Here is a 124242-nt window from a genome sequence, read left to right on the forward strand (position 1 = left end):
ACTGAAGCTATCTTCACTACGTGGCACAGATTTTAGCTTTATTTATGATTTCCAGTTTTGTTTTGCAGACACATCTCTACAAGCAATCATTTGCTGTCTGAACATTTGCTTAAGCTCAATGATGAACAGAGTATTTTATTTGTTTAGCTCCAGGAAACAAACAAATGAATGTGGAGTCGCTGTTTTGTAGAGTGGTTTAAAAAAAAAAAAAACCAGCAAAATTCAAAGATTTAAAGGAGTCACTCATTTTTCTCTGGTTTGTGATGATTTCTTCTGATATGCCTAATCATGTCAAATCAAGGCAGAGGCAAGTTGGAAAAGTATAAATCAGTGATCAGGGGAAACGTACCGATGAGTCTGAAATGAAATGAAACAAGCAAGTTTCTAAACTTTGCAGGTTTTTAATTAGAGATATGCTTAGAAACAATTTTTCCTCAGGGTAACAAACAAAGTTTCTCATAAAAACTTGATAGTTTTACTAAGTTTTCAGTTTTTTCTCCACTTCATACACACGCTCATTAATTCAGTACTTCATACTGCAGAACCAACCCTTCTTCTTCTGTAGGAAAAGGGGCGACTTTCTCTCCTCATCGTATCCACCTGCGTCGTTGTGGCAGACTTCATTTGTTGCTCTCTGTAACTATGGAAACTACCTACTGCCATGTTGGTTTGGTATGAGACCCTCAAGCAGGCAACGATTACCGACACCACAGGGAAGTTTGAAAAGTTGATCGATTCAGATTATTGAATGGTTCTTTCGGGTTGAGAGGAGGACAGGTGAACTGGTGTTACTGGAAGTTGGGATACGTTTGAAATTGTGGATGGTTGAACAGGCAGGTGAGCAGCTGCAGATGGTCGTGGTGAGATTCTCACAACATGAACCAGAGGAGCAGTGAGGAGATTCATGCAGAGAGACTTGAGGCAACGCAATGAGCTCTTCAGGTGAACAACAAGAGAGGTAAGAACAGGAAAGAGAAACTCAGGAGAGAGCAGCGTGAGGAGGAGGATGAGGAGGATGCCACGCTGTTGTGGCTGTGTAAAGTTCTCCCAGTTGGCAACTGGTAGGAAAGAAATGACGATTTGTTTTCAATCTCAGCTTTGCTGCTCAACCCAGAGATCAATTTTCCTTACAAATGTGGCGCCATTTAAAGGGTAATAAACAAAAATTTGCAACAATATAAAACAAAAACAACCTGAGTGAAGTTGGCCCCACCTTCTTCAAATCAGACAAAAATGGTGTCAATCAACTCAACTACGTTTGTGCAGCAAACGTTTTTTGTTTGTGCTGCTTTGAAGATATTAATGAAAGTTTAAAGGTCAACCAGCCTCCTCACTTTCACAAAATCAAAATGACCTTTAAAGTTTAATTTATAACTTCAAAGCCAAAGCAGCACAAACAAAACATTTTTGCTGCACAAACCAGCACAAACGTAGTTGAGTTGATTGACAACTCAACTATGTTTGATTTGAAGAAGGGGCTGGTTGACCTTTCATGACCTCTGTAAACATTTCTTAATGTCTTTAAAATGATAGCGGCACAAATTAAAATTTTTGCTGCACAAACATTTGACACCATTTTTGTCTGATTTGCAGACGGTGGATGGGACCAACTTCACAAAAAGAAATGATAAAACAACCAAACACCAATTTCCTTATTACTTTCCTTTCTTATTAGTGGTGAGTTGATATTCAGTCTTATTTTTTTATAACATGCTACAGTAGATTTTATTCAATCAAACCTGCTAAGAAGCAGCAGGTTTTTCACACCACTAGGAGCATAAAAAGGCGATTTGCTGAAGTCTGAGCGTCACCAACCCTGACAATAAGAGTGACTATTATTACTCATCCATCTTGCTGCAAAAATACCATTACCTTATGCTAAATGTCAAAAATGATTGTAAATTATGCATCTGTGCACCTATTTATCTGCGTATTTGCAGGTCAAGGTTTCTCCTCTATAAAATCTCGGCCTTATCACAGTTCTCATTCAAACAAAGAGGAAAGGTCAGGATCGTCTTCCTCATTTAATCAAACAGCCATTAGCGAGCGTTATGTAAATTGGGAATCCAGCTCTGTGTGAACACTGATATGTATAGACTACAGGCCCTCTGTTAGAGTGCTTTAAAATTCAGCCACATGTGCAGCGATCGTTCGTCTCTGTGGGGCTCAGTTACAGTGAACTTTCTCCAGAAGTAATTACACCCTTATATTCATCTATCTCTGTAATTATACCCTTAGCAGCCATCCTGCTCTGTATCACTGAGCAGAGAAGCAATAAATTAGTGAATCAAATGTTTTCAGTTCCCCGGTGAAGCAGGGATCATTAATTTCACGAAAAAAATTTTCAGGAACCACAGATGAAAACAATACGGGTTTCATAGGCAGCAGTCAGCTTACAACAGATTTCACTGATGGCACATGCAGCACAGTCTTTGTTTTCAAGGATTATATGCACTTCTGGAGGTTCTAAATTTTTTTTGCACTTTGTTTATCATGCCAGACATTAAAAACAATCATAATTTTCTATTCATCAATGAGAAAATCTTTTTATGTCTTCCACAAGACATTCAGAACCACTTCCAGTTCAGGATTGATGATCCAGAAAATATACTTTTACAAAGTGGGAGTTCATATGTTACATTTATTACTTCTGTGGACTTTACATCTTTGCTGTACATTCAACACCTACAGTGCCTGATATTCATATTCTTAGATTTTTTTAATGATCACTGTAGAACCACAAGTCTCAGTGTATTTTGCTGGAATTTTGTATCATAGATCAACACTAGGTACTACATAATTGGGAAGTTAAGTCTCCTTAAAGCACAGAGTATGACATAACTCAAAACGTACCAAGACGCAATTATCCAGAGTGACAGGCCGACCAAGAACAGCATCAATCAGAGAAGCACCCAAGAAGCCATGATAACTCCAGAGGAGCTGCAGAGAGCTGGAGGAGAGTCTGCTGACAGGACGATTATGAATCTAACATCCCCGCTGTCAAAGATACAAATAGAAATGAAAGTTATTTTATGATATATAATTTCTTTTTATTAAGATAAACAGCAGTCATTGTCACTGAGCCAACAAAAGCCTGGAAACAGTTTAATCGCTCTGGGTGGAACAGAATGGAGCAAAGCCACCATGTTGACTGAAATTACACCTGTGTGCTGTTTACAATATGCTTCTGCAAAGTTTAAGCATCATTTTTATTTTCTTCTCACTGCAATTATAAAACTTATACTGTCTCAAATTTACTTTCCCTCCAGCTTTTGTGACATAAAAAGAGAAATAAGCAACATATAATTATATAAGTAAACTAAACTACGATTCCTACATATTGACAGAATGCAAAATATGGTTAAAAGATTGCAAATATATATATATATATATACACATAATTTTGTATGTGTCTGAACACATTTCATAATATGCTTCAAAACTGCTGGACAATGTTTACATTCAAGAAAACAAAAAAAAAAGTGCAGATAACAGAAATGCATGTGTTGAATCACGAAGCCATGAAATTGGACTTAAATTAAAAACCGCGGTGATAAATTGCCAATTAATTCAATTAACTTATAACTCAGAATTTGATTAAAAACGGCCATGAAGACATACTTCATCATTTGTTTCCATTTGTTTAATTTATCATTTGCAACACAAATTTTAAAGGTTGTTAAACGTGTCTATAGCCAACAAATAAATGTAATATCATTACCGTAAATTGCATTATACTTTAGTTTTGATCCAATTCTTGTGCTAAATAATAGTTTTTGTGGAAGTAAATCCATATAAATTTGTTTGCGAGGCTTTCGGCAAAAGACATGGAAAATGCACTAAATATACAACATTTGACAACAGAAAGGACAAACAATGAAAGATGAAACAAAATCCCATCTAGTGTATTTTTACTGCATATTTCACAATAAATGTTATAGAAATGCACTTAGGCAGATACAACATCTCAAGAGCTACATAATTACACAGGTATACAGGTGTTAGATTCAGACATACAGTTTGCAGGGTAATTCCATTTTTTCTACATCTTATGATCTGAAAAAAATGTAACATTAGTTGAAAAATCTATTAGTTATCAGTTTAAAAACTTTTTTTATTGATATATTAAGTGTTTTTAACATTATACGACGTCTTTCAGTTTAGGCATGTCAGGTTTTTGCATAATGTCTTTTCAAAAATCAAAATCCACTTTTCTATAACTTTATTTTTTAGCCTTTAACATTTTTTTTCTGAGTCAGAACACATCATGATAGGTAACTTGACAACATGAATGCACTGTTAATTATCATGTATCCATTTTCTAAGCGGACAGCCCACACAGATTCTGTGATAATTTGAGTCTTCTGCGCATAGAAACAGGTTCATTGCTCTTTTTTCTCAATCAAATCTCGACGCAGAGGATGGTTATGAAGACAGATGGGGGGAGGGAAACACAGCGGGAGGAAACAGGAGACATAAACAGGTATGAAAACGGGGGGGGGGGGGGGGGAGCAAAAAGAACTAAAGGGAGGGCGGGAAGGACAGAGAGTGCCAGAAAAAGAAATGATTGGCATAAAATTCAGCCGCCGCGCCGCCTGGGCCCAATTAGGACGCCATTATGGAATCACTATAATAACGCATCATTTAGCACGCTGTATTTCTGCTCCATCTAGTGAAGTCTCACCATCGCAGAGCGCCATTATTTTTACTTCCTCCTTCGGCAGTGGACCTAGACAAAGAGTGGGAGAACAAAGGCTGTGTGTGGGTGATACTTATTATTCTACAGGCTGACCTGAAGCCAAGACGGGCTGCCTCCCCTCCTGCATGGAGAGAAAGTTCAGCTCTTTTCCCTTTGCTTATCTGCACCCCTGTTTGTCCTTATAGAATATGTCAATAATAATAAAAATATTAGAGATCTTTATTTTACTGTATTTCAGAGATAATCACACTACACTTCAATATTCAACAAGTGGAGTTTTTCTTTTCTTTTCTTTTTTTTAGTTTGGGGATACATGAATTTGTTGATACTTATCTACTGGTGCTGCTAAATCACATTCTTACCCTAAAAGTAACTTCAACAAGAGAGAATTCATCAGCTGCTAGAACATTTGCTTGCCTTTAGATTTGTGTTTCTTTCAGTCTTGTAATGTTGTGTTTTGATCACTTTTGGTTTACTTGTGATCAGCCTTAGTTTACATCTTTACTTTAATCAGGATTTTCTTAGTTGTTGTTTGTCTCTGTTGTTCATGATTTCTGCTTAGAAATAAGGATAACTCTTTATCCCAGAGTTTATTTAGGCATTAAATAATAATAAAACAAACATCACAATTTCTGCATCTTTCAAAAAAGAGAGAGAAAAACAAGAGTAGTAGACCAGCTTTGTTCTCGGGAGCTAATAGTAGTGAAAACAATTTAGCATTCTGAGGGGAAAAAAAGGAAGCAAAAGAGGATTTAAAATCTGTAATTCAGCCCACTGTCGGAACAGCTGGTTCTCATTAAAAATTAAAGCCCTCAGCTCTGCCTGCACAATGATCACGCCATGCATTCAGGAGGCTCGAATCATCTCCTTTAATTTCTGCTGCGTGTGGACGGGCTTAGAGCCTCGTCTCAGCACAATAATGTGATGCTCAGGAAGATTGTTACCCTGGGATGTAAAGTTTGTGCTGCTGCGGCTATCTTCGCCTCCCAGGCGGCACAATATGCTGGCGGAAACATCAGCCGCCGCACAGAGACGCCATCTGTCTCTGCACTCATTGCTCCCCTCAGAAAGGAAGCGCAGGCCTCCTGCAAACTCCCAGCAGTTCAGCTGATAAATAAGCGGTCACAAAAACTTGGAAGGGTTGCACAAGTAACACAAAGAGGACAAGAAACTGACTCACAGGCTGATTCACGGAGCTTTTGCCGCTTCGATTCTTTCTAATTTTGGTAGCCTGGATGCTGCTCACAGTGGCCAACCTCTGAGTCCAATCATTTGTTATTTCTGGAAGTCTTGTGATCAAGCTAGGACTCTTAGCATATGCTGGGTAAAATATGCCAAAACGATTATACTTTGTTAGCATGTGGCTTAGAAGTAGTTTCCTGACTAATGAGAGTAATATAAAGATTATGAATGTTAACTTTGTTTGTGCAACGTTGGTTTTCTCTGTATTCCTTTACTGTATGAGAAAATAAAAATAACATACGGTCAAGGGAAAAACAGTGACCTCCATGAGTCTCACGAAAGTTTAAACCCTTTTCTCAAGTCAAATAATTTATTGAATAATATGAGCTCCAACTGACAGACACATTTTGTCATGTGGGAGAAACGGAGGTGAAGCAAAGTTGTAAAACTTTGGAAGGTGAAAGAAGGGCTTTTGAGGACAGAAGCAGTACAGAACGAAGGAGCAACATTAGAGATAAAAAAAGGGTCCTTTGAACTGATGGTACATGTTCACTAATCTGCTATGAACATGAGCGAAACACAAGATGCACAAACTCCTACATGCAGCAGCAACATGTCGAAGAAAAAACACAAACACGCATTGTCGACGGCAGAGGAAAACTCTCGCTGCTGCGTGACCACTGAATCAAACTCCCTCTGCGGCAGCGATGCAAAACGACTGAACTGAGTGCTTTAGAGGCTGGTAATAAAAGAATTTAAGCTCAATCAGCTACTAGAAAAGAACATCAGCTAAAAGCCCCAAGGCAGACGCCTAATTGCGCTAATCACTACAAATGAGCGTAAAGCAACGTATCCAGAAAGAGGATGCAAACCGTCTGTGTGAATGCAAAGCTATGAGTAATTACAGACTCACGCAGGATTCTGAGGCAATTAGGTTATACCTATACTGAAAAGCGTTGAGGTGAATATAAAATGTGTATCAACTGTTTTTTTTTTTTTTTTTTTTTTTTTTCCTTTTTATGCAAATAAAGATTGCACAAAGAGGTGCGTCGTTCGTGTGCGGAGAGTCAATCCTTAGCCTTTCCTGCATTAAAAGTGTTCTCTCAAAAGGTGTTACACTCTCCTCAGGCTGTAATTGTGCAGGACAGACGGGCGAAATCACAGCTGAAGGAGTTCTCTCTGAGAGAGCAGGTGTTATCTGCATTTTCTCCATGCACCGCTGAATGCCGTAATTACTTCTATTGCATTTCAGGAGCCTGCTCAGCACTCACACAGAGGAGAGCTGTCACTTCCCCCTCAACAGCTTCCCCTCTTAATCTCACACATGCGCATCAAGCAGGCGAATTGCATGATTTTTTATTTCACATGTGCTTACAAAAAAATAATAAAAATAAATAAAAAATATCTAAGCATGTGTTTTGTGAATCTTTCTGTCACCTGTGCGTAGCCGATGAACTCAGAGCTCTAAGCAGGCTGGTATCCACAGCTTCCCTCTCACGATCACATGGTATAATAATTAATCAGTGGAGACTGCTTGAGAGGGCCAATTTGTATCCACGAGAAGCTGAAAACTCAAGCTTTGGATTTCAAGTGGATTAAGCCCCCCCCCTTTTTTTCTTTTTAAACTGGAATAATAAGATGCAATAATTTAATAGCTCCTGGAAGATGAAACACATTTCACAAAAGGAATGCCTGAGCAATAACCCAGAGGATGCACAAGATATTTTCATTTTAGGGACACAAAGTAGTGAAAATAGTCAAAAACCAGACCAAACCTAGAGTATCCAAAATCTAAACGAGGATTAATAAAAGCAAAGAATAGGCATGTAGTAATAAAGAAGATAAAAAACGAAAGTGCTGTTTAAAATACTCGGGCAGCGGATATCTTAATAAAACTGGTTATTTAATCGTCTGATGCCTATTGAAAAGATCTCCAATAAGGAAATAAGTTTTGAAATGATGTTTAACAGCTTGGCTTACATGTTTGTTCTGTTCTGTCACACTGACATGTTTTAGACCATCTGCATTTAGATAACATGAGTAAGTACAAAAAGAAGTGGAAAACACTAACTAAACAGCCAGTTTAATATCCAAACACCTTCATTAAGCCGATAATCTTCCTCATTCTAAAAATCCCTAATTAAGGATGATTAACTTTATGTTTTGGAAAGTCAGGCTGAGTTCAGCTGGATTTAATTTCCCTTGCGATATGCTGGCCTGATTACGGCCCGTACCGCAAAAATAAAGACATTTTGCTTAATTAGAACTTGACACACAGCATGAAGTAGGTTAGAAGATCCCAAGAAGAAAAATAGCATCACAACACAATCCAACACAAAGTGAAGATATGAAAATCCAGTTATTGGCGTCTGTCATCTTAGAACGGATTACAAAAATTCCAGCTGTAGGAATATAGATGTACATCCTTGGAGAGAAACGACTCAATGTCTCAAGAACTGCAAGCCTCATGTTAGAGTGGCCTTCATGGTTCAGGATCCAGGGAAGAGTTACAAGGTGGAAAATCACAAAAAGTATCTTGATGTCTTGAAAACCTTTGAGGAAAATAGTCTGGACCGAAGAGACAACAAGGTGAATCTAATGAGGTATTGTTACGGTGCTTCAGGATCTGGGAGACTTGTTAATAAAACAGTTAATTCTGCCTGAAAACCACGACAAGTAATGTTTCAGGTCCTCTTTGTGTGATATACAATATTTGTCTGATATGTTAGAAATATATTTTTTACGCCGTTGGTTTGAATGTTGTGATTTTTCTGCAGAGGGATCCCCTTCTCTCCCCAACCCCCCCCCCCTGTTCAAATGCTGCGACTACATGGCTAAAATCCAGTTCATCCATTTCCAGATAACAAGCGACTTGGTTTTCCTTCTTCATCAAAGTGAAAGCATGCCTGTTTCTATCTGCATCTGTTTTTGCAGTGATATAAAAAATAAATAAATGAAATTTTAACAGCGGAAACAGCATGGCACGAACGCCCCTCTGTTGCTGCTTTTAAAGCTCTTATATGCACCTAGAGTTGTGCTGTAAGCCAGACCAGACAATGTCTCTCCCTCAGGGACAGGAGAGGGCCAGAGAGACAAAACCGCTCCATTCATAAGCACCAAACTGCTGACCTGATGTGGATCTCTAATGTTTCCAGCATCTCCCCCTCGGCCACAGTGAAATGTGCTTGCACTTTTCCATTTGATTTGGTGTCAGCGGTCAGGCACGGTAATGGGTAAACACTGTAGCTCACCGAGGGTCCCGCTGATTCTGAAAAATATAAACTTGTTTTTAGGAACGTTGCGGTGGAGATGTTTTAGTTTAGAATACGGGTGAGGACTTTAGATACTTTCTGTTGGCTGGTGGTAATGGACCATGTTAAACACCGGGGAGATGAGACGGCTCACCGCCTCGCTGCTTCTGACTTGGTTTCCATTAGTTGAAGTGATCAGAGGGCGACTCGCAGAGAGACAAAGAAGAAGACACTGAAGACGCTGAAGGCCTTTATGACCATCACAGCAGTGAGACGTTAGTTTTTAAGTTATGTTATGCAAATACAGTGGGAATGCAGGAAGTCTTATACAGCTGTGGGTCTACAGTATAATCACCCAGATGTCTGTTGCTTCATATCTTATTGATGACTCAATTGTGCATCCATGGACCACTGATATAAATTTTTCATAAGAAGGTAAAACAGTTTTTTTTTTTTTTTTAATGAAATCAGCTACTTCCTGTTTGGTTCCCTCCTGAGGCATCAGCTGTTCTGTGTTTTCTGCATTTTCATTCATGAAATTGACATTTGTTTGTTCAGAAATATGCAGGAAGTCTTTGTAAGTACTAAAGGGAGCAAGTTTCTTTAATGTTTTGTTTGTAATTGTTTGCCATTTCAGGTTTAATGTTTAGAAATTACTTTGTAATAATTGTCAAACCACTGAGTGGTGCTAAGCTAAGTGTTAAAATGTCCGTCTTCATTTTTGTTTCTGAAGATTTCAAATGCAGCTTTTTCTTCACGTATGGTGTTGCAGTCACCGGTAACATTATTTCTGCTCTTTTCTGCATCAGATTTCTGTGCTGGAATCCAGGCAGTTGTTGCTAAAGTTGTTTTCTTCTTGGTTTCTGTCTTTTATGCACATTTCCCCTCCCAATACTGAATATTTTACCTTTCATCAAATTAAGTGTTCAATAATGCACTTCAGACATTCTTGTTCAAACCAAGTGTTTTATTGATTATTGTCTGTCTTTTTATCATGAAGAACTTTGTGTTCTTTTATAAATACACAAACTCAACTTTTATTTAAACATTTCTTCATCTACTTTTCAACATCACATCTCATTGATACCTTTATTTATGCAACTGAAATGCAGCTTCTCTTTAATTATAAGCTCAAGTTGAAAGATTTTCACCCAACATTTGGTTCCCTTTGAGGATTTGGATGTTTAATTAGTTTTGTGCTGTAGACATCCTTTTTCAGTTTTTCACCTTCATTTTTTCTATAAAAACAAGCATTTAAAATAAAAATAAAAAATCTGTTTTTGCTTCCAGACTTTGTTTCAATTCAAGTTAATTGATTTTTCCCCACAAAGCAATTACATTATTTTCTATACAATAATACTAATAATGGGTTACAACATTAAAGTCTTAAAACAGCCAGAAATGACCTTATCTGGACCAGAGCAGGACCGTCTCAAGAAACATTTAAAGCTCAATTTTAGGAGGAAAATACGAGAGAGGTTTTCCTTTGACTTTGTAAGAAGCGTTACATATTTGCTTTTAATGCTGTTTCATTTCGAAACAACTCGTCAGCACTGTAAGGTTGTCTGTGGCCAAACACAGAGAAATCAGGCAAAAAGCTTTTTTAGTGTTTCTGTTTTCAGATGTCAGACAGCTATCTATGGTTTATTAAAAATAAATGAATCAGCTTCTTTGTTACAGCTTCTTATATGTGGGGATCTATAAGTTACAGTGTCTTTGTCTCACTTGGTTAAATAGTGGCTGCTTTAGGTTTCTTGTATATTATAGGAAACTTAGACAGTTTTCCAGTTGTTTCATGTTCAAGCTTCACTTCAACTCAGCTGATTTCTCTTCATGACTTTTCTTTGTTGCTCGTTCACCTAAATTTCTCCCTGCAGGAACATCCATCCATCCATCCATCCATCCATCCATCCATCCATCCATCCATCCATCCATCCATCCATCCATCCATCCATCCATCCATCCATCCATCCATCCATTTTCTTGCACCCTTGTCCCTTAGTGGGGTCGGGAGGGTTGCTGGTGCCTATCTCCAGCTAACGTACCAGGGGAGAGGCGGGGTCACCCTGGACAGGTCACAGGAACAAAAAGGATAAATCAGTGCTATCTGATTCTATCCTATTCTTATCGCAAACTTTTGGGTTTTTATGTTTTGAACCTTTCTTATATTTTTATTTAGGTTATCTTAGAGTTACTAGTGTCTCATATGTGCAGAGTTTTGTAGTTTATTCTTGTGTAAATGTGTGTATATTTCTGTTAATCAAACAGTTAATTTCCAGTATTAGCTCTTAGTTTCTCTGCATTCTTATAGATTTGCTCTGCGTGTTTCTCTGTGTTTATTGTTGTTAGATTTTTGCTCTGTTGTTCATTTGTGTGATATTTCTGATTTCTTCTGCGTTTCCTCCATTAATTACTCTTCCTTCCCTGCTTGGTTCTCTCCCAGCTGCTCTGATTTCTGTTGATTGAACTCACCTGGTCTCCATGCCACAACCGCATCTCTCCCTACAGCACTTATACTCCTTGTTTTCTTGCACTCACTGCTGGATTCTTCCATTATTCTGTCACTGTTTTGTGCCCTGACTCTTTTGTGTTTTCCAAAGTTCTCTGCACGTTGTTTTCAGTCATTAAATCCCTCGTTCTTCACTCCACAGTTCGTCTGCCGTTGTCCTGCAGCCGTTTTGGTCCTCATCAAAACCTTTAAAACATGAGGGTTCTATATGAAAAAAATAACTCCCTCGCTTTGGCTATTTAAATGCTCAAAACAAAAGAAAATTGTTCCAAAGATATGACAAGATGTTCCTACTTTCTGGACACGGGATGTGCCACAAAATCAGTGGTGCCTCTTAGTCTGACATATAAAACCCCAATAAAAATATCTTGAAGTTTGTAGTTATGACAAAATGTGCAGAGATTCAAGTGTTATTCAAGGGACTGTGGATTTTAAAGAATAGAAACGACATACAATGTTGTAAATGTTTTACTTTTGACTAAATTGACACAAATCTGAAATTTCTTAGCAGCAGATGAAACACTTCTGTTCTGTTCAACGTCTTTTAATATTGGGATTGATGCACAGCAGTCAGGTATCCTAATTACAACCTGTTAAGAAGTGTGTGTGTGTGTGTGTGTGCGCGTGTGTGCGTGCGTGTGTGTGTGCGTGTGTGTGTGTGCGTGTGTGTGTGTTTGTGTGAGGCCGGAGCACGGTGAGCGAGATGTTGGCTACAAAAGGGCCAGCTGCTGCTTTAAACGCTGGAGCTGTTTTAGGAAGCCAAGAGGTGATTCATGCTGGAAAATTGATTCATTTCTTGTGCTGATAAGCAGCTTCTCTCTTTGTCCTCTCATGCTGCAGGGGCTTTGAAAGGGGCCCCTGAACGACGTGTCTGTTGTCACAGAGAAAAGAAGCAGGTTGGAAAAACACAACGACAGCAATAATCTTACAAATGAAGCACCGTAAACACAGGTCAGCGTCACAGAACCTTTAATCAGTCAGTGTACTGCAAGTCTGCACGCCAGTGAACATTATCAACATAATTGGGTCTGGAGGTGTTTCAGAGTTACCGGTGAATCCAGACGGGTTGGTTGGAGAATCCTCACCTGCGTGTGCGTTTGATGAAAGCAAAAGCAGACGTTCACTTTGCTTTGAGGAGCTGCAGAGGAAATGGAGGAACTTCTTATCGGTATGCAGCAGTCCACAACAAGGAGACCGGCTGCATAAAATAAAAATTATAAACCACCCACTTTGTGCGTGGGTGTCCGTTCCAGTTCAAACCTCTGCACTGATGGAAAGGTGAGAGACTAACATGAATATATTAGTTGAGATTTGGTCCTGAGCAACGTTGTCTTTTCCTCCCGATCATTAAGACGTTGTGAGTCAGAGAAGTTCATCGTTGGGTCACACAGAAGACAAATAAATATAACTAAAGCTGAATGCCAGTGGTAGAATATTGTTTTCAAGACTGGAACCTCAATCTTTGCTTTTCTACAAAAACTGAACTTAAGATTGTCCGACAAATCAGAAAGACACAAGTAAAAGACCGTGCACTCTTTGTTCTTCGTCAGAGTGAACATGAAAATGTTTTATTTTTGCTAATAATGAATAGGGAAAGCAGATGAATAATTCATGTCAGCGTCTGATATGCAATTCCTGAAAATTCCCATCAGAATTTTTTCAGCATCTATTTATCTAGATAGTAATAAGACTCTTTGATGGCGGTTCGCGTCAGCGCCTGTGTGAACACAAGGCAGCTGGAGGTTATTAATGTAATTAAGGATACAAACAGTTCATAGTCTGGATACAGCAGATGTTCATGTCTGCTTTCAGTGCTGTAAGAACTCGGCTTTATTCTCACAAAAAACTGCGATTTTCATGTGACTTGCATGAGCTTTGTTTTTGCTGTCATCAGTAATGAATGCTTGGTTCTATCCTTACAAAACTATGACATTGAGCTTGTGCCTTGCATTTCGTTGGGATAAGAAGCCTTAAAATACTTGATCATCTCTTTCCTGTTCCCTGTTTTCAGAGAAAACGTGAATTGAATTTCCAGAGCAAATCAAACGGTTCTGCACCCTTCTGAGATATCGACAGAGAAATCCTTGTTGATTCCACAGAAATCGATTCCCATGTGTTATTGCTCATTTGTGATCGCCTCCATAACGTTAATATCGCTTCCAGCCAGAAAGAAAATATTGGTAAAAACAGAAGATTGCCTTAAACCAAAAGGGTTTAAAATGGTCAGATATTTGTTGTGACCTTCATCCTGTCAACATGTCAGTCCAGATCAAATTCAACGTCCAACAGTAAAGATGCAGGAAGGCGATCTTAGAGGGTTTCTTCGTTTGCTCTACATCTTCTAACATCGTTGACATTTAAGGCAGAATGTAAACAGTTTGGTGCAAGTTTAATAATAATGTCTGGTCACACAGCTGTCAATTATTTTGCATGAACGCATGTCTGAAACAGACATCTACCCAGAGACAGACAGATTCGGTCCAACAGATGAGAATATCAAGTCATGTAGATGACAGTCACCGTGGCGACTTCCTCATGCTTTCTGTGGCATCCAGACAGTCTGTCTAAGGTTGCCTTTTGGGTATTATTTGTATGCATGTTTTGTAGTTGTATTGTTTTTTTGTTTTTTTTAGTCAGAAGGGGAAAAGTGACAGACTTTTGTTTCCAGAAGCAATCTGTCCCTCGCTAATGAGGAACCGCTTTTCTCCTGCCAGCGAAAGACGCGGCGCTGGGGTTTCACACGCTGACACCGCGGTGGAAGGTTTCTCATCTGCGTTGCTTTCCCAGTCTGCACCACAGACAAACATACACGACATATGGAAATGGCTGCTGCGTGCGTGTCAGTCCGATGCAAATCCAGCAGCGTTCCTGTTTGCAAACCCCCGGCATCAGCGAGTCTCTGACACCGAGCAGAGAGGCAAGGAGACAAACAAAAGCAAGCAGGTGAGAGTGTGTGTGAGTGTTTTAAGATTTTCTCTTTAATATCAACTATAAAAACATGTTTTTATTCTCCCTCCACCAGACTCTACACAAATGTATTACTGCCTCCAAAGGGGGGCAGGTCAGTCACTGGCACTCTCTGGTCACAGTCTATGTCCAGCAGGTAAACAATTATTACAAATTCAAGACTTACAAATGAATCAAGAACAGCAGTCATGTACAGAGGGCGTCTGTATTTGTGTCAAATGCATCGTAAAGAATCAGAAAAGTGGATTTTAATGCTCTGCTCCAATGAGCTTTACATTCAGGTCAGATAGTTTTATGATTTTAAATTATTGTTATTATTTTTTTTACGACTTTTGGACTCTTGAAATTGATACAAGACAGATGAAAAACACAATTTAAACCGATATGAGGCTGAGTTATTATTGCACTTTAATCAACCTTTGTTTTATTTACCCTTTAATGTTATTAAAGTGCAGGAGTACAATTATCTGACCGTTTCAAGTAGGTCACCACTTTATATTTCAGCCACTGACAGACTTCTACATTCCTCTTTCTCTCAGTTATATACATAGAAAATACCCAAAAAGAGATTTGAAAGCTTGGATTAACAGATTGGAGGCTTTTTTTTTTTTTTGCACCTCCAGGCAGCAATAATGAATTGGCAACACTGAGATAAAACATACCTGCCCATAAAATGAAGAAGCATAAGCATAGTAGATAACATTGAATGTTCCCAGCAAATGATGAAAAGTATCCAGATTTCAGGCAAAGTCCACCAGATTTTCAGACATCAAGCTCCATCGGAGCCCACAGCATCACAGATTATCCACCGTGCTCGACAGTGGGATTGAGATCCTTTTCCATAAATCGACTCCAGGACTCACCGGGAGTGTTTGTCACCAAAAAACAACAAAAAAACAATAAAAAAACTGAAGTTTTCAGTTGCAGGATGATACATTTTCTTTGATATTATCTTAAATTAAATATGTATATAATTTAAGGGTTTGTACACGTCCTTCGCAGGGGTACAGGCAAGTCTGTAGACTTCTGCATAAGTCAACTATAAATCCCTCCTGAAAAACTGTGTCCGCATAGTGTTTCTCCTCTGTCACTAAAAACCACAGATGCAATAATAAATCGCCCAAAGTTGAGTTCAGCTGATTTCCCCCTGACACAACAAATACTGAAAAATCAGTCTTTTCTTCCGGCTATTCACTAAATGCTTCTAAAACATAAAATCCCATCATGTTCAGTCTCCTAATGCATCAACCAAAACATGTACTTTGGCAAGCATTTTTGCCATTTCTTCATTTTTTCTTTTAAAAGATTGAAGAATGGGTTCAGATTTGAATTGGCAAGTCAAACCTCAAACAAAACTGGAAATCAGAAGCAGAAAAAAAACTCAATAAGTGCCTTTTTTAAAACTCAAAACAGGCTTGGAAAAAACATTCATCTGAGCAGCTTGACAGTGTAGCTTTTAACACATTAAGCAGTAAATTCATCAGCCAAATTCAGTGTAGTGCAGCAGCTTCCATTTCAAGAATTTGACCTGCTTTTGGGTCTTAGTTGTAGAGATGCATTATATTTACAAGATTCATAATGGATTATTAAAAGAAAAAAACAGCTTATTCCAATAAATATCTGTCCTAACAGTTCTCATTTTGGTGAAAAATGTGGACTTTTACAGGCTTCTATGTTATCTGTCTGCACCTGCAGCTGTTCATGTGTGCACTGCAGCAGTGGAGTGCATGACCCCATCTCCACCACTAATGGCCACGCTGTACTTCATAGCGTCTCTACTTCAGCGTCATTTACAGAGCAACATGCATAACGTATGACCCAAACGCTTCTTTTGTAAAGCAACCCTACCGATAAACACAGTTTGTGATTCAAACTACGTGATTCCAGGTTCTATTACAGATCTTCATGTTCTGAAATCCAGATGCGAGTGAAGAAATAATCCCCCCTGCTGCTCCGTTAAAAACCCATAAAACATGACAGTCGGAGAGGATTTCATACGGAAAGAGTTCTTCGTGTGAGAAAGAGTTCAGTCGCTGCTTTCAGTCCTGTCAGCGTGACGGATGTGGGGAACCGTCGCGTCTCCTTCTGCCTCACGACGCTGAGTGAAAGTTCACAGGACTCCGTAGTCCCTTAGCGACTTGAGCAGGACCGTGTCCCTTATGTCGGTGAAAACCTTGCGGATGTTGTTGGTGTCTGTAGCACAAGTGAAGTGTGGGTACATGGTCTTCCACACCCGGGTTTCTTGGTTCATGGAACGCTGCTCGTACATTTTGAGGATGTACTGCTTTGCTAGCTCAGCGTTCTGCTTTTCACCTGCAAGACGATGGTAGACGTTGGAGGGAAAGACAAAAATCTCTGCTGAGTACCAGTGGGAGTTTAAAAAGCCAAAATACATGACAGAAAACCATTTGTGTTTTGTTTTTGTTTTTTAGGGGCATTAGATTAAATTAGGGAAGCTAAAGAATTGAGCCACAGTCACCCCACATGTAGCACTGTTGAAGCTATTATTCCTTAAAACATCCTCATAATGTTCATATTCTGTAGCTACTTAGTTAAAAATGAAAGATAACAACCATTCATATCCTAGAATTATTTTCATTATTGTTTTACCCTAATTGCATATTTCAACTGATCGTTAAACCGATTATTTAAAAATATTACAGAAGGTAAACATTTTCATTCCTTATTGTTTAGACTTTATGTAGGATAAGGGGAAAATGTGTATAGTATCACTATAGCAGAAACAGTGCTGTCATTTGGTTTCAAAATCAATTCAAACTTTCCTCAAATACAAGTTGAGTTTTATGTAAACTTTATTGGATTGAACTGAGTTGTTTCCTTTGAAACAACATCAGCCAAATGAAACCAGTTCAGGATAGAGTCTGGATTCTCACCCCACATCAGTGTTTGACCTCACAGATGCACTTTAGGAAAAATTGTCCATGACTGAAGTTTGTGGGAAGTTTTCCCGGAAGAGCAGAAGCCATTCCAGTCAAATCCAGCTACGATTTGACTGGAAATATTTTTCGCCGTTGAAACAATGTGCCAAATATGCTGTGCACTCATGCAAATGGCCTGTGTAGCACTTTACCAAGTCCAGAAGAGTCCGAAAGTAACATTCAGTCAATCACCTATTCACACACATACTCTGGTGACTGGATGAACTTCCATCTTATGAATTTCAGATATTCTTCATTTAATCATTTAATGTTGATTGTTATTCAGTGTTTTTTTTTATTCTTATTTTTTTTTATTCTTATTTTGTCCTCAACTTGTTAACTTTAAATATTTCCTCAGCAGCTGCTGCACAATTTTCTGTCCTGCTCAAGGTCAAGGACTGGAGAGATAATGACTAAAATACCTTTTTGTTGATTTTAAATCTATTTGTGTGTAGATTTTGTCGTGACATGTTTCGGGTCAGAGTAGCGCGTCCTGCTCAAACAGACAAGTTAATGAGTCTAAACAATCAAGATGCGAAATGGCTAAAACGCCGTAACTAGAAGCTGAATTAAACACTATTATTATATTGTTGTTTTTAATTGCTTAAGAGCAAGTGAAATCTAGTTTCTCAGTGTCAGAGAACGGCGTCGGGAAGCGAAGCTACTTAACAGCAGTGCTTTCAAATGCAGTTACAGCCGCAGTAATAAGGGCCACGCAGTCTCCACACAGGAACACAACAGCATTAGCAGCAAACAGCAGCCAGCAGTAGGAGCTGCTCGGAGTTGTCATTAAGGTTAAATTGACATCAAGAAGCTTGACCCTGTATGAGTCATTATTTTACCGCGCTAATGCTGCTGGTAAAACACAGTGGGTGCACTGCAGATGCACACAAGTGTTCGCTCACAGTCACTAAGTCTAACCCTAAGCCACCTGACACACAAACACACGGCTAATACGTACGGTACACCTGAAAGGGGGGGGGGTTGTTCGGGTGGTGGTGCAGGGCTGGCAGGGAACAAAGTACCTGTCTGTAGTTGCCAAGGGAAACAGAGGGAGAGAGGGTGGAGGTGATGGAGTTGAGGGGGGGAGCGATGAGACGCCATAGAGCCTCTTTACACCAGCAGAACCGAAGGTAAGCTGATCAAGAGCACCTGAAGGCACCATTTATTACTGAGGACGGAGGGCAGAAAGAGACAGGAGAAGGAAGGAATGAAGAAAAGAGGAAAGAAAGGCAGAAGATAAAGAGGGAAGGCAAGGGTGGAAGAAGGAAGGAGAGAAAAATGCAGGAATAGAAAGCAGCAAGGATGCAGGGATAACAAAAGGAACAAAAAACAAAGGAGCAAAAATGAAGAGAAGCAAAAAAGTGAGGAGGAACATACAGAAAGAACTGAAGGTGAAAAGAAGAGACTGCAGAAACAAGAAAGGAAAGAACAAAAGAAAGTATGGAAAAGTAGAACGGGGAGGAGAAAAGCAAAACATGAATGATGGAAGAAGGAAATATAAAAGGAGGAATGTAAGAAAATAAGTAAAAAAGGAATAAAATATTTAAAAGGAAGAAGGTAGGAAAAGGAAGAAAACGAGTCAAGAAGGAAGCAGGGAGAAAGGGATGATAAAACAGAAAAAAGAGGGGAGGAAAGAAAATATAGAGGGAAGGACAGGAGCAATGAGCACAGGAAGGAAATGAAGAAAAGAAAAAGTAGAAAGTCGGGAAGAAAAACGAAGAATGTAAGGAAAAATGGAAGATCGAGCAAACAAGCATACAAAGAAGAGAAGAATGAAGGAGGGGAAATAGATGACAGAAAAGAAAGAGGAAGGACTATGGAATGAAAAAGTAAGGAGGGACAAGGGAAGGCAGACAGAAAAAGGAAGGAGAAATGAAAATGTTGAAGGAGAGAAAAAGATCAGAACAGAAGTAAAAGATAAAGACTGAAAAGTGTGACGAAAGTAGAAAAAGAAAAAAGAAGGGGCAAAAAGAAAAAACAGAAATGGAGGAAAGATGATTATGACAATAGCAAAGGAAGAAAGACAGAAAGGAGGAGGAGGAAGAGTCGCAGTGGGGCTGAAATCACTTTGTCAATATTTTTGGTGAATAATTCATTATTTCTGCAGAACATTATGAGACAGTTACAAGTCAGAGGCAAATTGACCAGAGGACAAACGGCATCACAGCCCTCATGTCCCTGCAGTGGTCCTGTCCGCTCTGTGATGAGAATAAACAGCTGCCACTGAGCGCACTGATGGCACTGAAATTGACTGATAACCTGACTCTGACTCAACACTGGTGCAATTTCTGCTCTGAATGTTTGAACATTTTCCAGCAAGCTTTAAAAAAAAATGCAGTCGTTTAGTAATGTCAGATTGCGCTCAAACTCCAACACACACACGCACAAAATAAGACGAGTTAAATTACCAGCTGTTAAAAAAAAAACATTTAAAAAACAGCTGCTAAACTTTTTAATCTCTTCTGGTGAACACACACATATAATTTCATCCGTTAACGTCTCCGCCTCCTTCTGTAAACTCAACGTTGTATTTGTGGCGGTAAATGAAAACCAAAAGCACATCTTAGAACAACGAACCTGTGAAACTTTCAAAGTATTTCCCCAGATCCGACGTCCGGATCTTGTCTTCCAGGATGTCAGTCTTGTTGAGGAAGAGGATGATGGAGGTGTTGTGGAACCAGGCAGAATGGATGGTGGTGTAGAACAGAGCCAGACTCTCCTGCATGCGGTTCTGAGGAACACACAGTCAGCTTAACATGTTTTGGTTCTGCAGAAGACGTGCAAGTTTTTCTTTTCTTCTTTATCCCTTAATAACACAATTTTCACAAGGAGCCAGAAAACATGAGCTGCAGCAGTTTGGCTTTTTGGGTAGATGGGGGCGAAACTGGAGGAAGGAATAATGTAAACAAAGAGCAAGGGGAAGAAAATGAGCAACAGACCAACATGGAGGTTAATGAATGCTGTGGGAGACCAAAAAGAGTCTGGGAGAGATAACAGGTTTAGTCATAGCATGGGAGGAAAGAAGAGAGCACCAGGAGGCTGAGAGGAGAGCAGGACGTGTGTTGTACGACAGTGCCACCTGCAGGAGGAAGGATGCAATTACAAAAACAAAGGACTACAACTACAGATTACAACTAAATATAAAAAGATAAATAAGTAACACAGTAAAACGTAAAGTGTTAGTAAATTGCTTATTATTGAAGCATCCAAGTTAGGCTGAGTTAATTATCTGCAGTGTTTTAGGGATTTATTTATTTTTTTTATACTGCTGGTCTTAGATTCTAGATTATGAACAGTTTCTGTTGTTTTACATAAGATAGATGCACTAATGATTCTGGAAGCAGAGGAGACAACAAAGCTACAAGCGGTGAAGCCTCATCCTGTCTGTCTTGTCCTTCAGTCTGTGAGTATAATCTAGGACTGGTTGGGTCAGATTTCAGGAGAGTCAAGTGCTGAGGCGTTTGTCTGCTTGTCAACACCAAGAAATAATGTCGGAGCATGATTACTGGCTCTCTTTATCTGGATGACCTCAAAACAATAGACTCTTCATAATGAGTTTGGTTTCTGAAACCTGTGTTCAGGTTTTCTACAAAACTTTTTTATAGGCTTTAACTGATGAAACGTTATAAAATTGGAACTAAAACTAGAAAAAAAGGTATTAAGCTACAGCATAAAGAAACAAAACATGTATTGATCTTTTCCCACATTTTTTAAATTTAATACATTTTCCAGATATACTGGAAAATGTGTCACGGCTGGCTGTGTGTTTGGTTTTGTTGACTTGCTGGAAGACGAACCTCGGTTTGAAATCGGCTGTGACCTTTTATGAGTTTTCTCTAAAGACTGCTACATATTTAGCTTCATTCATTGCCCCTTTAACTCTGTCCAGTTTCCCTGTTCCTGTTCATGTCCCACATCATGACACTGCCACCACTGTGCTAGTTTTCTGCTTCTCCTGTCTTGGAAAGAACACACTAACAATTACTTCAACTGTATTTATTTCAGGGTTTTGGAATAAAGAGGACTGAATGCAAATGGGCAACAACTTTCAGGTTTTTTATCTGTAAAATATTTTTTGAGTTATGCACCCTTGTCCTTCCAGGTCTACGATAGATAAACACAGAAAGGTTTGTGAAATAAGAAGTATAAAATGTGTAAATAAAGCAGAATTTTAATAAAGGACTTTAGCAAAATCCTGAAAATCTGATGGAATATTTCATTCCGACTTTTCAAATGCTTCCCAAAGCTCAAGATCACAAACAGCTCAAATAATCAAAATGTTTAACACTGCTCTAATCATCTGAAGCATCTGATTTTAAAGCCGAAACCATCTCAGAGTCTCCATAATTAAGGAAATGCAGCAGGTATGCATTGGAAATATGATATAAATATGATTCAAGAGAAGAAATGGATTCATAAAATAGCTCTTATTTTATCCGCTTCCTGCTTGAGCTAACAGAGTGAAGGGAGAAGAGAGCAAACTCCTCTTACGATGGTCTCTCTCTCCTCCAGGACCTGGTCGTACTCGCTGAGGGATGCCAGGAAGATGAGCGAGGTCACATTTTCAAAGCAGTGGATCCACTTCCGACGCTCCGATTTCTGGCCGCCAACATCCACAATCCTGAGGGAGGGAAGAAGAAAGAGAAGTAAGTAGTAAGAACAAACGTTGTTTCTTGACACTTTTTTTTTTTTTTATGTCGCTGTTTAAACCAGTCAAGTTCTATTTAAGAATCGTGTCATTAATTATTGGGGCAGAAAAACAATGAATTGTGTGGAACTGTCCCAGTTCTCACAGATCATTCTCACGCCTACAAACTCTGACGAAGCTGCAAAAAACCAGGCGGCGAATTTAGGACGTTCTTCACACTGACGATATGTGACGCCTCCGACCGATCGCTGTGTCAGAAAGGAAGCAGACACCTCCTCCAGTTTTCAAAAAACAAAATCAAATATAAAAACAGGAAAAAAGCTAGCAAAAAGAAAAAGAAGAATTATGTTAAAAATATGTCCAGGACGGGCTACTCATTCCCTTTCAAAGCTGCTCGGTGTTTGTGTCGCCCGTGAAGGTTTAAACCTTTAATGGTAGAAACCCTCATATGTGGGATTTGGATCAAAATCAAACACAAAATGGACACTTCACCTCTCAGCACAAACTCTGCAGAGAGGCAATTAGAAACGTGATCCTACTGTGTCCAAGCAGACGCGAGCAAACAAAGCCTCAACAGTATTTCATTCACAGCAGCGTGAATAGCGCTGGTATTGGATTTGTCCCTGTGAGAGGGCGGTAATGTGAGGCCCGGCCACCTTAGCGTGATGTTCTTGATGGTGAAGGAGTAGTCGTGGATGCCCGTAGTGGGAAACCGAACACGCAGCACGTCCTGCTCCGTGGGGATGTAATCGTGGGCCGAGATCCGCTCCAAGTTGTTCAGGTAGCTGAAAGACAGAGAGACTTGGTGAAAACACTGCTGCTGTTTGCTTTACATGAAGCTTTTGTAAGACAAACTGAAAGTGACAGGAGACAAGTGATAAATTGGTGAGGGAAAAAAAAAGTGTGATTAAAAAACACAAGAAGCGGGTGGGGAGAGCCCACATTGACCTGTGTGCAAACAGCATGTTTATGGCCGGTGTTGAAACAAGCTGTCATTAGCCGGTGTTGACCGACTGTCCCTTATCGAGCACACATCGCGATGACAGAGCTGCTTGGCAAACAGGACGATGCAGCAATAGAAAAGAGGGACTAAAGAGAACCGGCCGGACCCGGGCTTTGTTCTGATCCTGAGTCATTCTCTGAACGTCGGGTTCACACCCACTGCTATACGTTACACCGTGACGAGAAACAGTCGGTAAACTCTGCACTCTGACATTTAGAGCTGCGTGAGCCCACAAAAACACAGAGTTGGTCAGGAAGACGCCCTCTAGTGTTGAAATACACAACAAATCTGTGATGGTTTTGCTTCTCGAGGTGAAACTGTGGAAAAAAAAGAAGACGACTCAAATTTCATTTCAGAAATCAAAAACCAAAAAAATAAAAAATTTGGAATCAAATTTATTCAAACATTGAAATTAAATGTGTTTCTATTTGTTAATATCTAATTTGAGAATCAATTTACAAAATAAGCATGATTATTATTTTTTGTTTTTTTCCCTAACAACTAATATGTTTAATAGATCTATCAATCAAAACTACAAATTCTCATCATTTTCAATTCACAAACTTTCAGTATGATGTATTTTAAATCACTGTTTTTGAGATGAATACAAATCAAATCCAGATTAGGCACATGAGCTCTGATACAGAAGGAGGAACTCGTAATTCTTTCCATTCCTGTTTAATTAAAAACCGTCAACTTTGAACTTCTCCTTCCACTCAACCTTTCATTGATATGTAACTTCTTGTTGTTAATATTTTATGTAACCCTCTTTTACCAATAGGACTTTGTCTTCTCCTACAAATTTAGATAAGTGGTAGCTTACAGAGAGAATTAATGCATTATTTCTACATTTCTAAAGGTTTAAGTCTGGAGACATGGAGGATATGGAAGAAGGTTAATTTTGTGTTTTGTGTTTTGATTTGGTCATACACATTGAATGATGACCAGTTTTCTAGTACTCAGATTTGTGTCAATGTCCTGCTTTTAATAATAATAATAATAATAATAATAATAATAATAATAATAATAATAATAATAATAATAATAATAATAATAATAATAATAATCCTTTCACTTTTTATCACTCCAGGGGGAAATAGTTGTGGCACCAGTAAATTTACTAAAACAACCATTTCTTAACGTGGTGTTCATACTTTGAGACGCAGTCATCTGGTAAGACTTTTCACATTTCTGACATTGCAGAGACACTTCATCACGCCACTGCCTCTCATTCCCAGTCCAGTCACGCTGACTGCAGCTCATTTTTCTCCTCTAGAATAAGTGTGTTTTAGTTTTACTCACTACTCGGTGGAGTCCAGGAGCTGATACTCGCAGCGGCGGCTGTAGCAGATCCGTATTCCTTGGTCTGACCAGAGGCGGCGGATGGCATCCACGTATCTCCTCTCCAGGAGGACAATGTGCACCGTGTTCACATCCTGCAGCCACCTGGCGAACCTCTAGAGAGCAAACATGGGACGGTGAGAGAAGCGTTTCAGACGCTTGCAAAGACATGGACTACGACAACAATAATCGATCTCTCAATATAATCGATACTAGAAAAATAAATGATTCAGAGATACTCATTTGCCAAAGAACTGCTGCAAGTTTTAAACGCTGCTAACATTGCAAGTACGTCCAGGAAAACCTGAGCGACGCTCTTTATCCGACTGTTTGGAGATTATTTCCCCATGAGGCAGAGGATCCCACATGCTGACGTTGCAACACTGACGTTTGAGAGCAACTTGAAAAGTTCAGTAAAACTCCTGTACAACAAAACCTAACAATATTATCTTAGTAAAAATTAAGTTCGTGGACACAAGCAACCCAGTCGGTGCCGCTCGTCTGCGCAGCTTTTCGAGTGTGTAGCCTCTCTGTCTTCACGTAGATGCTGCAGGTTCTTTTCCGACCACATCAGGATGCGCGTGTTTTTGTTTGATTCATAAATGCCTTTTTCTCATTGCATGCACAATCCAATCAGTCATTAAGGGTTTTTTACCTGATGTCTTCACACCTGTGTTTATATGTGAGCATTCAAGTGTAACCAAGTGCAACCGTACGTATTTATACTGGCCAAGATTTATGTGTGGGCGCAGCTCGTCTGCGGCTGCTGTTCTGACCAATTATCAGAAAGACAGAAATTGTGCAAGGGTGCTGCTAAATACGTTTGCATGTAGTAGATCCTTGTTTATGCTTTAAAAATAATGTGTTGTGTAGTAGAACAAATTGACAGTCAAATGGAAGCATACAGTAGAAAACTAAAGATAAGTATTTATAATAACATTTTTAAAATTGCAGAACTGAATCAAAACTACACACTTCCATAAAGGATAATAACACTGATGTTAAATGTTATCTTGTCTACTTTCTCCAAACAGTGACGTCCTACGTAAAGTATATATATATATATTTTTTTTTTTAATTCAGCTTAATTGTTCTTTTTTTTTGGTAGTGCCCTAACTATGTAAATCAAAAATGTTTAGTCATATTGTCATTAATCATAGTTTTACTCTCAACCAGGAAGAAGCCTTTTAATCAAAAAATGCTGCCACGATATTGAAAACGGTATCAAATATTTGTTGTTGTATCGGTATCGAGTTTGAAATTGTCTTGTGACAACTCCTTTGAATTGAAAGACAGATCAACACTTTCTGCCTATTTAGTCCTCTAATGGTTTCCTATTAGAAGGCTAATAAGAAACCATTAGCGCTCTGTCTTCACGTAGATGCTGCAGGCTCTTTTCCGACCACAACAGGATGCACATGTTTTTGTTTGAGTCATAAATGCCTTTTTCTTATTGCATGCACAATCCAATCAGTCATTAAAGTGTTTTTTTTACCTGATGCCTTCACACCTGTGTTTATATGTGAGCATTCAAGTGTAACCAAGTGCAACCGGCCGTATTTATGCTGGCCGAGATTTATGTGTGGGGCTCTACCTCGTTCTCAGGGCTGGTGTAAGGGATTCTGAGCGTGGTCATGGCTCCGGTCATGGCTTTGATGGCAGTGAAGATGTTCTGGTAGATACACTTAGCGAAGGCCTTCCGCTCCTCTTCGGAGAAGCCTCGGCCGTGGATGATCTTCATCTGTCGGAGGAAGGTGGTTTTCCCACTTTCTCCAGTTCCTGAAGAAGCAATAGCAATGGGATTATTAAGTGAGATATATTTAAATCCTTCACCATTAGTAATGCCAGCCATGTCTGTAGTAATGACTTCTCTTTTACACTATACATTGCTCTGGTTTTCTGCCACGTTCTAGACAAACAGATTATGCGATGAACCAAAAAAAAAAAAAAAAGGGCCAGATTTTGAAATTTTAAATTTTCTCTCAATCAGTTCTTATTGGTCAGAATTTATTCTACCAATAACCAAATTTAAAGGAGCGTTTTTGTTGCCATTGGAGACAAATGAACTAAAAGGTTCTCATTTCTGCTCAGTAATTGCATCAATCAACAGCATTTGCCATGATGCACTTCTTTTCATTTTGTAAGTCAAACAAAAGCCAAAAACAGCATTACAAATGCATTAATGTTTAAATGAGTTAGCCTGTACGATCTTTTAATTCCTTCATTTTTTCAGCACTTTTTTTTTGTTTCATGTGTCCAGAACGGGGAGACCAGAGCTCAAAGAAAGGCGTCAGTGGGATGTTCGCTCAGTGAGTCAGACCAGAACCGACCAGGGGGAGAATCAGTGTTTCAGTGCGTACTTCCTCACAGCCTCTGACAACTGCTGCTCAGAAGTATCCATCCTGCTCTCTGTCTGAAAAACCGGCCTCCTTAAGTTGAGCAGCTGTTGCTAATTTCCACATAAAAAATGCAGCCATGAAACTTTCATCAGTTGCACAATAGTTTCACATATGAAACGTTCACCAGGAGGGGCTGTGGCAAGAAGGGATGCAAGACCGGCTGAGGCCAAGGAGGCTTCCCGCTCCTCTGAGACAATGAGATCCGATTCTGACAGTTCAGATTCTGCAGAGCCCTGTGTGCCCTCTATAAACCTACACAGAGTATAAAATGATGTGCTTTCATATACAGTGGGCACAAATAGCCTGGTTCTACTAATCCCCCCCCCCCCCCTTTCGTACATATTTTATAGTTTTCTTTACTCAGGAAGGTAATTTGTGGTCCGTTATATAAACAAGCATGTGTGTGTAATTCTTGACAGAATCTTCATTTCTGAAGATCATTTCTACAAGCTTTGTGGTTGTAGAAATGTTTTTTCTCAGCAGGAACCAGGGTACATATGGCTCTTTGATTTGTAAAGGTTGGTTCAGAACAAAGGAAATCCTCCCTCACTAGTTTCGGTCTGATTTTCTCATCAAGTTTTGAGAAATGTAAAATTTGTTACATTTCTCTTGTCACATATTTTATGTAACTAGTGACACCCTGAAACGGTGCATAAATGCCATGGCTTTTTGCACCCTTCTCCTGACTGATATCTTTATACAATGAAACCCTTTTGATTCTTTGTAAGCTGGCCTATGGCTTGAATATCTTATTATATCAGCAGAACTTTATATCAAATTAACCAAAAAAAAAATATTTCTGGTCCAAGAGGCTGCAAACATGAGCAACCAGCTTATTGCAGCTTTTTATTTTTAAATGCTTTCCTCTAATACATTTTTGTTTGTTTGTTTTGCACTTGAATTGCGCAAGGTATGATGGCATGTGAAAAAATATTTTGAATTTATTTTTCAAATACAAATGTTTAAATCCCACAGACCTGGGGGGGAAAAAGCATCTCCAGTTTCAGTAAGGAAGGTAGGAACTCTTACTTATAAGATTAGACCTGAAAGCTTCCGCGTTTGATAAAGCTGACTCTAATGAACCATGTCTCCATTGGAGAGCTGAGCAGCGTTTTCTTCACGCAACCCTTTTATTATGGATTTTAAGAGGAGTTTTATGAGGGAGCAAAGTCAGAAAGGTAGGGAAAATATAAAAATATCATTACCCCCACTACCATGATGATTAGCACTGCTGCGGGTTAATGAGGTCTGAGCAGCCTCCACCTAGGTGACATCATGCAAATGTTTCAAATGTATTTTGTTTGATTTGCAGTCATTAAGAGAGATGCCGCGCCTTCAGGTTCTGTTGCTTCAGGTTTCCTTTCCCTTCCTTTTAATACCGGGTTGTTCACTTCATCAATGAACTGAATCGGTCCCACAACTCAGATCCTCTACGCGAGAAGGGTCTTTGGAGTGATAATGACTTTTTATAAGCCTGTTGTTGCCTTTCCAGTTGGTTTTGTTGTTGTTTGCCAGGGAGCAGGCAGCTCCGACCAGGAGAGGAGACTAAAGAAGAGCCCTGCACTTTTTTTTTCTGTCTTTGCAAATTGCTTTAACAATTGAATTTCCATGCTGTGGGGTTAATACAGTCAAGTCCTATCTTCTCTTATCGTATCTTCCATGACTGTCTGGCCGGAGATGTTTACACTGTGAAGAAAAGACTTTGATTTCCAAAGCTGACTGTTGCGCCTGGTGTGAGTCTGACTGAACCACTCAAAAGTAGAGGAGGTTTAGAAACTGAATTTGAAGTGTTTTTTCTGTTATTTAACTTTGAGTTTGATTGAAAACTATTCACGTACATAGATTTTGATTGAAAATACTTTTAAGATACTTTCTTTCAACAGGGAATTTTGTTTCTGAGACAAGCATCCTTTACAGACAATAAAGCAGTGCAAAAAGAATTTGGAAAAAAAATAAATATTTTGCTGAAAAGTCTTTACTGGTTCTACAGCAGTCAGGTATTTGCAGATCAGCTTTTTGAATGTTTTCAGTGGAACTTGAACAATATATTTTTGCTGATGAGCTCTTGACGCGTCAGGTTGGAAAGTCTTTCCATCACCCTAATCTATGCAGATAAAAACAACCCAAGAGGCGGCGAAGCAGAACAATAACAAAACAACTTCAGCCTTTTACATCACAAACTGATTAATGTCATCTTTGCTTTTTTTTTTTTTTTTTACAATGGCTAAACCTAATTCCTGTTTAACTGAAAACATCACAGCACCAATGACCTGACTTTAGCATCAGGCACAAATACTCTGCAGTTTCTCTTAATACTTGTCAAACAAATCTTATCTCACCTTGTGCACATCTGGACTTTTTTTTGTGCAAGACTGAAGCTTCTGACTAGACTGTCTCTGATGTAAAATTTCACACAGCTTTACTCAAAACAGGGAGAGAAAATGAGGTTAAAATGCTATGAAGACCTGAACAAAAGTGGGACACTTGGTCTCTTTCCTGTCCTCTCGTCCCCCAGTCAGTCACTGCAGATGGACGCTCATAATAAGGCTTGATGTTCTGTGAGTTTCTTTCTGTTAAAATGGACTGATCCCTCCAGCCAGCACCTCGTACTTGCTCTCTCTGTGAAGTAAAGATCTGATATATCAAGGTTTCCCTACGTTTTTGCTGACCAATCTGAAGGTTTTCTGAACGTTTACTTGAATTGAGCCAGTTTATGTTTGAAGCAAATTGTCTTGAGATTATTTTTACTGTGGATCTTAACTCTAGAAATGCAGTGAACTGACTTGTTATTGCTGTCATGAACGTTATGTGACCCAGAACACAGAGCCACTCTCTTTCCTTAGTTCTGCCAACATTGAAAACAAATACAATGCAGACAAATACAAAACAGATACATTGATTGAGACGTTAAGTGGGCATACAAAGCTGATTCTAAACGTTGCATTTCCGGTGTAAAATGTGGTCCAAGAGGAAATCAGTGTTGTCCTCCACCACATGCATTTCCCCAGGGAAACAGGTTTCGTCCGATTCCTTCTCATTTTATAATCCCAGTCATCTTCTGTCCATTTTTCTGCAGCTTCTCCGTGTTCAGCCTCCTGTTCACCACTGGTTCGTATTCCAGCAGTAAATTACTTTGAATATTTCTGTGGAGACTTTGAAGTGTAACAGGAGGTCAAAGTGTCCAGACTGAAGACAAACTGCTACGTTCTTTATCCTCCAGACATTTTCTTACTCCGTTGCCAGCTAGTATATTTTGTGGTTTTGATTGTTTCAGGTTGGACTTTTTCAGGAAATGTGGCTTTATCGCTCTAAAAAATGTCTACCAGCAGTGAATCACAAGTTAATTTGGCTTGAATTTTAATTGTAATTTGACACGAGGATCAGAAACTAAATAATTGGAATGCATTACCATTTTCAGATAATAATTTACCAATAAATCATTTTGTCCACAAGATTTAAGCATTTTTATTATGAGCAAGTTGCTTTAGTACAATTGAGCCCAAAATGATTCACTCCTCTGACAGATTTTGGGTATAAATAGTGAATTGTTTGTACTTGTATCGTGCTTTATCAAGTCCAGAGGTCCCCACAGTACTTTACACCACATTCACCCATTTACGAACATTCACACACTGATGAATACAATAAACTGGTGTGCAGTAGTTTACATTGGAGGGTAAAAAAATGGAGGTACAAATATGGTGGAAACATGAGACTAATGCAGTGTGCATGAAAGTCCACATATTTCTGTTAAAATTACATCTTTTGAATGTAAAAAAAATAAAACCGTGATTAAAAGGTGTGTTTCATTTTATGTAAAGTGCATGCTTTAACATGTAAAATAACATAAAAAATAGAAGTGAAATAACGTAAATGCACAAGTGACCACACCCTTTGCTAAACCACCTTCTGGTTCACTTCCAGCATTCAGTCTTCAGTTTTTAGAACTAAACGTCACAATTATTCAGGTGTTTTAAAGATTTTATGAACAATAGATCTTAAAGGCAATATTATATTTCACATTTCAAGCCTTATTATTGTTTTTTGTTTGTTTTTTTGCTGCATGTCACTACACACTAAGTGCTACTTATATCAGCTGATAACCAGTCCATTTAAAAGCCTCATTAAAGCTCTGAAGAAAACCAATTATTCAACGAGATCCTCAAAGCAAGCTGAGAAACAACACATGAAACATCAATAAAATGCTTTGGGTGATGGCTTTAATTCAGAGGAATGAAGGGACTGGCAATCCGTAACATGACACCAGCACCGTTTATCAACAGGATCTACAGCGTCTCATCAAACCGACCACTTTAAGCCGGAGACGATCTCCGAACTTGTTGATTTTTGCTGCGCTTTCCAAACAACACTTTCCAAGAATGATTCACCGAGCAGCAGGAAGCTGTGTGAAACGCTATCAAGATTTTACAGACAGCCCTGTTCCCATATACGCACAGTCACACAGTCACTCGGGCAATAAGACAGGGAAATAATTTGATGTTATTGTTTACAGGATCTCTACACTGTGTCAGGATTTCCCCTAATCCTGGTTCATTCCTGTTATCTGTTTAGCTTGCTAATATTGGACTGAAATACAACCCTAGTGGGTCAACATGTGAGTTATGCTACTTTCAAAATGATATGTTATTAGATGGAAAACTGCACAAAGAGCCAAATGTATAAATATAAAGATTGATGAATGGAGTGATGGAGAGAGGGAAGACTAAATGGGACAAATAGTAGGACAGGTTAATGGGCAGAACATTGAGACAAAAAGAGACAGTGCATCAAGTGTGGAAATGTTTGCTTTTTCATATTTTTAATTTTATGTTTTAAGTTATCCAGACACGGAAAGCACTTGAAGTAAGTAACTAAAATTTTATCTGCATTGCACCTTTCGCAGATAAAATCACAAAGAGTTTTTTAAAAAAAAAACACTTAGGAAAAACACATCAAAATAACATCAAATTGATTAAACATCTGTCTGTGTAAATATGTTAATTTATTTTAGTCGTATTTAAATTCTAAATAAATTCTAGTCTAACAGAGCACCTAGCAGAAAAATGTCCTGCTTCAAAAAATTTGCCAAAATATTCAGGACCAACCTGAACTTTTCTAGTTTACTAGGATGAGCGATCGCATCAGGAAATGTCGGCTGGCAAAAGCTTCAAAACTGCCATAACTTTGAATCAATTTACAGCACAGAGCCACACACATGTGTAATCTCAGCTCTAATTATTTTCAACTGTTTGTACCAGTTCATATTTTTTTATTTGTTATAAATATCTAAATTAAATCATCAGGGTGAAACACTGCCCCTGTCAGCAGGACCCCAAGTTGTTTAACCAATCCTGGCTCACAGATTTCAGGGATGTGTGTGTCCAAGCACTGCTTTCAGCTCTAATCTACACCATTCTTCACATACTCTCAAAGTGGCACATGCCTTACATAGTTTCTGCCTCATTTCGCGCAGCTGCCAAACAGGCCGAACAGTTTGCGGCTGAACACAGGATAATCCAGGGCGTCATCCCCACATCCTTTAATTGCATTTCGCAATTGCCCGTAACTTTCTTCTTCGTGCCTTTCGCTTTGATTTTGTGCCGTCGTGTGTTTGATCGCAGGTGCAGCGTTGCTGTACTCACCCAGCAGCAGGATTTTAATCTCTCGTCTCTCCTTCTTCTTCTGCTGCCTGAGGATCCTCTTGATCTCTTTGTCCACAGCGATGGCGGTCTTCTCATCCTCCGACAGACAGCACACGCAGGTGCGGTAGATCCAGTCACAGCACCCCGCCATGGACAAAACTGATAAAATCCACCTGTTGCCAGAATAATCACATGGTATAAACCAGAACTTATAATAGCATGTTATAAACTAGGGCGTCGCTTTAATTTTGACTCAACTTGCCATGATTTATTCCATCACACATTAAGGATATTTACTTGAAACTCTCTATACAGACTCGGTTAACTTTAAACCTTTTAAAACCTTTACTGTGGTGTTGTGTTTTTAACTTTGACGCTTTTTACAGCGTTTATTTCAGATATAACAACCAGAGCTAACCTATTTACCTGTCTCTTTTAAAGGCCAAGGTGGACTTCAGCTACTTAAGCGTATCTCCTTACCTCCAATCAGAGCTTCAAACTTCCTGGAGATGGTGCAGGTACAGGCTCCGACTGCTTTACGCAATCCATTTCCCACCCAGTCTTCCCCTGGCCTCTCCTCTCTCCTCCTGCCGGCTACCCGCGAACACCTGCCGTCATTCCCTCCAGCTGATGCCGGGCTTCAGCGTCTTTCTCCCGGTCAATCCGCTCTGGAAGGTCTGCCGCGCCTACACAGGAATGCGCCGTCTCCCCTGATCGGTTGAGCGCTCTGTGAAACTGGAATGCGCGCAGCGTGAAGCGCAGCAAATTTAAGCGGAAAACACGCAAAACCCGCCTCCACAATAAGAGCGTACGGCTTCCATTCTATGTCTCCGGTAAGCCATGGGGTGTGTTCCTCATTTAACCAGGAAAAGTAACTGATGGAGATTAAAAATCTCTTTTCCAAGAGTGACAGCAGCATAAAACATATATAAAATATAAAATCTAAGACCAAATACACACACACACACACATAAACATAACCAAGAAAAAGCTCACAATTACACATTAGGGCAGTTTCAGAAGCCAAGAGATATGATCTCTCGGTCACTGGAATTGATTTAAAGTACCCCAAGGAACGAACAAGACATGATAACTTTAAGTTCCTCTCCAAATTATTCCAGGTGGCAAAGGTGGAAAAGTTTAAAAGCCTTTTTATCAAGATCATTTCTGACCTATGATGTCCTGAGAGTGTAGGCTGTAAATGGCTGAAACTTCTAGGCAAAAGTGATCATAAATATATAGATGTCCAGGGATTCATTTATAAAATAAAAACCAGCGAGTGGGAAAGTCTGCAGTCAGAAAAAAAAGGACAATTTACTGTAGCATAGAAAGTGGAGCAATAATGGCTGACTGTTTTTTTTTATGACAGTCAGTCATAAAAAAACAGGTCACAATGATATACAGCATCCGAGCTTTTCAAATGCTGAGCTGAAGAGTTCATAAATAGTCGATCCACATAATCTACCAGGAACAGAGTGGTTGAAATAATGACATGTCTGATATGTAACATTTATTTTCTTTTCCAGCTGTTTTGTTTAATTTAGAATATCTAATTTTTAAAATTGTTTTACACTGTCACTGAAAGTTCAACAAATTGAAGAGTATGCGGTGATTAAAGATGAGGCAGAATAGTTTTGTACGTGGTTCTTGTCTTGATAACGGTCACACCCTGGGTTTATTGTTCCAAAGTAAATAGGGGACTCTGAACTGTGACAGCTGTGAAAGCTTCCAGGTGGTTGAAACAAAACAAACTAATTAATAGTAAAACTTTATTTTGAAAGTACCAGCCCAGAAGTAGACTCTTTGTGAATTCCTTTGGCTTTGCGGTGTTATGACTGAGGGTGCAGAGACTGCGGATAAAGTTTCGGCCGCTGCAGGAGCTCACTGCTTCACGTTTCAGCCCGGTCCGAGAGAAACCACGGACCGCAAACATTTTGTTTTACTTTTATTTCTAACATAACTGGACAGCAGATTTGCACTGCTGTGTGTCGATATTTGATTGTTTTCCTGTGAATTTGAGGAGTTGATACGTTCGTTAGAAGTTTATTCTTAATTATGCAAACTAAAGGACATATCTGCTGTATTAAAAACCATATTAGGCACCTACGACATGCTAAATGTTGCAATACATCACACTGGGCAAAAAATATCACCATAGTAAAGACTTATGAGACACTATGCAGCAGAATTTCAAAGCTAAGATTTTCTATTTTTTATTTATACAGTTACATTTCTTTGTTTTTTAATTCTATTTTTTTAAGTGTACAACAGATATTTAGACACATTGTCTCCTTGGATGTTATTTAGATGTCAATCCTTTGTTGGAGTGTGCAGAACCGGTTATTCAGGCTTTCATGGTTTCAGATATTGAGATCATCTGAGCCCTCCGTTCTAAAAGGGTGAGGCAAGAAACCCAGAGAAAGGAGTATGAATGGGTGCTGTTAGCATTCACCAATGTAAAGATTTAAAACGAGGCTTCATTTTAACAAAGGTTCACAGGAGTGATGTGTTGTTTTGTGTCTCGGGTTGCTCACATTTGTGTTGAAACAGAGTAGAAAAATAACAATTAATGCATGCTATTTTTAAAAGAAATATTGGTTCATTGCTCAAACTCTTCAAACGTAGGTGTTCCAGTGACAACAGGTGTATACAGTTAAGCACCTGTAGGCCAGCAGACTGCTTTTCCCAAGAGTCTGTGTAAGAATGGGTCCCTCTGAGGAGCTCAGGGAAATGGAGTGACACAGTAAGGCAGTTTCTGAAATTTCTAAAAAAAAAAAAAAAAAAAAAAAAAAGCGGGTGATGTTGGTGGGAGAGGGAGCTGTTTGGAGAGCTAAAGTGGAGGCGTCAAGTCTAACAACAGCGTGTAGAGTCAGCAGTGACTCCAAAACTTTGAGCAGCCTTCAGACTAGTTGAAGATCAGCGAACGGGAAGCTTTGTGAAACAGGCTTCCACAACCGAGAGCAACTGTCTGGATCCGGTTCTTACACCAAAGTGTAGCATTTATGTTTGGATTCTGGGAAGAAAATTTTCACCTTGATTATTTATTGAGCATTTCTTCAAAGTCAGGTGAACAGGTATCCAACATTAAAGACCTTTATGATGTTTTTAATTATGTTTAAGCACTTTTTATGGCATCTGTAGCAAATACATTTAACTACTAAAAACAACATTATGAAACAATTTTTATAATTTTTTAAAAATTGGAAATAGCAATTACCTTGCTCCTTTCTTTCCTTTCCAGCCTCTTTAATGTTCCCATTCTTGAGCTTTAGCACCTTGGACTCTAAGATTTGGGCAGAAAATACAAGGAATGTCTATCCAAAAGGCCAAATATGTCACTGGTAAGGAGAGTTTGGCATCTGTAACATAAGACCCCAAACATTGCATCCAAGAAGTCATTTAAGAGACTCTGAAAGAATGGCAAGGATGACAGCAATTAATTATACCGTGCAGCTCTCTAACCTATAAACAAACTTGCACACAGACAAGGACAGTGATCCAGAGCTGAAACTAAGGGTAGGCCGACTTCATATTGTATTCAATTTGTGACAAATGGAGTGTCGTTAAAAATTTTTTTGGAATACATAAATGCGTTAAATATTAGTCTCAGACACAACAGAAGCAAATTACATAGTTTGTGTTTGCAGGCAACAGTGTTGACATTTATATTCAGTTTTATTTTATTTTTTTGTGAATGATTGTGAATTGTTTCAGGGGTGCTTTTTTATAAAGAAAAAAAAACACTGACGTTTATTTGAATGTAATTTGTCACAAAACATATATATTTTTAATCAGTTTCTATCCAGAATACATCCAAAATCTTTCTAAATATGTGTTAGCAAAAGAATTAAATACAAGGAAACAATTTATAAGGAAAAAAAACAAAAGGTCAGAAGAAAGGTGACACGAGTACAGGGAAATCCTGGACGATGTATGTGTACCTGAAAAGTACCCGTCTCTTTCTTCTTGCAGCAGTAAAACTAAGGTTTGGCATTGCTGTCGGCCTTCTGTGAAGTTTCCCAACCTGCTAGTGATGTGACACAAATTCCTCTCCTCATTCATGTCATGAATATGCAGCAGGAGACAAACTGTCTCTGTCACCGTACAAGGTGCAAATCGGAAGATGATCAGCGATTACTCCACCAGCGTCAGCTCTCAGACGGCGTGACAAACCCGGCAAACCCAAGATAGAGCGGTGCAGGCATTTTTTTGTGTCAACATAATTTCTAAAAGTACATTCAATCAATTTTTCAGCTGTCAAAGTACGAGTTTGGCTGTTTCATATGTTTTCACCTAAACATTACAAATCATCAGTAATTCAGTGCTGTTTCTGGTTTCTTATGAGGTTAGTTTAGAGAGTCTAAATTTGAGGAAATTCTCATTTTTGCAGAAGTGAAGAACACTTGTGATTTCACGCTTCCTTATGGGAGTACTGAATGTGCGGGAAAAATGTATATAAATGTATCATTTGCTCAGGCCCTCCTGTACAACATATACTAACATTTAAATAGAACATAAAAACAAAACAATAGCAAACGTGCAGAGTCATGGAAGTAGATGCATGATTTAATATATGATGTTATTTAAAACTTAAGTGAACTTCCTGTTCATTGTAGCTCCTCAATGAATGAATGAGTTTGTCTACTATTTCATTACGTAGAGCTTTTGGCACAAGCTGTAGTTCAAGCAACACATAGGCATTCAGGGCTACAGTGTTATGATTCATACCTGAAGATCTTCCCAATCATACCAAACATACCAGGTCCTTTTGAACATCTGTCATGTCTCAATTTGTCTGGCTCGGTGCCATTTGAGCCGTGGGAAATACAACCTGAAAACAATGAGAGACTAATCATCATTTATTTCTCTGGAAAAAAAAAGGGGGGGGGGGGGGGTGATGTATTTTTGCAAAATGAAATAAACCAGACCTTTATTTTAAATTTAAATTTTGATTAGTACATACCATTTAAAGACCTATGGGAAGGAGGGGGCAGGGCTTTGGGAGTCATTGTGATTTTAAGATAAAAACTTAAATTCCCAAAAATATATTGTTTTTTTTTTTTGTAAAGCAAAGTAACAAAAAAATGTGAAACAGTCATATGCTCTTAAAACGTGGTTACATCGAATGTCCACAAGATGTCGCTTTGCTCTCCAGCAATTTAGCATTTGGACTGAAGAAGAAAAGCTTCACTCATATTCTGTTTTTGATCTCATCTGTATGAAGGGTCAACAGTGGCTTAGATAATTGAATGAAAAAGGTGGTTAATAAATAATTATATGACAAATCAAATAAAATTGGAACTACATGAATTAAACAAATGTTTTTAGCTGCATTTTAATCAGTGCTATGTTCACTTTTTTGTTTTTCAGGTTTTGCTGCCAGATGTATATCAAATTACACTATGTGTGTAACAAAGATAACACAAACCTTTTCAAAAAACGGAGCAAAAGCATTGCCAGTAGCACCATAAAAAAATGTCACCTTCAAGATTGCAGTACATTGTGAGCAGTTAAATTAAACTTGTTCATTCCTATGTCAAACACATACCAGACTGTAACAAATGCAGGGATAGAGAACACAGCCTTCTGTGGTTCCGATTTGTTTTACCTTTCAAAACTCTATACTGCAATATATGATTAGTAAAATCTTGCAGATTAGAGGCTGAAGTGAAGCAAGAAATCTGAGGGATGAACAGTCACGATGATGAAATTGAGTATTTGATATTTTCCTTGTTAAATTTCTTGTAATATCCACAACTGAAAGTTTTTAGTGATCCTGTTGGATTATTGGCTTTAAAGTGCCTTGCTAAAGTCTTTCTTTAAGGTTTTTACATGTTGTTACAAAAGTGCTAACTTTAGTGTTTTTCTTAAAAGTATCCATGCTAAGCCAACTCAAAGTAGTTGGCTTAGAGACCGTGAAATGAAAATGTAGGGTTTAAATGAGTTACCAAATGACACCGCTTTACTGCAACTTGTACTTGTGCTGCTACACCAGATTCTTTGAATGTCAGATTCTGTGACTCCAGAGGGAGTGAAATCAAAATGGTTGCATATTTTGATAGCTAAATGTTCAGGCAGTAATTTGGGAAATTTGGGAGTATAAAAAAAAATTATTGACCTGGAACATCACAAGATGAATCCAGATACTGACAAGCAAAATGATAACCAGTAACAGTTTAAAAATGTGACCCAGTTTTTCCTTTTTTTTTTTTTAGAAAACAGTTATTTGAATATGCAACATTCTGCATTTACACCCACCTCTTAAGTCAGTGGTAGTTAAATTGTCAAGAACAAATACTTTATCTTCTATTTTGGTCACATTTTCTGATAACAGCTTTTAAAATGTGACCAGCTGTGTTTCAGTTCAGCGGCTTAACAACGCCCTCTGGAGACTCGATGCAGAAAACACAACCGATTCCACATCGGGACTGCCAGGAATGAGATGGATAGCTATTCAAAACTTTGTATTCATTTGGTTATGCTGTGCAGCTGGAAGATTCTTCTTTTTTTTTTGCGTTCATTGATTTATAAACCAACAACAGTATTTTAAAATCTATTCTCTGAGTTACAAGGAGAGAGAGAGAGTGCAAGGACTTTAGAACTGGGGTGATATATCTTCCTGATTTTAGTCAGAACACAGGTAGCAGCGTTCTGGATCATCTGCAGTCTGATTGACAGCTGCAGATAAAGATGTACAAAATAAAAATAACTGTAAAGATAAAGATAAACAAGTGGCTGAGTTTCTCTAGATCTTGCTGAGACATTAGTTCTTTAATCCTGTTAATGTTCTTCAGGTGATAGAAGGCTGACTTTGTAACCATCTTTATGTGGCTCTAACTGTTCAGGTCGGAGTCCATTTCTAAACCCAGATTTCAAGCCTGATCTCTAGTTTCTAGCCATAATAACCAAAGCTGTGTGCTGACTAAGTTCAAAGATAATAACTTCAGTTGTGTTTTTGTTCAGCTGGAGAAAGTTACGGCACATCCACAAATATATCTGTTCTAAGCATCTGTTCAGTGCTTTGGGTTAGAAGTCACCTGGTGACATTGTAATGTAGAGCTGCGTATCATCTGCGTAGTTATGTTGGCTAATATAATTTCCTGTAATCACCTGAGCAAGTGGGAGCACACATATATGGAATATGAGAGGCTCTAGGATTGAACCTTGGGTACTCCACACTGATCATCGGTGTTTTTAATAATTTAAGTGCTAAGTAAAGCCACCCTAAGTGGTCCTGTGGTTAAATAAAGACTGCTGTTCATATTGTTGACCTCTTGTCTTACTCCACTGAAGGAAACGTGTGAGAAGCAAACATCCCTGTGGATCGACCTGCTGCTGTTTGACAGAAGATGGGCGTTGCCTGTCAAATCTCTTTCCCTGTCACGCCTCCAGAATAAAAGCACTACTTCCTCTCAAGCAAACTTGGGAAATTCTCCATTAGGGAGGGTCCCAACTGTGGACTCTCACATCCTCTGTTTTTATTGGTTGAATCGTTTGTCAGCTAACTACATCCCAAGTGACGTCAGCAGCAGCAGTAGCGCCACACCGGGGCTGTGGAGTGGGTGACGAGGAGCGACCAGAATCACCAGGAAAAATTAAAAGGAGCGACAAAATGCACGGACAATAATTGTCAGTAATCTATTTTCACATCTTGAGACTATTCCGTCACCGAGATCCCCGAAGAGAGCTTAAGGTTAAGGCCATGACGGCTGTCTGCCATTCTAGGCTGTGTGGTTTTTAGGGATGGCTTCCTTGGCTAGCCTACCCAGCTAACAGTTAGCCTCACTGGGTTCCAGTGTGGAAGAGATAGCAGCAACAGCTCTGCGCTCATACTCTCATTTGGATTATTCCCGGGCTTGTTGTTCTCCGAGGACCATGAGACAGTGAGCCAAGCTGTCTGGATGGACAGTTTGACGGCGATTAATTGTCACAGTTTGGGCGTTTCTTCCAGGGTAGGTTTTTCTGGGCGGCTAGGCTCGCACTCGGCCAGGCGACCAGGAGAAGGGATTGTACAGATGTGGCCGTGGCAGCCTGTTGTGTTCCACCGTCTCCGGGCCTGAAGTTGGTAGTTTTTTTTTTAATATATATTCATGTTTTTCATCAAGGAAAATTGCTAAAAGTGTCTATAAAACAATTAACATTTGCGAATTTATTTAGTCGTTTAGCACGCCAGCATCTAGCTAGTTTTCCCAACCTAGCTTCTAAGTTAACGCATCCAAACTAAAACCAGCTCAATTTGAGGAGTGCATCAAATTAAAATGTATTAATTGCACGTCTGGAGCCATCTAATGTGGACATGTTGCACTGCAGATTTTCTGTAAACCTCTCATTGTCTTCGTAGTTTTTTTCTTCTTTTTTTTTTTTACGGAGCCAAAGCTGTCAAATATTGAACCTTTGACGGCATTTTTTTTTTTTATTTTTTTTTTTACATCAGCAAAGGAGGCCAGATTCTGCACAAAGCAGCAAGACTGTCACCAACTTGAAAGTGGACTCCTGCACTCTGATACTCTCGGCGGTGGTGTAGCCCGGCGCTCCTTGTCAGACGGACTTTTCCCCCCCAGCTCATGCGGTGATGACTTTGGAGCCCATGATGGCTTGCTGCCTGAGCGAGGAGGCGAAGGAGTCCAAGCGAATCAACGCAGAGATCGAGAAGCAACTCCGGCGAGATAAGAGAGACGCACGAAGGGAGCTGAAGCTGCTGCTCTTAGGTAGGCCTGCATGATCACAAGTGATTGTTTTTATGTTCGTTTTTTTTTATTTTTTATATTGTTGTAAAGATTGCTCAATTTGACCCCGGTGCACTCAAAGCCAAAACTGTTGGACGTAATTGTACGGTGCAGGTCGCACATGCAAAACACTGAAACCACAATTGCTCAAGCCACATTACTCAGGCCACCACAGGATTTGTTTGGGATGTGATATGCAAAAATCTAAAATCACACGCGGTTCAGAGAGTGGTTCCTGCAGGACAATGAGAGTGGAAACAAGAACTAAGCTCAGAGCTGTAGCCTCGGATACACCGGATCAGACTCAGTGATGACTCTCCTCACAAAGACCCGTAAAAAGTCTGAAAATAGACAAAACCTTACACTGAAAGATAGACAAATCCAAATTTTTTGGTTTCACTGCAGCTTTGTAGCGAAAAAAAAAGAACATTAACAGTAAGATTGAATCACCAGAGCAACATGTGTTGCTAACATATCGATTTCTATAAAATATATAAAAAATTAACGGCTTTTTAAGTGTTTTGTTGACTGAAGTTTCTAGGATATTTATAATTAAGTAGACTGATGATTCTTGGTATTCTTTAAAACAGAATTGGTTTAAAAAGAAAAAAACAAACAATTCCAAGGTTTTCCAGATTTTTCCAGGTCTACATTTATTATTCAGGACTTTCTGTTTCCTAAAGATATAACTGACAAAATTTTAGCCTCTCTTAAGAGATGGATGAAAGATGAATGAACATGCCGTCTAAGTCAGATATGGCTGCAAGGCAAGTATAACTTGCTTAATTTTTCTGTATTTAAAGTCAGAATAATATTTAATAATCTGGAACTGTGAAAAACAAGAATTGACCCGTGTTCATCTGGTTGTCCCATTGTGAGGATGGTAAGGGAGTTAAACGACTCTACAAATGCCTTTTGGAGATCTGAGTTGCTTCATGAAATCACAAAACTAATTTCAAGTGTCTTAAAATTATTACCAATTACCAATAATTGTTGAGAGCTCTGTGTATAAGTAATGACAAAAGAAACAAATCTTTTATTTATAGTTTGTTTTTCCCACTAACTACTTAGTCTTACCTGAGAGTGTCTTCATGAGCTGTAATAAAACGCATCAGGTTTTGGTTTCCTTTTCCTTTTAAACAAATTCTTACAATTGTGATGAACCTGTAAACAGCAGCACAATAATATAGTACGGTAACTCTAATTTGCCTCTTTTGTAAAGTGTACACAAAACATTTAGACCCTATAATTTTGACAAATGAAAAGTAAAATTAACAACGTACTCCATTCGATGAGTTTGTTTTATTAGCCTACTTTAGCATTACCATAGTTTTATTATTTGTGTAAAACAGAGAGCAAGAGTTGGCTTTTAATTAAGTCTGCTAGAAAGGAGGCAGCTCTCTCTGGGTGTCTGGCCTTGGCACAGCATTCATTCAGGTGGTCTACTTTGGGAAATGACTGCTGCCCTAGGAGTTGGCTGATTTGTAAATGAAACTGGAGTAATAAAACCTTTGTGCGCTGATGCAATTACGTTGATAAAAGTTGCTTGGCCCAGGTTTGGCCCAGGATTCAGGTCTGCTTCTCTGCAAAACTGGCAAAGACTCAGGATCGTGTTAAAGGATACCCAACTCTGGTTTGTTGTCATAGGTGACTGAATACACACTTCCTGCTTGTAAGGATGTTCACTTTCATATGAGTCAACAGTCAACATAAGCAAGCGTTGCAACTTGTAAAGATAAATGTTTCCTTGTTTGATGTCCTTGTATTTATTTGTGCTGTAGTGTCACTAAGTTGAACCGTTTACCCAGTTACTAAATGAATTAAGAACCATCAGTGTTTCCAAAATAATATGCTGAATCTTGATATTTGCTGACAAGTATGTGGACAAGCCTGTTTTAACGTCTTAGTCGTTTGTGTAGGCCTGTCGCAATATTTAAATTGTCTTCCAGTTCTAGGGTTAAATGTTCATCAGTATTTAAAGCTTATTTCTTTGAGAATGTGTTCTTGCATTATTATGTCATTACCATGACATTACTTGAAAGTGGTCTCAAAACAATATTTTCGTTTATCACAATACACTGTTTCCCCCAGTGTATTATAAGCCTGGCGGGCCACCAGACTTTAATTGTGCCCCACCAGGCTGAACATTACTTGTATAAGTCTTTTTAAAATGTTTGCATTTAAAAAAAAAAGATTTTGTAGTTGGTGTTCAGGTATTAAGCTTTCAATAACACCCAACCACTGGGCTTAGCAAGTTTTCTGGTGGAAACCTTGCAATAACGTCTGGGACAATTTATCATCCATCAGCATTTATTGTGACAGACCCAAAATTGTGCACCCATCCAGCCTTTCTTCTGACTACATTTGTGTAGCTCTTTTCTTGTCATACTGGATACTCAAGGCACTTTTACCTCACAGCCACATTCACACACACTCAGTGCTGAGAAATTTGTGGCTTGATACTAAACTGATGGTAAACTTGCTGCCCAGGGGTGGATCAACATGTGGGGGAGGCCTGAATTGAACCGACAGCCTTCCAATTGCAAGACTGTTATTTCAAAAATGTGAATGAGTCACCTTTATAAAGTTGGCAGACAGTCCATGTTTTCACTTGAATTGCCTCTAGATTTTCTTTTTTATTGTTGTTCTAGATGCTCCATAGGCTTCCATTTACTGTTTGGTGATGTACTTGTAGTCTTATTTCTCAAGAAATTGTAACGCCACATCCAGAATTTCATCTGCTTTTAGATAAGTGGACTACAAGTTCTTGCAGGGTTCTGTCTTAGACTCAGAAATAATCAGCCCCTATGGGTAATTATCAGTTGATTAAATGGGCGACATACAAAGTTGATTAGCCATAAGCTAACAGAGTACAGCGCTGGTTCAAAACAAAACTTGAGTGGTTTAAACTGAAATGAAACATAGTTTATTACAAACTAGTAAGAATAAAGGATATATATGTGTTGATTTTTCACTGTTCAGCGTCGGATTCTCTGTTTTTATGCCATAATTCACATTTAGTTCGTCGCTCCGTTTTATGTCCCGCTTCTCCTGTTTCAGTTTTGCGCAATGTGCACATCGTTTTTTTTAAACTTTAAACACTTTAGTGCAGCTCCATCTAGTGGATGCTTAACGTAACTCCAGCCTATCCTGCGTCGTCTATTCTATGCGCCTTATAATCTGGTGCGCCTTATAGTGCGAAAAATACGGTACTTAAATGTGTCACTTTGTCTAACTACAAGTAGCAGCAGCGTTTGCTAGAAGTCAGATGTTGGTTATGTTGGGAAAGCTGCGCTTGTTGCTTGCCTAATTTTTGTCAACTTAAATGTATTTCTGACTTTTAAAAACCCAATTTTTTTTTTTTTATTTTTTTTTAGAGATTGTGGGACTTGAAAATATAGAAATGAACAAAACATTTTCTTGAAAGCACTGGTCTACTGACAACAAACGCGTAAATGAACTTAATATGTTTCAATTTGCCGTAGGGAATGCGGGGAGTGCTAATGAGATCACTAGATTTTGGTAAAGAGTCAATATGCCATCAAGCTGCAGTAATTATCTGACCTGTATTGGATATTACAAAGCTGTATTTCTGTGTTAATGTAGATTACCAATGATACAGAATGTAATACACCATAAAGTACAAAGTTACATAAAATCGTTATAGCAATAATGCACTTTAAATGTGGGGGGGGAGGGGGGAATACCCATATTAATGAATTTGTTTAATTTTTACTTGAATACGTTTGGAAGAGTTTAACATTTTGAGATGATGTACATCTTTCACGAATAAATCACATTGTCACAATCATTTATTCTGAAGAAAAATAGATATTTATTTAATTCCAGCTTTGTTTTAGCCAGTATGCTTTTGATTAGCAACATAAAACATTTCCTAGTTTTGTTTAAACTACATCTTCAAACCTTCAATTGAAAAGTGTTTCCCAGTGGAGCTCGCATTTCAGTTGACTAGTTTTTCCTGTTTCTAATAATGTACTGGAATGGTGAGTTCTTGAGAAAATCATTTGAAAGTCGCAGTACTTTATACTTTCAGTCACCATAAAAATCTAAATTGTAGGAGGCTTTTTTTTAAATTTCCTGTTTCTCATAGTGTTGGTGAGCTGTGGTTGTCTCACTTCATTTGGAAGCTATTATGGTCGTCTTTTATCCTTTGAGTAGACCTACATGCTCTATGTAGCTTAATTATTACTGGCTTTGCGTATTGGACCGCCAATAACCACTGTCTTGCATTTAGTTTGACTCTGTTTTGGTTGTTTCACTGCTTCTGGTGGCAGCATTAAAATTAGCATCGACGCTTTAATCAAATACTTGTACATCTAGAAAAATTTTTATATTTAATATTTCTTGCCAGTCATGTCAGTAAGTACAACTGAGACCGAAAAAAGGCTATGGTTGTGTCAGAATGTATTGATAAAACCTGTTCACCAAACTTAAAATGTCAATACATTCTTAAAATGAAATATTATTGAAATATTTCCAGACCCTCCAGGATTTCGTGGTACTTTTTGTGATTTTTGCAATAAAAGTCAAAGTGTTTGTGGTAGTAATTTGGAAATATTCTCGCTTATTTATGACGGTTAATGCAACTTTTTAATACTTGCAAGTAAGAACGTTTTTGACAATTTTTGAGAAAAATCTGCAGTAAGCTTCCAATTATTAGCACAATAAAGTGTGGGGATTTGTTTTTCATATGAATTTCAACAATAATTCTCAAGAAACTAGAACGACTGATTTAATTTGGCAGTAAATTATAGTAAAAAGCTATTTTGGGCCGGATTTGGCCCAGGGGCCTTGAGTTTGACACGACAGGTGTTTCTTTGCTTCAGCTCAGGTGATTTCATTTAATAGGTGTTTGCTGAGCAGCAATCAGATGAATCAGGCACATTTAAGCAGGTAAACATCTAAAACATGCAGGACGATGTTCCTAGAGGACCAGGTTTGGGAAACACTGCCCTACATGACGACTTTCACTTTTTAAAATGACTGACAAGAAATCAATTATTGCACGTTTATGCAATACATTTTGAAATGTACTAGTATGTGGTGTTTCAGCAAGACGTTTGGAACTCTGACACTGCTCTATTGCGTTTGTTGCTTTGTTCCGAGTTAAACTGGAAGCTCTTTATGTGGCGTTGTGGTTAGAGCTCTCTAGTTCTGGTTTGATGCAGCAGAGTGAGACGCTCATCTCTTACCTGTAAGAAACACTGGTATTTTTGTTTGAAGTTTTAAGGGAAGGCAATTATTCCAGCTGTTATTCCAGCAACATGCCGTTGTTCCCCTTTGGTGTGGTGAAGAGTGGAGCAGTCAGAAAGGCAGCCTTCTGCTCTGTACTCTATGAAAGAAACCAGTGACTGAAATGTGCACAGATTTAATTAAGTTGTGACTTTGGTTTAGATTTTTGCTTCTTTACATTAAAATAAAATGTTGATCTTCTGTCGGACCAAGTTTAAAAATATCCCCTTGTCTGGTAAATGTGTGTCCCTACCCTGCTCATCAATGTGTGTTCAGACTAACTTGAACAAACTACTTTCTTTTTTTTTTATCAAGTGAATCCAAATCCTTTTTTATTAGGCCTATTGTCCCTGTCTCTTTTATATTCTCAGAAAGATCCAAGCTACTTCAGTACCTCTCTGAGCTACTATTGCTGTCTGAAGAAATTCACTCTGCCTGTTCAGAAACCAACCAATCAGAACCAGGAGGAAGGCCAACTGTGAAGTGAAGACAGGTTTGACACGGGACACATGAAAGGTGGGACAAACCCTGAGAGTCCTGGGGAGGCGGAGCCGAACAGCCACTGGGTTGATCACTTTGGAAATCGGGAAGGGTCCTATGAAACGAGGGGCTAGCTTGCGGTTTTCAATCCGCAAGGGGAGATCCTTGGTGGATAGCCAAACTCTTTGTCCTGTGAGGTAGGTGGGTGCCGGGGTTCTGCGACGATTGGCAAATCTGCAACATAAAGCGGAGGTTTTCAGGAGAGCCCTGCGGGCCTGACGCCATACCTGCTGGCACTTCAAGGCTGAGGCATGGGCAGATGGGACACTAGTGGGCTTTTCTTGAAGAGACAACACAGGAGGTTGGTAACCGTAAACCGTGTAAAAGGGGGACAGCCCTGTAGAAGTAGAAGGGAGAGAGTTGAGTGCATACTCCACCCATGGTAGGTTCTGTGACCAAGAGGAGGGATCATGTTCACATAGCATCCGAAGCTTGGTCTCCACTTCTTGGTTGATCCTCTCCGTCACAATAGAAACAAAGGCCTCTCTTAAGTCTCCGCTCTCTCTCTTGTGGGGATAAGCGTGATCGACCTATCTGCATAGGCTCCTCCGCCGGAGAGGTGGGAGATGAGCTCAAAGGTGGGGATGAGACCGATTGCTGTGGCCTGGGAACACGTTCAACTTGGTAAGTACGACTGAAAGAACCCCTCTCCAACCTTCTCTCATGAAGCCTCATGTCGATCCTTGCGGCCAGAGTCTCCAGTTCCTCCAAATCCTTGGGAGCATCCCGTGTAGACAGTTCATCCTTTACCTCCTCACTGAGACCCTGGTAGAAAGCGTCACATAGTGCCTCATCGTTCCAGTCACTTCCTGAAGAAAGAGCATGAAAGTCAATTATGTACTCTGTGACTCGCCTCCTGCCTTGTTTGAGTTTGAGCAAACCACGTGCAGCCTCCCTCTCAGGCAGAACAGGATCGAAGACTCTGATTAGCTCCTTAGAAAAGTCCTTGAACTGATAACAAATGAGGGAGTCCTTCTGCCACTCAGCAGTACCCCATAACTTGGCCTTCCCCGAGAGGAGAGAAATAGGAAGGCACGTTAGCGCTAAGACCCTCCTCCTGGTTCTAATTGGTTGTTAATAGTTGGTACTGGTGAAGAGGAGGATCAGCCCTCTTTTTACATGTACTGCTGCTTTAAAGAAGAAGGTCTAGGAAGATATTTTAAATACTGTTCATAATCTCCTGGCAAATTAGAAATCATAGGATCTAAGCATAACAAAAAACAAGTTGGCAACGGGCCACAAAATTCTGATCGCTGCGTCTCTGCTAGTGATTCATATCCATTTTCTTTTCATTTAGTTCTTTGTTTTAATAGAGGAACAGCTCATCTGCTGGCTCTTCTTGGCAGCACAACCCGCCTCTACCAGTTTCTCTTCCCAGATATTGCCAGCAAGGTTAGGTAGACACAGAACATGTAGGTAACGACAACGCATGCAGGTATATCATGTAACTTGTATTTGCACAAAATGCAATGTGACCTAAGAATCTATTTCAAATATGTACTTGGTATCACAAGCACAAACGTTGGTGCAGGATCAAATGTGAGAATATTCTTAGTCATGCTGGACTGAGTTATTCATTTTATTTGGTCATCACATTTTTCTTTAAAGATATAACCTGAAATTAATTTTGCAAGTTTAAAAACTTTGAAAGATACAATATTTTACCCATACTTTATTTAATTGTATGTTTAGATTTGCTTAAGGATTAAGAGACTTGAGAACAAAGATCAACATCCAATTTTAAAACGGCTTTAAGTCGAGGCTTTCATTTTTAGAAGATTGTTTGACAAAAGTTAGGATTTTAAAGATAATGGTTGAATTTAATTAAGCTAAGATGTTAAATCTCATCTCCACACCTCTTCAATTCACAACATCAGGGCTGCAATCAGTCCATGCAAATGACAGGCAGAGGCAGGACTGACGATTAAAATATTAAGATTTTGAATTAAGACATGCAAAACAAGCATGAGGTTGATCTCGCGTTGCCTAAACCGGTTAGCATTATCTGGGTTAATAAGTATTTGTTTTTGGCAACACCCAAAGTTGTCTCATGCATGGAGCTGCCTACGCCCATTATGGCTTCTCTTAGCAAATCTTACAGTGAAATAAGTAGATAAGCCTCAAGTTGGCCATATTTGTTTGCCTCCATGTTGGCTGCTTCCAAGGCAACGGCAAACACGGTATTCTTTTGTTGAAATAACAAAACTGCAGACGGTGGAGCTGAACGGTCCACACTGAAAAGATAAAAATGACCCAAAAGAAACTCTGGAGAGTTTGTTTGTACAGCAGTATTTTTGGACATCGCAGGGATTCTTCCTCGTGTCTCAGCTCTCCTCAAAGGTATTTGAGGAGAGGATACTTTAGTAAGGCTCACATGTATAATTATGCATTGGCTAAATTTAATCTGTCCTTTCCCAAGTAATTTTCATTTTGCGTCTATTCTGTCGGTTTTTTCAAGCCCAGTAAGATGAATGGTGCACTGGTTTCACTACATTTGACGGTCAAAACCAGTTATTCCAGTATCTGATGATCCTTTGTAAAATGAACATCTTTATTATAACCTTTCCAATTATTGGGTGTGTTACATAGCATGTATTGTACTGGTGAAGCTGTCAGTCAGCATGTCACTCAATTTAGTCGTTGGTCTGACGGAAAGGTAAATGTTTTCGCACCATATTTTGTGAAATTAAAGACGGAACGTTTGATTTGCTGGAGCTGCTTAAAATTCCAGTGGACCATAATAAACAAGTTTTTTTTTTTTTAATGGTCCAGTTTAATAGAGGCATGTCCTTATTCCCTTTTACAAAACTCTTCAAGCTGGGATTAAGGCTTCGTTTTGCCACCTTCATGTGTTCTGTGAAAGGCCCAACGTGACAGAGGGGTTGAGGTGAGCCTGACGGTTACCTTCTCTGTTAGCGACGTAGCTGTAAACCCGCATCGTCTGACTTGTGTAGGCACAAGCCAGCTTTGCGGCCTGAGTGAGTGATGTAGATGATGTGTGGTTTATGTGACCAGTGAGGTCCAGAATTGCAAGACTTGACTCATTTCTGATGAGATCAAACATAAAATAAAAATTTGAAGGACTTGTTCTGCCATTACCCTGAACTCATCCACCATTATTGTTTTAAAAGAATGGGATGGGAAGACTTCAGACCGATTTTTATGTTCAGTACTGATGTTGATGTTGGACACTGTGTTATTTATCTGTGATTTGTGAATGGCCAGAGGCGGCTTGGAATCGGCTCACCTTTGCAGGTTTATGACAGGTTTTGTAAGAGCGTAAGCCTCATTGCTATGATTTTCTTTGTAATGTCATTAGAGGCTTAAATGTCTAAGCAGGATCTGAAACGACTAAAGCCACAGAACCTGCGAACCACACTTATTGAATTATTCAGGAACTCCCCCGAATGCTAATGTGTTCTAGGGTCAAATTTGAGGCTACCTGACACTTGCGTTTCAATTACCCCCAAAAATAAACACTTCAGGTTGAATTGGGAAGATGATCTGTTAGACTTTTTTTTTTTTTTTTGTACCCATATTTTTTTAGCAGATTTGTTTTCAAATGTGACACTTTCTATTCCTTAATATCTTGCAGGCTTTCTCTAGATTTGAAGCCTCCCATTACCCTCTGATGTTTGTTCATTCGTAATGTGGCATAGAATTTAAAATAAAAGCTTGACATTTTTCAGTGTAATCTCACTGAGTCAAGGCTGCAGATTGTAATGATGTTGGTTAAAAAATGGGCTTTCGATAGATGGCACTATTTAATTGATTTATCCAATTTATTATAAAAAATGCACAAGTTTACAGAGAATACATAGCATAGATTATCTAAAGAGCAGGATTATACCAAAATTTCAAACTAAATACAGATGCTAACAAAAATAGAGCACTGTTTTCAGGACCACAGTATTTATTTTTTTATTTTTCATTTAGCAAAACAATACCCCAAGATACTTTTGTGTTGATATCCTTTATGCAAGCATACATATTTAAATCAGTTCTGCAATTATTCTTTTTTTATTACTGCTTGTCTTTAGCAACTGTGATTTTATTTGCCTGTCAATTTGCTTTTGATACAAATAAAATTTTACTACTAGGGAACAAATAAAGAATCATTCTATGCTAAAATAAATTGTATTTTAAAACAAACATGGATGTGGCAAATAAACAATATTTTTATAGCACAAACAAGGATTTGATTAATTCAAACATAAACCCTGTGCAATTCCCGTCTTTCTGGTAATATTTTTCTTCATGATCAGTTATAGCTTAGTATCTTGCACTGGTTTGTTTCATTACTTAACTATTTAGTAGTTCACTGGACCGTAAACTATTAGAGCAGACTGTTGTGTGGTGTGGAGCTCCGTCCGAAGCGCGTCCTGATTAGAGTGCCGTCATCGGACTGTTGGTGTTTGTGGAGATGATTTTCAAGCAGATAGATTTAGCCTATATCATCCAGAAGGTTTACGACGTCACTGCTGCAAATACAGGAACTTTACTGACCTTTTTAAGTTGCTTTGACATCGATGATTTGTTAGCATTAGCAAAACTAGCATTTCCTTTCTGCCTCAGAGGGAAAGAAGCTCTGAACAACACTTTGTGTTTGCCCTGTTGGATAAAGAGTGGTGCACATGATGCTTGTTTTCTGTCTGTGCTTTCCATGTTAGTTTAAAATTTCAAGCAGCTGCAGGGAGGTAGGGAGGTGCAGAGTGGATTCTGCTGTAAGGAAACTCGGCAGTGTGAGCAGAGTTTGATTTTGCCACAAAGGAGTATCTTTAAGTAATGATTTATATTGTGATATTGATTATTTCGACACCCTTTCTACAGAGTCGACAATCCTTTTGAAATCCAACATCAATGATTTATTGTAAGTCTTTATTGTTAAGGTATGCCTTGTTAAATGTAGCTACCAATCCCACCAATCAGTTGTTTTATTTAGAGTTGCATCCATGCATTTGTCTGGAAGATGAAAACTTGAGTTTCATAGGGAGCTTATAAAAGCAAGACAGACAGGCAGGTGTTTCATTCTTCTCCGTTTGTCACGTCACTGTATGTTGGTTGAGCAAACTGAGGTCGACACACCCAGAGTTTCGGCAGATCCATAGCAGTCAGGTCTGTTGAGGACTGCACGGTCCCTTTCTTGTCAGTGCCTGCCTGGTTCATTACTGACACACATGGCCTCTTCAGAGCATGAGTTATTGAAGAAGAATCCGGAGGTGAAGACCTGAGATTTTGGGTGTACATCTTGACATTAGTGGTTTAATCAGCAATGCATACTGGCTCCAAGACAGATGAGTTGCCTGTGATGGTAAATATGGAGAGTCACATGAGCACAAACATTTATTTAACACTTGAGATTCGTACTTAAGATATGGATCCAAGTAATAATTTTGAAACTTGAGATCAGAAATCCAATCCTTGATAACAAGTATAAGTGCCTGTGTTAATAATTTAATAGCTTACCAACTTTATAGAGTTAGAGGCCATTGAGACAACGTTTTTATTTTGAATTTGCGTTTTTTTTCCCCCCTGCAGCACATTGTTTAATACTATGATTCATTCTTTTACAATGCTTTGCGTGCAAGTTTAGAAAATTAAAAATCCATGTGAAAATTAAGTTATTTTTATTACTTTAAAAAAAATGCCTCTACTCAATTTTACTCATGTTTGTACTTATTTTGTTTGCTCTTTTTAGCGACAGGAACTTTTCGGTATAACCAGTCAATTTGATCACATATGGATACACATTAGCTCATCACAATGCCTTTTACCTGAAGTCATTTTGAAACTTTTATACAACTTCAGGACGTTGACGATTTGATATGTGCAGCCATCATGTGAATCTGTCGTCATGCAGTCTTGCAGCAGAGCGGCTATTAATGTGCATGCTTGGCAGACTGCAAACTCACTGTTGGAGCTACTAAATTATGAAAACTTTGAAGGTCAGAAAACAAGTTGTGGCCTTGCATGAGTAGTCATCTGTGTTGAACAGCAGCTGGGACTTAAACCACAGGATAGACTGGGCCTTAGTCTGAAAAGGACTGTCTGCTCAATAGAACAAGTTTATGTAAAAAAATAAATGTATATATATATATGTTTTTTATCACTCATTTCAAAACGTAAAACTTGTACATAGATTTATCAAACAAGGAGTTAAATATTTTCAAGTCTAATTCTTGTGGTTTTGATGATTATGGTTTACAAATAATACAAATCTGAAACTCTTTACCTTTGAAAATTAGAACATTACCAAACACCAACTGGCTATGTTATAGCCAACACATTCATGGGGGAGACTGCTGACTTGACCGACGTCCAGGTGACCACAGAAATATTTATATTGGGGGCGCCAATAAATCGACACAAATTTCCTTAATTTTGTGAGATCCTCAATCAACCGATACTTGCATGAGAAACTGATCTTATTGTGGCACCCTGAATTTATACTCCTCAGCCACCTCCACTTATTCTTCAAGGAAGGAAACGGGGTTTGACATTTAACCCCATTTTTCTTAAAATCTGCAATGACCTGCTTTATGTTCACTTTCAAGATGAGATTGCTCCCACTCCTGGACACAAAGCAGTGAACCAGCTCTCTGTACTCGGCTTCTTATCCCTCTCTGATACGACTGCAGTCATTTGAGTATTTATGCAGACGACAGGAGTGTGTTTTGTACAGGAAGTCAAATGTGTACAGAGTGAAAACAAATGGTGAGAGTACAGTCCCCTGTGGTGCTCCTGTGCTGCTGACACACAGTCCTTCTCTCTCCTAATCTGTGGTCTGTTGTTCCGATAGTCGCTAATCCAGACTGTTGCTGTCTTCTGTAGTTTTTGAATAATGAAATCCAAAGCTTCTTTCAGAATTAGGTTCAGAATTATCTTTTAATTTTTCCGAGATGTTTCTTATGTCAGGAAGGAATTTTACTGTGTTGGATTGGCCCATAGCTAAAAACTATTGCGATAAAGGATTTGTTTGCTGTAATGCCAATAAACATTTTGACATTCATTGTACTTTGACATGTATTTTTTTCCAAAACTGATAGTACTCATGTATCAGAAACAAAGTTGTTGGTTGAATGAAAAATAATTTTCAATCTAAACCTGTCAGTGGTGTAAATAATTGAGTTTATTAGATATTTGCAGTTAGTCCACTGAGTGAGCCAACAACGTATCTTCAAGTTCTATAATACACATGCTTACAGTTTTGTTCAGTATGTTAAAATAAGCCAAAATTGTTCTTTTAGCACTGAGTGGGAGGAAACTAGAGTGGAAATACGAGAGGAAAAAAAGACAAAACAGGTGAATAAAGAATAGTTGCCAAAAATGTTCATGTTATGAAAAGTAAGATTCTATTGAAACAAATAAGTAGTTTGATCTCACATTATCTCATAGATGCTTTAATAGACCGCCCACAGTAGACACCTAAAACTATTCTTTTAGGTGTCCCGAAAGAATAGTAATACAAATAAATGATTTTAAAGAGCTCTATGTGTTTGAGAGACTGACTGCTGTATCATGTGGTAATGATGTTATCAATGCCTAAGAAAGAAGTAATAAACGATTGTTTCTGCCACGTTTAGCATTATTATAATGGTACCACAAAAAAATGTGAAACGCATTGAATGCAAAACATATGTACCATATATCTTGTCTTCAATTTTTTTCACCACTGCTCTATTCTACAGACGAATGCCAAAACCATTTTTACTCTATTTGCTTAGAAAACTTTTTTTTTTTCTCTTTACCAACCGCTTTATATGCTTTCACACTTGAAAATATTTCTACCGGTTTTCAATTTATCCTTTCTCAACGTGGAGGAACATTTCTGACTGTCTTGCTACATGCAAATTTGTTTTGGTTTTGTCCTGTGGCGTGTTCACTTGAAGTGGACCAAAGACTTATGTCTTTAGAGGAATGGTGTTCACTCTAAAGATCGACTGCAAATTCACACGTCCCCAAACAAACTACACTGTCCGAGGAAATGTGCTTGACATTCATTCAATAGGGCTGGTGTGAATGCACCTTAGCATTTCTAGCAGTTTTTTTTCCAATGACCTTTCCATATTTCATATTATGTGTAGCTACTATTGAGCGGGGCTCCTGCACAGCAGAAACTGTAGGCTCCTACATGCCCCTTTATAGCTTCTCATCAAGGCTCCTTTGTGGCGAATAAAGTTTAAATTCCTAGAATAATCTTGGGGAAAAGTTCCCACAAATGGACACTCAGCAATAATTAAGTTTTTCTACATTGAGTCAGGCCTCCAGCTGTGCCATCTGACCCAACTCTGGGCTGTTTAATTATTGCAGTAATTAAAACTCTTTGGACATCACTTCCCGTTTGATGTGCTTGGATAGGCTTCTCAGGAATCATTTACTCAAAGTGCTGTTTGCTTCCTCTTTTTCACCCTTTGTGCCTCCTTTTTGTCCCTCTTGCCTATTTTGGAATTTTTTCGATGCGTTGATGCTGAACTTTGGGAGTTTATTTTGCTGCAAGAGTAATGCTGCTCAGGTTTTTGCTTTAAAGATGAGTTATTATGAATAAGCTGCATGACGTAGTAGTTTTTTTTATAGTTGGCTCATGTGAAAATAAAAAGATTGTGTTGTTTTAAGTCAAAATTATCCCATTTGCCGATAAGACCCTCATAATCTTTTATTTTTGCTTTGACTCAACTTGTTGTTTTTTAAAAAAATCTTGCTTCTGTTTGATCCAAGTTGATCAGTTCTTAGTAAATGTAACTGGCTAATATGCAACTGTTTTCTCTGGAGGATATATTTTTTTTAATCTTGGCAACAACAATTGTTTTTTGTGAAGATTTATCAACCTATTAAAACAAAGGCTGCCATACCATAGTCACGTTGGAGTGATTTTGCAGTTTATTTTACTGTTTGTGGATTAGTACTGAAGTTAAAGCTATTTGCATACATGATATGGGCATCTCGGCATGATGGGAGGGATACTTTTCTGTTGTTCCTCCTAAGCATATCTTGTCCATTTGTGGGTGTGACCATTTTATCAGTCTAGATCCAGCTGGTGATTAACAACTAGCTGATTTTTGTCTCACAGACAACAAATAAGTCAAAGGGAAAAACATGGGACAAATGACCACAAATGGTTTTCTTTAATTCAAGTAAATGCTGGTGAGAACTCTCCAAGCAGTTGCTGTCTGTAAGGTGCAGCTCAGAGTTGCCGTGGTTTTGCACTTGCAAACAAAATTCCTGAAAAGTAAACTTTGAATCATAATTAAACAACTCTAATAAAGCATCACATTTTTTTATTTTTAACAAATTTGGTGGCATGTTTATTTGTGAGAGTGAGGTGCATTTTGGTTATGGAAAAAGCAATGGAGCTACAAAGTCAAAAAAGATTAGTCTTGCATGTATACACTGACGCATGACACCGCTGTTTTGAAATGTTTTCACTCTGGGTTTTTAAAAAATTCTAGTTGGTGGTTTCCTAAAACACCGGATCCATGTGGATTTTTATCGGTTAATCGGCAAACAACTTTCTCTGTGTGGGTGGGAGCTTGGTTTTCCCAACTGCCATAAATGTCTTTTGACTGACTGAAGCACTGGTGAGATTGTTTTTTGTTTTAAAAAAATGAAAAAAGTCAAAGCTGAGCTTTCTAGATGCAAGCTGAGGCCGATCAGCTGGTGTTTTCTGCCACATTTTTAGAAGTACAGTGATGGAGTTGCTATGGGAACTAGCATTACCCCTCAGGAGTTGCTCCAATGAGTTTATAGTTGCTTGTCCATTACAAAAGCTTCTGCTTGCTATTTCAGGCTGGCAGCAGTTACGTCGAGTTAAACTGATCATACATGCAAAACTTGAATCCACTGGAAGGTAAACACTCTTTAGTTTGTCTATGCAGAGTGTAAAATGCTAGATGGTAGAGAAATGCTCAAGGTAAATTATCAGACTGCATACGTATGGGGATGTTTAGTTAGCTATTAAAGTGACAGTGTTCAATTAATTTCTAAATCTTAGTCAAAAAAGGGCCTTTTTCTCACTCTGTAAACTACACTTTTTGCTCTTGAGCTCTAGTGAATTTAGAAATTAATCTGGGATAATGCATATTTCCCTTTGCCATGTATTCTTGTCTAATATTGAGTAAGGATAATATAGATACAGTGTTTTCCTGACTCCTGCGTCCTTAAAAACCAGTGGCAATTCCCTCTTCTATTTCTTCGATTGAGCTCTTTAATAAAATAGGAAGTGGGATATCTAATAGTGTCTTGGCCCAGTTGACCCAGCGTTAACAACTTCAATCTGGAAGGGAAACTCCAATGTTGTCTGACCTGCTTTTCTCAGTTAAAGACCCTGTCTGGTTAGGACCGTCCCAGGGCACACAGCACTCCCTCACTGTACACTCCTGTCTTCATGTCCTTGGGAGACATTTTAACCTTTTCGTCTTAGGAAGCCTAGTGCAGCACAGCACACATTCTGTTATCTTATCAGCCGCTGCTGTTTTTCTGCAGAAAACTTGCTCCAACAAATTGTTATGAAAAGATGGACTCAATACAATTCACACAAATACTGACTTCCTAAATAGGAAACTGGTAAAAAAGCTTGACCGCATTCTTACTAAAACCTTTTTTTTTTCTTCTGTATGAGCAGTTAATAACTTAGCTGCAGCAAATAATTCTTTGATGAAACAGACCCTGTTTGGGGATGGGCATTTATTGTCTTTATTCTTTGTGTTGTGTGTATGAGAATACACAACAACACAGGGACTGATATACCACTTATTTACAAGGGCTGTGTAATTTGATCAATTCTACGATATTTATTGAAATTCTTTTCTTCAGAAAATATCGCTTTTTTGTCCGTGAGCATCAATGCATTAAATCCTATGTCAAATCCACATGAGTTAAGGAGGCCTCTTGCAATAAATCAATTAATTGCATGGTAAATTAAAACGAATCCAAAGATTTCCATGTGTATGATTTGTTTTTTGTTTTTTTGTTTTCCCTTTCTACCAAAAATTTGATTAAAAAGATCTTTAGTCTGGTGCTTTGGTCTCAACTAGCTCTGTTTTTTGTTTTTTTTTAAAGGACAATTATGTTTACAAAAACATAATTTATTTTGTCATTTCTGCTGCTTATTTTGGACCCTTGAAATATCTTCCAGCTCCAGTGTAAAATGTTTATTACTAGAAAGTAAAGTTTATTGATCTTTGAGCATTTTTTTTTTTTTTTTACATGACAGGCCTTTTTTTCTTCTTCTTTTTTTATATTAAGTGAAGTGGGTGAGCCCCTGTTTGTATTTCTTTTTTTTTGATCACCAGAAAGATTCACTGCAGTTTGGATCAATGCCCGGCACACACTAGTATAGCTTTCTTCAGTCTTGCCCATCGTCAGCACTGGGGTGTGGGTGGACAGACTAGACCAGTTTGTTGCAAACACACCTATTTATAATTGGAGTTTGATGTCTTTTATACATTTCAAACAAAGGACTTGTCAATAAGTTGTATTTTAAGTAACTATTAAATAGATGGAGTAATTATAAATGCTGTTTTTATTTGCATCTTTAATTCCTCCGTCTCACTAGAACCACATTCTTTTTAAACATTCCCAGTCGCAGCCTGGCACTTTCAGCCACTATTACCATATTTTGGTTTATGGTCACCAAATATATGTGAAGTCAAATTTGTGGTGTTTTTCACTAGTTGATTAGTGAATTTGTGTATCGTCTTGTCTTTTAGGGACAGGTGAAAGTGGCAAGAGCACTTTCATCAAACAGATGAGGATAATCCACGGGACAGGCTACTCAGATGAAGACAAAAAGAGCTATACCAAACTGGTCTATCAGAACATCTTCACCTCCATGCAGGCCATGATCCGTGCCACCGAGACCCTCAAGATCCCCTTGGAGAATGAAGAGAACAAGGTCAGCTGTACAAATGGGATGCATGTCAATTTTTTATTTTTGGAACCACAATCAGCAGATCTGTGCAAAACTGCACAGATGTGACTTGTGATCCCTGGTTGACTATCATAATTAGACTTTTTGTAAATTTGCTTCATTCTGTTTTCCAAATTAATTCCCTTTCAAGACAATTTCATAGAGCTGTAAGGAATATATCGTCTTTATAAATCAATCTGCACGGTCAGATCATGTGATAGTTTCCCAATCTCTTAAAAATGGTCAAATAGCCCTTTAGCTTTAAATCTGCTGCTCTATATTTGATGTTTAGTGTTGAGCAATATTTTCCTACAGTTGCTTACAAATTATTTACAAAACATCTGCCACATTGTTTGTAATAAAAATTTTTTTAAATTTTTGTCCTGAAATGGTCCCACACAGATCAAGCAGTTTGCACAACTGATTCTTACCTCAACAATGTTTTCAAATTTTAACACAATGAAATTGGCTGCAAAGAAATCAATTTGCATTGCACCCAAATTGATTTAACTTAAAAATCTACCTTATTCTATGTCAAAATGTTGTGATAGCTACAACTTGAAATTCTTGGCATCTATGAATCTAGGAGATTGTTATGAAGGCAGCAAAATGCAAAATCCTATATCCCATGATTGATTGTTGATTTTATTTATGTATTTTTAGAATAACGCCCTTCTGGTGCGGGAAGTGGACGTGGAAAAGGTGTCGACGTTTGAAGAGCCGTACATCAGTGCGATAACGATGCTTTGGAAGGATCCCGGGATCAAGGAGGCTTACGATCGTAGGAGAGAGTACCAGCTCTCCGATTCAACCAAATAGTATGTCTGTCTGCTATGTGCTGTAATTAATTTGACTTTTTCGGACACTTCTGGAAGGATGGAAAACATTTATGGCAGATGAGAGAACCTAAGAATGGCATTTGTTTGAATCAAATGTAAATTAGCCTCAGTTCGCTCTGTTAGAAAGATCTGAGTTTGGAAAGATCTGAGTTTGGAAAGAAGACTTGTCTAATTCATAGTTGGACTGCAATATTTATACAAGTGAAGTAATCATCTAAGTGATTCTTATGTGTCCGTTCTGAATGACAGCAGTTCTTGTTGCAGTAGGCTGGAATCGGCCTGTAATGTTGACATGGATTAGTTTGCCTCTGTGCGCCTCTGTCATATGTTCCCTGCATCCTCGCAGTTACCTTCAGGAATTAGGACGAATAGCGGCACTAGAGTATGTGCCCTGCCAGCAGGATGTGCTGTGGGTTTGAGTGCCCACCACTGGTATTCATGAAAACCCATTTGACCTGCAGAATATTTTATTCAGGTACTGGTTCCGAGTGCTTCCAGTAAAGGCTGACTGACTATAACACGGCTGGTCAGCCAGTGGGAAACTTTACCACCTCCTCCATCTACCCTCTGCTGCAGGGACACTAACATGTTCCCAATGGTGGCTCCGAAAGACTGTCTGTAAAAACATTAGCAGGCAAGATCAATTAATTGGTTGGTCTTTGGGCGTTGCCATCAAAGATAGAGCTGTATTTCTAAGGAAATGGAACTCTAACCCCTTATCCTCTTGAAAATGGTCCTCTGTCGGTATATCTGAACTCATTTTTTAAGGTGTTTAATCTGCTGCGATGCTTTACTCTTTTTTTCCTTTCTCTCTCTTGTTTTTATTTCCACTTTTTTTCTTCCTTTAGCTACCTAAGTGATCTGGGTCGTATCTCCGACGCGTCCTATCTACCAACCCAACAGGACGTACTTAGGGTTCGAGTCCCAACCACTGGGATTATAGAATACCCTTTCGACTTGCAAAGCATCATTTTCAGGTAAAAGACGACGTCCACTGCTTTAACCAGCCCTGCATCTGTACCTTATTTCTGCTTCAATCCTTAAGCCGCTCTGAAACATTTTTAAATGCTTTTAAATGTTTCAGAGCATTTAAACGAATATTGGGATTTTTGTATTAAATCCCAAAGTCTAATCAAACATCTCATCCAGTTGGTAATTATCTTTGCAGTTAGTGCATAACAGTTGAAAATTAATTACCTACTATTGACTTCATTATTGATTTATAATTGATTTCAGATTGTGTGAAATGGGGTTCTGTTATTAGCAGGCTCTGCTTACAGTAGATGTGTTGTAGATAGAAATCATAGCTGAGTCATATTTGAAGGCTTATGGCTAGTTACACTAAATAGAAACAATATTTTACATTGAAGATCCAACTTAAAAAACGAACAGAATAACAACTAAATAGATATACAAATCTACAATGATCTAAAAATAAAATTTAACGTTAAAATTACATCACATTTAATAATGGAAAACTACAGCGTCTCCACGGCTATGAATGATATTGTGTAGACTAGACAGTGAAGATTTAATAAGAAATTTTAGCCAATATAACTCTTGGTAAAATTGGTATAACATTTTAAAGTTTTTTAAGGCACAATGATACACTTCTTCTAAACCAATAAACTTTTAACTATTGTAGATAAGATACCTACGACTAATAACTACCTCACTTTGAAAGAAAGATCTGATTTAAAATAATCAATAAAATAAGGTAGTTACAGATGCAGCATTTCTACTGACTGGGTTGCTATGTTGCTGGGCTTTTTCAGAGCCGATGCAATACTGACTGCTACAGGAGATCCTTCCTGCCCACTGCCATCAGGGTCTACATCAACTTTTTGAAGAACCTTGAATTGATGAGTTACAGCATAATTTATTCTCCCTTTGAGATTAATAAAACAAATTTTAATTGAATGTACAGTTTGGTTCATCTGATCAAACACTTATTTTTGGATATTGTAATTTAATTGTCAAAGAGAGTCTTGTTGGTGGAATATAGAATTTTGATGCTGATCTTTGAAGTTTTGTGTCTAATTAATGCATTGAAGATGAGGAATGTCGGAGAAGGCAGAATAATAGTTGGCAAGCATGAGGCCTGATTGTAATAGAGCCAAAATGTGGACTGTTTGTTTTATGCATCCTAATCACTTGGCTGTCTTGTTTGTCTTCTTTGTGCTGGATATATATATATATATATATATATATATATATATATATATATAAGAAAAACTGGATAACCAAACTTTAATCGCTAAATTGATCAAATAAAATAATCAAGTCTACATAGAGAAAAAGGTGAATTTCTCAATGATAAGAAATGCTTTAAAGTTCAGGGTGCATCATAGGAGCTAATATGGCTCATATTTTTTGTTTTTCTTGGGAGTAGCTTCCCTTTTTTTTTTTTTTTTTTTAGAAGGAAGAAAGGAGAAAGAGCGATTGCAAATCGATATAAAGCAATCGTGTCAGACCCCTCCCACGTTGGGCACAGCTAGAAATAACTGCTCGCAATAAGGCTGCATTCAAGAGGTTTCCAGCAGCCTCGCTGCAGCTTAGCTGATAGGCTCTCCTCTGCTCGACTGTGCTGCTGCCGTTGGCGGTGAATCATTGAATACTCTCAATGACATCAGTTTTGTGCTGCAGGCTTTGAGGGTTTAGATTGAGGTGGGTTTTAAAGGGAGAAAAGGGTTGATTCAGATTTAATTTTAGTGATTTATTAGTGATGCGTTGTCACATTCTTGCTGTTAATTACATGGATGGTTTGATGCACAATGAGGTGTTTAGCTGATGTATAGCTAGAAGAATAAAACTCCTTGTGGGTCTAAACTGGCTTTGCTTGCAATTGACTGAGATGGTTACAATTGTTTTGACGAGAATCTCAATTAGGATGGATTCCTTCATTCTTAATTAGCGTTAAACGTAACAGAACGTGTGGTTTGGCTAACAGAGGAGCTTATTGAGCTAAGTAGGTCACTTGTCATTTCTAGAGGCGGCAACGGAGGTCTTCTATGACGGGGTTTTATTTTTGGGCTTACTTTTCGAGGAACTTGATTTTATCTGAACTGTCGCTTTTTTTGGTCAGTTCACCTTTTATAGCTTGATGATGGTGGAAACGGTGAGTTTTATCTTGGTACCCCATAATGAAAGTGGAGCTATTATATCAAATTTACGTATTTCATGTTTTATATAGATGGAATATGAAGGTAATATAGTTACTGAATTGTGCTCTTAAATGACACTATGTACATGGAAAATGCGTAATAATCCCCTTTAAAGGAAAAAAGATAGATTTTTGCTTCTTTGATTCTATTTAAAACCAGTAGTTCATGTTTGAAGTCCTTTCACTTGGTTTCATTTGAAAAGACCCATTAAAACAATATATAAAACAAATACGTACTACAAAGTAACCCGAGTCGAGGAGTGCTGCATTATAATCAAAATTTAAACTTGTTTTAAAATCTATAAGTATTGCTTTCTGCGTGAACTTTCCCCATTGCTTGTACATTTTTTACGTCTGTGTCGCTAGTTTTTCTTAATCCAAGGGAGGATTTGCTGTCCACACTATTTTTTTTTTTTTCAGAGATTCTGGTTATTATTTTTGTTTATCTTCATTGTTAAAACAGGCTGTTTGGTTTGCAGGATTCGTATAATGCTGGGGGTTTGAAGTCAGGGATTTGTAGTGATGCTCTATAATGTGGTCACCTGTCTACTGAGTAAAAAAAAATAAACTTAAGACAGTTTTCTTCAAAAAATCCCAACCACTATGTTCTGATTTAACCCTGATTCTGTACTAAATTGTGTCATTGTGTGCATTATAACTATTAACTCTGAGCATTATTATATTAAACTCTTCAATAAGAGACATGTGCATTCTGCATTTCAAATGTTACAATTTACTAAACCTAAATATTATCTACTGTTTTACTATCACAGCCTAATTAATGACAACTAGACATAGAATTGATTGTAATTATGTGTTTCCATTTGATCTCCCCCATCCTGTTCTATCAGGATGGTGGATGTTGGGGGTCAGAGGTCAGAGAGGAGGAAGTGGATCCATTGCTTTGAGAACGTCACCTCTATCATGTTTCTGGTGGCGCTCAGCGAGTACGACCAGGTTCTGGTGGAGTCCGACAATGAGGTAAAACATTAACGCTCCTTTTTTCACAGCTGTTCTGGATTTTTAGATTTTTTTTTTTTTTTCTTGCAGTAAAATTTTTAAATGAAATCATATATATTTCATAAGACAATCACAAAATGGTGCCATTAAAAAAAACAAAACAAACTTCAACTCCCTTATTTAATCTAATGTATAAATTGAGACTTTTTTTTTTTTTTTGAAAACCTGAGTTTGTTGGGGAACAATTATGAAAAAATGGCATCATGAGGACCAAGAAACAAATTGGTAAAGTCAAACCTAGAGTTGTTTATTCCAGGGTGTTTCAAAACGATACGCCGTTCTTGTAAGATCCATTAGCGATTCTAAGGTGAGACAGTTGCTTTAAAAAGACCGCATATACATTGCAAATACTCCCTTTTTTAATCGTATATATATATATTTTTTTTTTTTTATTTTTTTTTTATCAGAATAAATATCACAAAATCTTATAAGATTCTAAATCTATATTCCCCAGATTGAGCTGCATCTAGGGCAATCTTGGAAGAGTAACTTTGAAAATAAATGAATAATTTCCATCAGATTTTCTCAACTTTTTTTAGTAGCCTTGGCAAGGTTAAATATAATTGCTTATATTTAACCTTATCCAAGAAGATGCAGAGATGTTTAATTCATATAAAGCGGCAACAAATGACTGACCCAGTAGATGAATTTGTAACTCTGTTTCCTGTTAGAACCGTATGGAGGAGAGCAAAGCTCTGTTCAGGACCATCATCACATATCCCTGGTTCCAAAACTCCTCTGTAATTCTGTTCCTCAACAAGAAAGACCTGCTGGAGGAAAAGATCATGTTCTCTCACCTGGTCGACTATTTTCCAGAGTTCGATGGTAATCTGATTACTTTGCATTTCACTTTTTTCACATTAGCACAGATTTAGTGTCGCTAAATAAAATGTTCAAGTGACGTGCTTTTTCTCACCTTTTAGCTGCTGGTGTGTCTTATTTTATTTTTTTACTTTTGAGTGACACCTTGTGGTTGTTGGGTGCGCTACAATACATAATATATTCTTAAACGTATACGTACATTCTTTCACAGACTCATTGCTGTACCACTATATACACTAAGCTGAACTTTTTACTTTTGTTCTCTATTGCTTTTAAGGCTTTCAAAGTGATTCCCATGTTGAATTATTTGGGCAAAAATGGACAAAAAAAACAAAATTCTCTGGTGTCTATGAAAATAAAAAACATTCCTATTGAGCGTAATCATTAGATGGTTGTTGTTTTCCCAGGTGCTCAGCGGGACGCTCAGGCGGGTCGTGAGTTCATCCTGAAGATGTTTGTGGACTTGAACCCTGACAGTGACAAGATAATCTACTCTCACTTCACGTGTGCCACCGACACGGAGAACATCCGCTTCGTCTTTGCAGCTGTCAAAGACACCATCTTGCAGCTCAATCTGAAAGAGTACAACTTGGTGTGAAGGGAGGATCCGCGAGCGAGACCCCGGCCTCTCAAGACACGCTTTGTTGCCGGAGTTGCCCTCCGGAGACGAACACCTGCATGAAACACACTGCTGCACAAAGAGACGAGCAACGCTTCATTCTTTACCAGATGCTTATCCCTTTTTGCTCCTTCTCTTCATGCGGTTGTGTTTGGTTTGTTGACAATTTAAAGATATGATTTTCCTGTTTTGTGGTTTTTACTAACTGCTGGTCTTGCACAGTCACAAATGAAACGCATTTAAATAGAACACTTTTGTCCTCTTTTTGAATGCCTCCGGCACGCCTCTTGGCTCTCTGTTTGGCTCACCTTTTTTTTCTACATTACATTATCATTTGTTTTGGGGTTTTTTTTGTGTTGGAGGTGGGACGGGGGCATCTCTGGGTAGAACAAGCCTTTGTGGACAAAGGGCTCTCTCATGCATGCTATACACTACAGCATGGGTTAGTGACACCAGGCTGCAGATTACTGGACTCCGCTTATCTGCGAAGGATGACTAATTTTGAAATAGTGCAACTAGGCAATGCTGAGGTGCAGTGAGGTACTTGGTTTCCTGGAACTCCAATTGTTTTTTGTTTTGTTTTTTTTCTTTTTTAATCACCCTGATTTCCACCAGAGCAGATGAGCTCTATTGAATGTAAATAAGATTTTGATACTGCCCACGCAGAGTGAGGGCTGTTACAAAGATGACTAAATGCTCTCTCTTCACTTTAGATATATTCAGAAATGTTAACTTCTTGAGCCGATTATTTCTGCTATTATTTGTCTGTTAATTATATTGAAGATGACTACTCAAAGGAGTAGACAAGAAAAAGTCGCAATTTAACTCAATTCTGCAAATGGTCAGTGATAACACTAGTGGTATTTATTGCTGTTGTTGGAGTTTTCACGTTGCCAAATTCAAACTATGTGGGGTCGATCATTTTTAAAATATATATATATTATTTTGTCACCAGTATAATGTCCGTTCTTTAAATGTTACTTATTGAGAAAAGAGATTAAGGATCTGATGTTAAAATCAATTGGGTCAGATTCCCATGTTTCTCTGGCATTTTATTTTTAAATGTCGAAGTCTGAATTGGTCATGTAATTGAAATCATGTTTTCTTTTTTTTCCATTTTTAAATGCAATTGGTTATTCCGGATCACATAGTAAGATGTCGGGGAACTACAGCTTTTTTAGGTTGCTTGTTTAAGCTTCCGTTGGTCCTGAACACTCATGGGACTTTTTTTTTTTTCCAAAATAAACACACCGTGATCAAATAGGGTTTTTTTTTTTTTTTTTTTTTTTTTTTTACTATTATTTATCACAGCTCTGTTGATTCAGTATTCCAAACCTTATTTCAGATCTTTTTTTTTTTTCCAGCTTTGTAAATGGAAAATTTTTTTATACTGCTGTAAAATATCCGAACTATTTTATGGACAAGTGTTCTATCTTTCTGATGATGCGTCATGTTTAGTTTTTGCGGGTCGGTTTTTGACGTAATTGCTGATTGCGGGAAAATAATGTTTCCATGTCAGGTTTGTGCTTTATGCAAATCAAAACAGACAAAAAAAAAACAAAAAAAAACTTTATGGTTAAATATTTGCTGTTTTAAAGATTCTTTCAGATTTTTGGGAAAATTTTTAAGGATGTGCGTTGGCTATTGGTACAAATCCCATATCGTGTATTTTTCCGGGTAGCTGTTGAAATACTTCTCTAAGATTTGTGATTGCTATTTTTGTCTTCACAATGTAATTCAGGTGAGTTTTCATAACCTTTTCATCACAAGGGCTACTCCTAGCAGATCTGATTGAGCTCAAATGACTATAGAAGACAAAAAAAAAGAGCTAAAGATGCAATTGATGACCGGGGTGGGTCGGGGTTTTGGCCAGCTAAACTGAGTTGGATGCAAGTTCAGGGAGGAGGAATGGTGACGCTCCTGTAGGAAGTCTGGCCACAGTCCACTTGTTTAGTTTTTGATTTTAAATGAAAAGGAAAGAGGAGATTCCTCAAGGTCCATTTGGTGTCCTACCTGTTGGACTGTACCGTCCAGTAATTCTGATGGGATTCCACAAAAGTCTTCTTGACCTTCAATGTTTTCCATAACGTGCATTTGCCTTTACATCCGCAGTGTTTGACTTTAACTTTGACCCCTTGTTCGAAGGGCTAAGACAATTTGATCCTCACACAGTTTGGAAACACAAAGTGGGAGGGTCTTAAGAAAGAACAGTTAAGATTTCCTCATCTTTTATTATTGAGAAGTTGGAACCTTCATGAAGTGAAGTTGACTGTGCTTTGTTTTGATTTCTTTGTCTTAGTTTTTTTCCAAACCAATTTATGTTGTGAAATGCTCGAGGGATGAACATTCCGGCTAATTTCCTAGGTTTCTACACAGTTTTAAAGAGAGGGTGATTTGATTTAATAATTTTACAAGTTTGGAAAGCGGTTAAATAAAAAAACCCCCAAAAAACTGTAGATTAAAGATAATGTACATTTCATCGCTTTCTTATTCTGTGACATCAAAAGGAAAACTGAATATCTGACAAATTAAGGGCTGTTGAATGTCAGATTTAAGATCTGCATAGCACAGTTTTAAAGTAACTAAGATTAGCAACTGTGGCTCTAGAGTCAACTTAAAACACCCTGAAATAACTTACAGTAAACGCTGCGCACTTTAGATGTCTGGAATGTCATCAAAGCTGCTGAAAAAATATAGGAATTTCCGAATAGTTTGGAAATTTTTCATGGAAAAACCTGAGTGCCACATCCCTCCCCTTGCATTTTTTTTAAAGATTGTTTCAGAGCTAAAAGTATTTCTTTGTCTCTAGATATTTCCATGCATGATGCTTAAAAAAAAGCTAATTAATCAGGTTCATAGAGTTGCTTTCAAAGTCGCAAGTTAATCTGGTGAATGACTAGATTAACTTGCAGGGTTTAGCATTGTTTGGAAAAACCAGTATGTGTCACTCTGGATGATAATGATTTTGGAGTTTGTAAAGTCCATGACTTTCAGGAAACATGCTGTTCTCCCAAATTTCAGCTTGCCACCTTAAAACAGTGTGTGGCCTGTCCTCTATTTGATCAGCTGCCGTCACGCAAACTTGGTGGGACTCTGTGAAGATTAAATTGTAGGCTGTCAGATTTCCAACTAGACTTCAAAAGGGGCCAGCAGTGAAAGTAACATGGCTGTGACACAGCTATCCGAGCAGCTGGTTCACTCTTTTTGAATCCTTTCGTGCAGATCGCTACTTTGCTTTGTTCTACATGTGTGAAACATTTTCAGAAGTGGTTTAGTTGACAATCCAGTATAAAGACAGTGCCAAAAACAAACATCAAAAATGTTTTTGAATCTGACCCAACACTTTGGTACATTTTATTGACGTGTTTCTTAAAAGATTACCTTTTTTTTTTCCCCCAGAAGAAGCCTCAGTATTAGTCTATTTATTGACGTGCTTACCAAGTAAAGGTACTGAGCAGGTCCAATATTGGTCAGAGGAGGATGATTCTGCTGAGTGTTTACATTCAACATTTTCCCACCCTCTTTTTTTTTTTTTTTTGATTGGACTGTGGACTGTCCTGCCACATTGAAGCTACGACACTGCAGTGGGCTTGCATTTGTTAACGTAGATGTCCATTCAAGCATTGTTGGTACTTTGAGGTGTGTGTGTGTGTGTGTATACACAATTGTTTAAGCTTGAGCTCCATCCTGGTTGAAGGATTGGACGTACAGTGATTATTATTAAAAGCTATCTTTGCTTCTTGTTCAGTTTTCTTTTATAAGGTTTACACACCTTAACACGTGGACCACTTTAAATGACTTTTTCTTTGTTGTTAAATCAACAGTTAAGTTTGTGTAGTGGTGTACAAATTGAAAGTAATGCTTTTTTTTTTTTCCAAGTATACCAAATGTAAATTATGTACAATGTGTGCCAATCCCCTTTCTTTGTAAAGCCAGACTCTTAACAAGTGCCGATGTTGTGAAAAATCAGGGCCTGTATAGTTCCACGGTCCACTTTTTAAAGCAAACACTAAGTATATGATTAATTAACAAGAAAAAAAAATACACTATTATATATTTAAGATTAATGATGAACTGCTGTTTTTAAGATAAGTGTCAATTGATTTGCATGTGTTGTGTCAGGTTGGGGGAGGATTTGGGTGGGTGACAAACTGTTCTTGCGTCACCCTTAAGAGAAGGGTGGAAATGGTTATTAATTTACAGTATTTTAGCCATATTTCTCTTTTTGTATGTTTCATTTCAACCATTGTTGCCTGAACCTCATTCAGACATGAAAAATGATGATTTTTACATAGCCTTCTCCTTTTAAATGTTTTCAATTGGAATAAACTATGTTCCTATACTCTCCTCTTGCATCTTTGTACATTGACTGGTATGTATTTTACTTTCTGTAGACATGTCAGGTTTTTAAAGTGAATGTTTTGTTTAGCCTCCACTTTTCAGACAAATCTTTTAGTTTGGGTTTATTATCTTGAAGCACAATCAAGACTGGCCTTTGAACGCAGGAAAAAAAAATCATGAGTTTCCAAACTACAGCAGAAATTATGTTTACAAGTCATCTTAGCTCGGGTATTCCTTAAAGTATCCAAATGTCTTTTTTACTTTTAAGACATGGTGCAAAAATAACCCTGCAGTTTTTTTCTATTTTTCATATTTTCAGAATTTGCTGCTTTCTCCTTCGTAGCCTGATTCTGACTCGTCTCTAAGTACTACACACGCTAACTAAAATGTGAAGGAATAAGAATTAATTGTAGAGAAAACGGGGATGTGTTTTATGTTTCAATTCCACAATGAATGACAGGTCTACAGACTGACTGATCTAACATCCAGCACTGTGCTGCAATATTTTGTCTTGTCGAGATGAGATGTGATCCATTTCTACAAAACCTGTTGAGGGTTCAGTAAGAACAATCGACTCGTTTGAACTTATTGGAAATTTCCGAAACTTCCAACATCCACTTCCACACTCCACCTTGTTTAGAAGAATTTTGATGATTAAGGCAACAGAGCAAAGAGCAGCAGCACCACACAAGCCCATCTGATGTGTTCGTTTGCTTGTTTATTCCTAATGTACAAGATGAAGAAATTTCTTTCCTGTGTGTGTTGCTTTATAATATTTTGGAGATTTGAGTTGTCTTCTGCCTTTTGGGACTAAGAAAATCAGAGTTATCTGTATATCAGTTTCTTTATCAAAGAAGTGGATATTTTCATTATGCATTTTCTTTCGCTTTTATTTAATTACATCTCACCTCAGTCATTGCTGAACTTTGAGTTTTACTGAAAGGATAGGGATTTTTTTCCCATGAAGCATGCTGGAGTGTAAAACAAAATTACAGCACCTAAGAAAAGTATTGAAAGCCCATGAATGTCTTCTGTCACCTTACAAACACAGAATTCAATGTTTGTGATTGAAATTGCATGTGATCAACTCAAACTGGAGTATAATAGAAATATATTTTACTGTTCCTCAGTGAAGTGACACAAGGTAAAATATAACGAGACTACAGTAAGGGGAGATTTATAGGATTAAAATACTGAAGTTAAAAGTATCACTCATTTTCAAAGAAAATACAACCGAGAATGTCAAAATTTAAAGGTGCTGCATGTTTGTGATGTAGGAAAGTATGGCACTTTTTTTTTTTCTTTCCAAGCCCTCTTGAGTAAATATTTTTGTAGTTTCATTCTGCTGCAGGCACAGCTGCAAGTCTTTCAGTCTATGTCTCAACAGCTTTGCACATCTAGAGAGACATTTTGCACATTCTTCTGTGCAAAATAGCGGCAGCTCCATCAGATTGAATGAAGAAACGGTTCTTAAGTCACATTCTCTGTTGGATTTATGGCTTGGTTTTGACTGGGTCATTCTAATATATACAGCATTTTATTGTAGCTCTGACTGCACATTCAGGGTCCTTGTCCTGCTCGGGTTTGAATGTTTTCCCAAGTCTTGGATCTTTTACAGTCTCAACCAGGAATCATCCATCTTCCTATCAACTCTTCTAAGTTTCCTTGTTCCAGCAACTTTTAGATGTGTCTCTGCTTCAACACACATCAGTCAAATAATTAGGTAATTGTCAGGACTCTGGGTAACTTGACTGCATATTGAGGAAACAATTCAGTCATTTGATTCAGCTGAGAAGCTCTGGGAGGCATTGAAAAGCAGCAGGACTTTGGCCTTTGATGACTGGGGTGGAATACCCGCTGCAAGGTTTCAAATGTTCACCTACAGCTGATCTCTGAAGGCAACTGACTGCTTTATTTTGTTGTGGTATCAGAGTAAAGGGGTTCAAATATGAAAGATGTCTGCTCTTTAGTGTTTCTCTGTCACACAAAATACATTGGATTTTGTTACTGCAATATGATGGCAAGGCATATGAAGACTAAAATACATGTTGGAGATACATTTTAGACACTATACATATTAGAGGTGTGCCGATCGATCGGTCCCCGATGATAATCGGGCCGATTTTCGTGAAAAAGTGCATGACTCTCACACCGAACCTCTGTTTAAAGCTGCAGCATCTAACTTAAAAAATACATTTTACATACGTATTAAAACTTTCACAGCCGAGTGTGAAGCGGCCGGGATGAGGCTCAGTGCCTCCAAATCCGAGGCCATGGTCTTGAGCCGGAAAAGGGTAGAGTGCCTTCTCCGGGTCAGGGGGGTCGTCCTGCCTCAAGTGGAGGAGTTTAAGTATCTGGGGATCTTGTTCACGAATGAGGGAAGAAGGGAACGGGAGATCGACAGGCGGATTGGGGCAGCGTCTACTGTGAAGCGGGTGCTGTACCGGTCCGTCGTGGTGAAGAGAGAGCTGAGCCAAAAAGCGAAGCTCTCGATTTACCGGTCGATCTACGTTCCCACCCTCATCTATGGTCATGAGCTTTGGGTCATGACCGAAAGAACGAGATCACGGGTACAAGCGGCCGAAATGGGTTTCCTCCGCAAGGTGGCTGGGCTCTCCCTTAGAGATAGGGTGAGAAGCTCAGTCATCCGGGAGGGACTCAGAGTAGAGCCGCTGCTCCTTCACGTCGAGAGGAGCCAGTTGAGATGGCTCGGGGATCTAGTAAGGATGCCTCCTGGACGCCTCCCTGGTGAGGTGTTCCGGGCACGTCCCACCGGGAGGAGGCCTCGGGGAAGACCCAGGACACGCTGGAGGGATTACGTCTCTCGGCTGGCCTGGGAACGCCTTGGGATTCCCCCGGAGGAGCTGGAAGAAGTGGCTGGGGAGAGGGAAGTCTGGGCCTCCCTTCTGAAGCTGCTGCCCCCGTGACCCGACCCCGGATAAGCGGAAGAAAATGGATGAATGGATGGATGGATATTAAAACTTTCGCTGTCCTAACATGAGATAGATAATCTCTAAAAAAAAAAAAATCGATCTCCTCCCTGCTCTGCATAATTACTCTGCTCAGTCAGAAACAGCCACTCAGAACTACCGTAGCAGTAATCAGCTAGCCGCCATGCTAACAGGAAGTTTTCATTCAGTAACTCTGGATTGTTTATTGTAATGGAGCCTGTATTTGCCTTTGAATGTTAAGTTTTATACTTGAATTTTTTTGGCAATGTTGAGAGGTTTTATTTTGGCTCTTTGCATTATTTAGCCTCTTCAGAGCCTTCATATGTTATCAGTCTGTTAAAGATAGTATTACCGATAGCAGTACAATTTGCAGAATGCCTGTTTTGTTTAGTTTTCTTCTTGGAAAAAGTTATTAAAAACAAGTTTTTGTCTGAATTCATGGTTCCTTTTTCCACATAATGTAACCGGTAGTGTTTATGATTTAAAAATAATAATGACTATGTGATCGGTATCGGTGATCGGTCCTCATGGGTGATCGTTATCGGCAGGAAAAAACATCACTACACCCCACAGAGTTGGGGTGTAGTGATGGAGTGGGCGCCCAACATGGGCTGTGGTCCTCAACGCAGCCATCCGTTATTCAATTCCTGGACGACGAAGTGGGAAAGACCTTTGGTGTGTGTCTTTCCCATTTCGCGTTCCTGTCTGGTACCTGTCAATAAAGGCCATTCAAGGGCAAAAAAGGCATTTAAAAAAAGGACTGAATGAAAATATAAAAGGGAAAGTAATTAAAGGGTTTTAAAAATACATCAGTAAATTGTCGAGTTAAAATGTGAAGAAAAATGTTTACTTAAATGAATAATGGAGCAATTCTATTGCTTCTGATTGTTCTATTTCTGTCATTTATTTCGTGACATTGTACATTTCCTGCCATTTCACTCCTGACGGCGCTGGTATTCCATCATTCCCTGTCTTATCCACTAGGGGCGCTGCTTGCTCATACATAGGGCCGACCATGAGGCGGATAGATCCCCGTTGTGTAGATCTGCTCGGCGCTCATCTAGCGGCTCTTATTTCTGTGCGGGGCTGTTCTGTTCTCAGCAGCGTTTCTGGTCTGTCTACGTATCCAGCTGCTCCAGGAACCGGACTCACAATTTTTTTGGCTTCACCTCCGCTCGCCAAATCCACTCCGATTAATATCGAGCGCTGCTCGGTTCAAGGGGGATAAAGACTGAGTTTCAACTCCAGCCCGTGAACGTCACTGTTCTGAGTGGATACGCCGCTACAGCGAAATAAGAGATTTGTTTGTTTCTTTAACGGACAGCTTTTTTTTTTGGCTGCGTCGGTGCTTAACTTAAACTGGCATTTTTTTTTTTTTTTATAAAACGCCTAATTAACATTGGTCGGTCGAGTCGAGCTTTGAGGGGGCAACACAAGGCGAGAGAGGAGATTTATCCAGACGCCTCCCTCTCTTTCTGTGTATATAACGTTATTAATTTACAGACGCTGAATTGACGCTGCCGCCGCCGAAAGCTCGCAGCAGCGATTAATCATTTTAACTGACAGCTTTTGAAGAATTAGCCAGCTTAGCCAGAGACACGAACTGGAAACCGATGGTGGTTTTCTGCTCACATACGCAGTAAAATACCAGGTTTGGGGAGCTAAGCACAGCTACGGCTGATAACACTACCGACTCCTCTGTTTTTTCTCCTCCCTAAAGGCTGCAAAGTGCAACACTTGCCGTCTGGCTTGAAGGTTGTTTTGGTTAAAAGGGGGACCGCTAGCTTCCGTTAGCTAGTCGTTCTGCTAACCCTGGACAGCTCCCGAGAAAGGCTGAGCTAGCTTTGGACAAAGGAGCAACGCAGCGGGGAAATTTTATCAACACCGGGCACACAAGTCGTGTTCTGGAGCGACAAACAAGGACCTGACATGATGTTTCCACAATCAAGACACTCAGTAAGTTGTTCATATTTGAAGACGTGCTCAGCAGTTCTCTGGTTAAGGCAAATGACGCGTGAAACTTCCTGTAATTAATTAATTGCTATAGATTTGTTCGCTAGCAAGTTTTAAGTTCTGCAGAACATTTTCGGAGGTTCGACGTTAATGGTGAATGTGTCAAACGCTGCATTGTTAGATTGTGTTTTTTCTCCACTCCCCAATTTTGCCGGTGACATTTGTTATAATTTCAGCATGAAATATGAACCCGTTAAAACATTTTGTAAGTGTTAAAAATGGCAAACAAGTGCCAAACACAAATGATAGACTGTCTTATTTCGGTTCGTCTGTGGATGAGTGGAAAAAAAGCGCACGTTTCTGTTCCCCTAAATCTCAGGTTTCCGTGGTAACAGTATTTCAGTTTAGGGCTGGCATTCATCAGTGGTGTGGGCTATCAGCCCAATGGTCAAACACTTATGTTTGGAGCCTGGCAGAGCTGTGTCTTTGTCAAATGTCAAGATATTGGTGGAAAAAGAAAGCAAGTCCATGTTGGGCTTGTAATGGTAACCAGTATCGACGTGCACCAAGGTTTTAAAGAGTTACAGTAACAGCAAATCACTAAAGCAGTCCTGCCCTTTCCAAACTCTTTGCTGATGGTCAGCTGGCTGAAAGACAGCTCAGACACGTCACCTAAAACAAAGAGAAATTTGGCATTCCCACTCATGAAGAACGGAATCCAAAAACACATTTTTATTTTGCTCCACAACCAAATAACTTGAATAGGTAGCTAATATTTAGTTACGTTATTCTGAGAAGGGTAGAATGATGAAAAGAACATTCTGTGGAATAATTCATTGACATCATACAATAATCCTTTGAAATTTGTATCTTTTTGCTTCAATCTGTGAATCAAAACCTAAGGACCAATAAAGGTAGTCTCCCTCGTACTATTTGATTTTAGAGAAGAAGAATAATATAGCATAGGAAAAGCATCTCTGCCCTTACAAGAAATTAACATCATAATTTGGCCTCATATCAAGAAAATACAATTGTTATGGTATTGCTGAATATTGCAACGACAGTATTGATTATTACAATTGAAAGTCGTCGTCGTCAGTTATCCCATCATATTCTGAGAGCTTTTGCATCTTAGCCACTAAAATGATGTATAGTGTCCATCAAGGCTAGTTACAGACCGTCAAGGTATTTCATTGGCAAGCAGTCGGTTGCGTTATCACAAACGGCGTGATGATGATTGCAGTTCAACACATCATCATTCAACCCCAACTGCACTTACTTCACATGTTGTGATTTTAGCAGCATTAGAAATGGTTTTAGTTTTAATAGTAATCCATGTCATTCAGGTCATCTTTCTGTGACAGTCTGCCTTTTTCTGGCACAAACGCAACAGAGAACTGTTCTAGCTTTTTGCTTTCTTTCATTACAACTGATGAGGTAAATGTTGTTTAAGACATTCAAACCTAAAAGTCTTGCAGCATGAATAATTATTCACTGCACAGTGTGGATGGTCTTGCTGGGAAATATCAGAGTTGGCAGCAGGATTTTAGGGTTGTAGATCTGTTCATCAGATTTAATTAAATACTTGTACAGCTGTGGCCAGAAAGTAAGTGCACTCTCTTTCATGTGAAGACAAAGCGCATCGAGGAACAATAATAAAAACACAACATGGATGAACAAACTAGAAAACCACACTGCCAATGTTGACATAGAGCTTATCAAGATGCAGGAATTGCCTCTGCCTTTTGCATTGCAATAGCTCAAGCCTTTTTACATTGTCTCTTTTTCGCTCTGCTTCTTTTTACCTTCGGAGCGGTTTCTTTGCAGTGTGAAAATGTTGTAGAAATTGCCTGAGGGGGACAACTTGCACCGAAGCAAATGTCCACAGCATTTGTTCCAGACTTCTTGCAGACCTTTCCATCTGCCCCACAGGCAAACTACCCCACAAATCAGTGAGTGAGAAAATTTGCAAGCACAATTCTTGTGGCCTTTGCCACAGTTATGCATGCATACTCAGAGGAATTTGTGCTGTAGTGTTTTCTGCTGACCCACATGTTGTTTTACACTCCCTGCAATTTTGTGTTAATAAAGACACACTGTCAATGTTAAAACAAAAGGAGGAAACCTCACAGACTGATGTCAAAGTGTAGTAGAGAAAATACAGCTATCTTTTATGTTGTACTCTGTGCATGATGAACTGCCTCCTGTGAACTCCAGTCAGCTACTCACTCACACCCCCACACTCCCCTATCCTTCGGATTTCCAGCTGCGAAAGCTCATCGCCGACTGACGAATACCCTGCTGTGTGGTACATTGTGAAGAGCAAGTGTAGACTTAGTCTGGAGCAATCTCTCAACCCATGAAAACCTGAAAACCACTTTGTGCCACAGCATTTCAGTCGGATTGATACCGCGACTTTTACTTTCGCCATTACAGCATTTTGTTTTCTCGTTTTCTGTTATTCTGTTGTGGATTTGCTACTGTTGTTCTGTTGGCAAAATCCATAGCATTTTACTCCAGAATACTCTGGTAGACGATTTATAGCTGACTCGGTGACTTCATTGTGCCGAGACCTGCTGCAAACTGACAAACCTAAAAGCTGACTCCTTGTATTTTTCATGGACGAGAGGCTTTTTGCTGTCAAGTTTCAAAACGATTGATTGGGACTGTCATTACTTGATGCACACACTTGATACAGATTTTAGCAACTGAGATGCGGAAGGCCACAGAGAGTAATAAGGACATCCTGATGGGTTTAGAGAAAGTGAGGAAAATTAGGATTAATCACAACTGAAATCAATGTTGCAATTGACAGGAATAATGTTAGAGTTAACAGTTTTCCATCCTATTGGAAAGGCTTTTAATTTCCCCTAGATGAGGCCACATTAGCAGCTTTTGGTTGCATGTAGTGTGATGGTGTGAGGCCATCATGTGCCTCTCTGGAATCGGGTTTGGTCATAATTGGAGGCAATCTCAATGTAGAGAGTGATCAAGATGGATTTCTGTAACCAGTAGCAATTACATCTGGTCTGCAGTCTGGGACTAAACTCTGTCCTCCATGATGACGTGGAGGATGGAGTTTGCGAAGGAAGAAATTGCCTCGCTTCAGTCTTTACCTAAACACCAGTGAATGCTAATGGGATCAATATGGGCATATTTGTTTTGTGTCATGGTCACCAACACAATCTTTCCACTAGTGCAAACTGTGTTGTTGCAGGAATCTATTAGTCTGTTGATTTGTCAAAGTAAAGTCATTATAATTTCAACTCTGACTGTAAAGACCTTTTTAATTTACAAAAGTTACTGCTCTGACCTAAACTTATACTTAAGTGTCATGTTGCAGTCAGTTAAAGTTGAACATGTAACATGTCAATGTCTGACTCGGGTGTTCAGTATTTTTTTATATTTTCATTTCTCTATTGTCAACATCAAATTGTGGTCATGGTGAAGACCAATTGGTTGACATGTCATTCAAGTGAATTCTGTCCACTTTCATGACAATTTGAATTGTGTAAAAAAAAAAAATAAAATAAATAAATAAATAAATGAATAGCAGGAAAAAGAGAGTGACCAGCAATGTATAAGATATTTTTGCTTTAGTGAGATATATTTTCAACTGTTTTCCAACCATGCCAACTTTTTATAGCTTTTATTTATTTTTTTAAAAACTGGTTGAGGCTAAAACCCGATTAAACCTGATAAACCCTGATTGGGCTAAAACCTCAGCCAACTTTTCTGAGGTGAAACAGCTGGCTTACTACACTCCTGCTTGAATTAAATTTTTATAATCCAATTGAGTGCTGTTGTGCTGCTTGATTTGAGCATTAGGACCCCAGGACTCAGGATTAAATGTGAGATTTGGGAATTCAGCGGGCCTTTTCTCCAGAGTTACAGCTGCCTCAGTTTTACTCAGAAATATGGAGTGTCAACTTACGCTGTGGCTTCACCCTTGGATAATATGCTGTGCACACGGTACTCGTCTCTTTTGTCATTACATATTGCCTTTACTCGACTGCTGTGGTCTAAAGATGGGGGAAAAATGATGACGCATATGGAGATATGTGTGTAAAACAAATGAAAAACGAGAAAGAAATTATGATTGACGGTGGACTAACCTGATCCCTCGTTCTTCATCAGATCTGCTGTATATTATAATCTTTCGGTTACAGTACTTTTAAACCATAGACATTAGTCGTGTCCAGCTTCAGGTGGTTGTAAATGCAACCCGGTACTACAAACTAAACCACGTCTGTGCTCGACTTTCCTCCTGTGCCGCTACATTCTCTCATGTGTGAAGAGGTGGAACCACTTGGAAAATTTCCACAAAAATAGTTTTACTTAACAAACCCCACAGCCATGTATCCTGTGCATGTGCGTTTTCACACTTGCAAACTACTTCACACCTCCGTGGGGTTTGCTTTGGAAAAGTTTCACTTCGACACAAACACTTTTTGAAACCAGGTCTCAGAGACTTCAATCACTGGAGACGTGGAAAGGCACGCCTGGATTTAAACAGAAATGTTACTGTTTCACTAAAATACGGCTCCACGTATAAATTACTTGAGTGTATAACTCACCTTGGTTTATTTGCCTTGTTGGTAGGGATGCTGACCTGTTGTTTGTGAAATATTGATTAGTCGATGCATGAAGAAAAGACAATAAAGCAGAAGCATATTGACTCGATGCATTCTGGAGTTTTCAAACAGATTATCATACACTAAATTCTACTCACTTTTTTATACTTGGGAGCTAGTTGGATATAAGTTAAAGATTTACCAGCATTTATTTTTTTATGCAAAATCTAAATAAAAAAAAGATGCATACAGGTGAATTCAGAAAGAGAAAGCATACTTGCTTTGCAGCTATTTGCAGGGAGTCAGGTTTCCATTCTCCCTTTATGTGCACATTTTAATCCCTCGCCATGGCCACAGTTCATTGGTTTAAGAGGTGGTGGGGGGGGACTTCACTCGATTATGGCACATTGCCTGACCCAGTTGACAATGTTTGGCATATTGTTTTGGTGTTGATTAATCCTAATGCAACTTCAACAAAGCTGGGCTGTGGTGTGAAAGTGGAACAACATAAAAGCTCCGTGCCAGAATGGGAGAGCAGCACAAGTAATACGGAGGGGAAATCTCTCGGGTCCCCTGAGCTCATGCTCAACTGCAGAGATGGCCACAGGTTGTATGCACACACACAGACCACCCCCTCCTCTTCCTCTTCCTCCTTCTCCTTGTCTCCTTTATCACCCGTTTCCTCCCAGATCTTCTGTAGTGGTGGGAGGGACAGGGGCAGAGGGTGCACAGGCATTATTAAGCCCACTTGAATTAACAGAACAGCCCCCAGCCTTTCCTCTAAAGCCTCCAGCTGGGGGGAGCTTAATCTCCATGGTCCCCTGTCTCGTCCATTAAACAAACTCCCCCGCCCCTTTCCCATCATTCTACAGCACACACACATACACTTTTGTGTGTTTCTGCGTGAATAATAAGCCATGCTGTGTGTCTGGTTTATTAGGAGAGCTGGACATTTGCGTGCACACCCATACACGGAATAATGAGAGAACGCAAGAGCGCCCAAATATTAACTGTAGCTCCCCTTTCTGCATGTAATTATTGCTCTCATACATGCTTAGAAATAAACGTTTTTTGTTTTTTTTGCGACATACACATTCTCACCAGCCTCAAGGGTCTTATCTGCTTTTTGTATCTGGGGGAACAAATTGAATGTGGGTCTTGACACACGCGGGCCAGCAGATGTCTGGGTTGTTGAGGTTAGGCCAGCTGATTAGCATGACAAATGCAGCCTTTCAGTCCCCCCCTCCGACACTCAACCCCACTACACAACCAACCTGCGGGGGGCCATGCTTCAAGAGTGGCCCAGGCGGGGCCATAGGTCACAGGTGATGTTGATTTTTGTGAAGGGCCACAGCACGTGATTGTCAGAAGACTTTAGGTTGGGTTGGGTTTAGCGAAGGGTGGAGGCTGGAGCAGTCCTTTTCTTGTTAAGCACATGGTGATTTGAACTCAGGTATTCACAAAAATACCCGAGTCCAGGTATTTTCTGCTTTCAGAATCACCTTCAACAATTGCTTTCAAGTTGACTATACTTATTGTGTCATAAAGTAAAAGAACTAGTATTTGTATAATTTCATTTAGTTGTCTTTTCAGGTTGTTTCTGTTCCTATATATATGATGTGTACATATTCAACATAACATGCCTAAAACTGGGGTCATGGTATGATGCATTTAATAGAAAAAATTAATTGTTCTAATGGCTCTATTTAATGTGCAAAAAGAAAAGCAAGGACTGAGTTCCCTGGTTTAAAATGAGAATTTGATGCTTGCTAGCACATGAAACGGCTAGCAGAGCTAAAATGAGTTCATTTGGTGGATGAAGGTGTGCAATTTTTCAGGTCTACTTAACTATTTTTATGTTCTGTTGTGAAAAAAAAAGGTCTCATTTGATTTGAAAGTGATCCATTTTTTTGTCGTTTAAAGAACATCCCAATTTTCTGGAATTTGGGTTGTACTATAATCACCTTCAGTGGTGGGAAGTAACGAAGTACAAGTACGTCGTTACTGTACTTAAGTACAATTTTCGTGTATCTGTACTTTACTTAAGTAGATTTAATAATGGATACTTTCTACTTTTACTCCACTACATTTTACAGTAAGTATCTGTACTTTCTACTTCACTACATTTCTACAAAACTGTCGCGTTACTCGTTACATCCAAGTCGCATTGTGTTTTTTTTCCGTTAAAATGTGAAGTTCAGAGTCTTAAGGTGGCGCCGTAAAATCCGAGCAATAACGTGACTTAGTGTCTGTTGTCACCTATCGGCTCCCCCTTTACTCGCACGCGGAGCTCCAAGACATGCGCAGTGGTTTCCTCTGAGCGTCAGTAATATAATGGTACTGAAGCGTTGCATAAATCATAAGATATGGCGACATGTAAAATCAGCAGCGCTTCGCTTTCATAGAGTGGGGACTTCGTCCAATTTTTAACGTCACTTGGAAGGAAAGCTTTAAGAAAGGTAAGCTCCGTGGACGTGATGCTAGCAAAGCTAGCTGTATTGACTGAGACACATGTTGCATTTGCAATGACTGACATGTCGCAGATATGGGACAACGCTGTGACCAAAGTGCAATATAGTAATATGACATTCATGGACGATCCGATTCTTCTGGACAGATCTTGACCAAGTCCTATAGTACTGAAGCCTCACTGAAAGCCGTTCTTTGTTCTTGTAATGCTCTGTGTACACTGCAGTAGCTATTTTATTTCATTAAAATATTTTTATATTTAATTGGTGAATAAATAAAACAAGAACATAAGAACGCAGAGCATGCTCATTGCTCTTTGTTTTCGTCACCTGTCATGGTGGCAGACATTGCAGCAGGAGGGAGGATGAGAACAGTCACGGTGCTCCTCCTGCTTGGTTACTTCTTGCTTATTGGGCCTTGGACAGTGTTCATAGTTGAGCGTTGTTAATTGCTATGTTTAATGGTGCAGACAATTATTATTTCTGACATTGGCAATATGGGCAACCGCACAGGGTGTTATTTCTTTAGGGATGGAAGGAGACCTCTGTGGATTGTGGCACAGAGATGAAAGCAAAACAGAATGAGGAAGAGTTTGAATTGATACTGGTTAAATTTATTTCAGCTTTAAGTATTTAATATCTAGGTGGGAAAGTGAATCTTTCAGATCAATTTGAGAAGCAGTTTTGATAGGTGCACTAAATTTTATTGTCATGTAGCGGCGGGGTGCTGGTTTTGATTTGGTCTTGGGTTCAGTGGTCTAGACTACAACTCTGCTACGAGGCTCCTTGGTTCCATGTCCTCCTCTGCCAGTTGGATTTTTTTCAAAATAAATGTGTGGCAAAAAAAGTGAAGTTCATGTTATGTTAGGACAGGAGACGAGATGTTTCCATCCCTGAAATGATGATGCATAGAATCATATATCTAAGTCTAAACTATGTTACAGAATAAACACAATAAAAACATGTTTTATCTGTGGCATATGATCATATGATCGGTACACTTAATGATATTAGTGATTAGGCAATGCATTCAGCAAGTACTTTTACTTTTAATACTTAAGTATTTTTAAAAACCAGTACTTTTTTACTTTTACTTAAGTAAAATGTTAATGTGGTACTTTGACTTTTACTTGAGTACATTTTTGTCTATGTATTTGTACTTTTACTTAAGTACATTTTTTGAGTACTTTCTCCACCACTGATCACCTTACATCAGAAGTTGTGAGGCACAGCTGCAAGTCTTGCATTTACGGCTGCTCACACAGGTCCATAAAACGATTTCCCATCACTACTTAGCAGCATCTATGTTCAATGCCCTAAGGGGTGCAAACAACAAAGATTTTAAGCTGTAGCAGAATAGGTCTGGTCTGTACATGCTGTGTTACATCACAGTTCTTGATAAACACATTTTTCTCAGCTAATTGGAGGACAGTTTATATCAGACATTTAACTTCATTAGCAACTTCACAAACACTAAATACATTAAATTAATTTTTTGCTGTCAATTTTAGTTTGCCAGACCTTGTAGTTATTAAATATGTGCCTCTGTTGGGGGGACTGCGCCCCTATCTTGCATCCTCAAGTGCACCATTGAAAATTGGTGAATTCACTTGATTTGTATCGTCACCTAAAGGCCCTTAATTCTCACAGCTTTTCTGAAGTCCTTTAATTCAAGATTTATTCCTAACTAAAATATTTTTGAGATTAGAGAGGTAGAAAAGGTTGTTTTTTACTGTACAAAATGTGCGCATTGGTATTCACAATGTCTGGTCCAGAATTAAGTAGGATTGTTTTTTTGTTTTTTTTGATATGGGTAGATTTGAATTTACCCATTTGACATCTTAGGCCAATTAATTTATTTTTCTTACAGAAAACATGAATGTAAAAAAATAACATATTTCCACAGTTTGGCATGTTTATTATCTTTTAAGTCTTCAGGTGTATTAAGGAGACTGAGTACTTATTGTCTCTCATGAAGGCTATCTAGATCTCTGTGTCAGAGTGTACTTTAATCATTTTGCTTTTTTTCATTTATTTATTTAAAGTAAGACTGGTTTCTGACATCCTGGCATCTTTGGGTATCTTCATTTTCTATCCGCATTTAGCTAGTGTGTCTTTCCATGCTTAGTTTAAAACTGGGGGGAAATAAAAAAGCTGACTGGTTGAATTGATATGTGTTTGCATGCATGTTGTGCAATTAGAAGTCCACCAGATTGTGTGTTTTGTGTGGGAGGGAACTCAGAGGAACTGAATCAGTATTCAGGAAAAGATTCCTTGAAGGGGAATGTGGGAGGTAGGAAGAAAAGAGGCTACTGGGAGGACGGGTTAACCCCTCTCCTGTGGAGAACGGTGTGATGGGCTGTAACAAAGCAGCTCAACGGGAGGTGGCTTGATTGGCCGCGTCGTTCCAAAGCCAAAAAGACCTGCTAGACCGCGAGACCTTGCAAGCTGAGAGGTAGCTACTTCGTTTCGTGCCTGCAAGGAATGAGGTCAAGTATAAAAGAATATTATATTAACCCAACTAAAACACCACCTACCAATTTCATTATGCTGTTTTCAAAAAAAAAAATTTCCACACTTGAACAGTACTCCGTTTATACATCGGATTGGTATACTCAATTATGTTTAAGCAGACTTGGGTGATCAATTGGTACCACTATTTGAAAAATGTTAAGTCAGTCATGCTTAAAACTGGAGCCTAAAATTCGAAGCTTTACTTATTGTAAGAGCAAGAACAATAGTGCCGATGCATCGCAGGATGAAACAACGGCTCCCTGCTGTCAAACATATGCAGGCACAGCTTTGGTTGTTTATTTGCTTGTTGCTAACTTTGGGACTAATCTTTTCTGGCCTGTCTTTGCTCTTTTGCTGGTTGTTCTCCGTAATAACCTTGGTTTTTACAAATGGGCATCAATCATCTGCACAAGCGTTGTGGGTGTAATCTTAAAGCCCTCCCTCTGTGAGCCTGCCTTTAATCTCAGCTATGGTCCCCAAAACCACAGTACTGTCAGCCTCACCACTTTCCCCACTCTTGACAAATTGCCTATTTCCCTTGGCTTCAAAATCTCTGCACTTCGTTCCTGTGGTGTGTATGTGTGTTTAGGAGCATGCCTCCCTCACCTTATGTGTGCTTTTCTTATGTTTTTTGTGCATAGGTGCATCTGTGTTTGCAGAACATACTGTTTTAAATGCCATGTTTGTGTGTGTTTGTGCTGAGCTCTTGGCTGGCCTTGTGTATGGGTCAAGATAGTTGTGCCGGGAGGGGAGGGAAGGCAAGCCATGCCAATCCTGTGTTTGCAAGGGCACTTCACTTGAAGTGATAAAAGTAGAATAATCCCCTTTAAAGCGTCTTAACGAGGTCAAATCTGCTAGACTGCAAGGGGGGAGGGCGGTTTCTGTGTGTTTGTGTGTGTGCATGTGTGTTGTTGGGATAACTCTGCAGAAATGGGGGTAAGCCTCCGCTTGGTTTGTGAGAGATAATAATCAAAATCAAATTCCTGGCCGAAACAGGATTAGGCTCTCTCGCCGTGCTCTAAAGCCCCTGTCCAGAGCTGCTGAAGACACAATCCTATCCTCAGCCTCTCTTACAAACCCTGAGCAGCTAGCGTGGCTGGGCTCTCGCCGTTGGTTCAGACGGAGTTGGCCCGGATGAGCTTGGACACGGGCCAGTTAGTTCTGTCCCTCTCTCAGATCGCTGGGCTCATATGCTTTAGTCCAAACACTAATCCAGGATATTTAGATGGAATTGTTTGGTAAGAACTATTCTTGGATGGAGGATCCAATCTTGTTTGGCGCTGCTGTAATAGCAAAAGACTTAATCATTTCAACGTCTGGCTTGGTGAATCTTGTAACAGTGGACTTTTTCTGAAGCATTTTAAGCATATTCTGTGAGTTAAATTCATACATGTACAAGTGTCATACAGCCACATTTGCATTTAAAGTCTGTATTGATGAGAAATTAGTTACTTATTGCTTTGTTTGTATACTGTATTGTAAAGCTTTGGAGAGATCTCTGAAACAGCTAACCAGTTTTAGCTGCAAAACAACACAACATTAACCAAGGAGTGCTTTCTGGGTATTTAACACTTCCACCGTTTGTTTTGCTTTCGACTCGGTGTGAGAGAGACTCGCGACTGCTTTTATTGTTTTCGGAACCTCAAAATTTTACCCGTTGCCATCCATTTATAAGCCTGTATTTAGCTCTGGTAAAGTATTTTCTTGGTAATCTTTTTAAGATGTAATGTCTCTAAAAATCATTTTAAGACCGTCGTTTTGCCACCTTTCACTTTAGAAAAATATGTTTGCCACATCTGTATACAGTCAGTGTAAGAAACAAGTAGCTTTTATTGTTTATGATCCATTCTTTTCAAAACTCTTAAATCTAGTGGGATTTGCTAATTCCCCTTCTGCTAACTCCACAATGGACTCGCACCTATTCAACGATCAGTATTTGTAGATTTGTTTTTTTTGTTTTTTTGTAGAATGCAACTAAATCTACTAAAAGTATAGTTTAAGCGTTATTGCAAAGGCCTTGCTTTTGTCTGCAAGATTTAAAAATTCAGTTTTTAAGTGAGGAAATAAATTGTGTCCTCTGTCTTAATCTAAACCACTAAGGAATGTTCCAGCAGAAAAAAAAAATTGGTTACTTTCTTTCTTACTTACTCTCCTTTCTATTGAAACTGTGACAGACAGAAGAGGCGGAAAGCTTACACGGCATCCTCCAGACTGTTGCTATGGAACAGAAAGACAACCTGGCAGTGAAACATAGAGGAACTGTTTGCCATTACGGATATTCTGCATTCGTTTAAGAGTGGGAGTGAGATAACATCCAGTCATTAGTGAGCGATTACAATGCCAAGGCTCCATCCCTCCCTCCAAGCGCACAAACATTCACGCATGTGCCACATACAAACACACACCGACTGAGATGTAAACAGTCAGGCAGTGCTCCAGGAAATACAATCCCCACACTGCAGCTACCCCTCAGGCAGGATTTATACTGAGGAAGATGTTTTCCAGTGGATCCTGCTGTTATTCCGTGTGGCTGTCTACGCTTTTTATTTGTGTATGTGCTCAGCTTGTGTGTCTAAATGCCCTGCTGTATTCATTTATTGTTCATGTGTCTCATCATTGTAGTGTGATCTGTATGTGTGTGTAAAGCTAAGCCCCCCTCTGCCCCCCAGTAATCTTCATCCCTTCCTGTCGTTTTTTCCCCCCCGACTGATCTAAGAGCAGAAACAGCCTTAGTCTGATTCTTATTTAAAATAGACATAATGGTTCACAGAAGATTTCACATGGATTGAACCAGATGATGAGGCCAGGAAGGCTCTGTGTGCATGTCTGTGTGTGGGGGTGAGTGGGGCTTAGGGGTTGGTGGGTGGGGGATGGGGGTGGGGCAGCAATTTCCTGAAACGATGAATCCCATTTATTCGCCGAAGACTGTCTCAATTGCCTCAGCAGCCCACAAAGCTTTTTAATGCTTTAATTACGTCTCAAAGGAGCAGGGTGGAATCAAATTAGAGATCGTCCTACATTTAGGTGCCAGGCGTGTGCCTTTTCTTGTGTGCGTGTGAGCCCTGCAGATTTTACATGTGAGGGAGTGCGTGTGTGTGGTGGGGGTGGGGGAATCTCATATCCTTCTGTATGATTCATAGCACTGAATATTTGTTGCTCTTGCATTCATTCATACAACTTAAACACATGCAAACAGATGTTAACTCACATAAATGTGTCCCTGAAAAACACCTCATCAATGACTTCAACGTTTTGTTTTTTTTCTTCCTTGGAACACTAAAGACAGCTTTTGCACACATAAATATCTTTTTTCTTTGTTTTCTTTTTTTTAACACAGATGCATATTCAGTAACGCAGCATGCAGCCTTTTTTTCTGTCATAGCAGATGGCATGTGTCTCAATATTACGGCAGTATTTCATTAACATTATGGGCATCCATCTGTTGTGCCCTCTCAGGCCCCTGTGGAGCACCTTGTTTTCTTGTTTTTCGCCACTGAAGAAGAGAAGAAAATAAACATTGTGCAGCAAAAAAGCAAAGTCAGCTTGGTATTGTAAAGTAGTTTAGGCACAAGGGTCAGAAGGTGAACAAAATCGGTACCAGCCACCGGTTTAGTTTCTCCTGATGACTTTTATTCATTCTTTTCACTGACTTCTCTCTTGAGCATCCAAAAGCTCACTGTTTTTATATCCAATTGGCACCACACCTGTGCTTGATTTTAAACAGCCACAATGAAACGGGTCAAACAAACAAAATCTAAGCAGAGAAACACTAAAATTACAAATCTAATTTACAAACTCCTACATAATGAAGTTGTCTGCAAAACAAACTACATATGACAAGATAACTCAAGAAGTTACTTTAAAAAACAACAAATAAAGCAATCACCAAAAGAAATCCCTCTAATTGGTAGAACCCAGCAAGGTAATCACTGACATCACCCAGCCATTTAAGCAGGAAGTACTGGGCCTGCCCCTCCCATGCTCCTGCCCTGCTGCAGATCTACAAGGACAAATGATGGTGAGTACAAAGGAAAACAAATACCATAAATAAATATACCTTGAAACAAATTCAACCTATGGTCCAGAAGTAGTAACTTTAACTTAAACAAACATAGATGGACACTGCAACATAATGCTAACACAAACAAACCCGGGATAGTAAATGAAGCATAATTGCAATGTTTAAATTAATCATAACCAAATATAGAAAGTAAGTGAATCAGAAAGAATAAGGGACAAGTGGTGAACACAAACTGAACCACTTTGTCACATGTTTACAAAAAATGTTAGCTGGACATATGTAGGTAAAACCCATTGCTCTTAGTCATTGTTCACCAAGTTTCTTCTTAATGTGCTATTTAGGAACCACAGATTTTAGCAGCTAAATAAATAAATGTGTTGTGGCGGTGCATCCGGCTCACACATTGTTTATCATCCAGGGTGATAAACAATATGTAGTTCATGAGACTACATTTCTTTCCAATCACCAATCTACTTGTCATTAATCCTATCATGATGACACATTTTGCTGGACAATAAATTGTGACAAAAGTTATTCCAATAAATTATCTTGTTTTGGGACTATTTTTAATTAATATACTGGTAATGGAAAAAATGGAAGTATACCCCCTGAAAGATAGACATTTCTAACAAACATTTAATATTTTAACTGGGAGATACTTTAAAAATCCAAAATGCATAAACGATACAGCAAATAATGGATATTGAAGTCTGTAAACAAAATTGCTCTTAAAAGAATGGGGCCAGTTGAGACTCGGGCACCAGACTGAAGTCTTTTTGTTGTCCAGTTAATTCACAGCAAATCTAATCTCAAGCACAGATTTATGTACATCCAGCCATATCCTGCTGATGGTGTGCAGTTATGTACCATGACCAACTGGGTTTTGAGAAGACAGGAAAGAGATGGGGAGAAAACCACACAACTACTGATCCAGGACTACTTTCTGTGTTAAAAAATACAGAGTTGATTGCAGCAATAGCTTGTTAAGTGGCTTCATCTGGGAGGGAAACAATGAGGCAATTAACCTTCATGCTGGGTTTTTAGTTAACACTGCTTGTGTCTGGTAAAACTAACTGGTTGTCCTGTTTGGTCAGCAGCATTCATAGAACAAGGAGGCTGACTCGGCCTGTCGTCTTCTGCCACTTGTAGGGACAAAAATGGAGCGCACAAACCTGTTGGAAGATGGTCCATCAACAGTACTTCCTTAGTCTTGCATGTAAATTAGCTCCCTACTAAATTTTGATATCTTTGTGGTTATTATTTTTAATCTATATGTAAAAATGTTACTATTTTGATGTAGACTTTTGATGTGGGTATTTTTTTAAGGTGGAATGTCAAGTTTGAACATTTATCTAGTCGCCCCAGGCTGCCAGATGTTGTCCATTGCCAACAACTTTCTTTGATGTGGTTATACTTACTGGAAACCACTATTCCCAGATGGGGGGAAATATCCTTTGCTCTTGTTGCCCTTAAGGGGAAGGGATGTAGTCGATCAGAAGTATCAAACTGAAAGTGTAAAGGAAAGGTGTTGACAGGGTAGATGAAAAGTGATACGCATCAGGTTGCCTCTGAAGTGGAAAGGACCGTCCTTCATAAGCTTAACCCAAAGTAACCTTTTACAGATGATATCAAATTTGGTTTCAGAGTTTGATGGAGAAGCTGTAGTCTGCAGACTTTTTTAAATTCAGCATTGGGAAGCCAGACTTGGCTGGTTTTCAATCCCTACTGTCAGTCGTTTGGTACATCTTTGTCAAAATATGTTTGTTTTTTTTCTTGTTATTTTGACAACCAAAACTGCAACAAGTGCTGGTGATATTTTTAGGAAAAATGTTACCACACCTGGGAAGTCAGGTTGTGTCCAAAAAGATTAGATAGGCATCAAATTCCTTACCAAGAATGTAGTAAGTGGACATGCACAAAGTTCTACATAATTGTCTCTATTAATATTCACACATCCAAACTACACCAAAGCACATATTAGGTTGCTAAACAAATCTTATGTTTGACAATGTAACTGTGCTTGTCAGTTTGCAAATGTAATGGCTATTGATCCTTTAGTATTTGTCTGCTGTTTTATTTTTCTCTCATCAGCTTTCATCCACCTACTTTGCCCAGCTACCTTAGGGCAAAGACTCAAAGATTCAGACTTTGGTATTTTAAATGTTCACCCTTCATAGGGGGTGAGTCATATCTTGCGCATCAGTACATCCCTCTGGGAAAATGGCCATGCTGGACACATGCACCTGAAACAAGCACTAATTCAGCCCAGTGTGTGTGGTGCAGCTTTCCGTTGCCAAGTGCCTTTTGTTGACGCAGGCCTTGCGTGGCAGAGACCCGTATAGCCGAGCTGTTTGTTGAATTTAGTCCACGCATTATTGGCTTCAGAGATAATGGAACAGGTTTTCCTGCTGTACCACAGAAACTTTTGTCTCCAGGCAACAGTTTGCTTTGCGTGGAATGGACGTTTTTGATGTGTGGGGTTAGCTCATTAAGGTCAGATCACGGTTGTCACTGTGTTTTTAGTGACTTCATTATTTGATTAAAGTCTCAAGTATATTTTTAATTTTCACAACAAGAAAGCTTTGTCTGTTCTGGTTATCTAATAAACCTATGGAAATTATTCTGAACTTATTCAAAACTTTTAGCCCACCTCCCCAAAATAAAACCCCAGCCAGGTAAATGTTATCACAGAACTTAAAGTAATTATAACGTAGATGTCCCTTTTAGATTGAGCTGCCTGTTTAGGAAAATAAAAAAGTTGAGCAACATGTCATCAGACATGAAGCAACAGGTCAATCCCTAACGGCGAGCTCCCTGAAATTATGATTTTACTTTTTTTTTTGTCCCATAATGTAGTTCACTGACAAATAATGAGATTTTGTTTTTCTTTACTGGTTGTGCTCTATGTGTACTGCTTCCAGGTAATTGTAGTGCAAACAGAATTACAATAAGGGTTAAAAAATGCATCCAGGCTAAGTGATTGACTGGTGATGTAGCTCACTGTGTGAGATTTAGAATGTGTTTAATTGTATATATTAAACAAGTATAAGCTGCAGTATGTTTAGGCTGTTGGATTGCAAGTCAGATTGTATACCGTTTTAAAATGTCTAAGTGAGAACTGAATGAATTTAGTAATGATCATATCACTCTCCAGGTTCTCTGATTTGCTTTAGGTTTACTTGTCTCCTAAACTGAATATTGGACTTTTATCAGAAAGTTTCAAAAGGACTTAAATTATAGGCTTAATTAACTCTTAAAGTGTCAATCAATAAGATGCTGCAAATCCTTACATGTTGTTCGAGCTGGCTTTATGTCTTAGCACCAGAAAAGTGACATTGTCACCAAACCATGAACAAATAGCAACTTTATCATTAGAAATGTCAACATAGGTGTGCATTAAAATCAGTCTTTCACTGTTCATGGCTGTGTGTGGATTAGACTCATAATCCATAATAGGATCATCACAGGACAGTGGAAGTGCAGCAGCTTCCTGCATTTAGACCTCACATTTTTCTTCTTGTCTGTCTTCTTGATAGGCCTCATCGCAGCAGCTGAAATTTACAACCTCTGACTCCTGTGACAGGATCAAGGATGAGTTCCAGTTTCTTCAAGCACAATATCACAGGTGAACACATTGACATGCACTCACAAGGTCACAAACACGGAGATGTTGGCCTTACAAATGTATTTTTCCTACATGAAACTGAAAGATTTTACAGTTGATCTGTTGCTGTAATGACTTCATCTTGGCCAGAGGTTAGATTTATTAGATTTTTATTTTTTTATTTGTGAGCGTTGTAGGCAGAAAGATGCAGAAGTAACTGTAATAAACATGTTCATTTTCTCATGATTTTCTCCATCTTCAAATGTCTTCAGATCAGATTCAGAGTAATAAAAAAGCTATTACTCTGCTTAGAGATTTAATTTCTTCTAGCAAACGCTTAACCCCTTAAAGCTTGAATTTATTCAAAATTACATAAAAATACAAATTGTGTCTTTGCTTTCAAACAGATTCTCAAGTAAAACTTGCACTTTCCGTTCTGTCAATGAATGACTAAAAACACCCACTTGGCAGCAGCTCAAGACAGGGACTAGGAGGGGATATCGCATGTAAATGCTGTCATATTCCATGAAAAATGGTAAAAAGCGGGACATTTTCATTAATCAAAGAAAGCCCTCCGGATGCGTCAGACAGAACACGAAAAGTGAACATGTTCAGGGGAAAGAGGACGTTTGGTCACCTTAGTATATATAATTCAACTTGCCTGTGTGGTAGTTTAAGATGTAATTTTATGCCACGAAGTTTAATAACAGTGTAGGTTCAACCCAACTGCAGCACCGATTGCTTAAACATTATTCTCTGACTCACACCTCAATCAGGCCCGTTTTCTCCTTGCTACTGATCTTTCTGTACTGCTTAAATACTTCTGCATTTCCAGAGGTATGAGATGCCTCCAAAGTCCTGACCTTCATCCATCTGTTTGATAGCTGTTCTTTAGAGGATTGTGCCACAGGGTCTGCATCTCAGTAAAAAAAAAAAAAAAAAAATCAACTTTCTGTAAGGAAAGGAGACTTTGAAGCCCATCTTCCTTCCGGAGCAGGTTGGTTTGTTCCTGTGTACATCTCCTCCCAGAACCTTCCACAGACTTGGCTCTCCCAGGTACAGACACTCAAAGGCACATGAAAGCCCAGCGTATTGTGTGTAAAATCCCTGCTGTGGTCTGATCGCTCCTGTTATGCAGAGGATTCTGAAGCTGCATTAACGCCCTTCGTATCTTCTTCCTTGCCTTTGCTTTTGTTATTCCCATAACAGCGAGCAGCACCGTTTAACCCTCTTCAGAGAGTGAGGGTGCAGTTAAAAGAATGCCTCTTTTGTCTCAGCATACAGAACATGCATACAGTGCCTATTGACTCAGGAGCAGGGATGGGGTGGGGGGTCTTGGGAGCAACAAACGAAGCTTTGTAGCTCTCTGCTGCTGCGCTTTGCTTGTCTGTTGCTGAAGACTAAAAGGCAAATGTACCGCAGGCGTTCCCCTGGGTATAGTACGAAGCATTGTAGCTGCCGTTGTCTTTCTCTTTCCTCTCTTCCCCGCCCCCTCCTGACTCTTCCTGCCCCCCCTGCCGCCTCTCCCCTCCCCAATTTCACGTGCATAAATAGATCAGGGAATACATAAATCAAAATAAAGATGACAGCAGGAGCGATTTAGAGACGGAAGAAGCGGCAATAAAACTCCATCAAAGTGTCGTTTGACAACGCCGGTGCAGACCCTGGGGCTGCTGAGCAGCAATCAGAGGAGGCACAGAGCCAATCCATGGCAGGCTGGCAGAGAGGACGCCAGTTGTCATGACAACTTGTTATACGGCCTGCGCGCATAAGTGGGGATAGCAGAAAGATTTTTATGTAGGTGTCAAAGGGAGCATTTTGGGAAAGTGGACACTGCTTGTTCGCACACTTCAAAAGGCAAAAGAACATCATTATCACTCACACTAAATACAGAAGTGGATCCAACCCCCGTTTCAGTGTTATTAGACTTAACATTGTCTGCAATGACTTGAGCATTAATTTATGATGTGAACCAACTTTTTATTCACATTCACCAGTAAACGCCTCAACTACACTTGAAGTGTTTTAGTACTCTGAAGTTTTTTTTTTTTCTCACCCAGCATTTTAGTTGATCAGAGATGTGTGGCCTTGAGATTTTTGGGTCGTAAAAATTTCCATCATTCTAAGATTCTTAGTGATGACTTTATCTCTTGCTTCATTTCAAATGAATAAACTCTTAAAGCAGTGAATTCGTAAACGCACTTACCAAAGCAGATTTGAATTCTTCTGCCGTCAATGGGTACCGGTTCTCAACGGCCTCTAGGTTCTGCTGCACATACGATTGCTAACCTTCATGTGGGAAATTACTGTCATATTTATTAGATACTTGTCTTTTAGCCCAAAAGAAAGCGGGAAACTCCCCAAACCTTGTAATTCAAAAGAAGAGAAAGAAAATCTAACAAAATACATTTTAAAAATTGGACAGTGCTATTATGCATCATTAGGACTAAATAATAAAATTAACTAAACTGCCAAACTACATATGTAATAAAATAAAAACTGTTCATGATACTGTAGTAATTCAGTGCAGTTTTACTGTGTTCTGACTTTTATTGATCATCCTTCCCTGTCTTCTTACATCTGACATGTACCTCATAACTTGTTTAATGTGGTGTCCTGACGTATACAACTACATAATTATAGGGTGTGTGTGTTTTTTTTGTTGTTTTTTTTTTTGTTTTTTTAGTTTGTTTTTTCAGAAGGAAAATGTAAAGAAAATAATTCTTAGAATTGAATGCAAGCTCAGGCAGAATGTTGAACTAGAGCTTCCAGTCTGGTTTTAAGCAAGACAAACATGTTTGCTTCTAAATATTTTCTATCCCTAATGACAAACAACAATTTTGAGAAAAGACCGAGCAGTTGACTAAATCTGGAATAACAGAGGCTGGTGTGATTATTATAGGAGCGGCACAGTTTATGAATGAGCGCACATCGTTGGCTGAGTGCAACACGATGTTCAGTCTGCCAGTTAAGACCATTTATGATGCAGACTCAGCCAGCGCTCTCTGTAATCGAGCTGTCATTCGTGTAGACAGCTGAGAAGAACATCCCAGCATAAATATACACACCATCAAGCTCGCTGCAGACTTATCTTGAATCTAAACCTTTCCACTGTGTCTCTGCGTATTTGGTTAAGCCTTACCAATAACTTGGAATAAATGACGCCCTCTGAGACTGGCAGGTTTTAACTGGAGGCTTCAGTCAGGCACCATGTAGGGACTGTTTTTGTCATTTTTATGTGACAATGAGGCTGACTTGTTGACGTGTTCCCCTTTGTCACGCCGCCTCATATGACAACACCGTTGACATGATTGCAGTTAATGGCTGTCACTGGGTCTGGGTTACAGGGAATGCTATAACACCACTCTCAGGGGTTGTACTTCATTGCCTCGTCTCTGCAGAAGGAAACGTATTTTATCTGAGCTAGATCCTGGAGTTCAGGACCGGTTTATCTCGGAGAATCAGAACTAGTTCAACCCCTTCCTGCCAATCAGCACCTGTCATCCATAGTGAAAGGCTGCCACTGACTTCTGAAGGGGACGGTGATGATGAGAGTGGCAAAGATGATCCAGATTATTTGGGTGAAGGAGATGATGAAAATGCACTGGTAATGATGAAAATGAAGGAGGGGGTTTTAGTGATGATGGAAGTAATGAGAGTGGTGAAAGAAAGTGAAATAGGTAATGATGATGAAGGGGGTTTGAAAAGTCACCTGGTGTCAGCACTTCAGAAGAACGACTGTCGAGCTGAATAACAAGCTGACTTTGTTCCCCTCTCTCTCCCTCTCTTTTCCCAGTTTGAAGCTTGAATGTGACAAGTTAGCAAGTGAGAAGTCAGAGATGCAGCGCCATTATATTATGGTAAGTTAACCTAAGCATAAGTATTCTGCACCAGTATTTTTTTTATTTAACCTTTATTTTATCAAGGTAATAAAAACAAAAAAACATTTAGCCCTCCAGGATACCCCCCCCCCCCTCTCTATTTCAAGGGAATCCTAGCTAAGAAGCAGCAACAAATATAATGCAGAAAAATAAACTTTTAAAAATAAATGTCTAGCTATAGAAAACAGGTACAGGACGTGGAATCGGCCTCAAAAACTTTTAGGTTAGATTTAAAAGCACTAAACTAGATAAGTTCAGTCAATCAAGTACCATAAAGAAGGAGCAGTGTGAATGAAAGCCTTCTTCCCCAATTCAGTCGGAGTCATAAGAGTCAACATTTCTCGGTGAAATTGCGGTACAAACATACTCCGGTAGGAGTCCAAGTAGACTTTGATCGTTGAGTTTTGTCAATTGGTGGCCCTCAGTCTGGTTCACTTAGTCTTCCTGCTTTGGCAACGTCTGATGGCTTTTGATCATTTAAGAACGAAACTTTGACCAATATTTTTGCAGTCACTTATTTGTAAATTTTTTAAAAGAATTTACTTTTCACACCCATTTTTTTAAATATTTTTTTTAGATTTACCAATGTCAGCCCTTATGGTTAAAAAAAAGCAGACTCTGTCAGATGGCATTGTTGTCAGATAATCAACTGTTTTAAGGTTCAGATTAAAATGTTTGTATTTGTGGGTAAGTTGTTTCCAGCTCCTTTCATTCCCACCGAGTCCATCTCCTCCTGCCTTCGTCTCCCCTCGCACACGTTTACACACAAAGATGTGCTTGCTTGCTCTCTGCTCCACCTTGGGGCTAATCTCATTGTTGCTAGCCATAGCTGTGTTGCCGTCTGATGTTTTGCCTCTAATTGATCCTCTGACTACCTTTAATCTCATCTAATCTGTGCTGCCGCACTGCTCTCTCCATCATCAGCAGGCCAACAGAGACGCAAAATGCAGACGCAATTGCTGTGCGTCTCTTTCAGGCACATAGTTTATTACACACACTCATCATCAGCCTTTTGTACAGAACATATAGCTTTGAAAACTGACAATAATTCTCAAATTCAAAAAACGGTATGGAATATTTTTTTTATTGTTTTTAAATTGCATTTTCTATTGCACTTTGTATGATTCATAACTTTAGGTAATTTATCATAGTTAAATATTTCAAGCATTTAGAGGGCTTGAAGAAAGGCATTTACCCCAATTACCCAAGTTTCTATTTTAATGGTCAGGAAAATGTTCCGCTGAATGCTTCCTGGCCCCCAGGGCTGATGATGTCTATACAAAGTAATTGGAGGAAAATAGTTTTTTCACCAATTTGCACTTGTATGTTTGTGGTGCTCTGTGGGATAACATGCAACTTGCAGCTGCCTCTAGTGATGAATCAGAGGGGATTCTGCACAAACATGTTAGCAATTTATTTGTGTTTATGTGTAAGCAGATCAAAGAAGATGACTCTGAATTTTTGAAGTTTGATAGGGTTTTTTATTGGTTTCAATTATAATAGCACCATGTAACAGCTTGACAAAAGTGGATCCAAGTCCCTTGGAATAAAAACAAGCTCGTAATAAATATATTTTGGTGGGGAACACACAGTGACATATTTGAACACAAGTTTAGCTTGGTGGTGGACTTCTAGCTGCAGTATGGTAACCTATCAACTTTTAGAATGAATGATTAATGGCAGAGAAAACAATGGGGTGATTATGAACAATAAAAAGCTGCGCTCTAGTTATCTCACCATGATTATATTCTATGGCACAAAAAGCCATCCAGTGGTATGCAGTGTTTCCACAGGTTCTAACGCCCATCGGCAGCTTTGCAGGCTGAACGAAAAATTTATTTATGGCACAAATGAACAACCTTTGCAGGACTGTGTATGGGTGGTTGTATGTATCCCAAGTTGTAGCCATCATTCTTATTTGTTGCTCAAAATGTTTCTGTAAAATTAAACCGTAAATGCCATATTTCAGAACCCCACACCCACACACGCGCGCGCAAACACACCTCCAATCCATCAGTGGCAGGCCCGTTCTTGTATCCCCACAACCACCTCCCCTCTTCTGCTCTAATAGCATATCAGGTTGCCCCACTCCCCCGGCCAGTGGCAGCACCTCCATTTCCCCAGTGCTGTAATTACTTTAGGGAGCTTCCGCGTGGGCAGCTACGCAGAATACAGTGTGTGTGTGTGTGTGTGTTTCTGTTTAGAAGGATTAATGTGTGTGTGCTCTTGCACTCGTGCACAAGACCCTGTCAGCATGAGATTGCACTGAAAACATCGGTGCATGTGTGAAAGAGCAATTGTGGTACATCAATGTGTGCGTGTGTGTGTGTGTGTGTCTGCGTGAGTGAGGGAAGTGTGTTGTTTGTTTTCCAGTGACAGAAGCAGACCCCTGCAGACAGAGTGGGTGATTAACAGGGTTGACGCCTGGAAGGTGGCCCTCTCATTAACAGGGAACGCACATACACACGTTCGCACAAAGGAGGCTCTTTTTCTGCTGTCTCCTTTTCTTTCTCTGTTCCTTTATTTCTCTTGTTTAAATATGTTTGTAGCATCCAATTCTTTGATATGGAACATTAAGATTTCAAACATGTCATCTTGAGTTCAGCTCACTTTGTGATGAAACAGCACTTGGTCGGATATTAACCCTAAAATTATATATTCACTTAAAACTAATGATGCCTCTGTCTACTTTTTGTCCCATCTACCAACCAGTCATTTAGGAACGGGCGTTGACTGATGCCAAGGTCTTGTCCAATGCATCCTCAAATAAGCAATGCCACGAACAGTTACATGAAAAAATCGGGAAACCTTTTTTTATGAATGAGATTTGAAACACAAAAGAAAGTGTGAACATCATGGTGAGATCAAAAGAGCTGTCTGCCTCCCGAAAGAATCTTGTGATGGTTTGAGTCCGGCAAGGGATTTAAAAAGGTTACAATACAATTTAAAGTTAGTCATTCCTCTGTGCGGAAAGCTGTCTCCAAGTGGAGGACAGTCTAACAACACGTCCGTCTGGCCATTTAGGCAAGTTAACTCAGCATCTTGCAGTCTGCTTTCAAAGAGAAGTCTCCAGTCAGGCTCTTGCTACAGATGACGTGGAAAGACTCTCTACTGTTTTTGAGATGTGCAAGAAGAAGATCTTTCCTCTTTAAGGAAAACACGAAGGCCCGATTGAATCTCGTTAGAATCGGCACAAAGAGTAGGACATGTGGGATAAGTTACACTAAAATTTAATTATTTGAACATCAGAACAGACAACATTTTGATACATCATTCCAGGAAAATTACCTTCCACCAACTGTGAAGCAAAGTGCTGGAAGAGTCCCGGATGACGCTACTTTGCTGGAGTAGTTGCAACCCATTTCAGCATCGTAAAATCCATCACAATCGTGTGTCAGAGTGCATTTGAGGGTAACAAAAAATTTGAATAGAACCAGAACCTGCAACCTGAAAGAAAAGTAAGAATATATCAGGAAATTCACAGACGACTGGCTAAGAATTAAGAAATGATTCAGCTCTTGGCTGAATTAAAGTGCAGCTCTTTATCCTCTTGAGATGCCGTGAAGTGGTTTGATACGGCTCTACATGGAGGACAGTGAGGAGTGGGACAAACTTGCTTCACAATAATGTCACAGGCTGCTAAATTGCTACTATAATGGTCTCACTGAAGTTACTCCTAGCTGCTACAATTTCAAATGATTATGCAATTGTTTTGAATAACTTTCCTGCAAGGATTTTAACAGTTTGTGAAATTGCACATTCATGTGCAATTTCACAAACTGTATTGGTCTCCGTTTAATTCTTCAGACGTTCCTCCAACCATTCTAACTTGTCTGAGCAGTTATTGTAAATAACAGGATCATAATTATTGACCTATCGGAACGTAAATGCATAGCTTTCAGAAATGTTAGATGGTAGACTCTTATCAAATGCATAGTACATTTGGAATCCAAATTTACAATAACTACAAACTTGATCTGCAACAAGGAGGGTCACTGAAGTTTGATTTCATGTGCAAAGATTACCTGATCTTCTTTAAAGTGCCTGTTTACTTTTAAAGCCGTTTTTGTTTTTTTTTTGCTTTCTCTGTAGTACTACGAGATGTCCTACGGGCTGAATATCGAGATGCACAAACAGGTATGATTATTTTAAATCTTAATCGGTTTTTGCATCCAAGATGCTGCCATTATTTTATGAAATATGTTACCTGCATGAGATGCGTTATGTACATTTTGTGTACCAGGATGCCTCCATTTTTCCAAATCCATTTAATTTGCTGCAAAATAAATGCTGGAGTCACTATTTGAATGTTGTTTTAAGTCTTTTAAACCACCTGAAGCAAACTAATTGGAGCAACAAGCATCAATAGAAATCTGTAAGCTGGGAGTCATGGCATTTCTCCACTATCGCAATCATTTTCTGCAGAAATATTAGTTTGGTGGACGCCTTTAGAACTGTAGTCGGTGCTTGATTTAGGCTGGAAGGGAGGAGAAGATTATGTTTACGTATCGGTTTATTTGGATCAAACTGGAGGAGTACCTGGTAATTTATGCTCAGCCTGTAGGTGGGAGAGAGCGATTGGCCTCCGAAGGGCCAGGCCTTATCGGTGACCTCGTCTCCAGCTGCACACACACAAACACACTCAATCCCTTTGACTGATGGTGCACACTGACAAGCTTATTGGCAGAAGCCAGCACGCTTTGACAAATGGACTCGCATACGCAGAGAAAGTAGCAGCTTCCATGATTTAAAGAGCTTCACATTTATGCACCCACACACTCTCAGATGCTGGAAGCCCAAGACGGCCACTGTGATGCATGCTGGTCACATGCACAAACGCGCACGCACTCAAAGCTGGGTGTGCGCGTGTGTGTGTGTGTGTGCTTGGTTAAAATTCACAAACACAACTTGGGTGGAGCATTTCTTGTGTGTTTGTGCATGTTCCCATCAGTTTTTTTTGTGCATGTGGCATTGTATATTTGTTCTTGTACTTTTGTATTAGCTATCCAAAAAAAAAAAAAAAGTAAAAGTCAGTGTGTGGGTTGAGACTGCAAGTACAAGTCATAGTGTGTGCGTGCGTGCGTGTGTGTGTGTGTGTGAGAGAGAGAGAAAGTGTGCCCTCTTTCATCGGTGCTTCAATTTATGTGTGTATTTCTGGCACGTGTTCAGGAATAACTGCGTGCTATTGTGGTTCTGTGCCCCTGTGTGTGTGTGCGTAGTTCCTTTGTGCCCAGTGTGAGTGGGTGCAGCGAATGGCTAGTTCCATTAGAGCGTTGAAATTGAAGGGGATGTGTGGAAACGAGTGTCGAGGAGCATTCATGTCTGGGCCTATTGTGCAGAGCCAGTCTCCCCTCTCCTTCTCCTCCTCGTTTCCCTCTCTCCACCGCCATCTCTATTTCCCTCTTTTTCTTTCTTTCTCACACATTGTGAGTTGCCCACAGTTGCGCCCTCTCGATCACTTCTCAATTCAGAATATGCCTCTCCACTCTTTTTGCTTTTTTTTTTCGCTCTCGTCTCTGAACATTTTCATTTTCTCTTGGAGAGAAAAAGCTAGACTGAGCTAGAAATGAAACTGAGACTTTGGTAGAAATAAATAAAGCTATGTATATATTTTCTTACACTCATTTGATTTACTACTTTATTCCGTGCATCAAACATCTGAGACAAATATTTCATTTGTTGTATTTGATTGCTCCAAAGTTTGGACTGAACTGGGGAAAGGAGAAATAAGTTTTAAAATACTTTACAAACTGAACTTAAACGATAAAAATTTGCAGATATCTTAGTTGAATGTACTATATTATACATGTTTTTACAACTGCACCCCATCTTGGTCTTTGAAAGGTCGGTTAGAAAATGGAAATTAAAAAATTTAGTTGGATCCTTGTGGAAGTGCATTGTATGATTGACAAAGGAAAGTGTCTTTACAATATTCAGATCAGAAAAGTATAGTAATGCCTCATGAAATGCAGTAAATTTGAAAATCTTTACGTAAACTATTCGACATGCATCTGTTGTTAATTTAGCTGTGGTATTTACAATAGCTGAGAAGGGATGAATCATTTAGAAATGTCTTTTTCTAAAAAAAAAATGATAATGTGTCATGTATACACTTCCATCTGGCAGGAAATAGTCCCACATGGTTCAAATACTGAAGGTCGTCCGAAGACGAAACCAGAACGCAGAGGAAGTCTGTGTAGTGTTACAGTTGTCCAGGATGTCTTCCACACTTCCTTTAAACACTTTTTAAATCAACTCGGAACGTATTTTTCACTCTTCTTCAAGTTCAATATCACAAAAGATGAAATCATTCAGGATGACTAAAAGCACAGCGATCAAAAGAAGCACATCCAACCACTGTCACACTATGAGCAGCAAATCTTTCATGCTTTGATTGTATATTACCCAGTTTTTTAGTGTAAGACGCATTGTTTTTTTTAGTAATTAAGTGCTCTAATAATGCTTAGGGAAAGCAAGAAAGACGTAATTCAACAAAAAGTAGCAGTTATAAAGAAATATCTGAAGGAGAGGCCCACTGGGAATAGAGATGATGGCAATTTTGATAAAAGCGTCCCCCGCCCCACAAAACAGAAGCTTGGCAGGAAAAAAAAAAAAGATAGCACAAAGGGCACTGAAAAGAGGAAGCTCCATAGATGGCACAGAGCGAGTCCCGCAGAGACATTTTAGAGATGTCAGGGAGATTGTACGTGTAATGACGAGCAGGGTAGGAATCGAGCGCTTGATGGGGAGCCGCGCTCTGCATGCCTAATGATTGTTAGGAGGCCCTCTCTCTCTCCTCGTCGCTCTATGAATTAAGCTCTAACACAATTACTGCTGCTTTGCATATCTCAGACGGATTGGGTGATTACCAACTAAATGTGATAACAGACCTGCATGTAAGGAAGAAGGGGAATGTGCACAAGGTAAAAGAATCTGCGCGCCCGCATCTGTGACTGTTGTTTCGTCTTTGCGTGTCTTAATTGCCTGCATATCCACGATTTCTGGGCGAGGAATGTTGAGTACATGCGATATAATTAATGAAGTGAATGGCAGGGGAGAGGGTGAAATGTCTGCTGTATTAATAGATATGAGATGCTGGAGATATTTTCCCATGTTTGGGAAGGTCATATCAGATGTTTCCCATACTAATGAGCATGCGAGTGTGTTTTCTCAAAAAGCAGTTTACATTTAATCAGAAGATCAAGTCATTGCACTGCCTGTATTTTGTGTTTTTACTTGTCAACAAAACACACAGAGGGATCGAAGCAAATCCAAATTTGATCTGCGACCAAGTAATAAGTTAGTTGATCAATATTTCAGAAAAGTTTCACATTTTTATGTGAACTTCTACTGCACCCAAAAGTAGAAGTTGTCATAAGTTAATATTATTTTTAGATTTATGTTCTTTTTTCTTTTTAGGGTTTGCTTATTGTTTTGACGTAAGGTAGTTTAATCAGGAAGTAAAGAACATTTCACTTAATCTTCTTCTGCAATCCTACACTTTCTTGTGCAGCATGTTTGTTTAAGGACATTATTAATACTAGCATTTTTGTGGGTTTGTTAGAAATTTCCATTTTTATTAAAATGATTAATAATCTACACCAGGTATCAGTTTACACTTTAACATTTGTACTCTTTAGTTTAGTAAATGTGTATTTGTCATTCCTCCGTTTGAAGTTATCTAATGTCGACTTAATGACTGATACAACTTCTAACAGTGCTAGAATGTTTTTGTCTTGGCTAGATGTTAAAGGATTTGGCTGAGCTAAAGTAGAATTGCTGCCACTCTCCACTTTGTTCTTTGTTCCACTTTGTTCTTTCAGTAATAAACCAATCATTTGTGTTACATTTATCTCGTTATTATTGCATTACACTTTTGAGTATTTGCATTGCGCTTCTGAGGTGTAAAGCATATATAATTATGTAAATGCCATTCAATTGTCAGCTCTAAATCTGATACTGCAGCTTACTTAGGTAACCTAAACTGTAAAATACTCAGTGAGCCTATGATAATCTTATTTAACTTAATGCTATGTAAATGCTTTGTCTTTACTGATGAAGACTTGGAGTGACCTGCATGGCATGAAAGCTGAATTAATTCAGCTAATTAACTGACTACTTGGAGGTACGCATAAATTGTAGAAAGCATTGAAATTTGAGCCCGAGACTTCCAGCTGATCATAAGTAATATCACAGACAGGAAAGAATGTAATTGTAATTCAAGACGAATCTTAATCCAGCAGAAGCTGCTGTGACAAATACTAAATGTCTTTAGAAAGTAAGAGGTCTTTATTGATTAAAAATTGAAACTCAAAATCTAATGGCATTGTTACGTAGAGGTTTGTAACAATGCCATTGGTACTTGCAAGCAGTCTGCTTAGTTATTTTTACTTTTAATAACCTAATGTTCTGCATTATTTTGGGGTTTTTTTTCTAGTTTATCCCGCTTTTCTTCAGCTGATCTGTCTTTAGTTTTGGTTGCAACTTTGCCATGAAAGTAAATTTTACTTCTAACCAAACTAGAGCTACTTCCTGTATGGAACCAAAAACCTGCCTTCAGTCATGACGATGACGGAAAATCAGCATGAACAACTGACAGAAACTGAACCAAAAACTGTCTAAAGGGCAAATCATGTTTCAGGGTTATTTACGTGCGCGCCTCTATCATGATGTCAAAATCCTGTTTATGTAAACTCTGGTAACAGAAGAGAGCAGCATTTCTAATAGGATAGTTGGTAAGCTGTCCTTCAGCCTCAGCTTGCATGCACCCACACAGTCTTTAATAATAGTCATAATTAGACACTGTAATTGGAAGCACCTGCATGAATGGACGCACAGAGGACTCGCACACATTTACCCTGCACTTAGCAATGAAGGGGAAACCATAAATTTACTGGATTTAACTTTTTATAAGCTTCTAGAACCCACCATATATTTATTAATTTGTTTAAAGTTTTATATTAATTTAGATTTTCGAAGCCCTCCTCAATCCCACGTATTGCTTAGTGAGATTATTTGAACCTTTTAAGTGTCTGTCTCCTTAATGAGATTCCAGTCTGATTGCTCTGTGTGTCGACAGACTCCAGCATTGGAACATTATGTGATACATTATGATCTTTTGGTGAACATGCATGTCATAAATTTTTTTTTTATAGATTTTCATGCTCCTGTAAATAAATGACAAATGATATATAATTAGCAGACAGAATAAGTGATTGACAGAATAATTGGACCCTTGTCCTTCTAACCAACAGGCTGAAATAGTGAAGAGACTGAACGGGATCTGCGCACAAGTCCTCCCCTACCTGTCTCAGGAGGTAAGCGGCGCATCTCACACATACATACACACCGACACACGGATACAAAGTCATCACCAACCCCCGACCCGCTGTAATATTCCTTACATCCTGGAATGAGATCACCCTCATTCCCGCCTCATTACCTCCCCACCTCCGTGACCCTTCACTCGGCATCCCACTCCTCTCCTCCCGTCATTCATCATCTTCGGCTTCCCGTGTTCACTTCCAACTCACTCTGCCTGTCACCCCGCCCCAGCTTCCTCACCTCGGCTCTCCTCTGCCATTTTTAATCTGTAACCTTCCTCCCAGTTCTCTCCTCCCCCCACTTTATTTTTGACCTCCTCTTCCAATTCTTAGCTTCCCTCAATTCTTCCGTTGTCTACCCCTTCTTCCCCCACCTTTCTTCCAACTCTTTCTTTTGTGTGCGTGTGTGTGCGCGTGTGTGTGTGTGTGTGTGTGTCAGTGTAATAAATGGCTGTGTGATTCAGATAAGCCATGCTCTTATCTGCCCACCAGGGGGTTGACCTCCACCTATTATAGCACACCAGTCTGCCATTCATTCACCAGTGTCACACTAGGCTTTTTGTGGATGTGTGTGTTTGTGTGTGTGTATATATGACTGAATGAATAGCTAAACGTCCAGAGGGGGAGGTGCATCACCGGGGAGGATTGTCGGGGAGTCTGTTGGGACTGTTGATATTGATCTAACCTCTTAACCTTTCTCTCCCCCCAAACTGGCCTCCCCTTGTTTCTCTCTATCTGTTATTGTCGCCTCACTTTCTCTGCTCCTCCCTCTGCTCCTCCTCCACACTGCATCAACACAAACTCCGTCTGCAGCACCAGCAGCAGGTCCTGGCAGCCATAGAGAGGGCCAAGCAGGTCACCCCTCCAGAGATGAACTCCATCATCAGGGTAAGATACTCCAGTCGCTCAGCCCCACCCAGGAGTGTGATATTGACTAGACAAATGCAAACAATAATCTGGATGATCAGTTCTATTGTTTGATGTCCTTTATTATCTTATTGTTATACTTCTATTTTTTTTATTTTACACACTTAAAAAGCGTTTATGCTCCTCTTATCACAGCAGCCTGATGATAAATGCTAGCGCTGCTAAGCCTTTTATACTTTATGGATAATGACTGCATTCTCAGTAGGGAACTGAGACTCATTGGTTGGTGGGCTGTCGTAAGGTTATTTTTTGTAAAAAAAAAAAAAAGTGTTTCTTTTCTTCTTTTTTTTTCCTGGGGAGAACTGTGACGGTCCGACCAGTAAAGGACAAGAACAAAGGCTTATATAAAAAAAATTGTTTCCATTTATTTTTTCCAAAGAAAATCTTAACAAAAGGTTTCAACAACAAATCTAAAAAATATAACAAAATGGGCCCAAAAGAAATCAACTAAGGCAAACATAACTCAAGATGACAAACCAAAAATTGACCTCACACAATGAACACACATAGGGGAATTTATACAAACAGGCTAGCCCAGTGTTTCCCAACCCTGGTCCTCAAGGCACACTGACCTGCATGTTTTAGATCTTCCCCTGCTTCAACACACCCCATTCAGATGATTGCAATTCAGCAAAACCCTGTTAATCAGCCAACAATTAAAATCATGTGTGCTGAAGCAGGGGAACATCTAAAACATGCAGGTCAGTGTGCCTTGAGGACCAGGGTTGGGAAACACTGGGCTAGCCTACACAAACGAGGAGGGGTAGGGAAGGAGACAAAGACTAAAAATGTATAAACATAAATGACTAATTTAAACTAAAACATTTTGACTTTAACACAACTATAAAAACCAAAATAACCTGATACCAAAAAGGTTTTAGCAATTGTGCTATTAGTGGAGAGAGGCAGATTCTTTCACATCAAGTCCCCCGCTTCCAGCAGCCTGATGGACTGTTCCACTTCCTGGTTTTCCTTTCGACCAACCACTTTCTGCCAGCCAGTCCTTAAACTCAGCAAAACAAAATGTTAATGATCTTAAATAAACATAAGGCGTTTACTAAATGTGTGCACGCAAATTAGTAAACAACCTAATGCAATAACCACCACCAAAGAAAAAGTGAAATTCTAAATGTATTATATGAAAATATTTGAATAAATACTTACACTGGGGAAAAGATGGAGGAACCTCCACAAGAACCAAATAAAAACTCACTAAGAATAAGAATACATTTAATTCCAAGTTATCCATAGCCCTGTCAGATTTCAGTTTAAAGTCATCTTCTGATTTAAAAAAAGAAATTGATATTAAACTTATGTAGTGGCCCAGACAGAGCCTTGACTTCACTGAGAGAATCTAGGGAGCTAAATATGAGGGTAATGGCAAGGAGGCCTTCCAACCCTATTACTAAAGCTCATCGCTAAAGATAAATGATCAAAACATGTAAGAATTTTATTGAAAAGTTTATAACAAAAAATGTTTTTCTTAAAATATAGATTTTTTTCAAAATTGAAACATTTTGAAAAATGTCTGCGTTCCTATCAGAAACAGACTACTTGGTTGATTGAAAACTATTTTACATCTAAATTCTCCAGAAAAATAAGATTGTTGACTTAGCTGTATTGAAGTTCTTAGAGGGAAATAAAATTTCCATTTGAAGAAGACGATGTCTAGCACCAAATAAAAACATGCTGTCAAAATTACCACTGCCTGCAGGTAAAGATTGAACTTTCTTGGTGGATATCTTTTTTTTTTTTTTTTTTTTTTTAGTGCTTCATGCTTCAGATGTAGGTGTTGGATAAGAACAAAGCACTGACATGGGATCTGTCTGGCAAGAATGTTGAAATTTGTGGACTATGTTCTGTATGTCGGCATAAGACTTGCGCTTAATAGGGTTGCACTCTGTGTAGCAATTTCTATATTATCACAGTAGCACAATATGCATGAGGCGGAAAGCTCACTGTCCTGCATTAAATGTTAGCCAATTATGATTCAGACTCTTTATGCCTGTAATGAATCTTTTGGCAGTTATTGTTTAATGCAGCATAAACAGTTTTATAAGGTACAGAGGGAGTAATGGCGGTCAGGTCATTAAGAAACTACAATTAAGTCGTTTCAATCCCAAAACCACAGATATCACCCACAAGCAACTTTTTCAATCAAATGTTGTGATGGAAATCATGAACTTTTTTTTTCCCCCCAGTAGATTGATAGAATATTAATTATCTGAGAGCTACGTTTGCTATAAACACAAAACCAAAAGATTTTGCACAAACTGCAGTTTTCTGGCCGTCACTGATTGCAAAAGGGGGGAAAAAAAGGGACAGTGGCTCATTTTCAGACCTTTGTGGAGGTAGATGAGATGTAGATAACGTCAGTTTCACATGTAGGTATTGACCAATCACCCAAAATTAATGAAATAGTCGTATGCCACTAAAAGGAAGCTACCTTATTTTATAGTCTTTAATTCCTCTGGTTAAGATACAGTGAGTCCTTGTGTGCTCAGGCCTTTGTCTGTGATTGAAATTTCTCATTTTGTCCTATTGAATGTAGTTCCCACCATTAATAGCTGAAAGTGCAGAGCGGTCTCCTGAAGTTTAAAGGCGACTCATGAGAATGAGCACACTGAATGCTTCTCGCGGTGCCCGTCTCTGCAGACTAATGGAAATACACAGGCTTGGAAGTATTTCTATAAATAAAACTATGTTAATTGTGCTGTTCCTTTGTGTTCTGCTGCACTTGTTCTGTGTTTTTAGCTTCGATTCCGTTTGATTTTATTAAAAGCTGCCTCAGTTATCCACAGGGTTATGTGGCTGATCTTGTGAATCCTAAAATATCAGCACTTTTACCTTGAGACACGTAGCGGGGCTTTTCTTGAGCTTCTGCATCATTTGTTTTTCATAACCTGCTCGTTTCTGTTTGTTTGTGTTGGCTCTCACCCACCTACTTGTGTTCCTTGTAGCAGCAGCTCCAGGCTCACCAGCTGTCCCAGCTTCAGGGCCTGGCCTTGCCCATGACCCCGCTGCCTCTGGGCCTGAGCCAGCCAACGCTGCCAGCCGTCACCACTTCCTCTGGTCTCTTCTCGCTGTCTTCTCTGCTGGCCTCCCAGGCCCAGCTGGCCAAGGAGGAGAAGGCTTCTCGCGACGGCGTGGACAGCCACCGTGAGGAGGACGGAGACAAGTCTGATTAGGTCTCGTCTCCATGCGGCTCTTTTATCATAGAGACATGAATTCCCAGATCTGTCCCTGCAGCCTCGCCCGTGGTTGACCCCTTTTTGACCTTACTCAACATGGGGTTTCTTTCTTCAACGCAGCTTCAGCTTTAGACCCCTAACCTATCCCCTTCTGGGAAAAGCTTTGGCACTCATATTACAGTAACTAAATTAAAATAATAGCAATTTTTTTAATGTCTTCTGTTTTGGTTTAAGATGGACTTTTTCCCTGTTCACTTTAGGGATAGCTTTTTTTTTTTTTTTTGATTTACCATCTTTATATTTTAGTTTCTGCATTCTTCTTTAGTCCAGGTTCTTTTCCTCCCACTCTGCTCCTCCTCTAGTTTGGCAGGACTGATCCGTCAGACTGCATAAATCTCTCAGCTGGTGTTGAAACAAGCAAGCAAAAAGATCCATGACGAACGTCAACACAGGTTTCTTCCAAAATCCAGTCACTTAAAATAAGGTCGTTATTAATATACTGGACCTTATTTCAATTATTTTAGTTGTTTCCTGACATTATAAAAATTGAAAACTTTTTTACATTTTCTCATGTTACAGCCCCAGACATCAATGCCTCAGAATTAGTCCATAATCGTGAAGTGGAAATAAAATGACGCATGGCTTTTTATTTTCTTTTTTTTATCTGAAAAATATGTTGTGCATTTGTATTCAGACCCCTTGTCTCTAATGCCTCTACACATAATGTAATGTAACTATTTTTACCTCCAGAAGTCACCTGATCAGTGAACAGAGTGCACCTGTAGGTCATTTAATCTCTTAAAACAGAGCATTAGTGAACATGCAGCGCCATGAAGACCAGTGAACACAGCAGACGAGTCGGGGAGAAAGATGTAGGGAAGTTTAACTTCTTACAGTCTGAATTTATCCAATTTATGTAAAATAAGATTATTTTTTTTCCCTAGGCATATGCGAAATTGGCTAAAATGTGTTATGAATATATTACATTACATAGAGTAGATTATTCTTTGCCTAAATGGTGTCAAATTGTCTCCAATGTGGTCCTTACTATATTTGTCTAATAACTATCAGCTGGGATTAATTAGAAACATAGACCACCTTGGCGACATTAACACCAGAACTGAATTAAGGCAATTACCCTTAATAGTTTACATGGGATTAAAGCAAGGTTAAACTACAAAAACAGTCTTTTTTTCACTTATGGGAAAATGTCTCGTTAGAAGAGGGGAAAAAACCCAAAAAACTAGTATTTACTTAAGACAAAACTGTTTAGCAAGATGTAGAAGTTTGTTTTATTTCAAGCGTACAAAGATATTTCTACTAGAAACTAGACAAAAATACTTGGTGAGATTTTGTGTTTCTTCGGTGATATGATTAATGTTGAGCTGTTTTGCGAAGAAAAACGGGCATGGTAATTATGTCCGCACGTGCAAAGCTGGTAGAGATGAATCCCAAAAGACTTGCAGACGTAATGGCAGTAAAATCTGTTTCTATAAAGTATTAATTCAAGGTGATTGAACACAAATGCACAACTCACAATTTAGGATATGTTAAAAAAAAAAAAAAAAAAAAAAACACTATACATCCTTTTCCTTGCACATAAAGATTGACTGATTTGTTTTGGCTATGAAAACATTTTAAGGGGTATTGATACCTTTGTCAGGCTCTATACATTAGGTTACCCATCCAGTACGTTAACCAAGAGGCATCATCAATCAGAGCTGTGGTAACTTAAACTGCAAGCGAAACAACTGAAACCACCTCATTTCTCTGCTCCTTTCTCAGCTTTTTTTTCATATTTAATGTGCACTTATATTGGAGCAGACACTAAGGGGAGGGAGTGTGGTGTGTGTTTGACAGCAGAGGGCAGCGCACGCCTTTGAACAATCCTCCTAAGGTTTTTGCTTCTACAAGAACCAAGGACAAGACAACGGCAGCGTACAGGCCAATCTGATGGGAAATAGTTTATTTATTAGCTCTGAGCATACCAACGTAATGTACATGAACTGGACTGTGGATGTTTACCTCTACATGCGGTTCTTCAGTTTGTGTTGCTCTCTAAATGATCTTTTTATGAAAACAGAGTCGTAAATAATCTGTTTTCTCAGGTAAAACCTCAAGGCGAAAGGATGTTCATGAACTTAAAACAAAAAGCTATGGTATGTTTACTGCCCGCCACTTAATGCATGGGAGCGGCAACTTAACATTGTTCAGTACTAAGTGTCACATAGTGGGGAGATATTCTGTTGTAATTTACTAATCACCTTAACACCCTTAGCACAAGAAACGATAAAGAAATAGCTAGACTAAAAAAATAAAATAAAGGCCATAATAAATTATTTCAAAACGTTTTACTGCCGTTGTGAGAAACATCTTGTACGGTTCAACGGAAAAGCAAACCAAAATGTTTTAAATCACAAGTTCGTTCTCTAAGATGCAAAAGCATGGTTGAGTAAGTGTGTGCCCTTTGCTGACGCATCGGTTGGATCCAGACTAGCAATGTGTCTTTGGTAGGAGTCTTTCAACAGGCCAGGTTTTAACTTGGCAAGAGTTGCCTCCACCTTGCAAAACTCTTCCTTTATAAGAGAAGTTCTTTTCCACAACACTCTTCAGGTTATCCTTAAGATTGTTTTTTTTTTGTCATACTTGGTTTTACATGCTGTCTAGGTTGTTCAAAAACACATGTTTTCTTGTGGTGAAGTCCTTGTCTTGGTAATTTAGATATAAGCTCTTTCTCAGTGATACTTTTATCTTCAGCCTTCAGGCAGACGTTGGAAGGCTTTGGCTCAAAACTGAGTGGTATTTTTAACTGTTCAAAATTTCATATGCCTTGACGAATCTAGTCAGAAGAAAGGTGAACCATGAGGCACCATGGTTCACTGTTGGCACAGTGGTCTTTTGGTGATGTACAGTTTTGGGGTATTTTGCCAAAATGGAGTTGTCGCCCAGAAATTTTGTTCTACAAGACTCTTTAGGTCTTGTAGAACAAAATCCCAGTAGATTTTATCCAGACTTGGATGTTTTTCTCTGTTCTGTCTTGCAACCCCATCTTCTTAGTTACCTAAAGCACAACAGATATTCACTAGAGGTTGCAGTAGCTTAACTGGTGTTGCTGACCCCAGTCCCTGGCCAGTTTCAAAACACACAACTAACTTTGGAGAAATGTAAGCAGCATATTTTCTAAAGTCTTCATCAGACCTAGGTGCATTTGTCATTCTTTGGGGTTTTTCTTTTATTCGCATTCTTCTCCTGAGTGATACCTTTATTAAATTGCACTTTTTTATTCTCTGTATCTGTGCTGAAAATAACGGCTTTATCTTGAGGATTCAAACTAGCAGAATATTCCAATGAAACCTTTTTTGGTGTAAACAAGTCGCCTGTGATTTACTGTGCATTGGTTTAAGGGTGTGCACACCTGGACAAGCAGTTTATTTTTTAGTTTGAGTTTTATTCTGGAAAAAAAAGTATTGTTTTCAGTTGAATTGGACATGATATATGTTGCATTAAAATATTTTTAAATGATTTATGCCATCATATTGTTTTACAGCCCAACAAAACAGATTTTTGGAGAAGCGTAGACTTTTGATATTTGCCGTATGCTCGTCCTTTTTTTAAAAACCTCTTTTATATAGGGCCGTTTGAATGCAGTGTTGGTGTTACAACCCAAGTATATATGTCAGGTGAATTCACACTCGCTTGAGAAAAGTCTAATCGGAAAACAATAGTGTGTGCATAAATTGTTGCTGTGTAGGGTTTTTGCACTTAAACCCAGGCCGCAGTTATAAATATTGGCTTTCCCAGGAGGTTTTAAGAGTTAAACTCAAACACTTCAAACACTTCTGAATTTTCAGAAAGGTTTGGCTCTGTGGTAGCTGGACCCCAGGAATAAGGATCTCGGTTGTAACAACTGAAAATGTAGTTGAACTTTGCAGAAACCCACACACTTCCCTTTGTTCTAGTAGCTGAACGGCTCGACCAATCACTGTCTTTACAGAAGCCACAGTATGGTTTCTGGTAAGATTACTGAACGACTTTTCCACAAAAACGGAGACTCATTTGGACAGCTGATGCAGTAGAAAGGGTCAAAATTGACTTAATCGAAAATCGCATGGGATTTTCAAACAAGTCCAACAAAGTCTGAATGTCTCCAAAGGTAAACCTTTTCTTTAATTAAGCCTGCAGTTGTATATCTATGTATATACATAGCACATTGTGTATAAACAGGTGTACAGATCTAGTAGTCGGTGATGAACCAATCGAAACTTCTTCACATGCTTGTGGAAATAAGCTTGCAGCAAGTTCTCACATGTTGCTTGTATCTTGCTACATCCTTCACTTGTCATAGTGATGCCCAGATGTGTAGACAGAAAGCGAAACACGTCAATGCATGTCTGCAGGGAACAGATTGATTTTGTTCTAGTGGAGAGACTTTTTTTTTTTTTTTTTTTGAGAAATTTTGTGATCAATGCACTTGATTTATTTTTTCCTCCCCATTTATTTCAAACTGTACTCAATATAACCTAGAAGGAGAACTTCAAAGCCTGTTATAATTAAATGAAACTCTATGTATATGTTCATGTAGTCAGAGGTGCTTGCCTCTCTATACAGTTATACATGGAAAGCTTTATGTGTATATGGCTGCATCTTCTCTTGTCTGTCCTGAATGATTCTTGTGGTGTTGTTACAAAAACCGATGTGACACCTGAGGGGGAAAAAAACTGCAGTACATTCACCTTTTTTACCCTTTGACCCCCCCAACCCCCATCTTCTTTTTTTCATCCTCGGTCTCCCCGTTTTTTCCTCCCCAACTTTCTTGCCCTCATAGAGTGAAACATTGTAAGCATTTTGAGCTTTGTAAAGGGTCTTTTTTTTAAATACTTATTTTGTGTATAATGTAAAACAAAAAAGTGTGTACTTTGACAGAAAAAAAACATGTTGTGTGTCTGAAACCATAGCTTCATTTAAGCCAAAAAAAAAGGAAAAAAAAAAGTGCAACAAAAATTTACTATAAATAATGAGATGTTCTGCAGTAAGGAAGGACTTCTGGTGCCTTACAAATAAAGTCAATCCAATCATAAAGTGTCAGTAGTTTTTTTTTTTTAGGCTGGAGTCCTCCTCTGGATGGACTTATTTGCTTAAACGTGCATTGTTGGAGCTCATTGATATCAAATGATGTCTTTTCTTAAGGAAAAAAGATGTCCTAATTTGGAATGCACGATATTATCGGCATGGTATCGATATCGGCTGATATGAGCTGTAAAATTTAATATCTGACATCGGCCATTCTGTCAAAATAACTCACAAAAAGCTGCTATTTTTGTACGACACAGGCATCATCGTTAACGGTACAATGTCAAATTTGCACTACTGTTTGAGTGTTATTGTCTTAGAGCAAATGTCATGACTAAATGTAACATTAAACATAATGCAAGTTGAAAGTGGTTCATCATTTTCAACCTCATTTTTAGCATTTGCATTTGGTAGCAGGCTACTTTGACAAAGATAATGCAGTAATTTAATTCCACAGTAGAGAAAGTCATCGTTTCAGTAAATGGGTCTAGGAAAAGATATCGATATTGGTATCGGTTATTGGCCAAACTGAGTGTTAGTATACCGGCATTTCGGATATCGACCAAAAATCCAGTATTGTACATCCCTAGTCCTAATAACCTTGGATCCAGCGGCGCCCCAAGAATATTTTCAGTGGAGTGACTGGACCGCACTGGCAAAACATCGAGAGTGGCATAATTTTTATTTATTTTCTAATATTTTTAAACCCTTTTTTTGTCAGAATTTTTAACGGGTTTATTATTGCCAGAGATAAACCATTGTTTACCTCTTGATGATCAGAATCTGCACATTTGGAAAGCATCTGGTCGGCATTTCTAGACTGTTGAGCTTGATGAGACCAAATAACCCGTCTTGGATCTCTTGAGTCCACCTGATACTAGATCTGCGCTGTCGACACCGTGTACTTCATCTATGAACAGACATGATGGGGAGTCACAATTTGAGCCTAACGAGGGTGACTGCAGTACACAGCCCGACCACCAGGAGGAAGTGTTGCTTTACGTTTGCTATGACCTGAAGGCAGCAGGTAATTACTGAAGCACGTGTGTATGTGTGTCACAGCAAAAAGGGGGCTTCCTGTTCTTTAAACTGCACTGATGAGGGTTTATCTATTCTGTGCTGCATGTACCCAGGACTGATGTGACATGTCTGAGACAATGGATCATGACCCAATCAGCACCTGCATGATCACCATTTAGACCGCTCCTGCGTTCGGCCTTGAGACTGGGTTTGTTTCATTCACACACGTAAACACACACGTTTCCTCCTCTCACTGTTTGCCTTTTCTCTGTGAGTCCATGCAGCCATATGTGTGTGTGTGGGGGTGTGCGTGTGTGAGAGAGAGATTGAGAAAACAGAGGAAGGCTTGTGAGCCCTCTGAGTTCCTGTGGTTGCAGCCCTTCCTCCTCTCTTCCTCCCTTCCTCTCTGTTTCTCTCTCCCCACAGACAGCTCTGGATCTGACACTTAAATAAATATGAAAGTGCCCTATTTTTCCTCTTTCTGTCTGAGGATTCACACACACCACCCCTCACGAGCAGCAGCAGAGGAAGAGGAGGGAAGGTTTCTCTCAACTGTCTTCGCTTCACAAAGCAAATTAGAGACTTGCATAAAGGCCACAAAACCTACAATGAATTAAAGCTAATAATTATTTTTCCCTTATTCTATCCTTTTTTTAAAATGAAAAACAGCCATAAGAGCCAAAATTATGCCCTCATTTTTACCCCTAACCCATATTTTTCTCAGGGCAACAAAATACGGCTCCCGAGTCTCCAGAAGCTGAGATTTATCAGGGCCACACTAAAAATGAAGAAGCAGAACCTGCACTTCCAAATCTACTGAAAAATATAAATGTTTACTCAGTTAGCATGTCTTATTAGTGCAGTAGCCACTGTAATGTTTGACATAGCTGCTAACTAACTCTTATAACTACATTATTATTACAAACAATGAAGGGAAATAATGATTCATTGCCTAGTACTGTTTGGAGTTTTAAGTACCACATATATGCTCCAGGAGAAACCAGACTGATAATATCAGGAGGCAAATAAAAACAAATAAAATAACAAATTACATTTCAAAAAATAAAGATACCACAGAGAATTAATTTCCCTCCTAAACACCTGCAAAATACTCATATTAATTTATTTATTGCTAAACAAAAAGACTAAGTGACATAATTCAATCTGGATTGCCAGATTGAAGATTGAGATTGAGCTTCAATCAGCTCAACCTTCCGCATGTTGTGGTTTATACATGTTTTCTCCCTGAAGAACCTCTTCCTGACTGTAGTTCTCATTACGGATCACCAATACCTCAAAGTTTACAGCCGAGTTGTCATCCTTCGTATATGCTGCCCTTGGTGACGAACTTACTTATATCCCTGTCAATCTTTGTTCTGTGCCTACTGATTTCAAACAGGTGCACCAATTGTTTAAGTTGTGGCAAATTATTACCATCTTGTGAGGTAAGACCTTCAAGTCCATTTTCAGTTCTCTCAGACAAAACAAACCCAAAGTAAGTTTGTCAGTGAAATAAATGAAACAATAAAAATATCAAACAAAACGCACCTATCGGTCTGGTTGATGGCGACAAATAATTGCACACATCATGTCTGTGTAGTTTAGACTCTTTGGAGTTGGAGCTTCTGTAGGTGTTGGTATACCTGGGCATTTATAACCGAAACCATTAATTTTATATTATTACAATATAAAATGTATATATTATAATTCCTATGTGTTAAAATCATGAATTAAACATCTGTCACAATTGGTCTTTATCTTACATAGCACATAAGCAGGCCTTTTTGCATTTCCTCTGTTCTTCAGACAGTAACTGCCTGTAATCTGCAGTCCGCACCAGAGTCGCACCTATTTTGCTCAATATGTGTTACATGTAGGCATCGATTGTTTTTACAGCGTCTGTAGCTTCAGCAGACAGGCAGATATAATTTTTTTTTTTTCTCTCTCTCTCTCTCACTAAATAAGAGAAGCGCAGCCGAGAGTGGCAAAGGAGAAAACATTGTCTTCTGCTGCAGTAAAGCCAAGCTGAGCTGTTATCTCCACAAAATCAGGTTCATAAGCAGGCGGGACTTTTAGAGGGAACCTGAGATGTTTTTGTAATCGTTTATAAAAAGAGACAGCGGGAAAACTCTTCTGTAAGAGCAGATGAGCTAAAAATACTATGGTGATTTTTTTTCTCTACTTGATATTTTCATCTAAATAACTTTAAAAATTTCAGATATATAATTCATACATGGTATGGTATTTTTATCATTTGAGTGTCGTATCCATTATCCAAGACATTTCTGGCGTTATTTTTATTTTTCCTAAAATAATAATGATGTGTGTTTTGTTGAGTAAAAACCAATCACTATACACCTGTGTGGGCAATAAAGTATTGATTTTCACAAAGCATATCTAGGCTGAGTTGAGACTCTAATCTATCAGCTACCTGAAAACACAGCTGTGTTTATGTACAACATACCAGAAGAACTAATAATGTTTTAGCCTCTCTGTGTCAGAGTTTATTTGGTCACATTTCAGCCACTACCTGGATGATGTGGAAGTTGTAGAGACGGGAGAAATATAACCCTGTAGATAAATGCTTCATTATTTGATTTTTTTTTTCTCGCTTATTTCAGTTTTTTAAATCCCTTACATAAAAAAATTCCAACCTTGAAGCAAAACATCAGCTGATATCTCAGTAGACGTACCGTTACTTCACCCATTGACAGTTTCATTGGCGCTTTATTGCATTCAGATCAGTTTTAACTTCTTCCAGCTCTTTTTTTTTTTCTGGCACATTATATAAACATCGCCAATTAGACGCAACGGTTCAGTTACTGCTCCGTGTGAATTGGAAGGTAATTTATCTGATTCCCTCCTTCCTGTCTTAATGAAAACTTTGGTTTATTTGTTGCTGATGTTGACGTGTGAATTTGCCAAACACAATATTGGAGCAGCAGATTAGACACGTTTTTGCTTCCCTTTTTGCAGGACGAGACATTTTGAGAGCATTCAAAGCAGTGAACTGAATTAATGAGGCGAACACAATCATCTTTCAGGGCTCCAGCTTTATTGGAGGTAGTTTTCCTCATATCAACGGGACCCAGCCTTCCAAATTCAGCAGCCTGCACCACTGCTGCAGTTTTTATAGCATTTGTAAAGAAGTTTGTGTTGCTTTCCTTCCCCTCTCCGCTCGACTCCCTCCGGCTCTTCGTTTTTATTTGGACCTCGCGCTCCATGGTGAGCCCATCATTTCATTTGAGAAGGTTGATGTAGAAGAATAGGAGCCAACAGGTATGAAAAGCACCTCATTGAAGACGCTGGTAAACTGCCAGGGTGTGCAGTGGTGATGGCATGTCTGCACGGGGAAACATGTCTGTGTGTTTGTAACGATGATGAGTCTGAGCAAAAAGACAGAGAGAGAGACAGAGAGAGACAGACGGAGAGCAAGAAGCGTCTTGATTAATCATGATTGACTCATTCAGAGCCCACTCGTCTTTTCCCTCTCGCTCCCTCGCTCCGGCTCTCCTTTATGGCTTGATTACCGAGACGTAGTCTATCTCTCATTACCTCCCCTCCTCCGTCTCTCACTCCATTTCTCCATCTTTTCTCCTTTTCTCTCCATCTGACAGCTTCACCCCCCCCCCCCTCCCGCAACTCCCACCCTGCTGCGCCAGTTTATTCACCCGTTCCCCCGGAAAGGAGGCTGTCAATCTCCATCTCGCGCATCTCCTCATCCATCCATCCATCCATCCATCCATCCATCCTACCCTACCTTCATCCATCTCCATCACTCTCCTTCCTCTCTCTTTCCTCTTCTCCCTGTCTCATTTGCTCCTCTATTTTCACTCTCACTTCACATTCATTTCCTTCCTTTCTTAATCTTCATTTTTCCTCCGCTGCGTTCCCAATGATCTGTCTCTGCTGTCTTTCAGAGACGTGTCCGTCCATCTCTGCTGGCCTCAGTTGAGCCGTCCATGTTGACATGCTGATGCACCTTGGGAAGCCGTCCATCCAGCGCTCTGACACTGAAACAGACAGAGAGCCAAAAAATGAGAGCGTCCGAGTTTACGTATACATGAGCGATTTTATATTTTGTTTCAAGTATATATAAAGAAAAGTTTATATTTCTGTTATTTATAGCTTTTTGTGGAAGAGTGATGTGGAGAAAGCCCAAAGAAGTTTTGTTTAAAGTTTGACAAAGACCAAAATAAACTTTTTAGTCTACATTCAAAATGCTATTTCTGGAGGGAAAACTACACACTATTCAGGGAGATGCATGGTAGTTTCAGCAGCAAGAAGTTGGAGTGCTTTTCTTCAACAGGAACCATCCCCCAGAAGATGTCGCCCTGGGAGGTTGCCCATGTCGCCCAAATCAGGAAAATCCTTGAAGGAGATTCATTCAGTGTGAAGAATGGAAGCAAACTTCGAAAGTATATTCAAGATGTGCAATGCTGTACGCTGTTCCACATCACTGACTCAGATTTTGATGAATGGAAATTAACACCCCACTTTTTAGATTTTTGTTCATAACGGACTTTGAAGACGTCTTCATTCCACTTCTGCTGCTTTGTGTCGGTCTATTGTATAAAAATCCTGGTGAAATGTTGAAGGGGCCTGAATACTTTTGCAAGGCGATATAGCTGATGTTTGGTGTGCGATCGCTCTGTGTGCCGCAGGGACAGACTTTAGCAGATCCATATGAGATACATTTCTCTTCTTACTGACCTTCCACATATCATCCTTCTCCGCCTTCTGATATTTCCATCTTTAAAAAAATAAAAAACACTTCTAACCTCCGTCTCCTTTCTCATTTTCCATTCTCTTCATCTGCTCACCCAATTTCTTTTCTTTTCTTTCCTACTTTTTAGGTCTTTCATCTCCCATCCCCGTCTTCGTGTTTGACTCATAACCGCTCATGCCGAATCTCCATTACTCATCATTTATCTTTGTCTCCCCTATACTCTGCTGAACGTCTCTTCAGCCCAACTGGTTCTTGTCTGTCTCTGACAATGGTTTGATAAAAAAAAAAAAAAACTCCCAGCTAAGTTGTCAAGGCTCTTTCCATTCTCACACTCATTAGACCCTCCGGTACACCATGGAGAGACTGACGCCATGCATGACTTTAGGTTTAGATCTGAAACTGTGGCTAAGAATCAATCAGTGTTTTTAGGTTACACCCTCTACACTGTTGCCACCCCTTGGTGGTAACTCTTTACAAAGCCTCATTTGGCTGAGACAAGGATTTTTTTCATAATTTTTCTTTGAACAATCTCTCTACATCATTGGTGTTCAAAGTGTAGCTTGTGGGTAGTTTACTTTAATCCGGTCTCCAATCGCAAATTAAGGATGATATAAATTTAGTCCATGAAGATGGCTGCCAGTTTTGTTTTTAGGTTTGAGTTTCAATTGTGAATTAAAATCTTAACTGAAAGTGCTTAAATATTTGGTACCACAAAAAATAGGGTCATTCATTGACCACACTTTTTGCTTTCATATGAATTTCATAGTGAAGATGTAAAAAAAAAAAAAATGTCATGAATTCCTAATAAAATGTTCCTAAAAACTATGATCAAGTCTTTAGATATAAGAAAAAAAAGTTTAATGTTTATTTTGTATTATTTTTTGTGGAAGTCAAGAAGTGTAGAACCTTTACAAAATATTTTTCAATGTCTTTTTTTTTCTGAGAAATTAACCAACATTTTTAGTTTTTTGTTTGTTTTTTTTTTTTTTTTTAAATTATGCTTTCTGCAATAAAACGATATATTTCAAGGCTATGCTAAAACATAGCAGGCTGCACAATGGAGCAGTTGATAACACTGTTGAATTGGAGCAAAAAGGTTCTGGGTTTCAATCCCGTTTGTCCTTAGGGAATAAGCTTTTCTCCTCATTCATGTGTGGGTTCTCTCCTGGTACTCTGCTTTCCTCCCACTTTCTAGAAACATGATTGGTAAGTAGGTCTCTCTAAATTGCCCCTGGGTCTGTTTGAGCACAAAAAGATAGCTATAGATGAATTGGGGGTAAAAAAAAAAAAAAAAACATTAAAATGTTTAAGATAAGTACTGGAGGACATTACTTGCATACCTTTGGACATTTAGCATCGCTGTGTAATATTTAGATGACAGAAAAAAATACTGCCATGCCCTTGTTCTTCTTTGATTTCTTCTGCGTGTACTCCTCCCTCCTCTCTGTCTTTCTCTGCAGTGTCTCTGCCCCCACAAGTAATGTTGTTCAGTGTTGAGCCCTCCCCTGTGCGATTAGTGGGCTGTAACCCAGCTGCCTCTGATATTTCCTGCCTGTCACTTCCAATCCCGGTGACAGTACCCCTAAAAAACTAAAAAGAAGCAACAAAAAAAAAAAAAAACACACCTCATCTTTTTTCCAGCACACTGTAGTCCAGGAGATTTTAGATCACAAGTTCAGCATAAATACATCTAATGATGGTTTTTACACACAAACCTAAAAAAAACATGCAAACAAAAACACTTCAACATATGCTGACTGTCTTGTGTTTTTTCATGTTGTGTGTTCAGTCAGTTATTACACACACACACACACACACGCACGCACGCACGCACCCACCCATACACACACACACACACACAAAATACTGACACAGCAGAGGAATCAACTCCCTAATGCTAAAAGCTACATTCATTTAGCATGAGCCTCCCCTCTCTTTTGCATCTCTCTTCATCTGCAGCCTTCCATAATCTTCCTCCTCCTCCACATCCTTTTTCTCCTCTTCCCCATCTCTCTCCTCATTCTCCTCTTCCTCCTCCTCTTAGCAGCTATAGGGGGGAAACAAGGTTTTCCTCTGTTCTGTCTGTCTCCTCTCCTCGTTATTTTTCTCTATATTTGAGCAATTTTTCTTCCACGCCTTTTTCTAACATTTTACAAGAATAGACATGGTCAGTAGCTGGGGCACTATAACAGCTACTGCATCTAAATTCATTCATAATGCATCGTTATATGCAGTAATATTCCCTTCTGGTTGTCTAAACAGCAGAGTGTCAGCTGAATCTAAAGATCCTCTTTAGTTTGCCAGCAGCTTTATCTTCGCTTTCTAACCGAACCGATTTAGCGAATTCAAATCCGATTACGATAGTGGACTGTAATGTTTATTTGCAGTCTATTAACATATAAATAGTCCAGACTATCACAGTTGAATTCATTTTTTTTTCTAAATATACATTATCCAATATATATAAAGATGCTTTTATCTGCCATTCTGAACTGACTCTCTCAGCTTAAACATACACAAATTAAAGTTTGCAAAAAATAAATAAGTTGTTCTCATATCAAAACACATTTCAATTTCTAGGGTTAAATCTACAAGGCTGAATATCTTGCAGGACCTTTAAAAGGTCTTCAGGCCCCCAGAGACTCTATTAGCCTGAACACACTAAGGCGACAAAGGTAAGGATTTTACACCACAAATATTACCGTACACCTAAAACATCAATCCATTAGAGATCATAAACTTAAAAAAATAGAAGCTATTGGGGATACTTTGTGGAGAAATTAGAATCCTGGTCTGGGATCTTTCTGCATGAAGTGCACATGTCATGTCATGTCTACCTTTACCAACACAGAGACAGTGCCGCATAAACAAGGAAGCATTTCTCATGATGTACAACCTCTTTCTTTATTCATTTTTTTTCAAGTCCTAATTAACAGACTCACAGAGTAACAAATCATTTTATGCTTCTTTTTTTTTTTCCTTTGAAGTTTCGCTCTTTGTTGCAGTAAGTAAATGTCACCGTGGGGTACATTTAAAACTAAATGAAAAAGAAAAACTTACAAAACAAATAATCAAATAAATAAAATTCTCTTTGATCTTTCTGTAATATTTGTGTACAGCAAAGTTGAATAGAAAAAATGTAATAAATAAAATGAATGACAACAACAATCCAGTGAAACGGAGCCAAAAAAAAAAACCCAAACACTTCCCAATTAGAGAAGAGAAACCCTGAAAACACGCAATGCTCTACAGCAGGATTATCTCTGGGTTGAGGATGATTTCACCGAGGTGCCGCTGATGTGATTGAGCGTTGACGGTTCGTGGGTTCACGACCAGCCCGTCCCGTCTCGTCCATCACTCCAGCCTCGCAGACCCGTCTCACCTGTCCCGCGTGGCCCTGCTCTGTCTGCTCGCCTCTGTTGTTTCTGGAAAGCACTTTCATCCTGATCCTCATCACTAATTCATCCGCTTACAACCTCCATCCATCAGCGCTAGATCAAGTATGAAAACACCTCAGGCTAACTCTCTGCAACGCTGGTCTGGTTTCCTTTTCTCCCCATGACACCTTCTTGGCTTCTGTTAGTTTTTTATTCATATACCTGGAAAAAAAAACCAACACTTAAATTCCTTTGTTTGCTTTCTGTCTTTTGCTGGTTTTTGCATATTTCTTCTTTCCTCTGTGTTTTTCTGTTTTACCTACATCTATCCAAGATAGTCTCTAAAAGCAAGCATTACAAGGAGTGCAAGTGACAAGATAATGGCCTCTGTGTGGTTCTCCTTTTAAACACAGTGATGCTAATGTTAGATCCCCCCAGCTGGTTCCTGTTGCCTCACAAATATATTCCTGCCAACACTTACTGCCAAATTCAAATTCTGATGGTTTTCTGTTTTTTATTTGTTTGCATAAATTTATATGAGCCTTCTGCCTGGATGCTGAACTGAGATCAAGGTTGTAAGCAATTGCTGCTCATCCTGTGGAAGAAATTCTTTCCTTTTTGACATAATTAAATTTTGTGTTTTTCTTTTCAATCCAACATCAATCTGTTTTTGTCAATCCACGTTTCGTTTTTTTTAAATGACAATAAAAGATGTTTGTAAAAAGGTGGTCCATTGGGGGAAAAAAAGACTTTATAATTAGCATCAATAATTAGATTTCTTTGATTAGTCAGTTCAACTTTGTTACACAGAGAGATGTGGTGTGGAAA

At 38.9% G+C, this 124242-nt stretch overlaps 3 protein-coding genes across 6 annotated transcripts; 2 read left to right on the forward strand and 1 right to left on the reverse strand.

Moving 5' to 3' along the window:
- Positions 1 to 12353: 12353 nt before the first annotated feature.
- On the reverse strand, positions 12354 to 33329 carry LOC103463548 (guanine nucleotide-binding protein subunit alpha-14-like). Of its 2 annotated transcripts, none has more exons than XM_081606433.1 (8): positions 33064 to 33329; positions 32584 to 32756; positions 26137 to 26321; positions 24504 to 24658; positions 22855 to 22983; positions 22042 to 22171; positions 20128 to 20281; positions 12354 to 12779 (listed from the first exon to the last, which is right to left on the reverse strand). In XM_081606433.1, exons 2-8 carry the CDS (start codon positions 32732 to 32734, stop codon positions 12655 to 12657), a joined length of 1029 nt encoding a protein of 342 aa, XP_081462559.1. In that variant the 5' UTR covers positions 32735 to 32756; positions 33064 to 33329; the 3' UTR covers positions 12354 to 12654. The 2 variants fall into 2 exon arrangements, with proteins under 2 accessions (XP_081462559.1, XP_008405164.1); XM_008406942.3 differs by lacking the exon at positions 12354 to 12779 and adding an exon at positions 14596 to 16921 and having other exon boundaries at positions 33064 to 33327.
- Positions 33330 to 39188: 5859 nt separating this feature from the next.
- Positions 39189 to 69817, forward strand: LOC103463549 (guanine nucleotide-binding protein G(q) subunit alpha-like). Of its 2 annotated transcripts, XM_008406945.3 has the most exons (8): positions 39189 to 40644; positions 41018 to 41291; positions 58808 to 58992; positions 59671 to 59825; positions 60695 to 60823; positions 63861 to 63990; positions 64701 to 64854; positions 65259 to 69817. In XM_008406945.3, exons 2-8 carry the CDS (start codon positions 41156 to 41158, stop codon positions 65447 to 65449), a joined length of 1080 nt encoding a protein of 359 aa, XP_008405167.1. In that variant the 5' UTR covers positions 39189 to 40644; positions 41018 to 41155; the 3' UTR covers positions 65450 to 69817. The 2 variants fall into 2 exon arrangements, with proteins under 2 accessions (XP_008405167.1, XP_008405166.1); XM_008406944.3 differs by having other exon boundaries at positions 39189 to 41291.
- Positions 69818 to 73740: 3923 nt separating this feature from the next.
- tle5 (TLE family member 5, transcriptional modulator) lies at positions 73741 to 114297 on the forward strand. Of its 2 annotated transcripts, none has more exons than XM_081606435.1 (7): positions 73741 to 74718; positions 91829 to 91917; positions 95693 to 95756; positions 99870 to 99914; positions 105032 to 105094; positions 105914 to 105988; positions 108991 to 114297. In XM_081606435.1, the coding sequence occupies exons 1-7, from the start codon at positions 74692 to 74694 to the stop codon at positions 109213 to 109215; spliced, it is 588 nt and encodes a 195-aa protein (XP_081462561.1). In that variant the 5' UTR covers positions 73741 to 74691; the 3' UTR covers positions 109216 to 114297. The 2 variants fall into 2 exon arrangements, with proteins under 2 accessions (XP_081462561.1, XP_081462560.1); XM_081606434.1 differs by having other exon boundaries at positions 73751 to 74718; positions 108988 to 114297.
- The last annotated feature ends 9945 nt before the right edge of the window (positions 114298 to 124242 follow it).

Source organism: Poecilia reticulata, chromosome 4, assembly GCF_904066995.2.
Source record: "Poecilia reticulata chromosome 4, P_reticulata-male-v2, whole genome shotgun sequence".
Lineage (NCBI taxonomy): Eukaryota > Metazoa > Chordata > Actinopteri > Cyprinodontiformes > Poeciliidae > Poecilia > Poecilia reticulata.

What these genes read in the sequence shown, in the direction of transcription:
- LOC103463548 (XM_008406942.3), bottom strand. Translation starts at nt 32,734, where the DNA reads ATGGCGGGGTGCTGTGACTGGATCTACCGCACCTGCGTGTGCTGTCTG. An exon ending in GATTAAAATCCTGCTGCTGG is followed by an intron (nt 26,322 to 32,583) that starts GTGAGTACAGCA and finishes TTGCTTCTTCAG; the next exon opens with GAACTGGAGAAAGTGGGAAA. An exon ending in CTCCTGGACTCCACCGAGTA is followed by an intron (nt 22,984 to 24,503) that starts GTGAGTAAAACT and finishes TCTGTCTTTCAG; the next exon opens with CTACCTGAACAACTTGGAGC.
- LOC103463549 (XM_008406944.3), top strand. Translation starts at nt 41,156, where the DNA reads ATGACTTTGGAGCCCATGATGGCTTGCTGCCTGAGCGAGGAGGCGAAG. An exon ending in GCTGAAGCTGCTGCTCTTAG is followed by an intron (nt 41,292 to 58,807) that starts GTAGGCCTGCAT and finishes CTTGTCTTTTAG; the next exon opens with GGACAGGTGAAAGTGGCAAG. An exon ending in TGGAGAATGAAGAGAACAAG is followed by an intron (nt 58,993 to 59,670) that starts GTCAGCTGTACA and finishes ATGTATTTTTAG; the next exon opens with AATAACGCCCTTCTGGTGCG.
- tle5 (XM_081606434.1), top strand. Translation starts at nt 74,692, where the DNA reads ATGATGTTTCCACAATCAAGACACTCA. An exon ending in CTTCAAGCACAATATCACAG is followed by an intron (nt 91,918 to 95,692) that starts GTGAACACATTG and finishes CTCTTTTCCCAG; the next exon opens with TTTGAAGCTTGAATGTGACA. An exon ending in AGATGAACTCCATCATCAGG is followed by an intron (nt 105,989 to 108,987) that starts GTAAGATACTCC and finishes TGTTCCTTGTAG; the next exon opens with CAGCAGCTCCAGGCTCACCA.